At 43.0% G+C, this 127727-nt stretch overlaps 1 protein-coding gene across 2 annotated transcripts; it reads left to right on the plus strand.

Annotated features, from left to right (window-relative positions):
* Positions 1–16099: 16099 nt before the first annotated feature.
* Positions 16100–73090, plus strand: hsd11b2 (hydroxysteroid (11-beta) dehydrogenase 2). Of its 2 annotated transcripts, XM_073069886.1 has the most exons (5): positions 16100–16814; positions 55722–55934; positions 59280–59465; positions 61103–61240; positions 70430–73090. In XM_073069886.1, exons 1-5 carry the CDS (start codon positions 16544–16546, stop codon positions 70765–70767), a joined length of 1146 nt encoding a protein of 381 aa, XP_072925987.1. In that variant the 5' UTR covers positions 16100–16543; the 3' UTR covers positions 70768–73090. The 2 variants fall into 2 exon arrangements, with proteins under 2 accessions (XP_072925987.1, XP_072925988.1); XM_073069887.1 differs by lacking the exon at positions 55722–55934.
* Positions 73091–127727: the final 54637 nt, after the last annotated feature.

The raw sequence follows: 127727 nt of genomic DNA on the forward strand, positions 1-127727 counted from the left end.
AGAATCTGCAGGGGCCCTAGCAGAGATACCTTAATAATCCTTAGCCATGGGTGAAGTTCTGGAAGATTGTATGATAGCTAATGTTGTTCCATTGTTTAAGGAAGACTCTAAGAATAAGCCAGGAAATTATAGGCCAGTGACCCTGACATCAGTAGTGGGTAAGTTATTGGAAATTATTCTAAGGGACTGGATATACAGTCGGCCCTCCTTATCCGCAGGGGACTGGTTCCGGGACCCCCCGCGGATACCAAAAAACGCGGATGCTTAAGTCCCTTATTTAACTTGTCTCAGTGCGGTGATCTTTTGAACCCAGAGGAACCCCGGACCTTATTTAAACTGGATCAGTGTGGAGGACTTTAGGACCCAGAGGAACCCCGGACCTTATTTAAACTGGATCAGTGCAGAGGACTTTAGGACCCAGAGGAACCCCGGACCTTATTTAAACTGGATCAGTGCGGAGGACTTTAGGACCCGGCAACCTCTGAATCCGCAGTGCTTCTGTTCACGAAGATAATCACGATTACGATTGAAAATAAAATGGAAGTAATAAAGTGATCGGAAAGAGGTGAAACACCATCGGTCATTGGAAAAGCGTTAGACTAAAGTTGGTCAACAATCGGCACAATTTTAATTAAGCATTTGAAAGGCCCTACCCCAATGAAAGCTACAATTATTACTAAGCAACACAGTGGTTTAATTATTGGAGTACATATGTTTCTTAAATGTTTTATATGCATAGAAAGGTAAAATATGTACTATATACTAAGCAAACATTTTACTAACTGAGGCTGCATAATACCAGATGTACCTGTTCCAACTTCAAATCCAACTTAAAGACGGACTCAGGAACGGAACTCATTCATAACCCGGGGACTGCCTGTACTTTTAAATCATCTCTAGATTACTTATAATACCTAATACAATGTGAATGCTATGTAAATAGTTGTTATACAGTATTGTTTAGGGAATAATGACAAGAAAAAACAGTCTGTACAAACAATGAGTGCTGAAGAGAGAACTTCCGGGTTTTCCCGATCCACGGTTGATTGAATCTGCGCATGCGGAACCCGCGGATAAGGAGGGCCGACTGTACAGTTATTTGGATAGGCAGGGACTTATTAAGGATAGTCAACATGGCTTCATGGGTGTACATCATCACGTCTAAGCAATCTGAAAGAGTTTTGCGAGGAAGTTACCAGGAAAATTGATGAAGGCAAAACAGTGAATGTTGTCTACTTGAACTTTAGCAAGGCCTTTGACAAGGTCCCGCATGGGAGCTTGGTCAAGAAGGTCCAGTTGCTCAGCATTCAAGATGAGGTAGTAAATTGAATGAGACATTGGCTTCATGGGAGAAGCCAGAGAGTGGTAGTAGATGGTTGCCTCTCTGACTGGAGGCCTGTGACGAGTGGAGTGCCAAAGGAATCAGTGCTGTGCTCACTGTTGTTCATCATCTATATCAACAATCTCGATAGTAATGTGATACACCGGATCAGCAAATGTGTGGATGACCCCAAGATTGGGTGTAGTGGACAGTGAGGAAGATTATCAAAGCTTGCAGCAGGATTGGGTCCAGATGGAAAAATAGCCTGAAAAATGGCAGATGGAATTTAATGCAGGCAAGTGTGAGGTGTTCCACTTTGGGAGGACCAACCAGGATAGGTCTTACATAGTGAGCGATAGGGCACCAAAGAGTGTGGTAGAACAAAGGGATCTGGGAATACAGATCCATAATTCCTAGGAAGTGGCGTCACAGGTGGGTAGGGCGGGAAAAAAGGCTTTTGGCACATTGGCCTTCATAAGTTAATGTACCAAGCGAAGGAGCTGGGATGTGGAAGACTGCAGAGAAATTTTACAAGTATGTTGTTAGCACGGGAGGACAGAGTTATAGGGAAAGGTTGAGTAGGTTAAGACTTTAATCTCTAGAATGTAGAAGACTGAGGGGAGGTTGGATAAAGATATTCAAAATTATGAGGGGTATAGATAAGGTAAGTGCAAGCAGGCGTTTTCCATTGAGGTTGGGTGAGACTAGAACTATAGTTTATAGGTTAAGGGTGAAAGGTGAAATATTTAAGGGGAACATGAGGGGGAACTTCTTCACTCAGAGGGTGGTGAGAGTGTAGAACGAGCTGCCAGCGGAAGTGATGGATATGGGGTCGACTTCAACATTTGAGAGAAATTTGGATAGGTAAATGGATGGGAAGGATATGGAGGGCTAGGGTCTGGGTGTAGTTCAATGGGGCTAGGCAGATCAATAGTTCAGTACAGACTGGATAGACTAAAGGGCCTGTTTCTGTGTGTAGTGTTCTATGACTCTATGACCAAATCCGCTTTGGTATGTCAGCAAGTTGGCTCTGCATTTTACTGTGATGTCAGTTCAAAGAACTTAAATATCCAAAGAATGACCCACCTACCATCTCTGTATGGTATCAATTTTCTCACACAGAATGCCGATGTGAAAAATGCAGCTTAATTCCCATTTTTTAAAATCTCTTTATGACTGAGGACATAGATGAATTAGGTGCTTGCCATATGCCAACATTCACAATTAATATTGTTGCCAGAATCTGCCAAAATAGTTACTGACAAGAGACAGCAGTATAAAGCTTTGTCCATTGTGTGGTTCCATGTGGAACTAATTGTATTTTGTGCTTTACACATTTTTATTATTAATGTAATGAGACTGAGTAGTTGGTTTTTGAATCAAAATCCAATTCTCCTTTCACTGCTTTGCAAACGGCCATCCTCAACATTGTTCAGTTTATATTTGACACTGTGATGTGGTGGAGTTTGTATCATTTACACAATACCATTTAATTGCAGTCATACGAACTGTTCCCAGATCAACGATCATGTAATTCACATAGCTCATCAAAAAATGCTGTTTCACAACCTAGATATATATAAGTTTATCAAGTAACTCGACCAGAGTAAAAAAAAATGACTTAATTTCAGAGTAGGAAAAGTAGACATGGCCTAGATTTATGAGAGTATTTGATGGTCAAGCATTGGAAAATATTCAGACATTGTTCAGGTTAAAGATGTCACATTGATTACACAGGAAACACCAAACTGAATAGCTGGGACATAACCAACAGACTTCTAAAAAAACATTGTATATTGCCACTATATGGGGAAAAAGTAGAATAATTGCAAATTTATATCTTAGAAACAAAAATAAAGTAAATGAAAGAGTAAGAAGTCTGGTCAATTTGTTGTGCATGTGGTCCGTTACACAATAACATCATTAATAAAAATGCAAGAGACTGGAGCTCAGTTAACAAGGCTTTTCACTTACGGAACCCGAACTGAACACAGATATACAGATCAATACGCACCCAATAGCACATGCTCAATAACGTGTTACTACAACATAAAATAGTCCCATATTATAGAGTAGGTTGTCTGGTGAACTCCTCCCCTTTTATTTAAAAAGTGTATCATCTGTTTTTTTTACGCTAAACAAATATTGTATGTGTACCCTTAATATACAAATGCCCACCCACAGTTAATAACTTAATATGAAACTATAACAAAGTAATGCAATAATAATAATAATAATAACTCGAGTCTTTGGGGGGGGTCTTCTCGGCCTGTCTGGGTAACGTCTGCCCTGTAACGTTTGCTTTGGGGAAAAGTCTCCACAGGTGGGTCCTCTGCACTGATGACAGGCTCATCTGTGCGCGAAGCTGACATGGTCACATCAGAAGTGTTATGTCCGGGGAGTCCGGGCAAGGTATTGAGTTTTTCGCCTGAGCATCCAGGAGTTGATAAACACGACGTCTCCATCCATTCTCTCCCACCTGTACTCTATACATCAGTGGCCCGTCAATGGCGGAAATTATACCGGCTGCCAATTTTCAGTACAGTAATCCCGTGCAAGAACTGGCTGTCCCACATTGAAGCTCTGTGTGGACTTGGCATTCAAGTGTTTGAAATGTCTGTTCTCTACATCACGACATACATTTGGTTCGGGACCTCAGGTTCTTGTTCAGAAACATCATCGCCGGAGTCTGGTTAGTGGTTGCATGTACTGCATTACGATAGGCAAGGAGGGAGTTGTCCATCTTGTGTTGCAGTGGTCAATCACACAGATCTTAAACTGGTCATGCCCAAATTTTACAAAAATGTGAATTTCCCAACACAAAAAAATAACGTACTAGACCAAGTCTACACACATATTCCAGGAGCATTAAAAGCAACCCCATCTGTACACCTAGGACAATCAGACTATATCTCCCTCACACTGAGCCCAGCTTACAGACCACAGATCTGCACAGTAAAGCTAACCATCAAGACAGTACATGTGTGGTCTGAAGAAACCACCTCAATGCTACAGGACAGTTTTGACAACACAGATTGGGGCTTGTTCGCAAAGGGAGCAAACCTGGAGGAATATGCTGGTTCAGTCCTAGGATATATTAAGTTTTACACAGAAAATGTAATAACACAAAAGACAATTAAAGGTGTTTCCCAATCAAAAGCCACGGATCAACAGCAACGTGAGGGCACTACTCAGAGAGTGCAATGCAGCCTTCAGGTCAGGAGACAAACAAGCCTACAGCGAAGCACGGGGGTATCTCCGCAGGGGCATCAGGGATGCAAAGCGCAAATACAAATTGCACATTGAAAATCAGTTTGACAACAACAACCCCCACAGTATGTGGAAAAGCATCAAGGCGCTGACAGACTACAAAACCAATCATCTGCTGCCAGATGATGGCGCCACACTGCCTGATGTCCTAAACTGGTTCTCTGCCCGCTTTGATACTCAGAGGGAGGAGGCTGCTCCACTCATCAGCCCACCTGACGATGAGTCCACACTGACGATGAGTCCACACTGCTCCTTAAGCAACATCCGGTGAGATCCACCCTGAGGAAGGTGAATGCGAGGAAGGCAGCTGGCCCGGCCGGGTACTGAAATCATGTGCCGACCAGCTTGCTGAGGTGTTTACAAGTATATTTAACCTCTCTCTGCAACAAGCTGCTGTTTCAACATGCCTTAAAACCTCCACCATCATCCCAGTGCCCAAAGAATCAGCTGTGAAGTGCCTGAATGACTATCACCCTGTAGCGCTGACAGCCATAGCCATGAAGTGCTTTGAGAGACTTGTGCTCTCACACATTAAGGCTACAATCCCACCTGATCTGGACAAACACCAGTTTGCCTACTGGGCAAACCGCCCCACAGAGGATGCAATCACAACAGCCCTGCATATTGCTCTGACTCACTTAGAGGAACCGAACACTTTTGTGAGGATGTTATTTGTGGACTTTAGTTCTGCATTTAACACAGTCATCCCCCATAAACTGGTCAGCAAACTGAACACTCTTGGCCTTGGTTCCTCCCTGTGCTCATGAGTCATGGACTTTCTCACAGACCGACCACAGCAAGTCAGAGTTGGTAAGCACACCTCTACCATCCTCATCTTAAAAACAGGCACCCCGCAGGGCTGTGTGCTGAGACCTATGCTCTACACACTCTTCACACATAACTGCACCCTCATCTACACCTTCAACTCCATAATTAAATTTTCGGATGATACCACAGTGGTTGGCCTGATCTCGGACGAGGATGAAACAGCCTACAGGCTCGAGATGGATCATCTGACTGAGTGGTGTAAGGACAATGACCTGGTCCTTAACACTTCTAAAACAAAAGAGATGATTATTGACTTCAGGAGATCAAAGGACAGAGTACACACCCTCTCCATATACATGGAGAGGTAGTGGAAAGTGTGGAAACCCTAAAGTTCCTTAGAGTTATGTCATCAAAACAGCTGACATGGACCACCAGCACCTCGCTGATTGTAAAAAAGGCACAACAAAGACTCTTCTTCCTCAGAAAGCTGAAATAGGCCAAACTCCCACAAAAGCTGTTGCTTAATTTATACAGACGCACAACTGAAACCAACCTGACCAACAGAACCACAGTGTGGTGTGCTAGCTGCACAGCCACTGAGCGACAGGACCTGCATCGCGTGGTGAAGGCGGCCCAGCAAATTGTCAGGATGGAGCTCCCAGGACTGGACACCATCTATTCCAGCAGACTCGGGATGAAAGCAATCAGCTTAACCAGAGACACCACACACCCCAGCCACTCCCTGTTTGACCTGCTGTCGTCCAGCGAAAGGTTCAGGACACTAAAAGCCAGAACAAATAGACTGAGGAACAGCTTCTACCCCAGAGCTGTGGCTTCCATCACACCACTCCCACAGAACAATGACTGAAACTGTGAGCACACACAAGGACTCAAATACTTGCACTAACGGCACTTTGTGCATTACTGTGACATTCTGGTGCTGCTGCGACTTATTTTCTGCCACTTATCTATTTAATCCTGTTTTTCTATTACTGTCTGGTTTTTATCTACCACTTTGATTGATTGCCTGAGAGGAAGCTAAACAGAGTTTCATTGTACCTATGTATAATGATTATAAAGATCATTCAATTCAATTTTCACTGTCCATTGCCTTGAGAACTTTCTTGAATGTCTGTACAAATTTTTCTGACAAGCCATTTGTGGATGGATGGTAAGGAGCCGATGTAAAATGTGTGATTCCATTGCTCTTCACAAAACTTTGGAATTCTTCAGAGACAAATTATCATCCATTGTCTGTGCAGATTTGCTGTGGTATGCCATTTCTGGCGATCATGGCCCTCAGCACTGTAATGGCCTTTTCCGATGTGATTGTCTTCATATTGATGACCTCTGGCCATTTGGAATGTGCATCAACAGCGATTAAAAAGATAGAGTCCATGAATTGTCCAGCAAAGTCGATGTGCACTCGTTGCCATGGTGATGAGGGCCACTCCCATGGATGGAGAGGGGCTTGCGGTGGTGTGTTCTGGATTTTTGCCATCCAGCGCAGTTCTTGGTCACGTCCTCAATTTTTTTTAATCAATTCCTGGCCACCACACATAGACACAGGCAAGACCTTTCATCTTCACAGTACCCAGGTGCCCCTCGGACAGTTCTTCCAGCATCTGGTGCGTAGCTTGGGAAGAATCACAACTTGTGAGCCACACATTTGTGTTCCTTCCTCACTGAGAAGGCTAGAAACAGTGTGTTACCAGGGCTAGCCATCCCTTTACCGTGATGCCATACACTTTTGACAATGTAGGGTCTTTGTATGTTTCTGTTTCAATGTGGCTGTTTGTTACTGGTAATTGTTCAACTATTGTCGTGTGAAAGATCTCTGCTGAGTAAATTTGCATAGTTACCTTGGAAGTGGGCAGTGGTAAATGTGACAAACCATCTGCGTTGCTGTGTTGCTTGGTCCCCTTGTGTTCAATGTCATACCTGTGACCTCCTAAGAAAAGGGACCATCGCTGCAGCCTTTGTGCTGTCATCATTGGAATGCCTTTTCTTGGGTTGAAGATTGACATGAGAGGCTGATGAAACTTTTGACCATACAGGTAGTGACTGAATTTCTTGACTCCCCACACAAGGCTCTGTCAATCTGTGCATAGTTGCGTTCAGCTGAAGTTAGCGTTCTTGAGGCAAAGGCTATTGGTCTTTCTGAGCCAACTGGAAACTTGTGTGATAACACAGCTCCTATCCCATGGGGCAAGGTATCACAAGCCAGTCGAATTGGTAAGGAGGGGTCAAAGTGCGCGAGCACCCTGTCTGAAGTTATGAGTCTTTTAGTTTCCCGAAATGCTTTCTCACAGCTCTCAGTCCACTTCCATTATGTCCCTATCTGTAATAGTGCATCTAGTGGGTGTAGGACTGTGGATAGGTTAGGCAAGAACTTGTGGTAATAGTTCTCTAATTCAAGATATGCTCTCAGCTGAGACACATTTTCAGGTGGTGGTGCCTTAAGCACCGCTTCTATCTTGTCTTGAGACATGTGTAAGCCACCCTTGTTGATCACATGCCCACAGTATGAGATTTCCCTTTTGAAAAACTCACATTTCTGTCGACTAGCTCTGAGTCTATATTCTCATAACCCGGTGAGCACTTGTTCAGGGTTAGAAAGATGTTCATCGTCATCTTTGCCGGTGACAGTGATGTCATCCAGGTAACACTGAGTCCCTGGAGTCCCCTGCAGGCCCTGGCCCCTTGCCCTTTGCCAGATTGCAGGCGCTGATGCTATCCCAAACACCAACCTGTTGTACTGGTAAAGTCCTTTGCGTGTATTTATTGTCAGGTATTTCTTAGATACTTTCTCGATTTCCATTTGGAGGTTAGCCTAGGTCAAATCAATTTTTGTGAAATGTTCCCCGACTGACAGGGAAGCAAAAATGTCCTCAATCTCAATCTCAATCTTTTCTTTCATGCCCTGAAGTGTTCCTATTCCTTTCATGAACACTTTCTCAGAGTCAGTAACTTGTGACAGTCTCTCAGATGTAGCCTCGCTGCCTTCCTTTGCTGACACAACTAGTGTCTTGATGGTGTGCCAATCCAACTGGATTTTCCTGAGCCATTCACGTCCCAGAAACGGTGGTCCTCCATTTTTCAGTACATGGAGGATCAGCTGCTGTGTTTTACCTCTTGTGGGTCACTGTCTCTTTAATTTTGCCTTTGGGATGCACTTTCTGTCCGGTGTAAGTCTTTAGCAGTAGTTTAGTTTGTTTCAGAGGTACGTGCAAAAACAGTCGTTTGTAGTCGCGTACACAGATCACTGTTAAGGCTGAACCTGTATCCAACTCCATTTTCAGTCTCACGCCTGCCATTTGTGGAGTGATCCATATTACTCTTTGATCATCTGTCTCTTTCACGCTGTGAAGTGGCAGACAAGACAATTCACTTTTGTCTGAGTCATTTTCATCAGAACTGCTTTCTTTCATTTTGTATTCTCATTGTTGTATTTTCCTTTCTGGAGTTTCTTGTTTCTCTGTATTTTTTTCTTTTCCTGCTGTTTACTAGCTTTGCATACTGTGTTAGTGTGGCCCTGTCTGCGAGTTACAGCATTCTTTATCTGTAAACCAACAACCATCAGGGTCATGTGACCTGTTCCCACAATGGTAACATTTCTTTCCTTCATTTCTGCTCAGTGACATTTTATTCGTAGCATATTCCAGAGATTTTTGTTGTATCTCTGAAGCACCTCATGTGGCTGTTTCTAATGATATTCAGATGTTTAGCACTTTCTTGAATGTAAGGTCTTTTTCACACAGGAGCTTCTTCTGTGTGGTTTCACAGTGTATGCCACACACTAACCTATCCCTCAATGCATCTGATAAACCAGCTCCAAATTGACAATGTTCTGATTATTTGCATAATTTGGCACAATATTTGGAAATGCTTTAATCTTTGCTCTGATTCCGTATATGGAATTTAAATCTTTTAGCAATGACCAATGGTTTGGGGTTTAAATGCTGTTGGAAAGTGTCTACTATATGCTTGAATGATTTTTCAGCTGGCTTTTCAGGGGTTAACAAACTCCGTAGCAGCCCATATGTTTTCGCGCCCATTACACTGCCTTTCTTGCCTTCATTCACATCATTAGCATCACAATATAACTCTATTCTTTCAGTCTTCAATGCCTCTATTAAATGCTGTAATGGTTCCAATTAACACCATTCTTGTGTTAATTTATCCTTGTTATGTTGATTTGGCCTTGGTCCCTTGTTTTCTTTTTGACTCACGTGACCTTTTTCCCCCGCTAGCGTCGTGAGCGTACTCTGGTAGAGGTGTGTGTCGCTCCTTTTATTTCTCTCCCTTCAGAGGCAGGCCGACCCTCAGCCTTGGGCCTCAGCGCCGGCTGTGGTCTTGCCTGGACGCGCCATGGCTCTGACTGTGTCTTTCGGTCTCCCGACGTTCCCAACTCCGGCTGAACTCCCGCTTCCTTTCAGACTCGTGGCCTCACTCTGCCTCTTCCGAGTGCCCTTATCAATTAAAGCACAGCGTTCCGATACAACGCAGGTTCATTAACCCTGTCGCCAATTTGTTGTGTATGTGGCCCTTTACACAACAATATCATTAATAAAAACGCTAGACACTGAAGCTACGTTAGCGGGATTATTTACTAACTAAAACCGAACTGAACACACCAATACGTGCCCAATAGCGCATGTTCAATAACGTGTTACTACGACATAAAATAGTCCCACATTATACCATAGGTTATATGGTACATCAATAAAAAACAGATATGGCAATACACTCAGTGGCCATTTACTAGGTACACCCGCTTGTTAATCCAAATATATACTCAGCCTAGCATGTGGAAGCAACTCAATGCATTAAGGTTCAGCTGTTGTTCAGAACAATCAATAGAATGGGGAAGAAATGTGACCTAAATAACTTCGACCGTGGAATGATTGTTGGAACCAGATAGGGTGGTTTGAGTATCTCAGAAACTGTTGATCTCCTGGGATTTTCACATAGAATTCACAAAGTATGGTACAAAAAAAATACCCAGTAAGTGGCAGTTCTATGGGTGAAAATGCCTTGTTAATGAGAGAGGTCAGAGGAGAACGGCCAGACAGGTTCAAGCCGATAGGAAGGTGACTGTAGCTCAAATAACTAAGTGGTGTGCAGAAGAGCATCTCTGAACACATATTGAACCTTGGAGTGGATGGCCTACAGCAGCAGAAGACCATGAATGTACAATAGATAATAGACAGTAGGTGCAGGAGTAGGCCATTCGACCCTTCTAGCCAGCACCGCCATTCACTGTGATCATGGCTGATCATACACAATCAGTACCCTGTTCCTGCCCTCTCCCCATATCCCTTGACCCCGCTATCTATTAGAGCTCTATCTAACTCTCTCTTGAATGCATCCAGAGACTTGGCCTCCACTACCTTCTGGGGCAGAGCATTCCACATATCCACCACTCTCTGGGTGAAAAAGTTTTTCCGCATCTCTGTTCTAAATGGCCTACCCCTTATTCTTAAACTATGGCCTCTAGTTCTGGACTCACCCATCAGCGGGAACATGCTTCCTGCCTCCAGTGTGTCCAATCCCTTAATAATCTTATATGTTTCAATCAGATCCCCTCTCATCCTTCTAAATTCCATGCATATAGCAATTCCATATGCATAATAAATTCCATATGCACAATAAATTCCAGCATAAATTGCATTCATGCTGCTACTTTTAATGGAACACACTTCTATGAATTGAAAATGGACACTAGTGGCTAATGATCAGTAGCAAGGGTAAACTCTCTCTTATGCAAGTACTGGTTGAAATGTTTTACACCCTAAACCAGACTCAAATCTTCTCTGTCAAACTGTGCGTGATTTTTCTCTGCAGTGGTAAGGAAATTTGATGCAAAGGCTACGGGGAGTTAATTTCCATCACTCATAACATGTGACATGACAGCACTCGTATATGTATGTGGATCGTACAATGTGAGTACAGTGTCTAACGTTACCATTACCTTTGCCTTTTGGAATGCCACCTCACACTGCTTTATCCATTGCTATTTCTTAATCTGTAGTAATATATTCAAGGGGTAGAGCACTGTAGCCAGGTTTGGCAGAAACCTGCTATAGTAATTGGCAATCCTAAAAATGACTACAACTGTGACACATCCTTTGGCCTTGGGGCATCCACCACGGCTTGAATTTTCTCAGCACTCTTGTGTAATCCTTGTGTGCCAATGATGCTTTATTTAAGGAAGTCACACTTGTCTTATCCTAACCTTCTAATCTTTTTAACACTGTCTTAAGGTTTTGGAGATGTTCCTTGTCATTCTCATTGATAACAATGATGTCATCTGGCCAACACTATGTGCCTGGGCGGCATTGTAACACTTGGTCAATAGCTTTCTGCCAGAGTGCAGATACTGATGTTACTACAAAAATAAGCCTATTATAGTGATTAAGGCCTTTGTGAGTGTTTATGGTGAGAAACACTTTGGATTCTTCTTCCATCTCCATCTACAGGTAGGCCTTAACTAAGTCCACAGAAAGGTTTGCAAAGATGGCCTCTATCCTGGGCAGAAGGTATCGACCTACTTTTAGAACTTGGTTGATGGTGATCACTAACATCACCACAAATCCTGACAGACCCACCCTTTTTGGTTACTGGGACCATGGGCTTCACTCAAACTTTGAAAGATTCCTCTCAGCCTCCATGCGATAAAGTAGCATCACTGATACTACTTTATCAAAGATGATATAAAGAGCCAGACAGGCTTGGTAAAACTCAGGTGTGGCATTTTCATTTAGCACCTTTTTCCCTTTGATATGTCTGAGTTTTCCAGTGCCATCCTTGAATACTTCTGTGGCACGCAAATAGTGGATGGATCTCCAATCAAGTTGTAGTTGTCTCAGCCAATCACAGCCCCACAATGCTGGCCCTCCTGTTTTTGCATCAATGTGGCCTGTCGGTTATCGTATTTCACTGTTATGAATGTCACAGGAGTTATCTTTTCTCCTGTGTAAGTTCTTAGTTGGATAGCTGCAGGCTTCAGTGTCAGTATCTTTGAAATGCCATTTAAACTCATTTTGTGATATGACTGAAACAGCTGAGCTAGTGTCTAATTCCATTTTAATTAATTTGCCATTCACTTCTCGTGTATGCCATTTTGCTTCTCTTGTTACTTTTCACTTTGTAAATCTCAGGATTACCCAGTCCTGAGTCACCCTCGTCATTATCGTAATTTTCATCAACAGCATGCAGAGTAGTGCTCTCTTTGAAGCTGCAACTTGACTTTTTATCTTTTTCTCTTCCCTGTGCAGTCCATTTATTTTTGTCTGCCTGACATGCACTTTGTATGTGCCCTACTTTGTTGAATTTTCTAAAAGTTTTACCTTTAAACTGGCATTGGTTTGGTGTATGTGAGCCCCTGCCAACGCAGTAACATAATTAGATTGGCCAGGCTGGTTTCTGTTTGGATGTTGCAATTTTGTTCATGCTCATTTTAATTTCTGACTGCTACTCAGTTGCATCTCTATCTGCTGTTTCCATTGATAAAGTGATTTCAATTGCTTTTTTAAATGTGAGTTGTGCTTCAGTTAGGAGCCATTTTTTGAATGCTTTCTTGTAAGATTGCACAAGCTAAGCAATCTCTCAGTGCATCAAAAATCCCATCACTGAACTGACAATGCTCAGACAATTTCTTCATTTCAGCCATGTAAGTTTTGATTCTAAATCTTGCTGCATTTTGTTCGTGATATCAGTTAGGCTTACTTTGCCTGTTTTGGTTGGAGCTGTTAAAGCTCTGAGCAAACTGTATGCTTTGCCTCCAATTGCACTCAGCAAAACTGGGATGCAATTTTCATCAGCTATTCCTTTTGCTTCAAAATACTCCTTAATTTGTTCAGTATACGTACATCATCCAGTTATCTGTTGTGCAACAGAATGCATCAGTCCTTCCGATGTAACCAATCATTTCTGCTTCACTTATTTATTATTATCGCCTAGTACTCACTGTTTATGAACCCGTGTTAACTAACATTATTTGTTAATTTCATCCATTTTCTGCCTTTTTTTAAAACTCAAATGGCTCTCTCTCCCCTTCAAAGAAAAATGTGCTGGCTTCAACTGGTAGGTAGTCATCTCAGGTTCATTTTAAACTTTGTTGCCACTGTTAAAGTTTTGTAGCTCCAGAAACTAATTGAAAGAAAAACACAGGAGCCAGAATATGTTCTGTCTACTTAACATATGACTATCGTGTCCAAACTGACCCATAAGCCTGTCGTGCCTGTACTGATGCTTCACCCGATTGTGTCCGTCCACTCCCTTCAGCCGATCGTACAAAACTATGGGTAACCCAAGGTAATTTCTAAAGTAAGTACATGTTCGGCACAGCATTGTGGGCTGAAGGGCCTGTATTGTGCTGTAGGATTTCTATGTTTCTTACACGGTAGGGATTTCGGACACTGGTCTCTGCCGATATTGTCTCGTTAAAGCTGTTGCGTGTTATAGCCATAGCTTCAATAAATCTTTTATCACTATTGTCTCTCCTCCAAGGGTTTCACTCTGAGATTTTCAAGTTAGTAGGGTAAAGATACTCACTACTAATTCCACTCTTAACAGTTCATGTCTTCAGCTTCTAATCATTGTTACGTTTCTCTCCTTGTCTGTCCCATGTCAGCTACGCCCTGCCCTCGTATTGTGCTTTTTCCAAATTCTCCTTTTTCTTTAAAATCAGTAAACTTCATTTTCATCCCTCCTTCATACAACTTTGGGTTTATTTAACTTGGGTTACATTTTCTTTTCTCTTCTTTTAGCGAGGCACTCATATATGATGTGGCGGCGTACTATCGTATATCATTCACATACTTCTACATATAACCCATAATGAGTTATGCAACCAAACAATGCTTCATCAAACAGCATATTTACAATATTATTCAAACATTACTGAAATGGTAAATACAGTCCGCAGCTCATCACTAACAACAAGGTGAACGAGCGTGAGGCCTGGTGCCTTCAATTTTAACACGACAAAGGAGATGGCTATTGACTTCAGGAGAACTCACATAAATCTCATCTCTCTTTACATCGGTGGCACAGCAGTGGAAATTGTAAATAGTTTCCAACTCCTGGGAGCAAACACCTCACACTACCTCTCACGATCCCAGAGCACATCCTACGCAGTCAGGAAAGCTCACCTACACCTCTGCTTTCTGAGGAGGCTGAAGAGAGCTGGACTATATACATCTATACTCACATCCTTCTGCAGATGCACAGTAGAGAGCATCCTAACAGGCTGCATCACTGCCTGGGACAGAAACTGCACTGTGGCGGACAGGAAGGCTCTACAACGGGGAGTCAAAACTGCCCAACACATCACCGGCATACATACCAAAAGGTGCCAAAAATGGGACAGTAACTTCACGAAAGATCCCACCTGCCGTGCTCGTAGACAGTTTGTCCCACTCCAGTCAGAGAAGCATCCACACGAGGACCGCCAGACTTGATCACAACTACCTTCCCCAAGCAGTAAGCCTGATCAACACTTCCAACCACTAACACATCCCCACTATTTTATCATATCCTGTCAGTCACCTTTTGTGGACACACCTGTGCCTAAAATCATTTTATGGCTATACAGTACAATTGATCTATGTATATAAGCTATCTTATGTATTTATATTTATTGTGTTTTTAATTATTCTGTTCTTTATCCTATTATGTTTTTCTGTGCTGTATCAGATCCAGAGTAACAATAATGTTGTTCTCCTTCACACTTATGCATTGGAAATGACATTAAACAATCTCGCTAAGTTTCACTTGACTCAGGAGCAATATCTTTCAGGAACAGACAGCATTCCCAAGAAAAACAGAAATTAAGCATATTTAATCAACTTGTCAGAATATTTAATAAATCTGTGAATGCACAAGTTTTACAAGATGAGGGCCAAAGTATTCATAGTGTGGCTTCACTGTAGCGATGAGGTTTTGCTCGCTGGTTCCAAAACCGAATGATTGAAGGGAAGGAGCTGATCTTGAATGTCTGTGCCCACGTTTCTATACATCCTGCCCTGTGGTAGCAGCCAAAAAATGGCACGGCCTGAGTGGTGGGGCTCTTTGAAGGGGTGCTTCCTGTAGATACTACCGGTGGTGGTGGGGGGGATTGGGGGATGACTAAATTCAGCCTCGGTTGTAGTAGAATGACCAACCCTCCGGCTGATGGATTCCAATAAGAATGGAAACTGGGCTGGAGTTTTAGCTGTTGCTATAATGGGCCCGCCGAAAGTTAACTGCACCAGATCTGAACTTGGCAGTAGTACGAGAGAAAGCGGGAGAGAGCTGGGAGGAAGGTGGTAGGAGGCGGCAGCAGATGGTCTCAATCAGTTTGATTAAAGTGCTGGCGACTTCTCTGATCTTGAGCTCCGTGATGTTTTAAACATGCAGGGTCGCACGGAGAAAAGCAGTCAAACGTGAAAGCAATGGGATCCGGGATGTGGGTTTTCATTGTAAAAGGACTTCTTGCTAATCGGTATTTGTATCGTCAGTCTGAGGTAGTTTATATTTTAATCCATAAACGATGCACAAAGGGCTCAGTTTAAACATTGAAGCAGCGGGACTTCAGGACTTGAAGTACTGCGGCTGATTATGGTACAAAAAGTCGAATTAACCACCTTTTTTGCCATTTTCCTCAAACGCGGGCTTGCTCATTAGTAGTGACCCGGTTTACAACCGCTCCTCGACCGAGTAGAAACTGAAGCACCTTCTATGGTTTGCGGCGAAATGCCACGGTGCGTGTCCCGAGTGCACACACTCAAAATGTAAGAAGTCCTGGCTTTCCCGGGCTGCGAGGGCTCGGTGTACCCCTCCAGATCAAAGTGCAAGTTCTTACTGTCGGTCCAACGTGAAAAAGCAGCCTAATCTTCCTTTAAATTGTCTTTCACAGAAACTCGAAATCAGTGTCCCAAACGTACTGGTGACTTGCCGGCTCGCAGCGCTTAACAAGGGCTCCCAGCTGAACAGTCAAACTCAGGTTCCTTTTTTTTATATAGTGAACTTGATTACCAAACTGGCGAATTAAAAGAAACTGCAACTATTTAATCTCGTGCAAATTTTCATAATCCCTCCTCCCTTTGTGACTACTCGCGCTTTTCGAATCGTATATAAATACCGTGTCTGACTCAGCCGGCTCTTGGACCAGCTGTAAGTGTTCCTCTACCAGAGCCAATGGAGGGTTATCCCGCATCCTCCTTAGCTTATGCGTGTGTCATCAGCGTAGTAGGCACTATTGCTTTTCTGAGACTGGTCATGGCTGAAATACAACTGACTCATCGCCTGGTCATTTACGCGATACTCCTCGTCGTCCTGGAAAGGATCTGTTGCATTTTTCTGGCGGGCTTTTCAGGAATTCTGATCTTCACTGCTGCATGTTTCCTTGTCATTCAAGCACTGTCCTCGCCTAAATTACCTGTGCAAGGGAAAGCTGTATTCATTACAGGTAAGCCCCAGAATCAGGTTATCACTGGCATGTTGTGAAACTTGTTTTGTGGTAGTGCAAGAGATTAAATCTATACATTATAATAAGAGATGTGTATATTAGAAACAAGTAGTATATAAACAAAAATAGGGAGGAGGTGTTCTTGGGTTGGTTCATTGAACTTCAGAAATCTGGTGGCCTAAAACTAGAATGTGTGTCTTCAGGCTCTGACCTGCTACTACAAACTGAACAAATGTAGTGATTTCAGATTTTCTTTGTCCTTGATGGATTTTTTTATATATATAAATGCAGTCTGAAATAGGGTTTCTAAAACAATTATTTAAAACAGTGAAAGTAATGGGCTGTGAGCAACGGAATGTGAATTCAAGCTGAGAATGGATGGTTTTACCACTTTGAGTTTGTGTCAGACACCTGGGGCTCTGGAATAATAAAATGTCTTGCGTGTAAAATAGTTCTGTGCCTTTGCCCCATAGTGACAACAAATGAACTATGTTTGGAACAGCTCTCAGAATGCTATATGCTAAGTTGTAGAAAGCAAGAATATCTTGCAAACACAGTGTGTTGGAACTCTCACAGTAATCTCACCCAGACACTGCTTCATACTATGTTTAAAACAATTTCAGATTTTCTTTGTGAAACAAAAACAGCTCGAGTGTTTATTTGCTGCTTTTAAAACATAACTCACTTTGCAGATTTGATCTCAACTGCATTAAAGTAAATCTTGGTCTCTGTTCTGGTAAGCAGTGGGAGAGATTGTGATTTGCTGCTTCAACAGAAACTGTAATGAAATAGTGAATGCAGTTTAGTTTGTGCTGAGTGCCTTTGCAATTTGAATATTTTGCAAAGAATTGAGTGAAATGGATGATGAGTTTGCCCTAATCAGTGGGAAAGCAGATCCTAACACCCACTCATCTTTTCAGCACTAGACTGGACTAGACATCACTGTCCACTTTCACAGCCTCCTGATCCATTCATTCCCATCAATACCAGCAGGAGGAATTGGCAATGATCTACCAGGTCCATAAGGGCCACCCGCACGGAACCATGTTCTTCATTGGAATCTGTATGTTTATATTCCTTTTAATATTCCAGCTTTAGTTTATTGGATATTCCATGGATGAAGACCAAGCACTGTGTAAAAGCTGAACTTGAAAGGCATTTCTGTAGAGTAAAAGGTTATTTTTACTTTTTTTCATCCTTCAACCATGTATTTGCCATGTTTTGTTTCAATGAACAAATATTACTGAAAGTTGAGCAAAATTTCTGCAGTCAGAATCAGTGAGAAGCCTATTCAGGTCCTTGAACCCGATCCAATTAAGAGCTCATTCCCAAAGTTCTATCATTTTGTTGTGATAAGTTCATAGAACTTGATCTTTATTGTTGACTGCCTAGTGTTCCAGATATCTATGTTTATTGCATGGTTTGAGAAATGCTTCCTGATATCATTTCCAATTGGCTTGCCATTAATTTCCCTTATAATCACAATTTAATCATCATAAACACCTCAATTGGATCACTCTAGCTGTTCAATGTAGAGAGTCTGGAATGCTCCTAGATGTCCAACCAAGCATTAATCCAACACTGAATAAAATGTGTTGACATTTGGAATGTTTGGAACTGTGTATGAAGGAATAATCTATTTGTACGTGGCACCTGTTAATAAAATGAGATATTCCAAGTTTCCTCGCAAGGGATGAATTAAGTACAAGTTAACACCAAGTTGAAAGAAGAATGATCAAGCTGGCATTTAGAATGCTTTGGCTCAGATTCTGATTTAATTAGCACAGGTTAACGCACAATGAAATGTGTCATTTGCACTAGCAACCAACGCCTAAGGATGAGCTGGGGCCGCAAGTGTCTCCACACATTCCAGCACCAATGTAGCATGCCCACAGTGCTAATGCTATGCTGCTGATTAAAGAATGTGCGGATTTCTGTAACAGAGATTAATTAGACTGTGTAGGGAGAACGTGTGGAAGCCTAGTGCTTGCTTATGCAGCTGAAGGTAAACCTTCTGGTGGAGGGTGATGGTACTGCAAATTTATAGAAATTTACTTTGCAGACTAACCAGAACTGCACCAAATAAAATCAGTCTGTTTCTAGTCTGCAGTGGAGACATTGTGGTTACCATTTCAAAGAAACTTTAAAACTTGTCAAGTTGAGTTGTGTAGCTTTGAAATTTGAATATTTCATATTGAAATGAATGAAATTGTTGTTGTTTCCCTGAACAGAGGGAGATAAATATTGGCTCCCACCCATCTTTCAGTATAAGATATGACTGTTTTCACTGACCCCTCTTCCATTAATGCCACCAGGGGAAATTGGCATTTATCTGCCAGCTCACTGGGGGCCAACAATACTGAATTGTCCACTTTCCTATTGCAACTTTGTGTTGGTGTTTCCTAATATTCCAGCTCCAATTTATTGTTTCACAGATCAACACTATTCACTCAGTGAGGGCTGAGCTTAAGTGGTAGTTTCTGGATGGAAAAGGGATTTTTCATCCATTCTTTCCCACTAGTATTTAAACAAAATATTAGACTTTGGCAAAATTTCTGTACTTGGAACCAGCACTAGTTATAAGCTCCGCCACAAAATGGAGTCTCATGTGAGGTGTGAGAAGGCTCTTCTGGCCCTTTGAGTTAGTTCCAAATCAACACAAATCTGTACCTCCACAATGTTCTGTTGTTTGGCAGTAAAGCATTCATTTAGTCATAGCTAGATAGCAGGGAAACAGGCCGTCAGGCCAACTTGTCTGTGCCAACCAAGATGCCAAACTGAGCTGCCCCTCCTCTTGCCTCTGTTTGGCCCATATCCCTCTAAACCAGGTGTTCCCAATCTCTTTCATGCCACGGACCAATACCATTAAGCAAGGGACCTGTGGACCACAGGCTGGGAACCCCTGCAAAATCTTTCTTATCCATGTAACTATTCCTCTATTTTTCTGGCACCTTTCTATGTACTTGCCACCCTCAATTGGAGGAGGAAAAGGGGCTGCAAGAGTGATTGCCTCTTGGATTCCTTTGAAAAAAATTCCCCTCTTTCAATCTATGCTCTCTAGTTTTGGATGCCCCCCCCACCCTGGTAAGAAAAACTCTTCGCCTATTCGCCCTATCAATGTCCCACATGATTTTACAAATCTGTAAGGATTCTTCTCAGCCTCCACACTCCAGCAGGGTGAATACCAGCTCCTACCCTATCCAGCCTCACTTCATAACCAAGTCCGTCAGTCCTAGTAACATCCTCAAATCTTTTTAGCACCCTCTGCTGTTTAATGACATTCTTTAACCTATCTTTCATTGTTAGGTATCTCGAATGGCACGTTCTGGATTTCTAATCCCCATTGTATGGGGGTGGGAAATGCTTCCTGATATAACTTCTGATTGGCCTGCATCAAATTTCATTCTGGATTTCACCACCCAGGAAATGCAGCAAAATCTTAATTGTCAGTTGGCTCACTTTAATTTTCTTTTATTCAATGAAATCCAACCTTTGTCCATGAAGGCCATCCTTGTAATGAAACCTTTTTGTCCTTTACCTATTTCAGCTGGTGTCCTTATTGCATTGAAAGTAAATGCACCCAGTTTGGGGTGTCCAGGAACAGTACTCCACATCTCTAACCAGAGCTTTAGCCTAATACACCCGTGACCTTGCTGCAGTCACAATGGGGGCCATTCATAGAAGATGTTGGAAATACTCAGTAGGCGCAATTTAATGACCTCTCATTGATCTCAGTATGTCCAGCCTCGTTGTCCAAATCATTAATACAGATCATAAGTAAATGAACCCTCACCACTGATCACTGCCTTGCATCTATTTGCACTTTGTCAGCCTCTTGGTATTCTGCCAGTTAATGAGTCCTTTACCCATGCTGGCATGTTGCTCTCAGTAACTGTACACAGGACACACAAGGTTGGGCAGCAGTTAGTGCTGCTGGCTCGGTTTCAACCACCCAGGCTGATTCTGGCTCTGACTCTGTCTTTGTGGATTTGCACACTTTCCTGTGGGGTTCCTCTTGTGCTTCACTTTCCTCCTGTCTCCCAAAGTCATGCCGGTTGGTCGGTTTAAAATGCTGCTAAGTGTTCCTGGGTGTAATTGGATAGTATTAGAATCAGACTGGAGAGTTGAAGGATGTGGGAGAGAGCAGATTACTAGAAATATAAGAATGGGACATGCCTAGAGTCAGCAGAACTTAATGGGCCAAATGGCCTCTGTTGACAGAACTGCAAATAAGCCCGAGTATTGCATGCAGCATTGTACTGAATGTCACCTCCACTTGCTCACCATCATCCAGTCTGCTAATTACTGCATCAAAACCTTTCAAATCTTGCCAGACTTTTTAGTTTGCACTGTGATCAGCCAAAGAGCCGGTATCTGTACTGTTCTATGACACTGACATTTTCTTTCTTGGAATCGGAGGTCAAAGGTTGAGAACTATCTGATTCTGCTTGAAACTATGATGTGGGAAGAGTTGACATGATCTATTTTCAACTGGCATTTTAAAGGTCCGTTCTGATTTGGTTCAACATGTTAGCAACTGGATTTATGGAATGCCTACTGTCCATTGGCATGAGAATGGATATTTGATGGAGCTATTCAGTACAACATTAGAAGGATAGAAATACCTTTGGCATAAAGATTTATTCTATATGTATATATAAAAAATAATATAACATGAAGAATTAAATAACCATGACGTTATTGAAGCCCACCTTCTCTACATCAGCTCTATGATGTCGAGTTCCAGTTACAATGAAAAGTGGTGTGTGTGTGTGTGGTCATGGGCTGTTAATGTGATTTGATTAATGTTAGTAGTCTAATGTTAGATCAAAATACAAGCAAAGGACATTTAACCTATTAGAACACTCAATATCACAATACTGCTTTCAATAGCAATGATTCTCAAAGTTCAAAATAAGTTTATTAAAGTACATACAGGTCATCGTATACTACCCTGAGATTCAGTTTTGGCAGACATTCACAGTAGGTACAAGGAAATAAATGGAATTGATAGGGGGAAAAAGTATTCTACAAAAAGCAACATCGAAAATTTAACCCTATTCATAAATATTAACTGATGAAGGAAGGTGATTGCTGGGAAGATTTGTCACCTCTGGTGTAAAGCTTTGTGTAAAGCTCCCAGAGGGCACCCATTTCAATTCTACTTCCATTCCCATGTCAGTCCATGGCTGTCTCTGCTGTTACCATGGGGCCACACTCGGGTTGGAGGAGCCACACCTTGTATTCTATCTGGGTAGCCTCCAACCTGATGACATGAACATTGATTTCTTGAACTTTCAGTAATTCTCTCCTCCCCGCCCCCCCCCCCCCACGTAGCCCCATTCCTGTTTTTCACCCCCCCTCCACCTCATCTCCTTACCTCATCACCACCCTCTGGTACACCTCCTTCACTTTCTTCCATGGTCTTCTGCCCTCTCCTATCAGATTCCCCCCTTCTCCAGCCCTTTATCTTTTCCACCTATCAGCTTCCCAGCTCTTTACTCCACCCCTCCCCAGTTTCATCTGTCACCTTGTTCCTCCCCCTCACCCACCTACTTGCTCTAACTTCTGATCTTTTTCTCCAGCCCTGATGGGGGGTCTCTGCTCAAAACGTTGACTGTTTACTCTTCCCCATAGATGCTACCTGATAGATGCCTGCTGAGTTCCTCCAGCATTTTGTGTGTGGTGTTCCCAGTATTGATTGAGCTGGCAGATTCCTGCACTAGAACCTAGCACGCCAATGGTAGGGGGAGAGACTATTTCTGCAAGTGCATTTGTCAATAGCTGGACAAAAATGCAGCTGGTAATTCCAACAAGAGTGATATCTGAAATTTTCTCTTGACCAAATCCATTTAAAAATTGTGTCTGTGTGTGTGGCCAGCCACCCCCACTCCTTGTGTTCATTTTAAACAATTACATTTCTAAATTAGTAGTTCATGCCATTATGAAAGGAAATGCCGTTGTCTGTGTTTGTGAATTAATGCAGTTTTTGTACAACTGTGGAATGAGTAAAGTAAATGCAAATATTTAAGTATTTCCGTGCTTCCCACCTTTATAAACTTCTGACTTCTCTACATTTATCATTAGAGATACGGTGCAGTAACAGGCCCTTTTGGCCCAATGAGAGCGTGCAGTCCAATTACACCTAATTACCCTACTAGCCTGCACCCCTTTGGGATCTGGGAGGAAACCAGAGCACCCAGAGGAAACCCACGTGCTCATGAGAGAACATACAACCTCCTTACAGGCAGCAGCGGGAATTGAAACCGGGTCACTGGCACACACTTCATAGTGAGAGTGTGTTCCTAGTGGTGTGGAAAGCTTTCCAGGTTTTCTCAGAATAAGAAAAAGAATCTGAAGACACTTCAGGTCAGCAAGCATCAGTACAAAAGAAACATTTAGCACTTCAAGTCCTAGACGTCACACCAAAGTCAGTGGAACTTTTATTTCAATGTTACTAAAATTCTGATTTATGAAAGATGTTGATTTGGAAACCTTGCAACATTTCAATTTTTCATGTATATATATATATATATATATATAAAAAATTAAAACTACATTTTGTGGAGATGAATTTCATATAGAAATAACATTTTTTTCCTTTTAATATAATGTATTAATGTAACACGAGCTTAATTTCAGGCTGAGAATTTTGGCAAACTACAATGCAATTGATATTTCTTTATTCTAATAAATTAAGTACTTTAAAGTGTTTTTAAAAGGTTTTTTTTTAAAGTGCTTTGGAGGGTTGAACCGCTGAGCTTAATTGAGGCAAATAAAATATAGACTCGACTGTCTTTGAAGCTGAGCAGATCCATTTCTATATAATGTAACAAGCATTTGGAAATGTAATTTACACTACAAAAAACAAGTTGGCAGAATTTCTACACAACCGCAATGTGTGCGACTGGTTGGGAGAATCTTCTTTCATTCCTGAAATATTTAAAGTGCAGTCCTATGTAGTGTCGCTGGTCCTTCTCAACAGCTGTCTGGGCCGTTTACTGAAACAAAGTTGTGTAATCTCAGTCGAGCTCCAAATGGGCAGGAATACGTAGTACAAAGCTGCCCCATAATTTTGCACTAATGGACAGAAAATTGGCAGTTTCTCAAGGAGGCCACAATGAGCAAGAAATTTAAAAAAAAAATATTCGCATGTAGGAGTACTGTTGTTCCAGCTTTCTTTGGATGCTGGAAGTGGAGATTACCAGTAGTCACATTGTGTGTACAACATCAAAAGAGAAAATGCTGTAGTCCCCAACCTACAGGCCCACTGCTCATGGGAACTAAATTCTATAGACCACTTTCATGAGAAGACTTAATTTAAATTTAATCCAGTAAGGAAAAAGCAACTGCTCCTGTCTCCTTGGCCATCACTGCCCTACACAGCCAATAATGCTTCCGGCACGATATTTCTTCCATGGTCGATGATGGCTGTGAAGCTGGCTTGAGGTGTAGTGGCGAAAGTGCCTGTCTTTGAGGCGAATGGGGTTGAGTTCGAATCTGGTCGGCTCATTGCACGCTTTCCATCTGTCATGAACATGAGAAAGTCTGCAGATGCCGGAAATCCACGCAACGCACACAAAATGCTGGAGGAACTCAGCAGGCTGAAGTGTCGACTGTACTCTTTTCCATAGGTGCTGCCTGGCCTGCTGAGTTCCTCTAGCATTTTGTGTGAGCTGCATGCTTTCCATCTGTGCTGGCTTGAGGTTTGAGCTAGCAACTCAGCCTAGTTTTATTTTTTAAAAAGGGAATAAACAGTCAATGTTTTGGGCTGAGATGCTTCGTCAGGACTGGATAGATGTTCCCTGATTTGAGCTCCTCCAGCATTGTGCGTGCTCTGGATTACCAGCGCCTACAGAATCTCTTGTGCTTTGCATCTCCTAAAAAGTTTCGCTTCTCCCACATCTATTGTCAGCTGCTTGACTTTTGGCCACCACTGTCACTTTTTTCCAGCTTACTTTCTCCGGATGGAATCAGAATTCTTGGATTTTCGTTTTCCTTTTGTCCTTCACCTTCACCATTTTGTTCCATCTCTCAAGTATTTAGATAAGCTGCTTTTGATGGGGGAAGGTGAAAATGGAACGAAAACAAAGAATGCAGTTAGTGGCAGGCAATATTTGTGGAGAGGGTTACCTGATGACATCTCATCAGAGTTGGTAATGTGTTTGGTGTCTGCCTTGTTCTGCTGGAAGGGAGAGCAATGTGAATATAATGGCTGCAAGTTTTGATGCCTTTTTTTCTAATCTGCTGATTCAGAATGTTTCCTTGCAAAACTTGATGAAATTTAAACAGCTGTTGTACATTTGAGTTTACAATCATGACACTTTGCTGAATTTATCTTTGGGTGACTTCATTCTTTTCAAAAGAAGCAGAAATTGAATTCAGCCATTTCCAACTCTAGGAGTGAGCCAAAAACAACACCAAAACAATATATCAGTATGTATTTATGATCCAGCATTCCATAAAATGAGTTCCTGGTAGCCATCATGACTTGGAATACCATTCCATAGCTGTCCGGTGAGTAGAACTGAAAACCCATCAGCCTCCTTGCAGAAGTAACGTGCCAACCTAACCTCTAATGCAACCAAAAATATTGCAACTGTGACGTTTTGGTAGCTATCAACAATGTTGGTCAAGAGCGGCTGATTTCCATACACTGCCCCAAATTTATGAATCCATTTAAACAATCTTGCTCCGATGCAGAAGGGAACTTGTTGCTGGGCTTGTCCTGTGAGTATTTAATATTTGAGTGTTTTTAAGCTTTCTGTTTAAATTCATGATGGTTTATATGCATAAATGTGTGAATTGCATGATCATCACCCTATCACATGACTAGTGCACACCTCGCTTAAAGTAAACACAAACTAAGGTGCTCATCTCCTTACTTTCTCTTAATACTTTGACATTGCAAGACATAACAGTAGGGATGAGGATGGCGTTGGAAAACTCAGACATATGAAGGGTAAAATAATGTTAAATGAAAATGCTGTGCTCAAATTTTACAGGGCCCATCCGGTTCCTTATGCAAACTGTGATTAAAGTATCCAGTGAGCTGGATCACATGGAGGCTGATGCAATTGTTTCAAAGGTTGAGTGGAGCATTCGGGCAATACCTGTGGTGTCAGTAGCCAGGAAGAATGGGGCTGCCAGGATCAGTGATTTTAAGATCACCAGCGCTGAAACTATATCAATACCCTCTGCCCAGGATAGAGGATATCTTTGCAAACATTTCTGGAGGAAAACTCCAGCAATGTGTACTTGGATGAGGCCTACCTACAGCTGGAGATGGAAGAAGAGACCAAAGTGTTTCTCCCATGAACACACACGAAGGGCTTTATCGCTATAATAGGCTTTTTAGGTGTGGCATCTGCACCTGCACTTTGGCAGAAAGCTATGGCTCAGGTGTTGCATGCCCGTCCAGGCATTCAGTGTTGTCATCATTTGTTACTGGTATGGATGACAAGGAACGTCTCCAAAATATCAAGACAGTGTTAAAAAGATCAGAAGATTATGGGCTCAGAACACAATGTGAGAAGTGTAATTTTTTTTATAAACCAAACATCCCTTGCTATGGTTACACTATTGAAACAAGGATTACACAAGTGTGCTGAAAAAATTTGAGCAGTAGTGGATACCCCAAGGCCAAAGGATGTGTCACAGTTGTGGTCTTTTTAAGATTTGTCAATTACTGTAACAGGTTCCTGCCAAACCTATTCCTGCCCCCTTGAACTTGTTACTGCAGAGCAGGAAGAAATTGTGATGGGCAAAAGAGTGTGAGGTGGCTTTCCCAAAGGTAAAGGAAATGGATACATCAGACACCGTACTCGTACATTATGTGATCCCTCACCTTGTGGTATTGGTGTGGTCACGTCACATGTTATGAGTGACGGGAGTGAATTCCGCATAGCCTTTGGGAAGGGTTTCACTGCTAAGGTAATGGTCTTTCTATAGCAGCAGTGCTTGGGTTATGTTGAGAGGTAACGGGTGCTTTAGAACGTGAGCTGTCCAATGACGGGAGGGTGTTTCTGACACCAGGGTGATCTGGGTCTTTTGTTCGGTGGAAGATGGAGAGAGAAGATACCGGAGTGGAGCCATGATTTGACGAAGGCCGGGGAGATCGAAGGAGGATCGGTGAAGGGGGAACCGTGAGCGCCAACTTGTGCACGTTAGACTGTTTCATTAAAATGGGCCTTTTTGCTTTTTCTTCACTAACCCTGTAGTCAAAATAAGAATTATAAAGCTAAATTTAATTGTATGCAGTGTACTGGCTGTTATTTCATGGTACTGATTTGTAACGGGGAACAAACCACGCAGCATCCACACGAACGGGGGTTTCGGGGTGGACTCGCATCTCAATCTCATCCATTTGGCAGGGTCGGAGATCGTCTTCCCTGGACTTACATAGCCGACAGAACCTGAGCTGCACTGACTCCCTTACTGCTGCAGAGAAAACTCATGCACAGTTTGACAGAGAAGCCTTGAGTCTGGTTTGGGGTGTAAAGCATTTTAACCGGTACTTATGAAAGAGTTTACCCCTGTTACTGACCATAAGACCATAAGATAAAGGAGCAGAATTGAGCCATTTGACCCATCGAGACTGCTCAACATTTTGTCATGGCTGATCCAATTTTCCTCTTGACCTCAATCTCCTGCCTTCTTCCCATATCCTTTTATGCTCTGACTAATCAACCTCTGCCTTAAATATACATAGAGCCTTGGCCTCCACAGCTGCCTGTGGCAAAGAATTCCCCAGATTCACCACCCTCTGGCTGAAGAAATTCCTCCTTGTCTCCATTCTAAAAGGACACCTGTCTATTCTGAGGCTGTTCTCTGGTCTCAGGCTTTCCCACAATATGAACCATCCTCTCCACACCCACTCTATCAAGGTCTTTCACCATTCGATAAGTTTCAACTGGGTCACCTGTCATTCTTAATTCTAGTGAATCCAGGCCCAGAGCCATCAAACACGCTTAGTATGACATTCCATCCAATCCTGAATCATTCTTGTGAGCCTCCTTTGAACCCTCTCCAGTTTCAGCACATCCTTTCTAAGATGAGCTAAGGTCATCAACTGCTAGTGTCCATTTTCAATCCATAGAAGGAGTTCCATTAACAGCAACAGCACAAATGCAGAGATGGGCTGTTTCTTGGAGGACACAATCACAAGATTGAATTCGAGGATGACCGGTTATGGAAATGCTGACGGATTATCCCATTTACCTTTGCTAAAGGAAATCTAGAAAAATTGACAAAAAAATACACTCCTCTTGATTAATTCTCCCTTTCACAAATGAAAGTCCCTATTGCAGCAGGGATGATCCAAAGACAAGCCTGAAAAGACCCCATTTTGCCTCAGATCTACATGGCTACCCAAAATGCGGACATGTGTAGCAGAAACTCCAGTTCTACCATTTTTACCAGCACACACCACAACCAACAGCTCACCAGCTGTACTGTTCCTGGGTCGTCCCTTGTGCCAGGACTTGGATCTCCTCAAACGCAATCTCAGTAGCCGACACAAAGTGAAGGTTTCTCAACCGGAGGTTCGATGTTTTACTTGTGGACAAGAATTCTTAGCAAGGGATTGCAGATGTGATCAGAAGTGGGTACTCAAAGATAAAGGACAGAATTGGACTCTCCTGCAGTGGAAATGATGTCTGATATCATTTGGCAACACATCGTTCAGTTGAGGAGAGCGGAGTGAATTTTTTAAAGAAAGGTGGCCAGAGCTGCCATAACCACATCCAGCAGTCTCCGTCAACTCCTGCAACCTCCACAGAGGAAACCCCAGAACTTGAGATTGTTTCTCAGCCACAAGTCTCACCTGCCAAGCAGAGTGATCCCCCTGTCAGGAAAGTTGTTATCCCACCAGAGTAAGAAAGCCTCCTCAGTGATTAAATCCCTAGGCCTGAATGGGGCAGTTTAAAATTTAGTCTGTAGATAGCAGTTGTATTATATAGTGTATTGTGTATATAGTTGAGATGCATTCTCTATTGAGTTGGGGCTTGGAGCTAAGTGGAGCGGAGTGTTGTGTATTTATTTCAAAAGTATTTGAGTAATTGTGTGCGTGTATGGGGAGATGAGGCATTCTTGGTCATTTGAATAATTCATTATGGGTTGTATGTATAAATGTATTAATTACATGTGTCCTTACACTACCACATGATTAACACATGGCTCACTTAATGTAAACATAAACTAAACCTTGCATCTCAGCTCTTTTCCTTTGAATTAATTTAATGTTCTTAAGTTACAAAACATAACATTATGTTCATAAGTTAGCATCTGCTTGGCAAACAAGTTCATCTTTTATAATGTATTCCTCCACTTCTGCTCTCTCGAGTACCCTGGCATTTTTCTATTTAATGGGAAGTGATTGTCAGTCAACAAAACCCTGCACTCGAGTTCGTTCTTCTAAGGTCTGCCACTCCTCCTCTCCCTTCTTATTTAAGACCCTCTCTTTGACCAACCTGATCTCTTCAAAATTCTCTATAATTTGATATAAAACATCACACCATGTACTGAAGAAAAATGTTAACAAAGAAAATTGACTTTTAAAGAGATTGTATAATGTTCATGTTATCTTAACTGGCCTTTCTGTGCACGTAGTGAATGTGGTGACAAGCCATCAAAGTTCTAGGATGGTAATTAGTAAAGACCTATCTCACGGGCACAACCTACAAATAGAAGGGCATCCCTTTAACAGGGGTAAGGAGGAAGCGGAGGTTGAAGCTGCTGTTTAGTAACTCCGAAACATTAAATTAGTTCAAAAGAAAATATGCGAGTCTGGGAATACTGGTCTAGTTCGAGCTTACTTTAAGTGAGGTGCCTATATAATGCTTGCAATTAACATTTTTACATTTAAACCTTTATTTAAACTAAAAGGATATTTAATCAACCAGTTATGTGCATGTATATGTAAATATATACAAGACTACCCAAATAACAAATATTAAATACACATAGGTTCTTGATAAGAACGTAAAAAGGTTATGGAGAGAAGACGGGAAAATGGGGTTGAGAGGAGAATCAGCCATTATCAAATGGCAGAGAGGACTCAGATGAATGGCTTTATTTGGCTGTTATTTCTCATGGTTTTGCCTACCAGCTTGTATTCTTTCTTCCGCTTCTCACTCCCCCACCACACTTTATTCTAACTTCTTCCCCTTCCTTCCAGTCCCGATGAAGGATCTCGGCCCAATTTTTGGTTTATCTCCTTCTACCGATGTTGCTTGACCTTCTGAGTTCCTGCAGCATTTTGTGTGGTGCAATAGATTCCTGACCCTTGCTACTTGAGCTGTCCTCAGCGATGATAACTGATCAAGGCTGTTATTCACTCCTACAACTGGCAGAGGAACGTGGTGCAGAATTCCTGTCTTGTGGTTTTGCGTACATTCTGAGCCAAGATTAGATTTTGCTGCGACCCTACCTAGAGCCTGTGTGATTGCTTGCGTTCACTTTGCATGCCTGTCCATGAAGAACAGATGCTTTAACAAGGTCAGCTGACGACATGTACTAACAATTAATCCCATCACCTTGTGGGCTGTGTGGCGTAGATGATTGATGTGCGGTCCCATTGGTCAATCAGTGGAGTTTACAACTCAGCTGTTACCACTCATTACTCCAGCCTTGGGCTCCGAAATTGAGTCATGACCATCTTGCTTAGCCATTTAGTTCAACACCACTGAAAAATACTTGGCTCTCATTCTCCCCTACGTTGACGTCAGCTGTGAAACTCAGCTGGAGCTTCTGAACAAGGGAGGACAGAAGATGATGTAGAAAAACATACAATTCAAAACTTTTTGGGTTTTGCCCACTCTGAGCTTTTGTGCCAAGCGTACATCTCTACACTTCGGGTAGTGAGGGGATCTGGGATTAAATAAGTTGTCGACAAATATCTATCCTTAACCTGGCCCCTAAAAGCAGGCAATCTGAAATCCTGTGCATGTCCGTTAGGCATAATGAATGTGTGGCAAAGTTATTTCTGTGGCAGGCAGCAAGGTAGAGTGCACTGTGACAACAAGTTGCTCCTTCTGGAGAAGCTGTTTAAAGGGGGACCAACAGCTAGATAACAAGAGAACTTTTCAACATGCCCTTGGGGTTGGGGACAGACATTTGAGGATAGAAGGCCTGAATTTAGAATTTGCCTCGATGTAAATTCAGCGCACTTGCTACCAAGGAGCCATGTGAAAGCTTGCCCAGAAATGTCATGACTTGTACTTTAACATGACATGAAAAGCATTTACCCTTGAATATTCTTAGTCAGTTGCTTGTTGCTTCCTGAAACGCTGAGCAGAGGGAGTGAGTGCCTCTTGCCTAGTACAATGCAGGAGACTATCCATCTCCACGGGTCCATGAGCTTCCAGTCGAATCAGTCCCATGGGTCCTGTTCTCTGTTCCCTCTCCTCCTGTCTCCCCTGTAGCCCCACAGTTTACCCTTGCTTGCATTTCCACCCTTTGCTTCTTTTGCCACTTGCTGAGGTAATTTACACTAGACAATTACCGGTAACCTACCAGCTCATCTTGTAACTGGGAGGAAAAGTCCTACAGATGAGGAGAATCCAGACTCCATGCAGACAGGCCAATGTCGGGATCAGTTCTAGGAGTTTGGAGCCATCAGTTAGCCAGCAGTGTTAGCTGCTACACCACCAGGCTGCTTCCTGTAGCTGTCTGAGAGACAGCCAACACCCACAGGCCTTGCCCTGAGTGGAAAAGCAAAGAAGCACTGAAAATCTGTTAAAGGTTTTTCCTATGACTGACTGACAGAATTCATTGAGGACTTTGCCTCTACCAATTTAATCATGCAATTGGCTTATTACTGCCACATGTACTGAAATGGTGAAAAGCTCATCTTGTATATTGTTCATTCTGATCATATCATTACTGTGTATTGAAGTAGAAAAATGTAAAATAATATCAATGAAAAGTAGTGTTGGAGGTACGGAGATGGTGCTGTGCAGGTAAACAATGAGGTGCGAGGTAGATTGAGTAGAGTCCAAGTTGGTCTACTGGGGAGTTATTTAATAGTTTTTTAACAAGGAGGTTCTCAAATGTTTGAGTAGTGTTTGTAACCTTGTGTCTGTTGTAGTAAAGTTCACGCAGCAACTTTTCAATGGCGAAAATGTCCTCCTAGCTTGTTCTTGTTTCATTTCACCTGAGCATGGACCTGCAGCAGTTAAACCATTGCAGGGCAGGCTTCATGTTCAGAGGTTCAAAAGGAATGGGGGTGGGTGGGGAAGCTCATAGCTAATCAGTAATAGTATCACAGCTGCAAAAGGAGGGTGTTGTGGTGGGATGAGCTGTGGAAGTCAGAAACAGGAAGGGACTAGAATAATCCTCTATATTGGAGTATTCTGTGGACCCCACCCCCCAATCCACACCTCATTTGCAACAGGCAGAGAATGTGATCAAGAGGCAGATTTTGGGAAGGTGCAAAGATAACAGGCTGGTGTTGTAGGGAATTTCAATTTCCTTAATATTGGTTGGCGCCTCCTTAATGCAAAAGGTTTGAATAGGCTGGAATTTGTTGGGTGTCCAGGAAGGATTTCTAACTCCATACAGAGGGAGACTGACTACAAGAGGCCATATTGGATTTGGTGAACCAGGTCCGTTGTCAGATCTCCCAGTTGGCGAGCATTTTGAACAGTGACCCCCCCCCCCCCAACTCCCTGACCTTTGCCCTTGGAGAGGACTGGGAACAGATGAAATGGGAAAGTATTTAATTGGGGGAGGAGGCACTGTGATGTGGCTTGGCAGGACCTGAGGAGCATAAAGTAGGAGCAGATGCACTTGGAGAAAATGCACAACAGAAATGTGAAGGTTTAGGGAGCACTTACTGGGAGTTCTGCCTAGGTTTGTCCCATTGAGGCAGGAACCAGGTTGACAAGAGATGTGGGACATCTAGTCAAGAGGAAGAAAGAAGCCTGATTGAAGTTTAAGAAGCAAGGATCAGACAGGGGTTTAGAGATTTACCAGGTAGCCAGGAAGGAGCTTATGGATTTGGGAGTGCTAGAAAGGAGTACGAGAAGGGCTTGGTGAGTAGGATTAAGAAAAACCCCAAAGTGTTCTCAATATGTGAAGAACAGAAGAATAACCAGAGTGAGGGTAGGACTGATCAGAGATGGTACAGGAAACAATGTGTCTGGAATTAGAGGAGGTAGGGGAGGTTCTTAAAGAATACTTTGTTTCAATATTCACCAGCAAGTGGGACCTTGGTGATTGAAGACAGCATAAAACAGGCTTGGCCATCTTGATGTTAAAGAGCATGTACTAAAGTTCTGCACAACTTTGGGATAGATAAGTCCATGAAGCCAGAGAGGATTTTCCCCAGGCTATTATGGGAAGCAAAGGAAGAGATTGCAACACCCTGGTGATGTTTGCATCCTCACTGGCCACAGGATTAGTACCAGATGGTTGGAAGATTGCAAATGTTATACTTTTGTCCAAGAAAGGGAGTAGGGATAACTCTGGGGAATGTAGACCAGTGAGTCTTTCTTCAGTGGTTGTCAAATTCTTGGAGAAGATTCTTAGATGGGATTTAAGTATTTGGAGGAACATTAACCAGCATGGCTTTGTGAGGGGTAGATCAAGCCTCTCAAGCCTGATTGACGAGGATGTGATAAAGCACTGATGAAGGTAGGGCAGTGGATGTGGTGTATAGGGATTTTAGTAAGGCATTTGATAAAGTTCCCCATGATGGGATTCTTAAAATCAGGAGGAATGGGATTGAGGGAAACATGACTTGGTGGATACAGAACTGGCTTCTGCATGAAAGGCAATAGATGGAGGGTATTCTGCCTGTAGGCTGGTCAGCGGTACTCTGCAGAGATGTGTCCTAGAACTCCTGTTTGTGTTTTTTGTTTTAAATAAATGACTTGGATGGGGAAGTGGAAAGGCGAGTTGGTAATTTTGCAGATGGCACAGAAGTTGGTGGTGTTGTGGACAATGCAAAGCTTGCCATGGGTTACAACAGGACATTGACCTGATAGAGCTGGGTTGACAAGTGACAGATAGCATTTAGCCCAGGAAAGTATAACATGATTCCTGTTTGGAAGGTCAAATTTGAAGGCAGAATATGGGGTTAATGGCAGGATCCTTGGCAGTGTGGAGGAACAGAGGGATGTTGGGGTTCACATCCAGATCCCTCAAAGTTGTCACGCAAGCTGATGGGGTTGTTAAGGAGAATGGCGTTGGGCTGCATTAATTAGGGGATTCCGTTCAAGAGCTGTGAGGTAATGTATTCACCAGATAGAAGGACCTGGCAATTGTGGGGATGACTTAAACACTTGAGCATACAGACATTAAGAAAAAGGATATGCTGGAGCTTTCACTGGGTCCTGACTAGATATACCCCAAGCTTCTTTAGGTATCGGGAGTGGGTGAAGATTGCTGAGCCTCTTGCGATGAGCTTTGCATCATCAATAGGGACGGGAGAATACCATATTTTTGGAGGGTTACAGATTTGTTCCTTTGTTCAAGAAAGGGAATGGAGATAACCCAGGAAATTATGGACCAGTGACTCTTATTTCAGTGGTGGGCAAGTTGTTGGAGAAGATCATGAGAGGCAAGATTTATGAGCATTTGGAGAGACTTAATCTGATGAGGGATAGATAGCATGGCTTTGTCGAGGGAAGGTCGTGCCTTGCAAGTCTGATTGAATTCTTTGAGGATGTAACAAAACACATTGATGAAGATAGAACAGTGGATGTAGTGTATATGGATTTCAGTAAGGCATTTGATAAGGTTCCCCATGAAAGGCTCATTCAGAAAGTAAGGAGGCATGGAATCCAAAGCAACCTTGCTTTGGGGATCCAGAATTTGCTTTCCCACAGAAGGCAAAAGGAGATGGTAGATGGTTCATATTCTGCATAAAGGTCGATGACAAGTAATGTTCTACTGTCTGGGACCCCTCCTCTTTGTGATTTTTATAAATGACATGGATGAAGAAGTAGAAGGGTAGCATAAAAGTTGGGAGTGTTGTGGATAGTCTGGAGGGTTGTCAGAGATTACAGCAGGGCATCGATAGGATGTAGACTGGGCTGAGAAGTCGCAGATGGAGTTCAACCCAACCCAGATAAGTGACAAATGGTTCATTTTGGTAGGTCAAATTTGAAGACGTAATATTAGTGCTAAGACTCTTAGCAGTGTGAAGGATCAGAGAAATCTTGGGGTCTGTGTCCATAGGACATTCAAAGCTGCTGCACGGGTTGACTGTGTTAAGAAGGCGTACAGTATATTTACTTTCATCAACCATGAGATTGAGTTCAAGAACCGTGAGGTAATGTTACAGCTATATAGGACCCTGGTCAGACCCCACTTGGAGTACTGTGTTCAGTTCTGGTCACCTCACTACAAGGTAAGGCATGTTCAGCACAGCTTTGTGGGCTGAAGGGCCTGTATTGTGCTGTAGGTTTTCTATGTTTCTATAAAACTCTGGTCAGATCACACCTTGTGTTCAGTTCTGGCTGCCTCCTAAGAAGGATGTAGAAGCTTCAGACATGGCATAGGAGGAGATTTACAAGGATGCTGCCTGGTATAGAGGGCACGTCTTGTGGAGATAGGCTGAGTGAACTAAGGCTTTTCTCTTTGGAGAGTAGGAAGATGAGAGGTAATTTGATATAGGTGTACAACAGAACTGGTGTAGATAATGGATAGTTAGAAACTTTTTCCCGAGATGGAAATGGATAATACAGTTTTAAGGTGATTGGGGGAAGTGTAGGGGATGTCAGAGGCAAGTTCTTTACACAGCACTGCATGGAACACCTTCCAGGGATGGTGATGGAGACAGACGCTGTACATTAATAAACTTGGACAGGTGCATGGATAACAGAAAATTGAGGGTTGTGTAGGAGGTAAGGGTGAGATTGATCTTGGAGCAGGTTATTGTGGGCCGGGGGACCTGTCCTGTACTGCAATCTTCTGTTCTTCCTACTCATTTCTTTCCAAACTGGAACTGGTAGCTTCCACGTGTAGAGTAACCTGAGTTGGGAGCAATGTAAGTTCGACCATCAGACATCTCAACAGGCTGTCAGTTTCATTTTGGGTTCTTGTATCAATTTTAAGATTATTCTTCAATGTGGAGAGAACATGGTTATTTGGAGGATATGCTGTTATTTGTGTTTACATGATTATGTGCAATTTTTCTTTGAATCAGTGCCATGCTATCACTTTTTCCAAGCCTGGGTTGTTTTATGTCCCCCGCAGAACTTCTGAAGTGTAGTAACTGTCAAAATTTAGGAATGAAGGCCATTTTAATGGGGCTTATCAAAAAATGGAGTCATCAGAGGATCTAAACAAATACACCATGGCTGTTAACATAAGAACATAAGAGATAGGAGCAGGAGTAGGCCAATCGGCCCCTCAAGCCTGCTCCGCCATTCAACAAGATCATGGCTGATCCAATCTTAACTCTAGTTTTCACCGAATCCCACAAGGCAACAGTGCCAACCAACAGGGCACCATGCTGCCCATTTTATTTTATTATTCATCCCGCCCAAACCCATGTGATCACCCGGAAAAAAAAACTGAGTTGCCAATTGAGGAGAAAAAAATCTGGAAAATTCCTCTCCGACCCATCCAGGCTATCGAAAACTGGTCCAGGAGATCACATGGCTGATCTAAACCTAGCCTCATGTCCACTTACCTGCTCACTCACCGTATCCCCTAATGCCATTTTTATCCAGGAAAATGTCTATCTCCGTTTTGAATTTATTGAGTGTAGTAGCTTCCACAGCTCTCTGGGGCAGTAAATTCCACAGCCCCACTATCCTCTGAGTGAAGAAATTTCTCCGCATCTCAGTCCTGGAACAGCATCCCCTTATTTTAAGATTATGCCCCCTAGTCCTAGTTTCACCCATCATTGGGAACATTCTCCCCGCATCCACCCGATCAAACCCCTGCACAATCTTATATGTTTCAATAAGACGCCTCTCATTCTTCAGAACTCCAATGAGTAGAGTCCCAATCTACTCAACCTCTCATCATACGTCAACCCACCCATCCCTGGAATTAACCTAGTGAACCTTCTCTGCACTGCCTTGAGAGCCAGTATGTCCTTTCTTAAATATGGACACCAGAACTGCACGCAGTACTCCAGGTGTGGTCTCACCAATACCCGGTACAACTGCAGTAAGACCTCCCTGTTCTTATACTCCATCCCCCTAGCAATAAAAGCCTGCATTCCATTGGCCTTCTTGACCACCTGCTGCACTTGCATACTAACTTTTTGTGTTTCCTGCACCAGGACCCCCAGATCCCTTTGCACAGAAGCACTTTCCAGTTTCTCTCCATTTAGATAATAACTTGCTCTATTATTTTTCCTGCCAAAGTGCAAGACCTCACACTTGTCAGTATTATATTTCATCTGCCAAATGTCTGCCCAATCACTCAGCCTATCTATGTCCCCCTGCAGGGTTTCAATGTCCTCCGCATTCATTACGCTCCCTCCCATCTTTGTGTCATCAGCAAACTTCGATACGTTGCACTTAGTCCCTTTCTCCAAATCGTTAATATAGATTGTAAAGAGTTGGGGTCCCAACACCGACCCCTGCGGAACACCACTAGTCACCAACTGCCAGTCTGAGAATAAACCATTTATCCCAACTCTCTGTTTTCTGTTAGAAAGCCAATCCTCCACCCATGCCAGAATATTATCCCCAATCCCATGATTTTTTACTTTAAGTAATAATCTTTGGTGTGGCACCTTGTCAAATGCCTTTTGGAAGTCCAAATACACCACATCCACTGGTTCCCCTTTATCTACCCTATATGTTATGTCCTCAAAGAACTCCAACAAATTTGTCAAACATGACTTCCCTTTTGTAAAGCCATGCTGACTTTGTCCTATTAAACTATGTTTATCCAAATGCCCTGTTACTGTTTCCTTAATTATTGATTCCAACATTTTGCCAACCACAGATGTTAGGCTAACTGGCCTATAATTCCCAGCCTTCTGTCTATTGCCCTTTTTAAATAAAGGAGTTGCATTAGCATTTTTCCAATCTGCCGGAAAAATGTTAAGGACTTTATAAAGACAGTGTCACCACAAAATCCCAACTAGAAACCTTGGATGAACAAGAGATCCATAATCTGCTGAGGCCTGGATCAGTGGCATTCTTCACACCCGACGACCAAGTAAAGTACAAGAGGTTTAGGAGTGACATCTGGCAAACCGTGTGCGCTAAGTGACAATTCTGGACCAAACTTGAGTCTCAGAAGGATGCTCAGCAGCTGTGGAAGGTCTTGAATACTACAGCTCCCACAAACTAAAATAGTTTCACGTGTCACAATAAGCTTTTGCTTTCAGGTGAGCTCAATTCATTCTATGCTCAGTTTGACTGACAAAACGTGGCACCTTCAGTCCCTGTGATTTTGGTTTCTCAAGCGGATGCAAGAACATCCTTCAGAAAGGTGAACCTACAGAAAGGATCTGGCCCAGGTGGGGTACCCGGGCAAGTACTGAAGACCTGTGCTACTCAACTGGCTGGAGTGTTCACCGATATCTTTAACCTCTCGCCTCAGCAGACTGAGGTACCCACCCACATTCTCCAGAACTACTGCTCTGCATTCAACACTATCATCCCCCTCAAAATGAATCAATAAACTCCAAGGCTTGTGGTAAACATCATACTTTGTACAACTGAATTCTCGATTTCCTTGCTGATCCCAGTTAGTTCGGATTGGCAACATCTCCTCCACAATCACCATCAGCGCTGGTGCTTCAGGCCGTGTGCTTAGCCCCCTGCTCTATTTACTTTATACTGGTGACTGTGAGGCTAAGCACAGCTCCAGTGCTACATTTAAGTTTGCTGATGACAGCCCTGTTGAAGGCAGAATCGAGAATGGTGACAAATCAGCATATAGGAAGGAAATTGTAAATCTGGCTGAGTGGTGCTACAACAGCCACCCCTCGCTCAATCTCAGCAAGAGTAGAGAGCTGATTGTTGACTGCAAGAGGAGCAAGCCAGAGGTCCATGAGCCAGTCCACGGGATCAGAGGTGGAGAGAGTCAGCAACTTTAAATTCCTTCACCTTATCATTTCTGAGGTTCTGTCCTGGGTCCAGTATGCAATGCTATTACAAAGAAGACACTACTTAGAAGTTTGTGCAGATTCAGCAGACTATTAAAGTTTTGATAAACTTCTATAGATGCGCAGTGAAGAATATTCTGGCTGGTTACAGCAAGGCCTACTATGGGAACACAATGCTCTTGAATGGAAAAACCTACAAAAAGTAATGGATACAGCCCAGTCTATCATAAGTAAAGCCCTCCCCACCAGTGAGAACATTTACAAGGAGCACTGTCGCAAGAAAGCAGTCTCCATCATTAGGACCCCCACCATACCGACCACGTCCTCTTGCTGCTGCCATTAGAAAGAAGGTATGGGAGCCTCAAGACCCACACCACCAGGTCCAGGGAAATTGTTGCCCCAGAACCATCAAGCTCTTGAACCAGAGGGGATAACATCACTCATTCCAACAATGAACTGGTTCCATAATCTTTGGAAATGTGAGGAAATCTGCAGATGCTGGAAATTCAAGCAACACACAAAATGCTAGTGGAATGCAGCAGGCCAGGCAGCATCTATAGGGAGAAGTACAGTCAACATTTTGGGCCAAGACCCTTCGTCCTGACATCTACTGTACTTCTCCCTATAGATGCTGCCTGGCCTGCTGCGTTCCACCAGCATTTTGTGTGTTCCACAATCTTTCTACAACTTATCAGTATTTATCAATTAATTATATTTTCTTATTTGCACAATTTGACTTTTGCACATTGGTTGTTTGTTCAGCTTTTCACTGATTCTATTCTTTGTATCTACTGTGGATGCCTGCAAGAAAATAGATTTCAGGATAGTGTATATTTACATTATGTACTTTGATTTTTTTTCTTTTTAAAGAATTATTTGAACATTGATTAGGATCTTATAGATACAATCTGCCACAGCTGCTTTTCAGCTTTAATCTTGCAGTCTTTGGGCTCATTTTCAAGTCCCACAGAAACCAAAATATCAACTAAAGATGGTTGAGTCACAACTAGCAGAAAGCTTTATTCATTTATCTTTAATTTTATAGACAAGCACTAAGTGCTGTTTGGCCTAGTTTTTTTCAAAAAGATTTGATCGATAGGTCCCGGGGATATTGCAGCTTTGAGAATGCACACAAAATGCTGGAGGAACTCAACTGGTCAGGCAGCATCTATCAGGAAAATCGAAATTTCAGACTGAGACCCTTCATCAGGACTGGAAAGAAAGGGAACAGAACCCAGAATAAGATGATGGGTGGCTCCAGGGGGATGTGATGGGTGGAAGAGGTGAAAGCTGAAGAGGAATTTGACAGGATGGTTTCTCTAATTTCCATCCCAGCCATTCTCCCCCCCGCCTCCTGTTTTCCTTCACTTTGCCTACTCTTACTCCTCCCTTTTCCCCCTACCTGACCTCCATGACCCACCCCTCACCTGGACTCCCAAATCACCTGCCAGTTTGTACTCCTCCTTCCCTCACCTTATTCTGACTTCTGCCACATCCTTTCCAGAACTAATGAATGAGTTTGGCCTAATGTCAACTGTTCCCTTTGTGGGTGCTATCTGATGTACTGGGGGCCTCCAGTGTTCAAGCAAGTTTACATTTAAGTGTTCTGTTTCTGTCGTTACTGTATCATCACAACAAGCATAAGGTTGTACTACTAGTGAGTCATTTTCCCCTAGGCCTCGCTCCACCAGCCTGTGCTGAAAGGAACCAGATTTGGCCTCCATCTGAACATGAATCATTTGGAAAAGTCCGTTCAATTTCCCCATTCCCACCCACTGTCGGGCAAGACGTTTAAACTTTGAATTCTAGCATGAAGAGTCTGTATGAATATTAAGATTAAACACCTCCTTAAATTCTTTGCAAGTAGGAACTCCCAGAAACTGACTGTTTGTCCTCCTCCCCACCCAGGCTGAATTTAAAATAGTGACTGTGGAGGCATTAGTAATGATATCTCAGGAATCAGCAAGGTCTGGAGAACTGGAAAATTGCAAATGCCACCCTTCCCATAAGAGGGGAAAAAGGAAATATAGGCCAGTTAGCCTGACTTCGGTGGTTGGAAAGATGTTGGCATCAATGGATGAGGTTTCAGGGTCCTTGAAGCCACGTGGTAAAATAGGCCAATGTCAGCATGGTTTTCCAAAGGGGGAATCTTGCCTAACAAATCTGTTGGAATTCACTGAGGAAATAACAGCAAGATAGACAAAGGAGAGTCAGTGGATCTTTGAATTTTTAGAAGGCCTTGGACGAGGTGTGCCACATGAGGTTGCTTAACAACATGAGGGCCCATAGTATTACAGGAAAGGTAGGAGCATGGATAGAGGATTGGCTGACTGGCAGGAGGTAGAGCAGAAATAAAGGGGGCCTTTAGTGGTTGTCTGATGGTAAGTAGTGGTATACTGCAGAGGCTGATGTTAGAACTGCTTCTTTTTGCAGTATACGTCAATGGTTTGGATGATGAAATTGATGTCTTGATGGCCAAGTCTGCAGACGATATGAAGATGGATGGAGAGGCAGAGAGTGTTGAAGGAGCAGCGTGTTTGCAGAAGGACCTGGACAGATTGGCAGAGTGGCAGATGGACTATAGTGTCTATGGTCAGCATTTTGATGGAAGGAATAAAGGTGTAGACTATTTTCTAAATTGGCAGGAAAATTAAATGGGTACAAAGGGACTTGGGAGTCTTCAGGCAGGATTCCCTATAAGTTGCATGCTGAATTGGTGGTAAGGAAGGCAAATACTAAGTTGGTATTCATTTTGAAAGGACTAGAGTATAAAACCGAGGATGTAAGACTGAGGCTTTAAGACATTGATCAGACTGCACTTGAAGTATTGTGAGCAGTATTGGGCCTCTTGTCCAAGAAAAGATGTGCTAGCATTGGAGGAGTCCAGAGGAGGCTTACGAGAATTATCCCAGGAATGAAAGGGTTAACATGAGGCATGTTTGGCTCTGGGCCTGTACTCGCTGGAGTTTAGAAGAATAAGATGGGTGGGGGGGGGGGAGGAAGAGATTTTATTGAAACCTATCAAATATTGAAGGGCCTAGGTAGAGTAGATAGTAAGTTTCCTATAGTGGTGGAGTCTAGGACCAGAAATGAGGGATGTCCATTTAGAACAGAGATGAGGAAAATTTTTAGCTACTGGGTGGTGAACCTTGGGGATTTATTGCTGCAGATGGCTGTGCAGGCCAAGTCATTGGGTATATTTAAGGTGAAGTTTGTAGTCCTTGATTAATCAGGGTGTCAAAGGTTACATGAAGGCCAGAGAATGGGGTTGAGACATGATATAATGGTGGAGTAGACTCAATGGGCTGAATGGCCTAATCTTGCTCCTATGTCTTGTGGTCTTGCAGTTCCTGCTGGTGAAAAGTTGTGACCAGCTGATTATTACAAAAATAACTCTCCAAGCACCTTATTCTGGCGTGTACAAGATGAATGTTACAACCAGTTTCAGTCAACTCACTTTTTAGGATATGAGTTGTAGAACGGGAACTGCAGGAAGATACTGGAAAGGTTGCAGAGAGGAGTTTCAGCTGCAAGGTTAGAATGGAAAAGATGGCCCTGTTCTGCCGGGATCAAAGGAAGTTGAGAAGTGATTTGACCATTGTGGGAGATGATAGTGGTTCAGTTGAGGCAAATAGAAATTATTATGGTTGGCAGATCTGGTTTGTGGATTCTGAGCAGTGGATTTAAAGTTTTGGGTGAAAAGGTTCCAGTGAGTTGTGTGGAGGTCACTTGGTGGTCTGGAATTCAAAGCCTGATGGCTGAATATTGGACGCCTGTTGTGGAGTTGGAGAGAGGGAGGAAGGAAAAGGTCTTGATTTGCTATTGATGCTGTGTTCTGGAAAATTATGGGCATGCTATGTGTGGTGACATCAGCACATCCCTAAATTGTTTTGGTTGTTATTGCAAGTGATGCATTTTACTGGTTCAATGTGTGTGATAAGTAAATCTGATTTAGAACTTGCTTCTAAGGATGGAGGGAATTGTCAGTTGGAACTGGAAGGAACTGCACAGCACAAGTTGGGGTGACTCAGCTGCAAACCTGACTGCACTCCTCAGCTGAGTACGATTCTGAGCGTGGAATGAGTGTTGCTGACTGTTAGATATTGGGATGGGGTTGGGGGCAGGGCCCATGGATAAATTTAAAAACTTGGAAAGTTGACTCTGCCCATGTTCCAAATGCTGAAATCTAAACGTGCTGGAAATGCACTGCACGCTGCTGGAAATGTAGTGCCTGTAGCTGAAAGGATATCGGTCCCCTTGTGCCTATGAAAGTGTTAATCCCAGTTTTGGGTTGTGAATCCTCACTTCATCCAAAAAAAGCCATGTCTAGGATATAGTTAAATGTTATGGTTTGCTACTCTGAGATCACTAATTCAATTTAAATTGCAAATAAGATATGGCTTTTGTCACGGAACAAAGAGGTGGACTTGGAGTATGGAATAGATAACTGGATATTTAGAGATAAAACAGGCCCTTCAGCCCCCACGAGCCGGCACTGCTCATTACACCCACGTGATCAATTAACCTGCTAACCCGTATGCCTTGAGAATGTACGAGAAAAAAACAAGCACAGGAAACCCACATAGTCAAGGGGAGAGCATACAAGCTCCTTGTGGTGAACTATGTATACCTGTCTGGACACGCCCCTCTGCTGACTGCGCCTGTGGCTCCTCCCACAGACCCCTGTATAAAGGCGGTTGGAGGCACTGCTCCCCCCTCAGTCTCCAGGATGTTGTGTGGTGGGCTCTTGCTGCTAATCGTGGTCTCTTGCAACTAATAAAAGCCTATCGTTCGCCTCCCGTCTCCGAGAGTTATTGATGGTGCATCACTCCTTACAGACAGTGTTGGGAATTGAACCTGTACTGTAATAGCATTAAGCCAACCATGCTGCCTCCCCACCCCAAGATATAAAATTAAAGTAGTGAACATTGAAAGTGTAGTCGGACTGCTGAAATTTAATAAATAAAGTGATCCTGGCTCATTCCAAAGTTTAAATAATTGTGGGCTGTTTAATAGATGGATGATAGGAGGTTACCTCGGGACATTGGGAATGCACTGCAGCTGAAGAGGAACATACTTGTAAACGAAACAGACCATATCCGACATTTTTAATCTATAAACTTGAACTCCTAAGAGCAATGAAGAGTGTAATTGCCATTGTTTGCCACGCAGTGAATCCTTGTTCTGTTTAATGTCATACTGAATATGTGTTGTGTGATTATTTTTCTCTCTCACCTGATTTATAGGAATAGTACTTCTTGTCATGAGAACATGCCAGTGTTTCAGTGTGATAATTATACCATTTGCACGATACATTCTCTCCTGTTAATTTGTGGACGTTGGTATTAATAGATCGCATAAGCAAAGAGCATTTATATTGTAGTCTGGCATTGTGCCTGTGTATGAATTTTCATCTGGTTCCAAACATTGTGATGTAATTATCTTTTAAATTTCTACTTGTTCAAGTACCTTCCCCTTGTACTTCACACTTGGCTTTGGTGAGTTGCCACTCAGAGCGCGTGAGCTGAAGTGACACGACTTTGCATTGTGGAAGTTGCAGAAAGTGACGGTTAAAGGCAAGTGTAGTCAAACCCAGACAAGGGAGACTGCCCGAGCCAACCTTACTGCTGAGAATGGCTTATGGTAGTGTGTAATCAACCTAGAAACACACGGATTCCCTTTGCTCAGCAGTGGGTGCCGGAGACAGACAAGATGGGAATGATAAAGGGTGTGAAATACACTCGCCACCTATGTCAGCTTGGTTGACTTTTAACATCTCTCGTGAGAGGTGAGTGATCTTGCAAGTGAGGAAATCAAATATGAACGATCTGTAACTGTTAAGCCATTTCTGTATTTAAAAAATAGCAGCTTTCTGTTCAGACTTGTGTACAGTGTGGGTGACAGGTGCCATGCTGTTCTCCTGCACAGGTCAAAAAGTGTGTGTGCCCTCTGTACCCCTCCCATCCACATACCTATCCAAACTTCTCTGATTCTCTAACCCTGCATCCACCGCTTCCACTCGTTCAACACTCCTCCCTCTGAGTGAAGACGATTCTCTCTGTTTCACTTAAACATTTCACCTTTCAACCTTGACCCATAACCTCTAGTTGAATTCTCACCCAACCTCAGTGGTAGAAGCCTGCTTGCATTTACCCTAGCTATACAAATAATGAAGGCTGTAACCTGGTGTAAATTTTAAGTGTAACAAGCCTTCATTCTGCTTTATTAGGACACTTAATTGTTTTTTTTCATCCTTTTCTTAAGATGGCATATGGTTTCTGTTCAGAATAATGATCCAATCAGCACACACTTGTATCTGGCTCGAGTTCAGATCTTTCACAAGTGTAGTTTGTAGCTACATACAATGTATCTTTCAATTTGAGTGCTGCTTGAGAGAGAAGTACTGTATCAAATTGACAACACCTCCAGTAACTACACATAGAACTATTGTACCTGTAGCTCTGATTCTGGTAAAGTTGCATGTCAGGGTGGTGCTGAATATCTGACATGACTAACTAGGATTGATTGTTTATACACTCACTTCATTTTGCATTAAGTGCCCATCAATTGCATTTGATAAGGTTCCACACAGAAGGCTTATTCAGAAAGTCAGAAGGCATGGAATACAGGGGCTTTCGGCCAGGTGGATTCAGAATTGGCTTGCCTGCAGAAAGCAGAGGGTCGTGGTGGAGGGAGTACATTCGGATGGGAGGGTTGTGACTAGTGGTGTCCCACAAAGACCGTTTCTGGGACCTCTACTTTTAGTGATTTTTTTTAAATTAATGACCTCGATGTGGGGGTAGAAGGGTGGGTTGGCAAGTTTGCAGACAACGCAAAGGTTGGTGGTGTTGTGGATAGTGTAGAGGATTGTCGAAGATTGCAGAGAGACATTGGTAGGATGCAGAAGTGGGCTGAGATGTGGCAGATGGAGTTCAACCCGGAAAAGTGTGAGGTGGTACACTTTGGAAGGACAATCTCCAAGGCAGAGTACAAAGTAAATGGCAGGATACTTGGGAGTGTGGAGGAGCAGAGGGAGCTGGGGGTACATGTCCACAGATCCCTGAAAGTTGCCTCACAGGTAGATAGGGTAGTTAAGAAAGCTTATGGGATGTTAGCTTTCATAAGTCAAGGGACAGAGTTTAAGAGTCGTGATGGAATGATGCAGCTCTATAAAACTCTGGTTAGGCCACACTTGGAGTATTGTGTCCAGTTCTGGTTGCCTCACTAGGAAGGATGTGAAAGCATTGGAAAGGGTACAGAGGAGATTTACCAGGATGCCGCCTGGCTTAGAGAGTATGGATTGTGATCAGAGATTAAGGGAGCTAGGGCTTTACTCTTTGGAGAGGAGGAGGATGAGAGGAGACATGATAGAGGTGTACAAGATATTAAGAGGAATAGATAGTGGACAGCCAGTGCCTCTTCCCCAGGGCACCACTGCTCAGTACAAGAGGACATGGCTTTAAGGTAAGGGGAGGGAAGTTCAAGGGGGATATTAGAGGAAGGTTTTTCACTCGGAGTGTGGTTGGTGCGTGGAATGCACTGCCTGAGTCAGTGGTGGAGGCAGATACACTAGTGAAGTTTAAGAGACTACTAGACAGGTATATGGAGGAATTTAAAGTGGGGGATTATATGGGAGGCTGGGTTTAAGTGTCGGCACAACATTTTGGGCCGAAGGGCCTGTTCTATGTTCAATTGGGGATTTGAGGAAAATGCCTGGGGAAAAACTTGTATAGCTTGTAAAAGATCCACAAGGTGAGGAATTTTTTACCCCATTAAGTCAGCAGCAGTGCAGGAGCCTTCAGTTGGCTGAGGCCCCATGCGATAGTGCACTGTGCACACAGGCAATATCCCTGAGTAAGAAACTGCACATCATGATCATGTACGTTTGGCATCCCTGGGACTTGTCCATAAGTCGTTTAGCAGACCAAGACTCTTGTGCACAATGTGACTTCTCTGATCTCCTGTCATGGTGGAAGCTTTTGGAAAAACTTGCTTGTCAGAAGTCATTAATCCAGGGAGGATCTCTAGTCCTGGATTTTTCTAGTTCAGCTCTGGAGATTGGGCAAACTTGGATTTTGTCTGCATGACCTGACAAAAGTGTATACAACTGAAGTATAGATAAGGTAGACTTTTTTTCCCCTGGTGGGGAGGGGGGTGAACTATCAAATAAAACAGGCATAAGTTTAAACTGAGAGGGAGAAGAGATTTGAGGCAACTTTTAACGAGTACCTGAATGCACTGCCAGAGAAGTGGTGAAAGCAGATAGCAACATTTAGGACACGAAGCATTTAGCAAAGTGCACAAAAGGGTTAGGATGGACGATGGGATGTGCAGGAGATGGGATTAGTTCTGACTGGCACTGGCACTATAGGCTGAAGGGTTAGTGTCTGTGCTGTGTTGTTTATATAGGTTCAAGTTCTCTGACAAGCGGAGACCCTGCACGCTCCAGGAAAGGCCAGCTTCTAGTGCAACTGTAATTCCATTAGAAAGCACGCTTGCACTCAATGCAGTGGCCTTTATGTGGAGGCAAGCCACGTGCAGGAAGGCCCAGAACTGAACTCAGAGAAGCATATTGTACGCAGACCAAATCAAACTCAAATCTGGGGCTCAACACCATTTGTGCTGTGCAATTGAATTCTGGGATATGTGTGTAAAGTTGGTTGATGAATCATAGACCATTAGACATGGGAGCAGAATTAGGCCATTTGATCCATTGTCTGCTCCGCCATTCAATCATGGCTGATCTTTTTTTTTCCTCTCCTTCCCAGCCTTCTTGTAATCTTTGATGCAGTCCAATCATAAGCCTATCAATCTCTGCCTTAGTTACACTCAATGAATGGCCTAGTTTCCACAGCTGCCTGTGGTAACAAATTCACAAATTTCTGACAAGAAATTTCTCCACATCTCTGCTTTTAATGAATGCCCCTGTATCCTGAGGCCGTGACCTCATGTTCTGGACTCCCCCACCATGGGAAACGTCCTTTCCACATCTACTGTCAAGGCCTTTCAACATTTGAAAGGTTTCAATGGGATTCCCCCCCGCCCCCCCCCCCCCCATCCCATCCTTCTAAGTTCCAGTGAGTACGGACCCAGAGCCATCAAATGGTTTTTCTGATGATAACCCTTTCATTCCTGGAATCTCCTTCTGAACCATCTCCAATGCCAGCACATCTTTTCAAAGATGAGAAGCCCAAAACTGTTGACAATACTCAAGGTAAGGCCTCACCAGTGCCTTATAAAGCCTCAGTGTCATTTCCCTGCTCTTGTAGTCTAGACCTCTTGAAATGAATGCTAACATTGCATTTGCCTTCCTCACCACCAACTCAACCTGCAAGTTAACCTTTAGGGTGTTCTGTACAAGGACTCCCAAGTTCCTTTGCACTCACATATTTTTGGATTTTCTCCCCGTTTAGAAGAGAGTCTGCACATTTATTTCTACTACTGAAGTGGATGACCATGCATTTTCCAACATAGTATTTCATTTGCCACTTTCTTGCCCATTCTCCTAATCTAAGTCCTTCTGCAGCCAACTGTTTCATCAACTACCTGCCCCTTCACCAATCTTCATAATATCTTCAAACGGTAACAAAGCCGTCTACTTCATCTAAATCATTTATATACAGCATAAAAAGAAGTCCCAACATCGACCCCTGCAGAACACCATTAGTCGCTGGCAGCCAACCAGAAAAGGATCCTTTTATTTCCACTTGCTACCTCCTACCAATCAGCCAATGCTCTCAGCATGCCTAGAGTTGCACCTTGTCAAAGGCCTTCTGTGTCGTCGTACTCTTGAAATAGGAGTTTGCCTCTGAGGATCATTCCGTGTTGGTGGCTTGTATCCCATACCTTGATGTGCATTCTTGACTTTTCAAACTTTTGCAGATTGTAGCATAACAGAATCACTTGAGGGATTTTTTTGTTCATTATATGCTGGTTATATGTGGCTGCTTTTAAGGCTAGTGGTGTAATCCATTCTACTGTGAATGTCTGCATCAGTTAACCACACAACTTTTGGCTGAAGCCTGCATGGCTTGCTTGTTACTTCTATGGTTCTGATGTGTGCAAGAAACACGTCATTTTGTGGGACACCACTTACTCTCTGCAGCTTGTGTCATCTGCTTGTAGCCGTCTCGCTGTCATGCTGCATGTGAGCTGTACAGAAGCAGGTTTGTACTCTTCATAGCTCCTCTGCATGCAACTCCTTCATCAATCTTTCTATGGCTGCAAATCCAACCATTTCCTGTATCTACCCTTTATTCCTGCATTTATTTTAGATTCCCCTCTCCCCCCGCTCCTCCTTTTCTCTGGATCTTTTCCCCGACAATCTGTGTGCAGGTCATTCCCCTACTGTTGGTGCCTTGCTGCCATGCCTCAACATTTGATAGTTCCCAGTCCTTGCGCACAGTTCCGGCTGCTTCCCGGTCCGTCTGCCACCCAGGTTTACACAATACAAATAAAAAATACAAGTGGGTACCCCAACTCTGGCAATCCATGGACTTTGGGTTCTGCGATGTTTACACTCTCCCGGTTACCACCTTAATTCCTTCTGGTGTACCAGGGTCCTCCTGCATCAGACGTACAGTGGCTAATGGGCCGCTGTAAATTGACCCAAGTTGCATAGGTGAGGGTAGAGTATGGGGAGAGTTGATGGGAATTGGGCAAAGCCAAATGACATTAAATACCATTCTAAATGTGTGCTCGAGGGTCAGCATGGTCGCGTTAGACTGAAGGGCCCGATTCTGTCAGTCATACGAGCCTAAAGAATTCATAACCAACTTCAGCCAGAAATGCTGAACCCACGATAAACCTTGACTTGTTTATGATTCTCCAAGGCAAACCAATCTTTAACCAATTCCATTTGGTCCACAGCATAATCAGAAACAGCTGTGAGCACTAGATACAGTAGAGCACACTGTACACTTGAGACCGAACAAATGCAGCTCCGGGTACTGGAAACCTGTGCCGGATCTAGTCTGTCCTCCGAGTCCTGCTGGTCCAGTACTGCAACAGTGCTGACCTCTGCCTGAGCAGAAGATTGCCTGATTTCCTGTCTGGAATGAAAAACAGGATCAGTTAAACAATCTGCTCTCAATCACCAGTGGAGAGATGAAATGTATTTAAGATCAAGTTGTCTTGGCAAAGCCAAATTATGCATTGGCAAGTTGGTTAGAATTATTCATAGCCAACTTGCCAATGCCCAACTTGGCTCCAGAAATCATAATGAGTTTGGCCCAAGCAGGGACCAACCAACAAGCTAAATGCCAGAGGTGATGTGAGTGACTGGTCTTGCATCAAGACAGCATTTGATGGAATGTGGCATCAAGGAACCACAATTCTGCTGAAGAGCCTCAAGGGGAAAAGGCTTCAATGACTGGAGTTGCACCTTGCTCAAACGTTTGGTGGTCAATAATCCCAGTGCTGGGCATCAGAGCAGGAATACCTCCGCTGTTTTATCAATGACCTTGTGCCATTGGCTCAGAATTCGGGGGGGGGGGGGGGTGCGGTATGCAGGGTGGATAATGATCACACAATGTCTTATTCTGTTTGTGAAAGCAAATGAGGCAGGTGCACGGCTATCTGCAATCAGCCTTGGACAATGTTGATGCACGGGCTGGTAAGAGCAAGTAACATTCATAGACAAACACAGCACATTTCAGGCCTTTGGCCAGCACGTTATGCCAACTCTTCAACTTACTGCAAGATCAATTTAACCCTTCCCTCCCTCTTGGCCCTGAATCTAAGAGACTCTTAAATGTTATTAATGTATCTGGCTCTATTGCCACCCGTTGCAGCCTGTTGCATATACCTACCACTCCCTGTATACTTAATAAAAACTATACTTTCCTCACACCTTAAAATGCCCCTCATATTAGCCATTTCCATCTGGGGCAGGGGGAAAGACTCTGGCTGTCAACTATGCCTCTTGTGTGCCTCTATTCAAACTCAAATGCCAAGTAAATGTCATTTATGAAAGAGCATTAAACCATCGATCCTGACATTGAAGAGCATTGCCATCATTGAGTCACCCATTATCAATCTACTGGGATTCACAATCGACTATTGATTAGTAAGGGTGCTGAAGGCTATGGGGATGGATGGAAAGTAAATAAGCCATGATCAAATGGTGGAGGCTGAATGGCCTAAAGATGCTCCTGGTCTTGTCTATATTTATGTTTTTAATTTTCATTGATTGCAAAGATGTCAGTTGCTCCAGTCTTTCCATAAGGATCAACTTTGCTAGCCATTTACAGTGCCTATTTACAGAGCCAGACAGGAAACCAGCAAAGATGGATGTGGGTGAATTTATGAGAAATCCGACTGGAGAGGCGCTAGGGACGGCTACCAAATCAGACTTGGTAAATCTGGCAAAGGGGTTAGGCCTCGCAGAGGTGAGGTCATCAATGAAAAAGCAGGAAGTGCGAGGGGTCATAAATCAGTATTACATTGAAAAGGAGGTGTTTGCAGCGGAGGATTTGGAAAATATCCCCGAAAAGAGATTAGCGAGTGGGACAGATCAGGTAGAGTTGGAGAAAGTAAGGTTGGACCATGATCTTAAAGTAAAGCAGCTAGAAGCAGCTGCAAAGGAAAAGGAACGGGCTGAGGAACGAGCTGCAAAGGAAAAGGCTGAGGAACGAGCTGAAAAGGAAAGGGAGCAGGTGTTCAAACTAAAGGAATTTGAGATGAAACGGGGTCATGAGCTTCAGCTAAAGCAGTTAGAAGCAGAAGCAGAAGAGAAAGAGAAACAAAGGAGCCATGAATTGGAGCTGGACGAGACGGTCATCCTTTTGGAGCAGATAGACTTGGTTCGGGAAAGAAAGGGTTAACCTTGGGGAGTGCGAGTTCCCAGAGGGTTGTGCTGAGGGGAGTGATCAGAGTTAATGTGGAGTTTACGAATGGGGAGATAACTGTTGTTGTGGGGGAGAACGGTAAATCTGTAGTTCCCAACTCGAATGAAAAAAGGTTAAGATGCATATCATATTATTACTGAGTTAAGTATTGTATGTAATGAGTTTTTGCTACAACAAGTGTATGGGACATTGGAAAAAATGTTGAATTTCCCCATGGGGATGAATAAAGTATCTATCTATCTATCTATCTATCTAAATCTAGATTGATGCCTGCGCATCGATTACAGGCTGATTTGGAATGTAAAGGTGCCCCACACGCTATTGTTATTCAAGAAAGCGCTGCGAGGAAACCAAGATTTAAATGCGGCCGGAGAAAAAGGTTCGAACTGAAACACATCAACCTGTATGGTCTTGGAAAAAGGGTTAACTACCTGGGTGGCCTTAAAGACGTGGGTGGAAATTCCCCTGATAGACTAGGTTGGGGACGGGGAGTTAAGAGAATAACCCTTGTGGGAAGGAAAGGTGGGAGAGTACCTCGCCAAATTACTCACGTTCCCCACGGGGGGACTCACTGAGAAAAGGCGATGGGTAATAGAAAATGCCATTTTTAAACAGCAACGCCGGTTGTACGGATTCGCGCCAAAGCCTGTGAAAAATAAAGACAACCCCTTTGGAGACCTGCCGGTGAAATAACACGACCGAAACGATTAGTATTTGTATAAACTTTTGTAGATGCACCTAAGCTAAGATCACACCTCCTTAGTTTTGTTGCTGAAGAAAATAAATAAATAAGGTGGTTATTGAACTGAAGTTTGATGCTACCAGACTTTAGTATGGCACGTGAGGTTAAGATATTAAAGAAAGGGGCACTGTACTTGTTACCTGTTTAGATACTGACTTGAATGTATCACGGTAGTACTCTGTGAAGAGAAAAGCTTGTGTAGTATGTAGATTAAAAAAAAGTCCTATACAACTCTGTACCAACCTGTTTTTAACCGCTGGTAAAAAACCTGCTATGGGGGGAGGTGTTACGGCCTCAGCCCCCTCCTTTGGGAGAATCGCAAGAGAGAGAGAGCCTTACGGTCTGGAATGTGGATTGGCCGCTCAGCAAGACAAAGCCTTGGACACAGCCATTGTCTTGGGAGGCACCTTTTGTGGAATAAGGACGTGGGCTACCTGCAGACCTTCAGGACCATGTGAGATAGGTAAAGGGGGAAAGATCGCCTCACCCCCCCCACCCTGATTGACATCTACAACCCTGCCAGTCCAGATAAAAAGGTGGGCTGCCGAGGCGGGGCCTCAGACGCACCAAGGAGACACACGAAGAAGACACGATAGCGCTTCCCGTCGGAGCGGGACGCCATTCTGAAGGAAGCCACGTGCATTAGATTCCGGATCGGGAGTCTGTGGCTGGAATCACGGACAATCGCATTGAACTAACAACCGGGAAGCCTGCTCTTCTGATTCTACGGCGGCGCTCCGTAGGGACCTGGGCAGGTGAAGCTGTTTAATGACATCTCTCTCTCTCTCTTTCTAACAAAAGTGCACCAACGTGACACCACAACCGACGGCAGCTGGTGGAACTGCAGCGATCTAAAAGACTTTTAGATATCCAGCAAACGATATATATCTACATTACCCCTAGACAACGATAGAGCTTATTTCTGATTGATTATTACTATACCTGTGCTTTAGATTGAGTTGTGACGACGTATATGATCTGAATGTTTTGTATTAACCATACGTTTGTGCCCCTTTTTAAATAAAAACGTTTGAAAATAGTAGCATCAGGCTTCGGTGGATCCATCTATCTTTGCTGGAAAATTACCCGGTTACTGGGGAACATAACAAAGAGCATTAAACCATCGATCCTGACATTGAAGAGCATTGCCATCATTGAGTCACCCATTATCAATCTACTGGGGTTCACAATCGACTATTGATTAGTAAGGGTGCTGAAGGCTATGGGGATGGATGGAAAGTAAATAAGCCATGATCAAATGGTGGAGGCTGAATGGCCTAAAGATGCTCCTGGTCTTGTCTATATTTATGTTTTTAATTTTCATTGATTGCAAAGATGTCAGTTGCTCCAGTCTTTCCATAAGGATCAACTTTGCTAGCCATTTACAGTGCCTATAAAAAGTATTCACCCCTTGGAAGTTTTCAAGTTTTCATGTTTTATAATATTGAATCATTGTGGATTTAATTTGGCTTTTTTGACACTGATCAACAGAAAGACTCTTTTGTGTCAAAGTGAAAATAGATCTCTGCAAGTGATCTAAATTAATTGCAAATATAAAATGTCCGGGGGGGGGGGGGGGGTGAATACATTTTAAAGGCACAGTACATTTACAAATGTACATTTACAGAGGAGTGTTGGGGCAACATGCAACAAAATCAACAACATTCAACAATTATAACTATAAAAGTTTCAGGTTTAAAGTACAAATATAAAATAAAATGTGCTTGAACACACAAGTACCAACATGTATCAGAGCAAAAGAAAACATCAATGAATATGTATTCATCCGATGTGGTATTAACTATTTTTAAAAGCCATGGATTGAGGTTGTCCACCTAAGTGTAACACTTAGTTTCCTATCCATTATACATGGATACCTCAGCAGCCTTTCACTGGCAATTTTGCTGTCTGGCCAGGATGTTTGCTGGCTCAGAGTGAGTGAGATCTGTTCCTGTGAGTGAGGAACAGAAGGATGTGGTGGGGAGAGGGGGTACATGGCGCCTGGATCCGTTGGCTTGTAGCTTCAGTAGAAGTCCAGAGGTAACCTCTGCCATCTTCCATTGAGAGAAGTCAATGTGGAAGGTCTGGGTGAAAGAGAAATTGGGTCATTCGGGTATTTTTGGGCAGGTGGGAATTTAAAGGGACAAAGGCCAGACAGTAAAAGCCTATTGGTTGTACATGTGATTCCACCAAGTACAGTAACTTGTTCCCTAATCTCCTTGAGCAGGGAGATGGAAGGCATCCAGTTTAATTACGTTAAGAATTGTGTGAGAAGTAAAAATCATTTAATGTACTTGTGTTAAAATATCTCTAGCTTGGGCTAAAGGTCCCAGTGCTAAGTAGTTGAAAGCAATTTTACTCTGAATAAATTGTATGTGCAAACTTTGCTCATTGTCTCTCACCTTCAGGAAATGTGATTGGACACAGCTGGCTGAGTTGTCCTCATGAGCACAGAGCCAGTTCCACATCCCGGATCATACAAGATATTATTCCTTCCTTGGTCCACATGTCCAGGAGGCACTCAGGAGCACAATTAATCTTCGGGCATTAATATGGGAAGACCAGCAAAAAAAAATCTCTTGCTAAGTAATTGCTGTCCCTCATCCTCGCCCCTATCAGTGGCCTCCACCTCTTGACACTTTCTCATTCCAGTCACTTTTGCCTGTTTTTTTTTTGTTTCCTTTTCTTGGTCAATCAACTTTCACTTTGTCCATCCACATGCTGTGATCCAAAGCTACTTGCCACTCGTTTCCACTCAGGCCATCCCTTCCAACAATAAGCAAACGGACAGTAAAACTTGTCACAAAGTTTGCTGCCTACTGACAATGACCATGTCATTCCAGTTTGCCCTTCGGGAGGCACTGATTTCTAGTCACTCTAAAAATGCTTTCAGCATCTTGATTGGCAGTGTTTAACTGTTTGGGCAGTTACAACTCACTGTAACAGTGAATGTCTAATCAGGTTAAATAGACTGCCTCTCTCTGGTAGAACGATAGCTATGACAGCTGCTACAAATTCTGCTGGGATCCCGCACTGTCTTCTGTCAGCAAAATATTTTCTCTCTACAATGTGTCCCATCACTATTCTTGGATGTAGCAAATATACAAAATAGAAGAGTCCTAAATATTTTTTATAAAACAGCATAGAAATATGACCCCCAAACTAAAACTCTTGACATAATCTGGCAAAAATTGCCAAACAAACCGGAAGACAAATGCTAGAAGACATGGATAGCTGCTTATTGTTACAATGCAAGCAGCTTGCTGATTGCTCTTAATGTGACTCTTCAGGATGTGACTCAGGTTTTGGAAAGTCCATTGCTCAACATCTTGACTCGCTGGGCCTTCAGGTTTTTGCTACAGTACTGAACAAGGATGGGCAAGGAGCAAGAGAACTGCTTCAGTGCTGCTCGGAGCGACTTACCTTAATCCAGATGGATCTCACTAAACCTGAAGACATTGACAAAGCCTTGCAGATCACAAAGGACAAGCTTGGTGAGAAAGGTGAGTTCATTAATTAGTCCAAATGTTCTGCCACTTGCCCTGATTTGACCAATTATGTTCAATCAAAGTTTGATTTGAGAGAATAAAGCAGGCCAAATTTTTCCATTGGAAAAGAAGTGTATATCAGAAGGCTTCAGCAATCAGATCTGGAATAAAATTCATAAATCATGAATTTGGTGTCCAAGGTGCGTCGAGTGCAATACTGATATCTTGCTGTGAGAAGTATCTTTCAAGAATCACACTTGGAATGCTGTGAGCAGTTCTGGGCCCCTTGCCTAACAAAGGGTGTGCTCCTTGGTGTTTTGGGTGTTGCAAAGGATGTGTTGGCGTTTGAGGAGGTTCATGAAAATAATCCCAGGAATGAAAGGGTGAATGCATGAGGAGCATTTGGTGGCTCTGGGCCTGTACTCACCAGAGTTTAGAAGAATAATGAGATTGCCCCATAAAATATTGAAAATCCTGGTGTGAATATGGAGAGGATGTTTCTTATAATGGGTGAGTCTAGGACCAGAGGGCACATTCTCAGAATAAAGGATATTCCTTTGGAACAGAGATGAAGTATTTCTTGAGCCAGAGCTTAATGAATTTGTGAAATTCATTGCCCCTTACAACTATGGAGGCCAAGTCATTGCATATATTTAAAACGGAGGTTGATAGGTTGCCAAAGGTTTATGGGGAGAAGGCAGGATAATGGGGTAGAAAGGGATAATGAATTGGCTACAATGGAATTGGATATTTGATGGGCCAAATGGCCTAATCTGGTTCCTATGTCTTGTGGTCTTACTGTGTTTGCTGCTTGTCAGAGAAATTGAAACTTGTATGCTCCAATGCAGCTACATTTTTTTTAAACTGTGTGCTAAGTCTTCATACAAACAACCCCTGGCATTGAAAGCTAACAGCTAAATTTGTAGAATCTCCAACATTCAGGTTTGCATCCCTACAATACCCAAAACAGCCTGTGTAGAAACTCCACTTTGTCCAGGATCTGGAGAGGACATCAGAGATGACCGTGATATACTATTACTCAATGATTCATGCCTACCCTTTACATTATTGGGGTGCACTTTAACGACTGGAAACTTGCTGAGTTTATCACGGGAGACTAATATCTTTTTGTCCACTTTACAAGATAAATATTTTATTGGTCCCAAAGGAAATTAGTATCATAGTAGCATTACAAGTACACAGATGTACAAACATTAGAAGAGAAGCGAGAATAAAAAGTTAGCTCAACGGTCTAATAGGAGGGGTAATCACTTCCCCGGCTACAGGTTGACTCATTGGAGCCTCTTACCCAAGGCTAAGAATGACCTCAAATAGTGCTCCTTGGAGAGCACGGTTATCTTACTCTATTACTAAGTGCTCCTCTGTTCAGCCAAGGTGGCATGCAGAGGGTGAGAAACATTGTCCAGAATTGCCAGGATTTTCTGTAGGGTCTTTGTTCTACCACAGTCTCCAGTGTGTCCAATTTGACTCCCATAACAGAGCCAGTCTTTTTGATCAGTTTATTGAGCCTGGTGGCATCACCCATGTTGATGCCATTGGCCCAGCACCACCACACAGAAGATTGTACTGGTGACAACACACTAGTAGAACATGAGGGAGAGGCCTGCATACTTTGAAGGGCCTCAGTCTTGTCAGGAAGTAGAGGCGAATCCGGCCCTCCTTGTACACAGCCTCTGTGTTGGTGCTCCACCCAGGTTTGTCATTCTGGTGCACCCCCAGGTACTTGTAGGTCCTCAATACATTCATGTCCTCAGTATCCATAGTAACGGAGTAGAGCAGGCTTAGTCTTCCTAAAGTCCATCACCATCTCCTTTGTCTTACTGATGTTGAGCTGCAGATGATTCATCTTTGCACCATTTGACAGTCCTCCACCATCCTCTTGTATTCATTTTCCTGTCCTCCGTTTATACACCCAGGTGCTGTTTATAGCCATCTCTGACACAGCTCTGAAGTCACACATACCGTGGCCTGCCAGTCAGGTAGTTCATTATCCAGGATGCAGTGGAAATGCCAACCCACACTGAATGGAGCTTTTCCTCCAGCAATGAAGACTGTGAGGTATTGAAGACACTGAGAGATCAAAAACATGATCCTCACAGTGTTGCCCTGCTTAGATATAGGAGCAGAATTAGGCCATTTGGCCCATCAAGTGTGCTCTGCTATTTTATCATGGCTGATCAATTTTCCTCTCAGCCCCAATCCCTGTATCCCATCATGCCCTGACCAATCAAGAATCTATCAACCTCTGCTTTAAATATATATTAAGGCTTGGCCGCCACAACTGCCTGTGGCAAAGAATTTCACAGATTCAGTACTCTGGCTAAAGAAACTCCTCATTGCCGTTCCAAAAGGATGCTCTCTTCTGAGACCGTGTCCCCTGACTCTTAGACTCTCCCACCATAGGGAACATCTTCTCCACATCCACTCTATCTAGGCCCTTTCACCATTTGATCGGTTTCAATTAGGTCTCTTCTCATTCTTTATTTTAGTGAATGCAGGCCCAGAACCATCAAATGTTCTTCCTTTGACAAGCCATTCAATCTTGGAATCATTTTTGTGAATCTCCTTTGAACCCTCTCCAGTTTCAGCACATCCTTTCTAAAATAAGTGGCCCAAAACTGCTCGGTACTCCAAGTGAGGCCTCACCAGTGCTTTATAAAGTTTCAACATTGCATTCTTGCTTTTATATTCTAATCCTCTTGAAATGGATGCTAACAGCACATTTGTCTTCCTCACCACACTCAACCTGCAAACTAGCTTCTAGGGAAACCTGCACAAGGACTCCCAAATCCCTTTGCACCTCTTTTTTAAAAAAAAATATTTTCTAACCATTTAGAAAACAGTCAGCCTTTCATTTCTTCTACCAAGCTGCCTGACCACACACTTCCCAAGACTATATTCCATCTGCCACTTTGCCCATTCTCCTAATCTGTCCAAGTCCTTCTGTAGCCTCTCTACTTCCCAAAACTACCTGCCTCTCCCCCTATCCTTGTAACATCTGCAAACTTTGCAACAGAGCCATCAATTGCATCATCCAAATCATTGGCATGTAACATAAAAAGAATCAGTCCCAACACAGACCTCTATGGAACATTAGTCACTAGCTGTCAACCGGAAAGAGCTTCCTCGTTCCCATACTTCACCTCCTGCCAATCAGTAACTGCTTTATCCATGCTAGAATCTTTCCTCTAATAAAACTTGTTGCAAAAATAATGACATTCTTGGGGAAATGCTTTGCCTGAGATTATTGATGTTATCTCCAAACAAGTTTCAGAGGACGTTCAAGTGGTTATTCTAGATTCTGACCAAAGAGACATCTAATTTTCTTTCTTCCCTCAGGTTTATGGGGTTTGGTCAACAATGCTGGAAAGTGCTTCAATGTTAGTGATGCTGAACTCTCGGCTATGTCCAATTACAGAGACTGTATGCAAATCAACTTCTTTGGTGCCGTAGCCATCACTCAGGGCTTCCTTCCATTGATACGCAAAACAAAGGGAAGAATTGTGAATGTTTCCAGTCCAGTGGGTAAGTTGGAACGAGAATAAAATTTGCATGTAATCAATTCCTGCAACTGTCTGTGAGGAGTTTGTACTCCAGAAACCATGTGGGTTTCCTCCCGGTGCTCTGGTTTCCTCCCACATTCCAAGGATGTATGGGTGACTGGTTTAATTGGTAACATGGGTGTAATTGCACAGCATTGCCTCACCGGTTGGAAGGGGCCCATTACGGTGTTGTATCTCTAAATAAAAATGAGGAAAATAAATTTTAAAATAATTAATTTGGGGAGATGGTCAACATGGCATGTACAGTGGATTCCAGTTAATTGGGATACATGGGACAGTACATGTTGGCCCAGTTAAGTGGCTGCCCCAATAGGCCAAAGTTTCATGGAATTGATTAAATGGATATAAAAAGACAAACTACTGTTTAACTGTGACCAATTTTGCATTTAAATTAAATACAAACTAATTATTATCACTGCCAATACTACTACAGTACTATAAAACTGTATTAGTTCCTCATGGTTATTGATAGAATAATTTCTCTAATGTATACTGCTGTGTTTTGACTGTATACGAACAAAATCAGTGCAAACACCCAGTACAGATGAAGGACTGCCTACGTAAATACTTTTGAAGATTGCATCTGCCAAGTCGTCTTTGTAATGTTCGACATGATAAACAATACTTTCAGATTCTTTGTGGGTCCTAACTTGGTAGTAAAATCGCTTCATTTTCATGTTGGCAAGATGTTCCCATGATGACCTGGGGCAACCACGTCTGTCGCCACACATTCTGATGCTCGCAATGCCCGATTGAATAACTCAGAACACAACAAGCAACAAAACAGTGAAACAAGCTCGGATCCTTTCTCCCTCCCACCCACATCTCCCTTCAATCCCAGCACTGGTGCCAGCCTCCAGCAGAATTCGGGTTTCAAACACCCCAGCGGACTCAGAGGTTTGCAGACCCTGCTCTGGCCAACGGGCCTCAATTTCCATACTTCCATTTTGACCCTTGGGTCTTGATCCTTGGCGTCAGTTCCAGGACAAGCTCATCATAGAACACTAGGCCGTGAGCTCTGACCTCACTGACAGGACCCTGAAACAAGCTTTGAACTCCAGTACTCCAGTCCCTCCAATTTGCAAACAGGCGTGGAGGTGTTATCAAACTGTTCCTCCTACCCAACTCAAGAACCCATTGACAACTCACTTGGTGGGGAGGGGGGGAGTGGAGAGAGAGAGGGGAAGGGGGCCTTGTCCATCCTCAGGTGCTGGCTTGCCATTTGACCACAGATGTCCCAGGCCTGCATCTCTCACCTTCAGGCATGGAGCGAAGACACTCCAGCCTGACATCTAATTTCCCCCCATCCCTGTCCCTAATCTCTAACCTGTTCCCTAGCTCCCCTCTGTCTCCCAAATAATCCTTATTGACCTAAAAAAGCAATTAAAGTCAAACAACTGAAATCTCATCATTAACCCAAAGGTGGTCAGCACCACATTATCTAAAAAATACTTGACTAATAGATATGAAAATTGTCCTAATTTTCTGATAGCACCATCTAGTAATAAGGTTTCAACAAAAGAACCCAAATGCAGTGTTGCATTCCATCCTTTCCAATTATGAATAAAGATTTTAATCTTGTTCTGCTTGTACCTACAGGGGATTTTCCTTTACCATATTTATCAGCTTATGCTGCTTCAAAAGCTGCACTCTCCGTGTTCTCAAGTATCTTGCGCCTGGAGTTGAGTAATTGGGGAGTGAAAGTCTGCACCATACTTCCTGGATTCTATAAAACGGGTATGTATTATTTGGTAGAAGTGTTGTAAGATGGTACAGACCATACTTCAGTTCTTCGCATTCTTCAGCTGTGCATCTCTCAAACGCTGGTCCAGGACCATGAACGCTCTAAAATACCACATTAGTTTTTTTTAAATAAAAGCAACATGTCAAAGTGATATTGAGAGAATTGTTAAACAAGAGAAATTGCCTGAAGTGTTGCCCACTTTACGATTTCTTTAGCAAAGAAACAGCACACTGGGAGACCGTTTCGCTGAACACCTACGCTCTGTCTGCCAGAGAAAGCAGGATCTCCCAGTGGCCACACATTTTAATTCCACGTCCCATTCCTGTTCTGATATGTCTATCCATGGCCTCCTCTACTGTCAAGATGAAGCCACACTCGGGTTGGAGGAACAACACCTTATATACCGGCTGAGTAGCCTCCAACCTGATGGCATGAACATTGACTTCTCTAACTTCTGTTAATGCCCCTCCTCCCCTTCTTGCCCCCATCCCTGATATATTTAGTTCTTCTCCCCCCTCCTATTTTTATCCCTCTTTCTGCCCATCACTCTGCTTATTCTCCATCTCCCTCTGGTGCTCGCCTCCCCCTTTTTCTCCCTAGGCCTCCCGTCCCATGATCCTTTCCCTTCTCCAGCTCTGTATCCCTTTTGCCAATCACCTTTCCAGCTCTCAGCTTCATCCCACCCCCTCCGGTCTTCTCCTATCATTTCACCTTTTCCCTTCCCCCTCCTACTTTCAAATCTCTTACTATCTTTCCTTTCAGTTAGTCCTGACGGAGGGTCTCGGCCCGAAACGTCGACAGTGCTTCTCCCTATAGATGCTGCCTGGCCTGCTGCATTCCACCGGCATTTTGTGTGTCACTAGGGCCTTTAATAGGTTGAAGTTTGATATGAGATTGAGGAAGTATTGGAGGAACACTTGCCAGCCCTCAATCATAGAACTGATATCATTGGCACCAGGACCCCTGGCAGCTGCTGCCCAGTCCTTGCATTAATTGGCAGGAGGATCAGTGACCAGAAGCAGAAAGGTGAGCATCGGAATCCAGGGGGAGGATTAGGAGACACATCTTTTAAATCGGCAAGTTGTGGTTTGGAATTTACTGCTATAACTACTAAATGTGATTTGGCTAAATTCTCAAAGGACAATTTGCGGGAGAGGTTGCGGAGGCAAAGCTCGTTCAGAAGGTGAATGAACTCATTTGTGTTCTTAGTGAATGATCCTGCCAGCTACCTTTATGTGAGAAAGTTTAAAAATAAAACAATACTCGGTAGTTAGTTTTAATGCAAATTAATTGGATTCTGAGGCCACGTGGACCCAAACACCATTGATTGAGCAGGTAGAACATTCCTGTTGTCCTCTCAAACTTGATGAATTGATTGGACAATTTCAGGTTCAGATTTATCCTATGCATATCAAAACGTGAAATGCGTCATTCGCTTCAACAACCCAGTGATGTGCTGGGGGCAGCCTGCAAGTGTCGCCACATGTTTTGGTGCCCTCCCTGGCCAATCAACACAGCAAGTGGCAAAACAAGCCCCATTCCTCACTTCCCCACTCCCCCTTTCCCCCTCTTCGTCCCTGTACAGTCTCTCGTGCCCATTGGGAGAAAGCTGTTCCTGCTTCCCTGCTGGTACTTCAGACTGAAATCATAGGCGGACAATGCTGCCAACCCCTGATGGCCTATGGCATCTGGTTTTGCTGAGGTCAGGATATAAGTTAGGGGGTTGTTGTCCATCAAACTTGGCCCTGTAGAGGTAGTCACTCAGTATATCCACCACCACCCATTTCAACACCAGAAATTCCAACTTGTGCGTGGGATAGTTTCTTTGGAGGGCGACACTCCGGCTGACAAACACAATGGGTCTCAACCAGGTGTCCTGATCCTGATACAGGATGCCCCCAAGCCCGCTCGGCTGGCATCCATGTGCGGTACATATGGCAATCGAGGGTCCGCAAAAGCCAGCACCGGCTCCTGGGTCAGCAGCTCCTTCAGCGACTGAAAGGCCTCCTCACATTTTGCATCCCACCTCAGTCCAAAGGGCTCCAACAGGCTAAGATACTCTCCACCCTCCTGTCCTCTTATTTTATTTTCCCCCTCCCTTCCTTCCCCGAGGGAGGGTAACAGCATAGAAGCTGGAAACTCAGTTTCGCGTAGCCTTTCACAACCTCCGATAGTAACCACAGAACCCGAGGAACGAGTGTAGAGCGCTCACGGTCTGGGGTCTTGGCCAAGTGGTCACTGCCTCTGTCTTGGCTGGATCGGTAGCGGCTCCATCCCATGAGACTGTGCCGAACATAGCTAACAGACATTTGGCAGAACTGGCACTTGTCCAGGGAAAGTTTTAACCCTTCAGCTTTCAGGCAGCCCAGCACCTTCAGCAGCCTCACTTCATGTTCTTCCGAGGTGGATCCAAACACTGAGGCCATCCCAATACACCAACACCTCGAGCAGGTTCATATCCTCCACCGTCTTCTCCATGACCCGCTGGAAGGCTGCAGGGGCTCTTGAGATGCCCTGGGGCATCCTGTCAAACAGGAAGAATCCCAGGGGACATATAGATGCCATCTTCTCTTTGTCAGCCTCACTCATGGCGATCTGATAATATCTACTCCTCAAATCCAGCACATTGAATCACTTCGCACCACTCGGGCAGGCCAGCGCATCTTCAATCCTTGGGACCGTATGCTATTCAGAAACGGCGCACATCCGTACCTTCCCATTCCTCTTTTGGGCCACTGCTATTGTGTTCACATAGGGGCTTCGGGACTCTGTAATGATCCCAGCTTCCTTCAACTTGCACAAATGCCGTCGAACATCCTCCACCTCTGCAGGGGCCAGTTTCCACAACCTCTCTAAACGGGGTGTCCTCGGTCACCCGGATAGTGTGACAAGTGCTCTTGGAACAACCCACGTCAAACTCATCAGTGGAAAAGACACCTTCAACATCTCTACCAACCTGCAGGAACCAGGGAGTCCCCGAAGTTGAATGACTCGGCAGTCAAATTTCCCCCTTTTCCCAGTAGTTTCTCCCCGGCTTGTCTCGGGGACACTAGATATTACTGTCACCGGGAACAAATACATCAGAGGCATCCCCTGCTTTAAGGTGACCTCCCTCTTTGTGGTGTTCCTGCAAATCGCAGCCATCCTGCTCGCCTGTACAACCGAGGACTTCTGCAATTCAGGCCTTGCCAGTACCCCAGCAGGAAATCCCGATTTCCCCCTCGGGGTCTTCCGGAGTGTCTACTAAGAGGGATTCACCCTCGGGCACTCTGGGGAAATTCGGGGGTCCCCATCATTCTCACTACTCCCCTGGGCCATACCACCATTGGCTTCGACTGGGTGAACCACACAATCCCTCGACTAAATTCGGTATCCGGCCCAATGCAGCCACGCACTTCCTCAAAAGCAGCCTGAAACACTGGGTGCATGGGCAATGTTCCCAGAAAGCTCTCACCAGCCTTTTCCTTGCAGGCCCCCATGAGCCTCCTCACCAGAGGAGTGTTGGTCCGCACCAGGATTGAAATGCTGCCCTTCTCAATGGGGTCCAGACAAACCAGCACTAGTGTATCAAGGACCTCAGACACTCCCACATCGGCCTTCGAAAACTCCAGCTTCACTGACAAATAACCATTGTATGGATAATCATCAACGCTGACACCCCAGATCTCCAGTGCCCTTAATGGTGTCAATGGTAAATGCTTCAGATACTGGTTGTAAAACAGAACATCACAACGTGACCTGCGACCCAGTGTCAAGTATGGCTTCAGTGTAAATACTCTCTATCTGTAGCAACACACTGGAGCGTGGTTCCACTAAGCCTTCAGGAATAGGGTCTTTTGTTTTCAGGGGTTCCTTGGTACATTGCTGGGAACTTCTTCCCCCAGAGACACCAGGCCGTTCCCTCGCTGTCTCTCTAAGTTTTCCCAACGACTCTCTCTGTTTAGGTACCCGAGGTCTCGCTCTCCTCCTCGCATGACACCCGCTGCCAGCAGCTGTCGGCGATGTCCGTCCCCTTAGGGGATCATGTGGGGGAGTCGCACCTGCTGATAACAGCCGACATATCTCTGTTTTCAACTCTGCCACTATCTCCTCTACTGCTCCCCAGGGCAGGCTATCCATGGTCACTTCGCCACAGGGGACCACTGCCGAGGACTGTACTCTGCTGACGGAGGCCTCCTGTGCCTCCGAGGCATTCTCTTCTTCCCGTACCTCTCTGATCAAATCAACAAAAGATGAAGTGAGGGTCAACTTATGGGACTGTCGGAGACCCCAAGCAATCAGGTCATGGGACCAGGCGCCCCTAGTTATCTGGTCCAATCTTAACTGTTCCACCTCAGCTGCCTGAATGACCCCTCTGCGCCACAAGCAATTTAGCTGCCTCTCTAGCCGAAAAATAAAAGGAGAAAGCTTCTCCCCTTGTCCTGATGCATGTTCTGAAACCCCACAAGGAGCTCCATTGGGCTTCCTGTTGAGCCAAAACCGTTGTCCCGTGCTTGCATGTAATTGACAGCTGTCGCTACGGGATACCACAACCTGGCAGCTCTCACAATGTCAGTGGCCCACCCACTCATACTCTCAGCCAATCTCTGTTGCTTTATGTCATCAGAGCACTGCTACTCATCTGACCTCTGAAGTCTGCTCCGCCCAAGCCTCATTCTCCTGGGTGGGTGTTATTCCAGAGAACAGGTGGAGCCTACCATAGATGGAACTTTGAACCTGGGCATTTTACCATTTATTTTCGAGAGAGGTGAGGGCAGATGCTACCTCAGAATTCTCACTCTCCCCTGGGGGACGGAGACTAATTAGATATTCCAAATCCGACCACTCCTCCCCCTCACTCCTCAGAAATGATGGAACCCAGTCTTTGAAATCTCCACCCCCAGCTACCATTATGTCAGCGCTGGTCTGCATTAAAACGAGAGCCCCGTCCACCATTTTATTAAACCTCCACCCCACAATCACAACTTTAACAGAATTTAACAGGCGAATTAACAATTCATCCGGAGTACGAATATCTACCCCACTGGTTTAATGCTCAGGGTAATCACACAGCATCCAATTAAATTAATCCCAGACGAGCCTCCACAATTGTAGCTCCCAGTTTGGCTAGCAGCTTAATCTAGGGGAAGACAGCCCTCAGCCCAGCAGAACTTGAGAAATCTTGTTTGGGTGGATGCTGCGCAATGTGTTCCCTGTTACAAATCAGTACTGCGAAATAACAGACAGTATACAATATGCGATTAAATGATTGAGCTTTATAATTCTTAATTTGACTACATGGTTAGTAAAGACACAAAACAAAGAAAAGGGCCCATTCTCACAAAACAGTCTAATGCGCAACGTTGGAGCTCACGGTTCAATCCACTGGTTCCCCATCGAGTGACCTCTGGACCATCCCTCCAAGTCCACTCTGTCCAGCGGTCTACCAACTCTCTCCATTTGTGCCTTCCCTCCTCATCTCTCCCTGGCAAAAGTCCGTGAAATCCCTGCTCCCTGACCCACAAGAAAGAACAACATCCCTCTCATCGGTTAGCCCCACATTCCAAAGCCCCGTTATCTCTGGTCATAACCCAAACATTGCTGCTACAGAGAAACCTTTACGTCAGCAGTGAAACCTTGCAGCACGTTACATTAATGCAGCATAATTTACAGCATGTGATATTATGCAACACGCCAATTTGTTGTGTGAAGCCAAGGTGTTCAGGCCTCAAAGAATTTGCTTTAAACCTGGCAGGAGAACCAACCACTATAAACCCAGCACAGGCCCTTAGTCAATCGATACAGCAGCAGACTGTCTCGGGAGTGAGTTAAGCTGAGACCGCTCTATCATAAAAATCTACCATACTGCTCTGAGATCCTGGTGTCTCTGACTTCTCTGCCACGTCAAGGAATTTGGCTTTGGGGTGTTAAACAGAATGAGCCTATCTGTTTATGGACTGATAGATGTTGTGAAGACAAGATACCGCTTTGCCTCACTTCTGTTGCAGGAACATTGACGTTTCTCAACAGCTGTATAATGAATCTGTTGAGCTGAAAGGATACCCAGTGTAAACACACCTATTGAACCTGTCTAGACAGTGCTGATGGGCAAGTTCTACTTCTATGCTGTATTTGGATATTATTTCAGTGTCTGATTCCTTAATATTTGCATACTGAGGCATATTGTGCATAATCCATTTACTACAATATGCAATAAACCTGTATATAAAATAACTAAGTATGTTCAGCTATTCTTGGGCCATTTTTCAGGCCTGCTGATGAGTATAAATGGTTGCAAAACTAGGAAATTGCCATTCTAGCGAGTTCCTGTCAGCCTATCATCAATATCAAAGGCTAATCACAAAATCATTGTGTATAAATTGATCTTTCTTGCTGCATGGAATTTGCTATTTTATCACTGCTTTGCTTGGCATCTGACCACTTATTTTCACGTGGCTGTTTTCATAACGTGGCCGTGCTTACAGCAGGAGATGCTGATTGAAAGCTCCCTTCAGAGTAATTCGGATGAGAAGGAGCTGTTGAGCAGCACAGGCCATTCTACATTGAGATTCAATTAATAAAAGCACGGAGTTATTTAATATTCTGTAGCATGTGAAAACCACGAGAGAGAGAGAGAGAGTGTTTACTATCTGCAGATTATCAGCAGACTTGTCGATTGAGAATGCATTAGACATCAGGATGCACCAGCAGAACGTCTGACCTGTCAGAAAGTTTCATTATTTGATTATCAGTAAATAGAACATCTCAAAGGGCTACTTGGACCTGTGAGCAAAGATGCAATGGTCCAGTGTGATGTCAGTGAGGGCTTCTGAACTCCATGCTCTCCAAACAGCATGATTTCCAGTAACCAATAGACAGCCTCCTGCACTGGTCAAAGACCAAGTGGAACTTGCTCAAACAGAAATGTTCTGGTCTTGCCATCACTTTTGGAACTCTTTGTAAATTATTGTTGGCAACTATTTCTTGCCCATCAGTTCACCATGTGATCTACAGTAATTCTGTTTTCTATGAACAAAATGCCAAGTTGTATGTATTTTTAGCTCTTCTATTTATGGAATAGAAAGTGTGTAATATACCCGTTTGCTTTTATAGTCAGTGTTATATAGCCCTTCACCCCAACTCATCCAAGCTGACAAAATTGCCTTCTTCAATGAGTCTTGTATTGTTCTGCCTAGAGAGGTCCATTATATCCCAGTGGTGTTTTATCTGAAAGCTCAGTTAGCTTATTCAAACCAGAACCTTTAGTTGTGTGTAGATCTGGTCACTGCATTACAGGAAGGATGTGGACATTTTGGACCCTGACGGGTCTGTGCTCAGCGCCATTCCACAAGTACCTCCACACTTGAAATGCCTATGTAAATGATTTGATTGAAAATGTAGGTGGGGTGACTAGGAAGTTTGGGGACGACACAAAAATGTGCAAGGAAGGCTGTCCAAGGATTCACCAGGATATTGGCCAGTTGGAAATGTAGGCAGAGGACTGGCAACCAGAAGTTGAGCAGACCAGTAAGGAGCATTGCAGTTTGAAAGGTCTAATGTAAGAGGTAAGTGGACAATGGGAGGGTCCTTCAGAACACTGATAAACGGGGATTTATGGGAGAAATCCATAGCTCTCAAAGTGGCAACGTAGTTGGATAGGATGGTAAAGAGGGCGTATTAACGTGCTTACCTACATCAGGGTGTTGAGTATTAAAGTTGAAAAGTCCTTCTGCAGCTGTGTAAAACTTTGGTCAAGTCCCAATAGTGTGCATTCCGGGAGTCACTGCATTGCAGGATGGATGTGGGCAATTTGGAGAGGCTGCAGAAGAGTTTTACCGGGTATTGTCTGGTTTAGGGAGTATTGGCTTTATGGAGAGGTTAGACAAACTTGAGATATTTTCTCTGGACTAGCAGAGTCTGAGGGGCAACCAAATAAAGTTGTAGTATCATGAGAGGTATAGATGGGGTAGATATTAAGGTTGTTTTCCCAGGTGGAAATGTCAAATGCAAGTGGGCATAACTTTATGATGGAGGGGATGAGGTTAAAGTGTGTGTGTGTGCACGTGCGTGCGCTGCCTGGGGATATAAAAGCAAAATGCAAGAGGTATTTGGACTGGCACATGTGTAGGCAGGGAATGCTGGGATATGGACCATGTGTGGGCAGACTGGCATCTTGCTTGGCATAGCCACCATGTCTGTTCAGTGCTCCACTGTTGTATATTTTAAAGACCTTTTTAAATGAGTTTGTTTCCACGTCCTAAATTTTATTTGGGTCCCATTTATCAACCATTGGAATTTTCCATTATAATGTCCCTATAATACTTGTACTTGGCTTGGTATTCAATGTTTAGGGGAGGTAAATGATCTCAGTGAAGAGTTGAGGTGATGCAGTATCTTGAAACATGATGTACTGGAAATAAAATGTATTAGCAGCAGTAAAGATGGATATTGAGAGCTGTGATAATGGTGACAGTCAAACAGGTGAAGTTTGTTGGCAGTACCAGGACATGTCCATGTCCATATTGCTGAGGTTGCCACCTTTGTACTTCAGTGTTTATTGAAAGTTTTATTAAACAATGCATTAGCCGAAGTTTCTACTGTACTTCCAATCAAGTCAAAAGAATGCAGCAGCTGAGAATCTGAAAGAGTTCTGGATTAAAGCTAGATCATTCTGTCAGTGTCGTCACTGTATGAGAAGCAGAGCTGCTGCCCCAGTTTGCACCTTCACCTTCTTCCCTGCCAGCATGGGGGTTTTCTCCAGATGCTCGAGTTTCCCTCTTGTGCCCCAAAGATGTGCGGGCTGGCAGGTTAACTGGTTGCTGGAAACCTTCCCTCGTGAATAAGTAAGAGGTGTAATTGGGAGAATTGATAGGAAATTATGAATATGAATTATGAATTAGTTGCATGGTGTAATTAGAAGGCCCAGGCTCTTTGGGCCAGAATGACCTGTTACTGTGCTGTATCACTCAATAAACTTTTAAAATAAAATTGGATTAGGGCAAGTGGATGTTTAGTTATTGGTATGGTCAAATGGCTTGTTTCTGTAATGTATGATAATGGCATTTGTTAATTTATTAATGTTAATGCCTAGGATCCATCTCATTTTGGTGCTGGCAAAAGGTAGTATCTATTTTGTGGGGGGAAAGTATACTTTTCTGTTCTATTGGTTATACGGTTCAGTTTTTGTCATGTCGATCTTTCAGCTCCATCATATAATCCTGAATACTGGGAAAACCAAGTGCAGCACCTCATAAAAGACATTTCTACAGAGCTGCTGCAGGACTACGGAGAAGACTATATGCTAGAAACAACGGACCTGTTCCTGAAGTACATCACCACCGCCAAAGAGGACTTGAGCCCAGTGGTTGAAAGCATCACAGATGCCATCCTATCTTCAAATCCAAAGCCAAGATATTATGCCGGAAAGGAGATGATCATTATGTACATTCTGCTTTGTGTTTTACCAACATCATTAAGCGATTTAATTTTCAGCAGGTTTTTCCTACTTAAGAAAGTCTTACCAAAAGCTTTACAAAAATAGGCTGATATGGGGAATGTCCAGAAATGGACATTTTCTTAAATAGTCGGTTTTAATCATTCTCAATGTATTAGTTGCTCATTTGATTAGGGAGTCATGAACATGTGTGACTGGAATTAATGAAGGTGGATGTGGACAAATGGGATAAATTTTCACCTTCATTTCAGGGTAATAGTCTGATGGGTCAGATTGTCAAACTGTGGTAGAATCTCATCCTGCCCAGTGGAGTTCAGAATTCATTCCAATAGAAGGTACTGATGAAAATTACCAAACATATGATGCTTGGGCGTTTTACATTTAAAATGCCGGGTGTAGAAATGTAGCTGGTTTCACATAACTCCATCCCCAGTCAATGATTACACAATGTTCTGTGTTTACAGTACTGTATGTGTTGTTTAAATTGTACAGCATCCACTGACTTGCTTCATTGATATGAAAGGTCAAACTCCAATGCAGTTTTAGCTACAAGCAATTGTAAAATAGCATCTGCAATTGAAGTTCAACGTAAATTCTAGAACTATTTTTGTACAACATTCTCTTGCTGCAGACTAAATTATTAGGAAAATTCGTAATGTTTCCGCAACTTGTTTAAATAATGAACCAATTGTTTGGCCAAAGGCTCCTGGAACTCATTGCCTACAAACAGCTTTCTAAGAATTTTGTATAATGGCTAATAATTTTCTCTTCTAAGAAAGACAGAGTTGTGGGTTGTGTCTGGAAGTCTCTCTAGTTAAAAATAATCAGTAATGTTATAGGAAATGCTGATCAATACGAGCCCAATGAGGGAATATTCTTTTTATCATCCCTAACCAATGCTTAAATTTGCATTTGCAAAGAAAATTTACACCTGGGATTGGACGTAAATTACACCAAACAAGTTTAAATTTGTTGTACCATTGCTGCTTGTTACTTATTGCCAAATGTCTTTTGAGGTTGATGAACTATCTGCTATGAATCTTAAAAGTATCAGATAAATCTGGATGTGGGATGTATAGTATAACAAAAAGCTATGGTACAAAAAATTGCATTGGTTGATACTGCGGTCTTTTGTTATGTATACTGGAGATACATTTATTTGTTTGTATACTGAATGGATACATATTGTCATCTTTGCCAAAGTTGTGTATTTATCATGAATTGTAATTTTGGCTCCTGGTTCAGTCGTTAACATTTGCAAACAATATTGACATCCTTGGAGGTGGTTTAGTGTTTCTTAATGGGTGCAACGGCTTGCATGAAAAGTTAAACTTTGATATTTGACTTCTTTAAGACTGATTTATGAATGTTCTGAAATAAATTCAGCAAATGGAGAATGACCTTCTCTGTTTCACTAACGTCCCTTTCATAACTGCAGGTTACTTCAGCAATGCATATAAATCTTCCAGGCTTGAATGTAACACTATCTTCTTTTTTAAAACAATATTTTTATTGAATTTTACATATTTCACATATACAAATAAACAATAATAATTAAACTAAAATAGTGAAACATGTCCTCATGTTTTTCACAATCATCAAAGGAAAAGAGATATAACATTTCACATACTTCACATATTTAATAAAGAAATAAAATAAAAACATCAGAAAAAAACCCTAGTAGCATTCAACAACAATACAGCTATTTCAAAATGACTGTGTACCTTATCGTCCAAGAAACTCCAGTAAAGGTTTCCACACATTTTCAAATTCTCCTGCCCTACCCCTGGTTATTTGAGTCGGTCTCTCCAATACAAGACAAGATGCCATCTTCACCCATACATGTATCAAAGAGGTATCCTTTTTTCTCCAAGATAAAGCTATCATCTTCCTGGCCTGTAGGAGTCCAAAGTCAATTAAAGTTGACTGTTTCGGACTAACAGTAGAGTTCTTTGGATATATACCTAGTACACACATTTTTGCTTGGTGAGGCACCTTTACTCCAACAATCTCAGATATAGTCTGAACGACTGTTTTCCAGTATGTTTTAAATTTAGGCCAGTCCCATACACAGTGAAACAGAGCACCCTTTTCTTCTAAACATTTAACACAAGTTAAATGACATCTGGGATGTCAGGGGTCCAGTAGTTCAGTTTGACCGAGGTACTGTAAGTTCTCATTAACCATTTATATTGTAATAGCTTCATTCTCGTATTAATTCATTGTTTTTGGGCTTTTAAGCATGCCATTTGCCACTCAGTTTCTTGTATGTCCTCTTGAATATCCAGTCTCCATGCCTCCAGCCTGTCAGTGGTGGACTCCTTATCATATGACATCAAGGCTGTATAGAATAAAGAAATCTGACTCCTCCCCTTTAGGTTTAGAAGTGTAAGATTTTCAAGATGTGATCGTGGTGGTTCAGAAATTAAATGCTTATATTTTGATAATATGAAATGTCTCAGTTGTAAATATTTTAAAAAGTGTTTTTTAGGAATAAGGTATGTCTGACACAATTGATCAAATGTAATAAGATTACCATTCATATAAAGGTCCTCTATTTTCTGCTCACCTTTGTCTGCCCAGATTTGGAAACCACCATCCACTTTTCCTACCCTGAAGTATGTATTGCCCCATACTGGGGCAAAGCAAGAGATGGGAGGAGTATTTTATTATGCTGATGTGCTTTATACCAGATGTCAATAGTATTTTTGAGGAAAGGGTTCTCAGTTGTTCTGTTCAGAATTCCTGGGTCTGCAGAGTATAGATAGAGCTTTAATGAGAGGTTTGGTAGTGATGCCTGTTCAATACTCACTGATGCACCATCAATAACTCTCGGAGACGTGAGGCGAGATGTAAGCTTTTATTGGCTGGAAGAAAGAACAAGCAGCAATTGACCACCACACTGCATCCTGGAGACTGAGGCCGGGGCTGTGTCTCCAATTGCCTTTATACCGGGGTCTGTGGGAGGAGCCACAGGAGCAGTCAGCGGGGGGGGGGGGGGGGGGGGGGGGGGCGTGTCCAGACAGGAATATGTAGTTCACCACACTCACCCAGGCTGGAAGGGCCTCCATTGAGAAATAAAACATTGCAGAATGTAACTGAGCAGACCAATAACACCATTTCAGGTTCAGGAGCCATAGCCCTCCCCTTTCATAAGGCAGGTATGGCAATAATACCATTTCAGGTTGGGGAGCTGTAGCCCTCCCCTTTCATAAGGCAGGTACAGCAACCTAGGTCTCAGTCTAGATTTTTTATTATTCCTCATGAATTTACTAAAAATACTATTAAGCTGATCAAAAAATGATTTTGGTAGTGGGGAAGGAAGTGATTGAAAAAAGGTATAGAAATTTTGGTAATATATCCATTTTGATCATGTTTATTACGGCCAGTCATTGATATGGGCATTGTTATCCATCGATCCAACGTCCCTTTCACTTCGTCCACTAGTTTGTTGGGACGATCGTTTTAATTTCAGGGGTAATTTTGACACCAAGGTGGGTAAATACTTCCTTTGCATTTATAAAAGGGGTTTTTATGACTGGTTTCAGTCTTTCTTCTTTGTTCAAAAATAGTATTGTTGATTTGGAGTTGTTAATGTTATAACCAGAGAACTGCCCAAACAATTCAATCTGTTGCATTAAGTTTGGAATACTGATGGATAAATTTGTTTTAAAAAAATCACGTTGTCAGCATATAAGGATATTCTATGTTCCTGTTCTCCTAGCTGGATGCCCTATAGGCCTGTTTGTGTTCTTGACATCCAAAAAAGCTGGATGAACTCAGCAGGTCGGGCAGCATCCGTTGAAAGAAGCAGTCAACGTTTCGGGTCGAGACCCTTCGTCAGGACTAAAGAAGGAGGGGGCAGGGGCCCTATAAAGAAGGTGGGGAGAGGGTGGAAAAGTGCTTTTCTTCCCCTCCCCCACCCCTTGATCTTTCCTCTGATTGGTTTTCCACCCTCTCCCCACCTTCTTTATAGGGCCCCGGCCCCTTCCTTCTTTAGTCCTGACAAAGGGTCTCGACCCGAAACGTTGACTGCTCCTTTCAACGGATGCTGCCCGACCTGCTGAGTTCATCCAGCTTTTTTGTACGTCTTGACTTGACCACAGCATCTGCAGTGCACTTTGTGTTTACTGTCTGCATTCTTATTGCCATAGCCAGGGGTTCTATGGCCAGTATAAACAACATCGGTGACAAAGGGCATCTCTGGTGAGTAGATCACTCCAGATGAGTGGTTTAGAAACTATACTATTTGTTAAGACACTGGCTATTGGGTTTGTATATAAAATCTGAATCCATTTAAGGAAGTCCTTTCCAAATTCAAATCTAGGCAATACATTAAATAAATATGGCCATTCTATTCTATCGAAGGCCTGCCGAGCATCTAGAGATTATACTGCTGTATCTTCAGCATCAAATTTTTCATGAATTATGTTAAGAACTCTTCTAATATTATGGAATCTTTGGTGTTTTTGCACATAACCATTCTGATCATTATGAACTAGATGTGGGATATAAGGATCCAATCTTCTTGCTAAGGCTTTACAAAGTATTTTTGTGTCCGATCCAATTAGATTTATCGGTCTAAATGAGGAACATTCTGTAGGAGGTTTGCCTGGTTTCAAGATCAGCGTTATCATTGCCAGCCTTGACGTGGGTGGGAGAGTTCCATTCCGATAACATTCATCATACGTATTTAAGAGTGGGACTAGTAATTTTTCTTGAAATGTTTTGTAGAATTCAGTTGGTAGGCTGTCAGGCCCTGGCGCTTTACCACTGTTAAGATTCTGGATAGCCTGTGATAACTCTTCAGTTGCTAAACCTCTATCTGACTCCTTTTTTGCATCGTCTGTCAGTGTCTGGAATTGAAACTGAGTGATCAATAAATATGTCCCGTTCTTCTGAGGCTTGGGGGCATTCTGATCTTTATAAATGTTCAAAAAATTCTCTAAAACTGTTATGAATTTCCAATGAATCTACTGTTAGGCTTCCTGAAGAGGTTATTATACTGTTAATTGCTCTATCTGACTGTATTTTTGTAATTCTCCATGCCAAGAGTATCCCAGCTTTTTCTCCTTGATCGTAATAAAATTGCTTCAGCCACATTAAACTTTTTGCAGCTTTATCAGCAGATAATTTATTATATTTGGCTCTCAAAAGTAACAGATCTCTTTGTTGTTGGATCATCCCTTTCATTTAGTTCTATCTCTAAAGATTTAATTTGTTTTCCAAAGTTTGCATCTCTATATTTTTTTTGTTGTATGGACTTGGAGATTGTATAACTGATGATTTCTCCTCTAACATACGCCTCCCATCTCATGCTGGCACTAGTTTGATCTGTATTTAACTCAAAATAACTATCTATCTTAGATCCCACAAATTTAACAAAGTCTGGGTTTTGTAGCCATCTCACCTGAAATCGCCGGTTAGGAGGACTATGAATAAATTTCTCTATATGAATATTTAATGAAATAGCCGCATGATCGCTTATTACTATGCTATCATACCAGCAACTTTTAACCTTTGATAAGAGCTCTCTTGAGACAAGAAAATAATCAATATGAGAACGAGATTTACATATACTTGAATGGCAAGAGTATTCTATTTTGCCAGGATTTTGTTCTCTCCATACTTCAACCCAATTTATATCCACAAAGTATTGTTTTAGTAATTTTCTAGTTTGTGCCTTATAGGTATCACAGACTGCAGAGCGATCTATTACTGGGTTTAGAGTGCAATTAAAGTCTCCTCCAATGATATAAAAGCCTTGTAAAGTGAGCTAAGTAAGGAAGAAATCTTCAAAAAATTTAGGATTGTCCTCATTTGGGCCATATATACTGACTAGGTTTAATGTGAAAGAGAGGATATTACCTTGCACAATAACATACCTTCCAGCTGAGTCTTGGATTGTTCTCATAATTTGAAATGGTATCATTCTATGAATAAGTGCACCTCTAGCAAAGTTGTTGTATGTTGCATATATTACTTAATCCGGCCATCTATTCCATACCAGTTTAATATCTGAAACTGTCAGATGGATTTCTTAAAGAAAAATTATTTTGGACTTAAGCTGTTTGATCCTATTCATAACCTGTTTCAGTTTGGTTAACTTCTTTAGTCCCCGAACATTCCAGCTTGTGACTTTTGTATTAAAGATATTCTGAGTGCTCGTCTGTTCCGTATATAGTACGTGTCAATTAAACCAGGAAAAGGAGTAAGAAATATTACTGCTGTGTTGGGTGCACGACATACATATAGAAAAACAAAAAAACACATTTACATTTACACATACAGACATTTAAACTCTTGAATTCCCCCTCCCTTACTCAAAACAAAGAACTGTAGAGCTTGTGCTGATCCACTCTGTGGAGGAGCAGCTAAACTCTGTAACTCCATAGGCAACTAGTGGTGTCCATCAACCACGCACCTCATTATATCTTAGAACATTATACACGCAACCCATTTAGCATAGAAATAAAGTCGAAGTAGCCACTGAACTGTATGTCAGTATTGCCTATTTTAAATGTTCATTCAGGTCCATGGAGTCCCATCTCAATAGAATTAAGGTTTCAACAAAGAAAAGTGTTGTACACAATAAAAATAGGCAAAATAATAAAGCTATTCTGGCGGTATAAACAACCTCTGAAATACACTATCTTTTCAAGAATAGAATAAAAGAGGCTAAAGTGGCAGTTCCAGTAAAAGAAACATAAAGGAAGAGAGAAAAAAGATGTCTTCTGGGACTCAGTGTGGGCTTATCCCTGTTACGCAGTCAGTATCAGCTGATTCTCATGGGTATGGAAGTAAACAAATCTCATGGCTGCCTTAATCAGACCCCTCAGGCGTGTCCTCGATGGAAATCTTCTGCCTCTTTTGGTGATGAAAACAGGCGTATTTTCCCATTGTGGAGGACCCTCGTCTTGCATGGATTATGTTGAAATCTGCAGTTAGTTCCTTTTTTGACGAACACTCTTCTACCGTGTTAAACTCGTTTCGCTGTCGTATGGTCTCAGCGGAGAGGTCTTGAGCAAAGAAAAGCTTGTTTCCCTCATACATAATATTACGCTGTTTAATGGAGCGGAAAACAAACTCCCAATCTTGAAATTTCAGAAACCGAATGAGAACCGCTCTGTTCTGGTTTGGTTTCGACGTTGCTAGAGTTTGGTGAACTCTTTCTCGGATGAAGGATCTGTTGGTGTCCAGTTCCAGCCAGCGCGGTAGCATGTTTTAAATGAATTCCAGCAGTGGTTGGTTTCCTTCAGCGCCCTCCCGGAGGCCGAATAACCACAAGTCTTTTCTTCGACTCCGATCCTCCAGGTCTTCAGTCTTGGATTCCAGGCAGAGGATTCATTTCATGGTGTTGGTTAGTTCAGCCTTCTTCTTTTCCACGTGCTCCTCTGCCGCCATTATTCGGTTTTCAGCCTCTAACATCCGCGTGGTATTAGAAGCAACATTTCACTTCACCTCCAACATACTGTTCTCCAAAGTGTAAATCTATCTTGGTTAACAATAGATTTAGGGTGGAGTCAAAAATGCCAATGACTTGAAAACATGAAATTACAGAAAATGGGAGTGCATAACACGGCTTCAGTTTTGTTTAGGAATATTTCAACTTAAAAATGTGTCAAGTTGCTTTATATTTGTTTTTGCTTCCCAGGATGAGAAAAGTATTATTTCTGAAATAAAACAGCATGTACCATCATGAGGGTTTATAATTCATAATTTATTTTGGAATTGAATCCTATATTACTCATATGCCACCATAGATCTTGTAACAACATGAATAATGCTCTTTAGATCATAAATCTTGTGAATATTCTTGGCATGATGCTGTATTTTGTGTAATGAATGAACTATATGGTCAATGGGTAGAGGGTAAGTATTCCATTCCATATTTTATGATCCTGAAAACTCCTTCAGAAAGAGGACACAAATTGACTATTTGGCTCTGTTAGATCAATGAATTTGAAAGCTTTGATAACTTTATTATCAAACTACATATTTCTCTTCTGAGATTCATTTCCTTGTGGTCATACACGTAAATCCAAGAAATGTAATTGGATCAACGAAAGATTGCACCCAACCAGGTGGGCAAACAGCCAAGGTGCAAAAGACAAAACTCTGTGCAAATACAAAGTAATGATAAATATTGAACATGAAGAGTCCTTGAAAGTGAGTCCATAGGTTGTGGAAACATTTCAATGATGGGGTGAGTGAAATTATCCCCTTTGGTTCAAAAGCCAGATGGTTGAGGGGTAATAACTGTTCCTGAACCTGGTGCTGTGGGTTTTGAGGCTCCTCTGCCATCTTCCTGCAGGCAGCAGCGAAGAGAGCGAGGTCTTGGGTGGTGGGAGTTCTAGATGGATGCTGCTTTTCGCAACAGTACCTCATGGAGGTGTGCTCAATGGTGGGGAGAGCCTTGCCCATGATGCATTGCTGTATCCACTATTTTTTTGTAGGATATTCCATTAAAGGGCATTGGTGTTTTCGTACTAGGCAACCAGTCGATATACTCTCCACCACACATCTATAAAAGTTTGTCAAAGTTTTAGATAACATGCCAAATCTTCACAAACTTCTAAGGAAGTAAAAATGTTGTTGTGCTTTCTTCATAATTGCACTTGCTTGCTGGGCCCAGGACAGATCCCCTGAAATGATAACACTGACATTTAAAGTGACTGACCCTCTCCACCTCACGCCCTGATGAGGACCTCCGGTTTTCTTCTGAAGTCATTTATCAGCTCCTTGGTCTTACTGACATTTGTGTCAGATGTTGCTGATGTAACACCACTCAGCCAGATTTCCAGTCTCCCTCCTCTATGCTCATTTGATTTGGCCAATGGCAGTGGTGTCACTGGCAAACCAGTAGGTCATTGGAGCTGTGCTTGGCCTCAGTCACAAGTAGAAAGCAAGTAGAGTAGGAGGCTGAGCACACAGCCTTGTAGTGCACCTACAATGGAGACATGGTTGCCAATCCAAAATGACTGGAGTCTGCAGGTGAGGAAATCGAGGATCCAATTCCACAAGGAGGTATAGAGGCCAAGGTATTGAAGCTTTAGTTTTGAGGGGATGATGGTATTAAATGCCAAGCTGTAGTTGATGGTATTAAATGCCAAGAGCAATCTGATACGTGCATCTTTGCTGTCCAGATGTTCCAATGATGTTGGATACAATTTAGTTTTAGAATGTACTGTATAAATGTCCTTTTATTCTATATATAGACTACCAGAGCTGATAGAGTGAAACTACATCTACAGAATCATTTGGGTTTAAGATTCTGTTGAAAGATTTTAAACTTGTGTCCATGACATGGCCTCCATCAGTAACGTGTGAGACCAGGACAATAGGTTGTACAGTTTCCATAAGTAAGCACCTCAGACAATTTGGCTTGCAACCTGGTCCTAGCATGGGACCAGTGTTGTGTCCTTTTGCACGTCAGTACTGTCTGCCTCTCTTTTTTTTTGGTTGCCTTGCATCCTTGGCCTCACTTGGAGACTAGGCAACTGTTGATTAAGTTTCCAAGCACAAACCATGAATGTGACAATGTGCCACAAGAAAAGCTGTGTTGTTTGATTTGTGAAGCAGTACCCAGGACATGGCAACAGAAGATGACCACTTTCATTCTGCAGCCTCCAATTAGTGATGCTTCAATTCATTGTCCTCATCAAATTGCCCTTTCATTTGGAGTTCATTGCTGTAGTTTATAAAGGTTTCAGCTATAGTATTAAAGCATGCAACAGAGAATTGGAGCTGTTCCCTTTGTTCCACCCTTTCCTCTCCAACCTTTTTTAAACTAACTTGTTTTTCCCTTTCCCAGTTCTGATGAAGTGCCAAGACACAGACTTGACTTTTTTCCACAGCAGCAGCCTGAGCTGCAGCATGTTTCTAGTATCTGTTGTTTATTTTGGATTTCCAGTACCGCACAGGACCAAACTCTTCATCCCATACCTCAATCAACCCCTCGGGCAGAGCATTCCAGCCTCCAACCACCCAACCTTTTCTTTCTCTAAGGAGATTTGTAAGCTTAGTCTTTTCAAAACCACCTTGAAATTAAGCCATTTAAAACTTCGTCAATCCCGTCTTGACATTTGAGATAATCTCAGGGAATTGGACTTAATCTGTCTTTTGGATCCAGCTTTCTTAAAAACTTGGCAAGTCATTGATTACTTCACTGATTTCAATCTAACTTGTTGAAATTGATTTGATTGGATAATGTGAGTGTGTGTAGTTGTTACAGATTTCTTTTAACCAATAGTAGCTATTATCATACAGGGGTTGAATATAATTCTTTCACATTGATCTTCCTTGTTCTATGGTCACTCCAGCAGATGAGTGTTGTATCTGTCTGCATTTACTTCTATTCTTATTACAAGCACACTGACCTTTGTTTACATGGGAGCATGATTTGCTGGAGCTATCAAAACATTCACATCTTTCCAACTACAGCTACCAGTCATAATTCAGGAAAGCAAACATGTGACACTCCAGATCATTGACATGCATCATAGAATTCGTTGTTTTGCAGAAGCAGTGCAGGTCATATTTTAAAAAAAAATTACTATTTACAAAGAAGTGCAGAGGAGGAGGAATAGTGAGGTGGTGTTCATGGACCATTTGGAAATCCAATAGCAGAGAAGATGTTTTTCCTGTAACGGTGAGTACTGATACCAGTAATGGAAAAAGACATGTCCCAGACGGTGAAGCTCTTTAATGATGATTGCTGCTCCTTTTGAGCCCCCTCTTTTTGAAGATGTTCTCGATGTTCAGTTCGTGATGGATTCCTAAGATTCTGGCCACGAAAGAAAAGATTTAGAACAAAACATAGAAATCTACAGCACATCACGAGGTTAATTCCTGGGATGTCTGGACTGTCTTACACAGAGAGGTTAGAGAGACTGGGCTTGTACACGCTGGAATTAAGGAGATTGAGAGGGGATCTGATTGAAACATATAAGATTATTAAGGGATTGGACAAGATAGAGGCAGGAAATATGTTCCAGATGCTGGGAGAGCCCAGTACCAGAGGGCATGGTTTGAGAATAAGGGGTAGGTCATTTAGGACAAAGTTAAGGAAAAACTTCTTCTCCCAGAGAGTTGTGGGGGTCTGGAATGCACTGCCTCGGAAGGTAGTGGAGGCCAATTCTCTGGATGCTTTCAAGAAGGAGCTAGATAGGTATCTTATGGATAGGGGAATCATGGGATATGGGGACAAGGCAGGAACCGGGTATTGATAGGAATTGATCAGCCATGATCTCAAAATGGCGGTGCAGGCTCTAAGGGCCGAATGGTCTACTTCTGCACCTATTGTCTATTGTCTATTGTCTATTACAGGCCCTTCGGCCCATAATGTTGTGCCGACTCTAGAAACTGCCTAGAATTTCACTAGCACGTAGACCTCTAGTTTTCTAATCTCCACGTACCTATCTAAGAGGCTCTTAAAAGACCCTATTGCATCTGCCTCAACCACCTTCATTGGCAGTGTATTCCACGCATCCGCCATGCTGTGTGTGAAATACATACTTCTGACATCCCCCTTGTACCTACTTCCATGCACCTTAAAACTATGGCCCCTTATGTGGCCATTACAGCCCGGGGAAAAAGCCTTTGGCTATCCGCATGTAATGCCTCTCATCATGTACATCTATATCAGGTCACCTCTCAAACTCCATCACTCCAAGGAGAAAAGGCCGAGTTCACTCAACCTATTCTCATAAGGCATGCTCTCCAATCCAGGAAACATCCTTGTAAATCTCCTCTGCACTCTCTCTATAGCATCCACATCCTCCCTGTAGTGAGGTGACCAGAAATGAACGCAGTATTCCAAGTGAGGTCTGACCAAGGTCTTGTGTAGCTGTAACATTACCTCATGGCTCTTGAACTCAATCCCCGGTTGATGAATGCCAACGCACCATACGCCTTCTTAACAACGCTGTCAACCTGTGCAGCAGCTTTGAGTGCAAGATCTCGCTGCCCATCCACACTGCCAAGAATCTTACCATTAATATTCTGTCTTCAAATTTGACCTGCTGAAATTTACTTGTATTAAATATCACTTAAACCCAGTTTTAAAATCAAAACAATTGTGTGGAATCCTAATGGGTAGTTGGTAAGAGTATGAACTGCTTTAGTCAAATATCTTAAGAGTATGACCCTGTACTCATTCTGAAGTCTATGTTTGTGTTAGGTGGGATTGAGAATGTGATGTCTGTTGTACAATTTGAGGCCTATAGCAGTATAAGTGCCATTCACTGCATTTAAGAGTGATGATTCAGTAAAATAAGTTCAGAATGGTGAAACTTATTTATCCATTAAATATATTGTAACTATTTAGTGACTAAGTCATTGAAGGCACTGTGATCAAACACCTGATCTGTTTATGATTCTCAATAATTAGGCTGGGTCTCTCTACAAACTTGGCCTCCAGCTGCAAATTCTCATTCATTTATGCCTCAGATTTAATCACTCTAAATACTTCATTAAGTATTCCTTTTATATGCACATGGCCATTGTACCCATTGTGGGCCACCTGCCAAGATCAATGTTTTTCCCAGTTCTCCCAGATATTTCTTTCTTTTATGGTTTTGCTTCAAAGCGACCCATAACAAGAGGGATGTATGCTTCCAGCTGCAGAACTCCAACCCTTCACAGTAAGTAAGTTCTTGTTTAAAGAATGGGTGGTAGAGCACAGCAGGGGTGCAACAAAAAGAGGAAGGAAAAGTGACCTGAGTTTCATATTGACATACTGCTTCTGGCCGCCTTAAAGCACCATATTAACCTTCAGTTAATCATTTTATTTCCATGATGTTAACTCTACTTCTCAGAGTAGGTTAACATCTTACTCCAGGTGTGATAAAGGAACCATATAACTCACATTGTCTACTCTTTGTGCTGTTTTTGTATCTGCAATCATTTCATTCATTCTATGTACTAAGTTTCATTCTCTAAGGAGAAGAAACTGTGGGAGTGTGCTTTGTATTGGGCCGGGCTAAATAAGCGACTCCTGGCCAATGTTTTACCAGTCTTGATTTTGAGCAGTGATCCTACTGCAATGAAGTTGCTGATGCACTGTAATTCCCATCCCTCAGTGTTTTGACGAAGTGTCAATCAGCAGCACGTGTTGGACGTTTAAGGGGATGTTTTGCATCACTAAGGATTATTAAGGGGTGCGTAGTGACTGGAGAGAGAAGAGTTTCTCAAGCAGTGATTCTCAAGGGAGAATGCGACCTGTACTACTAAGGAAGCATGTGAGGATCTCAGTGCCATGTCAGAGAAGACAGTTACTTCTGGCTTTGCTAGACTTGGTGTAATGTTCAGTCAGGTTCATGGGTCTGACAAGTGAGATGGGAAATGCACCAACTTTGAACAGGTATATTAATAATTTATTTACAGACAGTAAAAATTCGACCAAACATTCATGCTCCCCAGGTTACAGACACTACTAAGATGAATATTCAATAAACATACTTGGTTAAAAGTGTGTCCAGAGCATACCTTCCCGATGGTCATGTGCACTATTGCCTTAAACAAAGGAAGGAGAGCAAGCCCCTTCCACGTGCTATTGTGTATACCCAGGATATTTGGATAACTGCCTGGTGTCCAGTTTCAATGAGACAAGCAGCTGCAGTTTCTAAATTAACCGATCAGAACAGAAGCGACTTTAAAGTCTGAATAAGACGCACACCACCCCCCCCCCCCCCACCACCACTGGACACTTTACCCCATTTCTTGAAAGTTGCGAATATGGTGATTAGACCCTCAGACTAATATGACTCACGAACTCCCAGCTGAGTTATACATAAAGCATAAATACAATACCAAGCACTGTAAACGCAATAGCCACCTCCCAGTACGCTACGGTAGTCCACCAGCCCCATCCTGCAGTGTAATAGCCAATGAGCTGGTCCCCCACTTGACCTTGTGCACTGACTCTGAGATATGATCAACCAGGTGAGTGATGTTCACCAACTCATCAGGAACATAGGTGCAGCATTCCTAACTGGTAACAGTACAAGTGCCACCTTCCTTTGTGAGCAGGTAACCCAAGGCATCAGTTCCTGGGACAGTCTGCCCATACCATGCTGAGAAAGACAATCATTCAAAACACCCTTCCTTTGTAATAGCCCTCTTCCTGACCAGCATGGTCAGGGTGCTCATCCAGGGCACTGGGGTGGCATATGTACGGCACCACATACCAACCGCACCACCCTGTGGGAACCACGGGTAGGCCTAGGAACTGCATATCCAGTAACTGCCTTTCCGTGTCCAACAAGGGCCCAGCTTCACAACACCAATTGACGTAGACACAACTGTCCAAGGATACTGTTCCTTCTCACACCTTGCACCACTCAACGTACCACCTACACCAACATGCTGTCAGGTAGGGAAATCATTTTAAGAGTCAGTATTTTCCAATTAAATGAAAGGTATGTAGGGAAATACTAGTTCTTAAAGCCCTCACTCCAACAAGTCTGTTAAGGCCCAAGTCCCTAAGGCTGTTAGCACACTGTGGCTCGAGATTGGCTGGAATAGACTCCCTCCTCCTAGCTACCCCAAAACAGAATGCCAAAACCGTAGGGGCAGATAATTGCCTCCAACTGGCTTTTCTTTGTTGCCAAAGGGATCAATATCAGTGCATCCCTTCTGTGATGTAGCAGGTAGTCTTCATACAAATTCAGCAACCTAACCCGTTGGTCCAGTGTGCAAATTCAAACAACATCCACAGGATCTCCCACCACAAATTAGCATTCTCCACTTTGTTATTCTATAATGCAGGAAGATACAAATACACCCACTCCTGATTAGTCACTGGATATTTAGAAAACACAGAAACAATATAACTACAATAATTGCTCCCCAAATGCTCACTCCCCTCTGTGATCGATGGCCCCCATGGCGGGTGTGTGAACGCGTGATCACTGGCCTGGCCCGTAGTGTTTCGAACACACAGGGAGAGGACAATCATCTCAAGGATTAAACCAAGGGGTCTACACCTCTGCACCCTGCCCTCAGATTCATCATCCAGCCAGATATCCCCATCTCCCAATCCCACAATAGGATGGTCGCCTCCTCTCAACATGGCTCAAACCTTAATGGGATCAGGTTCCCAATTGGACTTCAAACCGCCTCTGAATTCTGTTCTTCTATTTGCCAACAGGCTCTCTGTATATTTGTATCTTCTAACGTCCTAGCTCTACTCTGAGTCGTCAATAGTGATTCACTCAGAATAATACAGCGCTAACTGTCTTCTTCCAATTCATTCTTGAGACTTACTATCGTTTTACACTGATGTCTTCCAATTACTGCAAAAAGCCAGAAAGCATCCCGCTGGCTATCTTTCCTTCTGGGAAGACCCAACATTTGTGTGTAGAAACAATGTGATGTGCCATTTCAACACCAGGGAAATCTAGCTGGTCTGACCAATCTACCGGGATTGTATAACCCATCAGTAAGTTACCGAGACTTCCAAAGCCCGCACTATTATCTGTCCACCCTGGGACTCTGCATCTCTCAAATGGAGGGTGCCCTCTTTTAAATAACCTCTTAAAGAAATGTATTTCTGCTCGGACAGCTAAGCCCTGCTCGCTGTCAGGTTCGTGGGTCTGACAAGTAAGACAGAAAGCACTCTCTGTGAATAAGCATTTCATCATTTATTTACCAACAGTAAAAATTTGACCAAATATTCATGTTCCCCAAGTTACAGACACTACTAAGATGAATATTCAATAAACATACTTGGTTAAAAGTGTGTCCAGAGCATACCTTCCCGATGGTCATGAGCACTATTGTCTTAAACAAAGGAAGGAGAGCAAGCCCCTTCCACGTGCTATTGTGTATACCCAGGATATTTGAAACTGGACACCTGGCGGTTATCCAATTGGAAAAGCAGCTGCAGTTTCTAAATTAACCAATTACAACAGAAGCAACTTTCGACTGTCAGAATAAGGCACGCCTCCACAAGACACTTGGTGAGTAATCAGTCAATCCTCAGTGAAGATTTGACTGATCCAATTGCCAGCATTTTGGTAGCATCGAATATATCAGTGTTAAGTTTGGGTCAAATCTCAATTCGGATGTCTTAGCTGACATACAAACAAGTAATGGTATCTCTCATACAGCAGCATGTGTTCCCTCAACAACGGGCTCGTTGCCTACTTAGTAGCATCAGAGTAACTTGGCTCCAAGATGCTTGAGGTAATGTTATGGATGATCATTGGCTAAGTGACATCTGCTCTGCAACTCTCTGTAACAATTCTTCTGAAGATGAGAGACTGCGGATACTGCAATCTAAAACAAAAACCAGACTGTTGGGAGAATTCAGTGACTCAAATGCATCTGTGGAGACCAGAGTACCAGATGACACAGACTTGCAGCTTTTGCCTCCACAGATGCTGCATGACATCTTCGGTTCTTCCAGTGTTCTGTTTTTATAACTTTTTTTATAGTGGGCTTTGAATTTTGAAGTCATAATGTCAAATTCAAACAAGGTTAACCTCAATTGACATTTTGTGGAAAAAAATACAAGTTTGTGTTGTAAATAAATACTGGAAAAGTTTCCCATCTTAGTTGGGATGCCAAGACCAAGATCCATATGTCAGTCACTACTACCGAACTTCCTTTGTTTTCAGTCACAAGCAGTTACATTACTTGTGGATAACTGTGTGTGAACTTTTGCCATATTTCAAACAAATCCATCACTGGATATTTTCCATTTGGCAGTTAAGTAAATTTAAAATGTTATGGACTCCAATCAGTAGATTTTAATTATTTCCAGGCTTGATTTTGAAATACTATTTCCACAGAAAAATGTCAGCTCTGATAGTGGCACTGGGATAACTGTACACCACCTACAGCATGGAACAAGATCCTGTCAAATGTTATGTAAAACAGGGTGATTTTTGAAGCTGTGCAGCACCACGGAACTTTCAAGAATTATGGCTTTTGCAAGAGATTAGTTAATCATTTCTTTGGATATCATTAATCATGCCTTAATCTTGTCAATACCCTGGTACTGATTCCCAGAGCCCGTTGTTCCTGAAATGAACCTATCCCTTGTTTTTCTATGTGGAAGATGGATATCTCAAGCAAACATTCTCTCTAGGCTATGTCTGAAGGCTATAAATGAAAACATCACAATATGGAGAAGTAACCTGTTTTAATCTTCCACATATGCCCTATATGAGGAAGTTAGAAAATATCCAAACCCTTTTCAACAGAATAGGTATAATCTTCATTTGCTTCTTTACAGTCCACTAACTTGTGGTAGCGTTGTGGTTAGCTGAAAATTGCCAAGGAGTCTATTTTTCATTGGTCTAACTAATAGAGTCTGGAAACCAGAATCATCTAGCCTGCACCACCAAAACACCTCAAGTTTGTTAGCATGCAGAAAGAATTCTATTTTCCATCAGAATATTGAAAATACCAATTCATATCCTGCAACATGAACAATCTCACTCTCACCAACCATCTCCTCTCTGCTGAACAACACTCAGAAGTATAAAAGCTCTCCAGAGCCTGAAACATCAGTGGCTTAATACCTTCTCTCTCCGAAGCAGGTTAGGTCCTGAAGGACACAACTACTGGAGCAGGTTAACGTGAGTGATTACCTACTTGACCTTATCCTTACCAGCCATTCTATGGCAGATGTTTTTGGCTCTCAGATGTGATCACCACACAACCTTTGACGTAAAGCTGGGACTTTGACTCCACAAGGGACTTTCCATCACCTTGCTATGTGCAGAACAGGACAGATGCTAAACTGGACATCCATGAGACTGCTGTGGACCAGCAGTAGTGGGGAGGTACATCACTGAAAGCTGTGACATCATGACCAGCACTTCATCGTTAAGGGGTTAACTCTGCTTTAGTGAGTGGTGTAGGTGCGCTTGAGATCAGAATCGGACATCCAGTAATGATCTGGCAAATTTGTGACAGTACAGCTCAGCACTATAGGTGCTAAACAGTGGACAGAGCTAAAAAATCTCACAGCCAATGGACCCGGTAAAAGTCCTGCTGCACCACAATATCTACGAGCGAATGGTGGCAGACAATTTGATAGGTAACGTGTGGCAGAATCTCTGGGAGCAGTACCAACCTGAAGCATTTGCAACCTGGTTCAGCCAGATGAATGAAGTGGATGATCCACCTTGGATGTTTCCTGAGATCCCCATCATAGAAACAGCCCTCAGAACCTGAGAAAATTTAATCAGCTACACTTGGCATTCAATGCCATTGGAAACACAGCTGCCACCATTGGTACTGATCAGAAACTCAACTGAACTAGACAAACAAACCCTGTGTCTTCAAGAGAAGGTCCAAGGCTGAACAAGCTGCGGGGAGTGACTTACCTACTGACACCACGTGACCCTTCCAACATCTACAATGGACAACTCCGGAGTGTCAGTGGAATACCCATCACTGTCTGGTTGAACGCCGTTCTCTCTGAGAGGATACGATATAATCTAGTGAATAAAACAGCACACCTGATTGCCTTTCTACGTCACGTAACACAGACTGGCTGCAGAATGTACCATTTATAAAGTTTGTAGCAGTTACTCATCTAAACTAGTCCAACAGCACCTCTCAAACCTGTGACCTCCACAAGAACAAGGGCTTCAGACACGTGGGATCAGACTTGCCCACGATCCTGACATGAAAATTCCATCACTACTCCTTCACGCCTATTAATTCCAAACCCCAGAATGCCCCATCCAACAGCAGTTTGCAACTACAGTACCTTCACCTAATGGACCATTGAGAATCAGAATTGAAATCCCTCCCATCAACTTGTCAGGATCAATGAGGGATGTGCATTCCATCGCAACTCCCCGATCCCAAGCAAACAACAATTTAAAGAAAAACTGCTGTAGAAATGTGTGTGGTATGTTGAGTTGCATCGACATGAAGTTTTATTGAATTTTGACTTCAGCTTGGATGTGTTATGATCTGCATTTAAATGATGAATGGATTTTATGAGCCTTTGGTTATTGTGAAAGCTTTCATTCTGATTCCTTCTGTTCTTACAGTTAAGCCCTAAATGAAGGATTAGACTATGTCCATTAGGAGACATGGTTATTGCGGGAGAAAAAAGTTGATTTTGTATTTTATTTTCAGTAACCACAGACAGGAATTTATGCTGGAGACATGGCAGAAAACAGACTACTTGTGAAGCTATTTGAGACTAGGCTTAGCTTAGAGCAAAGTACAACCAGTAGAGCCGAGTTACGACACCAGCATTGCAACAATTTTTTTTAAAACACATCAAATTACTTAAGTGAAGCTTTGATTTTTGTTACAATTTAACTATTTCTCCACATCCCATACAAGCAAAGAGCTGGCCTTTGTTTCTCGCTTTTAGTAGAGAGCTAAGGGAATCAATTCTGCTTCCATAGAGTCATAGAGAACTACAGCACAGAAATGAGCCCTTCAGCCCCTCTAATCCCTGCTGAATCATTTAAGATACCCAGTCCCATTGATCTGCACCTGGACCAGAGCCCTCCATAACCCTCCCATCCAGGTACCTTTCCAAACTTCTCTTAAAAGCTGAAGTCAAAATCACATCCACCACTTGTGCTGGCAGCTTGTTCCACGCTCTCACCACCCCCTGAAGTTTCCCCTGATGTTTCCTTAAACATTTCACCTTTCACCTTTAACCCATGACCTCTGGTTTCAGTCTTACACAACCTCAGTGGAAAAAGCCTGCTTGCATTTACCCTATCTATAACCCTCATAATTTTGAATCCCACTATCAAATCTCCTCTCTATCTTCTATGGTAGAGAATAAAGTTCTAACTGATTCAGTCTTTCTTTATAGCTCAGGTCCACCAGTCCTGGCAACATCCTTGTAAATTTTCTCTGTACTCCTTCAATCATGTTTACATCTTTCTTGTAGACTGGTGACTAAAACTACACAAAATATTCCAAATTAGGCCTCACCAGCATCCTATACAACTTCAACATAATATCCCAAGTCCTGTACTCAATACTTTGATCTATGAAGGACAATGTGCCGGAAGCTTTCTTTAACTTCCAGTGACACCAATTTCAATGAATTATTCCCAGATCCCTTTGATCTACCACATTCCTCAGTGTCCTGCCATTCACTATAAGACAGGGATGGCCAACCTATGGCGCATTGGATGATTAGTGGCGCATTGCACCCCAGTGATAATAATAAAAAAGTAAGCCTACTCATGCAAGAAGTATTAACCAAAAACGGATTTGTAGAAAAAAAAATCTATAACAGGAATTCAAGTAGCTTAGAGCTAGAAATGGGTTTTACTGAGAATAAATCTAAAACTTAGCAATTAATTTTTAGCGATTTTATTATTTCATGCACATCTTTTGGCGAATGTTACCTTCTTTCACGTTAATCTGTTTTCAATTTTAAAAAATGTTCAATGAGTCAAACTAGGAAAGAAGGACTTTTTTTCTGCAGTTGTCCCATAACTGTTCAATACACGTTTGATACGTGTTTGATACTGAGGCGCCGGGCGTCTGCACCAGCGTTGCGTCACAGGTTTTTGCCAGTCAGTTTACAATTGACTCTTTGTTTTGTTAGTTCTTTGTGAACATTTGCAGTTTTATACTTTTTTGAAAATTAAGCCTTGTTTTTACATTCAGTTACCCATCACAGTGCAAAAGAAAATGAGCAAAAGAAAAGCAGAAAGTGATAGTAAGCGTGAATTCAATGAACAGTGGCAAAATAAGTTCTTATTTATCACAGGTCCATCAGGAAAACTGTTTGCATTGTTTGTGAAAACACTTTCTCACATAATAGAAGACATGATATTAACAGACACTATAAAACACAACATCAGACTGAAATAGAAAGAAAACTGAAGCTAGTACTTGGGTCTGAGTTACGGAAAGAATATGTGATTAAGAAAAAGGAAGAAATCAAAAGAAGACAAAATGTATTTGTTAAATTAAGGTAAATAATGTTTATCTTGTTTTTATATTAAATCAATATATCATGTAAAAATGCTAAATATGTCTATACTAACATATTTTTATAAGAATTGAATGGGGGTACAAGAGTTGTATGGTACATCTGAACTGATGCGTGAAAAAATTGACACATGGAATGTAAAAAGTTGGCCACCCCGCTGTAAGCCCTACCCTGGTTGGCCCAACTGAAGAGCAACATCTCATGCTTGACTGCATTACTATCCATCTGCCATTTTCAGCCCATTTTGCCACCTGGTCCAGATCTCACTTCAAGCTTTGATAGTCTTCCTCGCTGTCCACTACATCCCCAATCTTGGTATCATCTGCAAAATTTGCTGATCCAGTTAACCATATTATCATCCAAACCACTGATATAGATAGCAATCAACAATGGACCCAGCACTGATCCCTGTGGCATTCCACTAGTACACGCCTCCAGTCAAAGATACAACCATCTACTACAACTCTCTGGCTTCTCATGCAAAACCAATTTTTAATCCAATTTACTACCTCATCTTAAATGCCAAGCGACTGAACCTTCTTGACCAACCTCCCTTGTTGTCTAAAGCCTTGCTGGAGTCCATGTAGACAACATCCACTGCCTTGCCTTTATCAACTTTCAGAATCAGGTTTATTATCACCAGCATATGTTGTGAAATTTGTTAACTTAGCAGTTCAATGCAATACATGATCATAAATAACAGTAAGTGTATATATGCATATTAAATAGATTAAAATAGTGTGGAAACAGAAGTAATACAGATTTTTTAAAAGTGAGAAAGTGTTCATGGGTTCAATGTCCATTTTGGAATATTATGGCAGAGGTGAAGAAGCTGTTCCTGAATCACTGAGTGTGTGCCTTCAGGCTTCTGTACCTCCTTCCTGATGGTGACAATTAGAAGAGGGCATGTCCTGGGTGCTTGGGTCCTTAATAATGGATGCTGCTTTTCTGAGGCACAGCTCCTTGAAGATGACTTAGAGGCTAGTCCCCATAATGGAGCTGACTAATTTTACAACTTTCTGTGGCTTCTTTCAGTCCCATGCAATAGCTAACCACCATACAGACAGAGATGCAGCCTGTCAGAATACTCTCCATGGTACATCTACAGAAGTTTTTGAGTGTCTTTGGCGACAAACTATATCTTTTCAAACTCCTAATGAAATACGGTCGCTGTCTTGCCTTCTTTATAGCTGCATTAATATGTTGGGACCAGGTTTGATTCTCTGAGATCTTGATACCCAGGAACTTGAAATTGCTCACTCTGTCCACTTCTGATCCCTCTGTGAGGATTAGTTTGTGTTCCCTCATCTTACTCTTCCTAAAGTCTACAATCCTGGTAACTTTGTCAAAAAACAAAGGTTTGTTAGGCATGACCTATCATGCAGACTATCTTTAATCAGTCCCTATCTAATGAAATACTCGTATATCCAATCCCTTAGAAAACCTTCCAATAACTTTCCCGTTACGGATGTCAGGCTCATTGGCCTATTTATTGAGCCTTTATAAAACAGCGGAACAACATCAGCTATCCTCCAATTCTCTGGTACCTCACCTGTTGCTAAGGACGATTTAAGCATCTCTGCTAGAGCCCCTGCGAGTTTTGAGTTGCCTCCCGTGGGATCCGAGGGAACACCTTGTCAGGCCCTGGGGATCTGTCCACCCTAATTTGCTTCAAGACAGAAAACCCCTCCTTCTCTGTGATCTGCTGCTGTTCTGCCTCACTTCTGTGTCTGTCTCCTGAGTAAATAGAGATGCAAAAAATCTATTTAAGTTCTCCCCTGTCTTTTTTGGCTTCATGCATGGATTACCATTCTGATCTACGAGAAGACCAATTTTGTCCCTTGCAATCCTTTTGCTCCTAACATATCTGAAGAAGCTTTTAGGATTCTCCCTCACCTTGATTGCTATAGCAACCTGCTGACTTCTTTTAGCCCTCCTGATTTCTTTAAGTGTTCTTTTGCATTTCTTACACTCCTCAAGTACCTCATTTGTTCCTACCTGCCTATACCTGCTATGCACCTCCTTTTTCCTTTTTAATCAGGGCCTCAATATCTCTCAAAAACTAAGGTTCCCGTTATCCTTGCCTTTTATTCTGACAGGCACATACAAGCTTTGTAATCTCAACATTACACTCTTGAAGGCCATTGCCACCACCCTCCACCTGGCCCTAACCCACCTGGACAAAAAAGACACATACGTTCGAATGCTGTTCATAAACTTCAGTTCAGCATTCAACACAATCATCCCTCAGAAACTGATTGGAAAGCTGAGCCTACTGAACCTGAACAACTCCCTCTGCAACTGGATCCTAGACTTCCTGACTGGGAGACCTCAGTCAGTCCGGATCGGGAGCCGCCTCTCCAACACCATCACACTGAGCACGGGGGCTCCCCAGGGTTGTATGCTCAATCCACTGCTGTTCACTCTGCTGACCCACGACTGTGCTGCAACACACAGCTTGAACCACATCATCAAGTTTGCTGATGACACGAACGTGGTGAGTCTCATCAGCAAGAACAACGAGTCAGCTTACAGAGAGGAGGTGCAGCGGCTAACGGACTGGTGCAGAGCCAACAACCTGTCTCTTAATGTGAACAAAACAAAAGAGATGGTTGTTGACTTCAGGAGGGCACGGAGCGACCACTCCCCGCTGAACATTGACGGCTTCTCGGTAGAGATCGTAAAGAGCACCAAATTTCTTGGTGTTCACCTGATGGAGAATCTCACCTGGTCCCTCAACATCAGCTCCATAGCAAAGAAAGCCCAGCAGCGTCTCTACTTTCTGCAAAGGCCAAGGAAAGTCCATCTCCCACCCCCACATCCTCATCACATTCTACAGAGGTTGTATCGAGAGCATCTTAAGCAGCTGCATCACTGCCTGGTTTGGAAATTGCACCATCTCGGATCGCAAGACCCTGCAGCGGATAGTGAGGTCAAGCTTTGTAATCTCACTAATCTTCGGGGTTTCTCTTCCTGCCATCACGGACATTTACACTACACAGTGCATCCGCAAAGGAAACAGCATTATGAAGGACCCCATGCACCCCTCATACAATCTCTTCTCCCTCCTGCTGTCTGGGAAAAGGCTCCAAAGCATTCGGGCTCTCACGACCAGAATATGTAACAGTTTCTTCCCCCAAGCTATCAGACTCCTCAATACCCAGAGCCTGGACTGACACCTTGCCCTATTGTCCTGTTTATTATTTATTGTAATGCCTGCACTGTTTTTGTGCACTTTATGCAGTCCTGTGTAGGTCTGTAGTCTAGTGTAGCTTTCTCTGTGTTGTTTTTATTATGTAGTTCAGTCTAGTTTTTGTACTGTGTCATGTAACACCATGGTCCTGAAAAACATTGTCTCATTTTTACTAAGCACTGTACCAGCAGTTATGGTCGAAATGACAATAAAAGTGACTTCACTTGACTACAAGTACCACCTTTACCAAAAAATAGTCTGACCCAAATGAAAAAACATAGATCCCTTCTATAACCATCAAAATTGGCCTTTCTCCAATTTAGAGTCTCAACCCAAGGATCAGACTATCCTCTTCCATAATTATCTTGAAACTACTGGCATTGTGATCACTGAATGTAAAGTGTTCCCCTACACAAACTTCTGTCACCTGCCCTGTCTCGCTCCCTAATAGCAGGTCAAGTATTGCATGCTCTCTCTTTGGGATTTCTACGTACTGATTAAGGAAACACTTTAAACACATTTGACAAACTGTCCTATTTAGTCCTTTTACAGTAAGGGGTCTCAGTCAATATGTGGAAAGTAAAATCCCTACTATCATAACCTATTGCAACAGTCTGCAATCTCCCAACAAATTTGATCTTCTAAATCCTGCAGTTTGATCTTCTTCCTCAGTTCCACTCCTAAAGGCTCACTATATGAGTTCTCCAGTCTGAGCACTGCCGTGATATTTTACCTGACTTGTAACGCCACCCTTCCCCCCTTTAATCCCTCCTGCTCTGTCATGTCTACAACACAGATGCCTTGTGCAGGAAGGCACAGAGTCGACTATACGTCCTTAGAAGGTTGGCGTCATTCAATGTCTGTAGTGAGATGCTGAAGATGTTCTATAGGTCAGTTGTGGAGAGCGCCCTCTTCTTTGTGGGAGGAAGCATTAAGAAGAGGGACGCCTCACGTCTTAATAAGCTGGTAAGGAAGGCGGGCTCTGTCGTGGGCAAAGTACTGGAGAGTTTAACATTGGTAGCTGAGCGAAGGGCGCTGAGTAGGCTACGGTCAATTATGGAAAACTCTGAACATCCTCTACATAGCACCATCCAGAGACAGAGAAGCAGTTTCAGCGACAGGTTACTATCGATGCAATGCTCCTCAGACAGGATGAAGAGGTCAATACTCCCCAATGCCATTAGGCTTTACAATTCAACCGCCAGGACTTAAGAACTTTTTAAAAGCTATTATTAATGCTTTTTGAGATAGTGATTTAGATGCATATCATATTTTTACTGAGTTAAGTATTGTATGTAATTAGTTTTGCTACAACAAGTGTATGGGACATTGGAAAAAAAGTTGAATTTCCCCATGGGGATGAATAAAGTATCTATCTATCTATCTATCTATCTATCAATGGAACCCTGGAATATTGAGCTGCCAGTCCTGACCTTCCTGAGGTAGTCTCACTAATGACCACAATATCATAATCCCATGTGTTGATCCATACCCTCTCAGCTGTTTTTACTACAATCCTTCTTGCGTTGAATATCTGTAATCAGATTATTAGTCCCACTGCACAGCAGTGGATACTGCCTACATAGATGTTAGTAAAGCAAGTGCCTCACAGGAGGCTAATCCAGAAGGTTAAGAGGCATGGGGTTCATGACAAATTGACTGTTTGGATTCACAGCTGCCTTGCACATAGAAGACAGAGGATAGTGGACTTACTTGAGCTGGGGGGCTTTAATTAGTGGTGTTCCACAGGGACCTGCGCTGGGACCTCTGCTGTTTGTGATGCATATAAATGAACAGGATGAAATTGTAGATGGGTGGGTTAGTAATGTTGTGGATGATACCAAGAATGATGGAGTTGTGGATAGTGTAGAAAACTGGTAAAGAATACAGTGCGATATAGATCAGTTGCAGATATGGGCTGAGAAATGACAGATGGAGTTTAACCCAGATAAATGTGAGGTGTTGCACCTCAGTAGGGCAAACAGAAGGAGACAGTGCACTGTCAAGGGCAAGATCCTCAACAGTGTTGCTGAGCAGAAAGATCCAGGTTCAGGTCCAGGTTCATAGCTCCTTGAAAGTGGCTACACATGTCGATAAGGTGAAGGAGGCTTATGGAATGCGTTTGTTAGTTGAGTTCAAAAGTCAAAAGGTTATACTGCAACTTTATAAAACTCTGGTTAGGCCACACCTGGAGCATTGCACCACTATATCTGGTTGCCCCACTATAGGAAGGATTTTGAGGCTTTGGAAAGGGTACGCAAGAGGTTGATCAGGACGATTACTGGTTTAGAGGGCATGTGCTATCACGAGAGGATGGATAAACTTGGGTTGTTTTCTGTGGAACGCCGGAGGCTGATGGAGGGGATCTGATAGAGATTTACAAGATTATGAGGTACAGATAGAGTGGACATCTGAGATGTCTAATAGCAGAGGGCATGTACTAAAGGTGAGAGGGGGTAGGTTCAAATGGGATGTGAGGGGTAAGTTTTTTACTCTGAGAGTTGTGGGTGCCTGGAATGGACTGCCTAGTATGGTGGTAGAGGCAAATACATTGGAAGCTTTTAAGAGATGTTTGGATAGGCACATGGATATAAGGAAGATGGAGGGATATGGACATTGTGTAAGTAGGAGGGATTAGTGCTTGGGTGTTTTTTCATTTGATCTTTATCTGGTTCGGCACAACACGGAGAGCTGAAGGGCCTTTTCCTGTGCTGTACTCTACTGTTTATGTTCAACCCTTTGATCCCTGACTTTCTATACAAAGGAAAGGAAGAGGAAGGCAGTAGTGATAGGGGACTCTATAGTCAGGGGGTCAGACAGGCGATTCTGTGGACGCAGGAAAGAAGCACAGATGGTAGTTTGCCTCCCAGGATGCTCCTGATCACGTCCAAGATATCCTGAAGCCAGAGGACATGGTACATATTGGTACCAATGACAGAGGCAGGAAAAGGAAGGAGGTCCTGAAAGCAAATACAGGGAGTAAGGAAAGAAGTTGAGAAGCAGGACCTCAAAGGTAGTAATCTCAGGATTACACAACAGTGAGAATAGGATTAGAATGAGGTGGAGGATAAATGTGTGGCTGAGGGATTGCAGCAGGGGGCAGGGATTCAGATTTCTGGATCATTGGGATGTCTTTTGGTGCAGGAGTGACCTGTATAAAAAGGACGGGTTGCACTTGAATCCCAGGAGGACCAATATCCTGGCGGGGAGGTTTACTAAGGCTACTGGGGAGAGTTTAAACTAGGATCACTGAGGGTTGGGAACTGAACTGAAGAGACTGGGGAAGAGGCAGTTGGCTCACAAGTAGAGAAAGCTTGTAGACAGTGTGAGAGGGAGGATAGGCAGATGGTAGAGAAGGAGCACACTCAGACCGAAGGCTTGAGATGTGTCTATTTTAACGCAAGGAGTGTTGTGAACAAAGCAGATGAGCTTAGAGTGTGGATCAGTACTTGGAGATATGATGTTGTGTCCATTACAGAGACTTGGATGGTGCTGGGGCAGGAATGGTTACTTCAAGTGCCAGGCTTTAGATGTTTCAGAAAGGACAGGCATGGAGGCAAAAGAGGTGGGGGCGTGGCACTGTTGATAGTGTTACGGCTGCAGAAAAGGAGGAATACATGGATGGAAGGATTGTCTACGGAGTCTCTGTGGGTGGAAGTTAAGAACAGGAAGGGGTCAATAACTCTACTGGGTGTTTTTTTTTTATTGGCCGCCCAATAGTAACAGGGATATCGAGGAGCAGATAGAGAGACAGATTCTACAAAGGTGTAATAATAACAGGGTTGTCGTGGTGGGAGATTTTAATTTCCCAAATATTGATTGGCATATCCCGAGAGCGAGGGGTTTCGATGGGATGGAGTTTGTTAGGTGTGTTCAAGAAGGTTTCTTGACCCAATATGTAGATAAGCCTACAAGAGGAGAGGCTGTACTTGATCTGGTATTGGGAAATGAACCTGGTCAGGTGTCAGATCTCTCAGTGGGAGAGCATTTTGGAGATAGTGATCACAATTCTATCTCCTTTACCATAGCATTGGAGAGGGATAGGAACAGACAAGTTAGGGAAACATTTAATTGGAGTAAGGGGAAATATGAGGCTATCAGGCAGGAACTTGGAATAATAAATTGGAAACAGATGTTCTCAGGGAACGTACATAAGAAATGTGGCATATGTTCAGGGGTTATTTGCATGGAGTTCTGCATAGGGGTGTTCCAATGAGACAAGGAAAGGATGGTAGGGTACAGGACCCATGGTGTACAAAGACTGTTGTAAATCTAGTCAAGAAGAAAAGAGGAGCCTACGAAAGGTTCAAAAAGTTAGATAATGATGGAGAGCTAGAAGATTAAAAGGCTAACAGCAAGGAGATCATCAACGAAATTAGGGAAGCCAGAAAGAGCCATTAAAAAGCCTTGCCAGGCAGGATTAGGGAAAACCCCAAGGCATTCTACAAGTGCATTAAGAGCAAGAGGATAAGACGTGAGAGAATAGGATCAATCAAGTATGACAGTGGACAAGTGTGTATAGAACCAGAGGAGATAGCAGAGGTACTTAATGAGTACTTTGCTTCAGTATTCACTACGGAAAAGGATCTTGGTGATTGTCTGGATGGCTTACAGTGGACTAAAAAGCTTGAGCATGTAGATATTAAGAAAGAGGATGTGCTGGAGCTTTTGGAAAGCACCAAGATGGATAAGTCACTGGGACCGGATGAGATGTACCCCAGGCTACTGTGGGAAGCGAGGGAGGAGATTGCTGAGCCTCTGGCGATGATCTTTGCATCATCAATGGGGACGGGAGAGGTTCCGGAGGATTGGAGGGTTGTGGATGTTGTTGCCTTATTCAAGAAAGGGAGTAGAGATAGCCCAGGAAATTATAGACCAGTGAGTCTTACTTCAGTGGTTGGTAAGTTGATGGAGAAGATCCTGAGAGGCAGGATTTATGAACATTTGGAAAGGTATAATATGATAAGGAATAGTCAGCATAGCTTTGTCAAGGGCAGATCATGCCTTATGAGCCTGATTGAATTTTTTGTGGATGTGACTAAACGTATTGATGAAGGTAGAGCAGTGGATGTAGTGTATATGGATTTCAGCAAGGCATTTGACAAGGTACCCCATGCAAAACTTGTTGAGAAAGAAATGAGACAATGGATCCAAGGGGACATTGCTTTATGGATCCAGAACTGGCTTGCCCACAGAATGCAAAGAGTGGTTGTAGACGGGTCATATTCTGCATGGAGGTCGGTCACCAGTAGAGTGCCTCAGGGATCTGATCTGCGACCCCTACTCTTTATGATTTTTATAAATGACCTGGATGAGGAAGTGGAGGGATGGGTGAGTAAATTTGATGATGACACAATGGTTGGAGGTGTTGTGGATAGTGTGGAGGGCTGTCAGAGGTTACAGCAGGACATTGATAGGATGCAAAACTGGGCTGAGAAGTGGCAGATGGAGTTCAACCCAAATAAGTTTGAGGTGGTTCATTTTGATAGGTCAAATGTGATGACAGAATATAGTATTAATGGTAAGACTCTTGGCAGTGTGGAGAATCAGAGGGATCTTGGGTTCCGAGTCCATAGGACACTCAAAGCTGCTGCGCCGGTTGACTCTGTGGTTAAGAAAGCAGATGGTGCATTGACCTTCATCAATCGTGGAATTGAATTTAGGAGCCGAGAGGTAATGTTGCAGCTATATAGGACCCTGGACAGACCCCACTTGGAGTACTGTGCGTTCTGGTCACCTCACCACAGGAAGGATGTGGAAGCCATAGAAAGGGTGCAGAGGAGACTTACAAGGATGTTGCCTGGATTGGGGAGCATGCCGTATGAGAATAGGTTGAGTGAACTTGGCCTTTTCTCCTTGGAGCGACGGAGGATGAGAGGTGACCTGATAGAGGTGTATAAAATGATCAGAGGCATTGATTGTGTGGATAGTCAGAGTCTTTTTCCCAGGGCTGAAATGACTAGCTTGAGAGGGCACAGTTTTAAGGTGCTTGGAAGTAGGTACAGAGCAGATGTCGGGGTAAGTTTTTTATTACACAAAGAGTGGTGAGTGCGTGGAATGGGCTGCTGGCGACGGTGGTGCAGGCAGATATGATAGGCTCTTTTAAGAGACTTCTGGATAGGTACTTTGAGCTCAGAAAAATAGAGGGCTATGGGTAACCTAGGTAATTTCTAAAATAAGTACTTGTTTGGCACAGCATCATGGGCCAAAGGGCCTGTATTGTGTTGTAGGTTTTCTATGTTTCTAAAATGGGCACATTTAAACTTGCAGAAAAGGGAAAAGGATGGATAGAGCAAAGAAAGTGTGTGGTGTGAAGATGAAGGGAAGTTGGATGATATGGATTGGTATTGATGAGGAAAGGGCGCTGAAGACTATTTAGCTGTAGTTCATCTGCCTAGAAGAGGAGAGAAATATTGATGGTGTAACTAGTGGTACTGAACTAAAGGAGAATACTGAGAAAGTCCCAACAGGTCAGGCAGCATCTGTGTAGTCAGGAATAACTGAAGCACTAAGCAGGGCTTGAAGTCTGGAACAAAAGCTGAAAATCCTGGAAACAGTCAGGAGACCAAGCAGCATCCACAGAGAAGGAAGAATATCTAATGACCCAAGCTGCCAATCTGCTGTCTGACCTCTGAGCAATCCCAATTATGCCTGAACTGTTCACTAAATCTATTCGCTCCAAGAAAAAAAGGCCGAGTTCACACAACCTATTCTCATAAGGCACGCACCCCAATCCAGGTAACATCCTTGTAAATCTCCTCTGCACCCTTTCTAAGGTTTTCTACATTTGTATGTTTCTCTGAGACCTTAACAACATCTATTTCCACAACCCCTCACTAGCTGTTCTGGTACCCTAGTTCCCATTACCTTGCAGCTCGAGCTTAAACCCACCCCAGCCGTGTGCAGCACTATCAAACCTTCCCACTAGGATATTAGCCCCCCCCCCCCCCCCAGTCTAGGTGCAAACCATCTCTTCTGTGCATGTTCCACCTTCTCTGGAAGAAAGTCTGAAGCCCACCCTCCTCCTCCTCCAGCTTCTTATCCATGTGTTAACCTGGTCACATCTACAAGGATGAACAGTAGCCACAAAAACCTTAAGTTAAACGACTCAAGGCATAAATTGTGGGGACAAAGTAACATTAGTATCAGTAAGAACATTCAGATATTGCACAATTATTCAACCCACACTATTTTTTGAAACACAAGCTTGCATTCAATGTGTGTACACATACATCTGACTATATAATTAATTTGTGAATGTGCAGGAAATTACTGAACTCTCTTGCTGCAAACTGTCATTCCTTGTGTAAAAACACAGACAATACTTATAAATTTATCTTTCAATTATTTCAATAAAATGTGTCAGCAGTTTAATTGTAATGCATTTTGGAATAGTTGATCTTTTAAGAATCTTCCAGTCTGTACTGATGTAGATTTTTTGTTGTTGCAAAGAAATCCTCAACAAAGTAAGAGCACAAACCTATAACAACTCCTAAACTGGCCCATCTATTTTCTGCAATTCGATGGCTCCGTCCCTCAAATGTACTCAAGACTGAGGGCTCCACATTCACCATCGGCACAGGAGCACCGCGGGACTGCTCTCTTCACTTTATACTGACTGTGTGGCTAAGCACAGCTCCAACGGTTACTGTTGACACCTCTGGCCAAATCAAAGGTAACAATGAATAGGTTATAACAACAACCTCTCACTCAAAATCAGCAAAACCAAAGAGCGGATTATCGACTACAGAAGGAAGAAGATGGAGGTCCACCAGCCAGTCCTCATTGGAGGTGGAGAGAGTCAGTCGCTGTAAGTTCCTTGGCGTCAACGTCTCAGTGGATCTATCCTGGGACCACACGTAAACGCCATCACAAAGAAGGTGCAATAGAGCTTCTACTTTCTTAGAAGTTTGCCTAGTTTTGTCATGTCCTCAAAAACTTTGTCAAACTTCTACAGGTGCACAGTGGACAGTATCCTAGCTGGTTGTATCATTGTCTGGTATGAAAACACTAAGACCCAGATATGGAAAAGGCTACAGAAGTGCTGGAGGCAGCCCAGTGCATCAGAAGTGAAGCCCTCCCCACCACTGAGAACACTTACATGTAGTGCTGCCGCAAGAAAGCAGCACCCGTCCGTCGAAGGACCACCACACGGGCGACATTCTCCTCTCACTACTGTCATTGGTAGGAGGTACAGAAACCGTAGCTCTCACACTACGAGGTTCAGGAACAGTTAACACCCTACAAGCATCAGGCTCCTGGGCCAGTGTGGATAACTTCATTCACCGCTACTCTGAACTGAGTCTGCAAAATACAGGACTTTACAACTCATTTCCTCAGTGTTATTTTTTTTATTTGCACAGTTTGTCAGTCTTTGTATTGTTTTTCATAAAATTCTATTGCATTTCTTTTCCTGTAACTGTCTGCAAGAAAATGAATCTTATGGTAACAAATGCATACTTTCATAATTTACTTTGAAATTGGAAGATGAAAAACTGTGTTGAAGGTCAAACAGTCCCATCTCTGTTGGACCCATGCCCATGCTGTAGTTCCCAGACACATGAAGGTCAGGCACTTCCTTGACATGTTGTTTTTGTGAACTCCATTAAGAGGCTTGGATTGTTCAGCTTGATATGCTGCGATTAGCAAAACTGCTCTGTTCTTTCAAGTTTGATATCATGAAATTTCTAAAACTAGCAATCAGCCTATGAACTTTGAAAAGGGTAAACCACAAACTAGCTTTTACCTTCCATCAAATTAGCCAGGATTGGCAAGAACATAAAGTACAACTTCTCAAGCAAGTTAGGAATTAAAACTGGCTCAACTGTAATGGAGATTGATTTCAAATAGACACTTGGGCCGAAAACTGGTGTCAGAGAAATATGTGCAGTTTTCAGAACATTAATACCAATTAACTTAAAAATAGCCTAATTTCACTGCCAGTTTTCCGGCTGACAACAAATTAAATATCCACAATGTTCTTGCTCGGCCAATTCAGCTGATGGACCTTTCCGTCCTCTTACACAGAGAGGTTTGCCAAGTGCCTCTAACCATTTCCACGATTCGACACCTTTGCTGGGTCAGTGAAAACATACTGGATACAAGAGACTGCAGATATTGAAATGTGGAACAATGAAACATCTGCAAGAGGAACAGGTCGAGCGGTAGCTGTGGGAGGATTGGAAATGTCGACAACTGGAGTGAGGTAACGTCTCAACCAGAAACATTAACGATTTTTTTGCCTCCTCCAGATGTAGGAAGTGGTGAATGTGGATACAGAGAAGTTTGGATAAGTATATGGATGGGAATGGTGTGGAGGGCTAGGGTCCAGGTGCTGGCCGATGGGACAAGGTATAGACCAAATGGCTTATTTTTGTGCTGTAGTTCTCTCTATGACTCTAAAATGCCTTCCTCTCTGATCATCTGGCTCTTTCAATGTTGCAAGCCCTTCACGCCTTACAAACACTCAGATTATGTGGAGCTCGTACATGTGACCAGCAGCTTGAGAGACATGCAGGATGGAGACAACCAGCATGCTTAGAATCTGCAATGCACAGATCTGCACTAATTAGCCACGATCTATAATTATTTAAGATATATACTAATCTACGGCTAATAATCTACCACTGTGACTTCTGTGATCTCAGCAGATCGCACTTCCTACAGTTGCTTGATCTGGTGGTGTTTATAAGACTGTAAGCGATAGGAACAGAATTAGGCCATTCAGCTCTTTGAGTTTGCTCCATCATCTCATCATGGCTGATCCATTTTCCCTTTCAATCCCATTCTCCTGCCTTCTTCCTGTAACCTCACATGCCCTGACTAATCAAGAACCTAACAACTTCTGTCTTAAGTCACCAAATGACCTGGCCTCCACAGCCACCTGTGTCAGGAACGCGGCCGGATGGACCCAAACGCAGGACGCAGACACTGAAGTACTAGGGGGAGGACAGGATGGGGATGCCATGGCACTTAAGGGTAGAGCTGGGGTTCAGGTAGATAGAGTTCAGGCAGGCAGAGCGGAGCGGGCTCCCGAAGTTCGAGTTTAGGTAGACAGGCTCCCGGGGTTCAGGCAGGCAGGCAGGCAGGTCTAGGTGGCTAGATAGGCTGGCGGAGAGCCCTCCCTGGGTGGGCTGCATATGTCCCAGGTAGGGTCGCCTCCCAGGCAGGAACACCGGAGGCCTGGGCACGACGCGGACCCCTAGGCGGGTGCGGGGCACGATCCCAGGGTTCGGGCGGAAGAGGACGGGGCAGAACCCCTGCCGGGCAGCAGCAGACCGGCTAGGCCTGCCCGACGGAGGCAAGGGGTAGGAACGGGCATAGGTCCAGGGTGACCAACACAACAGTCATGATAACGGGAAAATTGGGAACGGCGACCGCGCGAAGAAAACAAACGAGCGGAGAAGCGGGACCAGTACATGGGAAGAAAGGTGGGGGAGCGGACCAACCTGGCAGTACTGGTACGGGGCAGAGAAGCATGATGAGGAGTAGATCTGAGCCCAGGCAGGATAACAGAATACAGAGAAGAGTTCGGAGCCAACGGAGAAACAGAACAAAACGATCACCCACCTGGTCCCAGTCCCAAGGCCCCTTATAAACACCTGCAGCTCAATGAGTCACAGGTGTGCCTCCTCGAGCCATGAGGGTCCTAACTAGATAACGGGTGACAAGAGGGGCAACTGCAGGACCCGGAGTCCGGAGCCCTCGGACCGGATCAAAACCTGGAACGCGGATTCCGGACCGGACCCTGACAACCTGTGACAATGAATTCCACAGATTCCCCACCCTCTGGCTAAACAGATTGACCTTCATCTCCATTCTAAATGAACATCCCTCTATTCTGAGGCTGTACCATCTGGTCCTAGATTCCCCCACTATAGGAAACATCCACATCCATTCTGTCTTGGCCTTTGAACATTCTACAAAATCACCACTCATTATTCTGAATTCCAGTGAGTACAGGCCCAGAGCTATCAAATGCTCCTCGTACAATAGCCCTTTCATTCCTGGAATCATTCTTGAGAACTTCCTCTGAATCTTCTCCAATGTCAACTCATCATTTCTTAGATAAGGGAGCTAAAACTGCTCACAGTACTCCAAGTGAAGCCTCATCTGTGTGTTATAAAGCCTCAGTACCACCTTCTTACTTCTATATTCTAAAAGGAATGCTAACATTGCGTTTGACTTCCTCGTCACTGACACAAGCTGCAAGTTAACTTTCAGGGAATTCTACATGTGGACTCCCAAGACTCTTTGCACCTCAGATCTTTGAATTTTCTGCTCATTTAGAAAAGAGCTGATGCTTTTGTTCCTTCTACCAAAGTGCATGACCATAAACTTCCTTACATTGTATCCATCTGACACTTCTTTGCCTATTTTTGTAATCTGTCTGTCCATCTGCAGCCTCCCCGCTTCCTCAGCACTATCTGCCCCTCCACCTATTGTCGTATCATCTGCAAACTTGGTCACAAAGTCATCAATTGCATCATCCAAATCACTGACATATAATGTGAAAACAAGAGGTCCCAACACGACCCCCGCAGAACACCACCAGTCACCAGGAGCCAGGCAGGAAAGGCTCCTTTTATTCCCACTCTTTGCCTCCTTCCAAAAAGCCAATCCTCTATCCATGCTAGTATATTTCCTGTTATACCATGGGCTCTCATTTTGTTAAGCAGTCTCATGAGTGGCACCTTGTCAAAGGCTTCTAAAAAATCCAATTCACAACATCCACCGATTCACATTTGCCTATCTCCTTCAGAACCCTGGGGTGTAGTTCATCTGGTCCAGGTGACTCACCCACATTCAGACCTTTCAGCTTCCCAAGTACTTTCTCCCTAGTAATAACAATTCCACTCACTTCTGCCCCGACACTCAAACCTCTGGCATACTGTTACAGTCTTCCACAGTGAAGACTGATGCAAAATTCTTATTTAGTTCACCCGCCATTTCCTTGTCCCCCATCACTACCTCCTCAACATCGTTTTCCAGCAGTCCAAAATCTAATCTCGCCTCTCTTTTACTCTTTATACTGTATATCTGTTAAAAAAATCTTTTGGTATGCTCTTTGATATTTTTGGTAGCATATCTTCATATTTCATCTTTTCCCACCTTATGGCTTTTTTGGTTGCTTTCTGTTGTTTTTTAAAGGCTTCTCATTCCTCTAGCTTTCCCATTAATTTTTTCTCTCTTTTGCTTGTATATTGTTTTTGACTTCTCTTGTCAGCCATGATTGCATCATTCTGTGTTTAGAATACTTCTTCTTTGCAATGTATCTATCTTGCACCTTCCGAATTTCTCCCAGAAACTCCAGCCATCACTGTTTTGCCATCATCACTGCTAGTGTCCCCTTCCAATCAACTTAGGCCAACTCCCGCAAAATTCTCAATATTTTGTATGCTGATTATGGGAAAGATGATAGAGCTACTATACTGTCTCTAGATGCCTACAAGGCATTAGATATGATAGAGTGGCCCTTTCTAATTGCAACACACAAGAAGTTTGGATTCGGCGACACTTTTATAGAATGGGATAAAATATTATATACTAATCCAAAATCCTTAATTTTCACAAATGGGGATAAATCCAATCCGTTCTCTCTGCAATGTTCGCCAAGGGGACCCATTGTTCCCCCCCCCCCTGCTGTTTAACATAGTCCTGGAGCCCCTGGCAATTGGCATTAGGGGCCACCCACACATTAAAGGTATTAAATTGGGCAATATTGAGACCCGCTTGACCCTGTACGCGGACGACCTCTTTGTTTGTCTAGCCGACCCAGCGGTCTCTATTCCTGTTCTACTAGAATATATAAATTCCTTCGGGAGTATTTCTGGCTATACTGTAAATTAGGGAAAGAGCGAATTCATGCCCTTAGTGGATCAATTTCCTAAAAACTTCCTGAAAAAGTTGCCTTTTAGAGTAGAGAAGGACTGTTTCACCTATTTGGAGATTAAACTGACTAAGAACCCAAAGCATCTTTTCAAATTTAACTTTATAGAATCCTTAGAAAAACTCAGAACAAACATCGAGTCCTGGAGGATACTGCCCTTATCCATGATTGGACGGGTAAATGCGATCAAAATGGTGAGCCTACCCAGGTTTCTATATCTTTTTCAAAACCTGCCTATATACTTAAATGCATCCTTTTTTTAAGAAACTTGACTCTATCATATTGCCCTTTGTGTGGGGCTATAAATCACACAGGATATCTAAGGGTCACCTACACAAACCCCTTAAGAAGGGCGGTCTTGGTCTGGCAATTTTCAAACATTACTATTGGGCAGCTAACTCCAGGGCTCTTACACACTGGAAATGTGGAGGTGCTGAGACCGAAGAGAAACCTTCATGGCTACAGCTGGAAGCCTCTGTTGTTAAATATTCTTCACTTCCTGCTCTTCTGCTTTCCACTTATGCCTCAACAGACAAGCTAATCCAACAAAACTTTACCTTAAAGAATTCTTTACAAATATTAAATCAGATAAAAGTGGCTCACCAAATTCCCAGAGTTTCCATACACGCTCCCATTTGTCAAAATCACTCATTTAAGCCTGGACAGTTAGATTGGTGTTTGCAGTCTGGAGAGAGAGGGATATCAAAATTTTCTTAGATCTGTACATTGATGACCAATTTGCATCATTCACACAATTAAGCACTTAGTTCAACCTTCCAAATTCACTTTTTCTTCACTATCTCCAAGTTAGACACTATGTCAAGGAAAAGTACCCACACTTCCAGCCTATTTCCACCACCTATCCCTTTCTTGAAAACCTCTTGCTCCCTCCAGACTCCAAACAGTTAATAACAGAATTTGTGAATTGCTTTACTCCTTTGGTTTCTACAGATTTTACTAGGGAAGCCTGGACTGGGGACTTGAACTCAGAGATATCATCGGAACTTTGGGAGGAGACAATGTCCCAGGTTCACTGTTGTTCTATTCATTCACGCTACAGGTTAATCCAGTACAAGGTGATGCATCGATTGCATTATTCAAAAACAAAACTGAATCACAGCTTCCCATCTGTGTCTCCTGATCGCGACAGGTGCCGCTCTGCTGAGGGCTCACTAGCACATCTTTTCTGGCTTTGCCCTACATTATACAACTTTTGGACTGCAATTGTTGAGTGGCTCTCAAAAGCCTATTCTAGAGACATTCAGCCCAATCACCACCTCGCCATCTTTGGATGTTCTGCAGTGACTCTTGATTTGCCGCACGACATGCAGATTGCTCTGCATCTAGGAATGGCGGTGGCTAAGAAACTTATTCTTCTGACCTGGAAGTCAACTAGTCCACCTACCTTAGCACACTGGCTCAAGGAGATGTTGTCTATTACACAAGTGGAAAGACTGCGTCTGCACAAACCCAATACACAGAATATATTTGAGAGAATATGGCGACCTTTCTAGGCTCAGTGTCATAATACCTCACATGCATTACATAGTGATCTTGACTTGTCTAATCTCATGAGTGGGTGTGGTGCCTAACCAGATTCCTTTCTTCATTTTATTTTACATTGCTTCAGTGATACCACTATTGTGTCAACTTTTTTTTGAAAGTCTATTTATGTAATCTTGTAAATTGTCTGGCAGCCTTTTTGTTTCTGTTTCTGATTTGTTTTGTCTGTGCTCCACTGGAGCTGCATTTCCTTTGCATTGTTTTGTACGTCAACAATATGTTTTCTCTTTGTAAAACTGAAAATTGTAAATAAAGTATTACACAGCTTAGGCCAACTTCCCTCTCATGTCCCTACAATTCTATTTACTCCGCTGTAGTGCTGATACATCTGACTTTAGCTTCTCCCTCTCAAACTCCAGGGTGAATTCTATCATTTCATGGTTACTGTCTCTTAAGGGTTCCTTTACCTTAAGCTCACTAATCAAATATGATTCATTTCACATCATCCAATCCAGAAAAGCTTTTCCCCTTGTGGGCTTAACCACAAGCTGCTCTAAAAAGTCATCATAAAGGCATTCCACAAATTCTCTCTTTTTGGATCCAGTGCTGACTTTCCCAGTCTACCAGCATAGTGAAATCCCCCATGACTATTGTAACATTGCCCTTTTAATGACATGCATTTCTATCTCCCATTGTAATTTGTTCCTCACATCCTGGCCACTGTTTGGAGGCCTGTATGCAATTCCCATCAGGGTGTTTTTGCCCTTGCAGTTTCCTAATTCTACCAACAAGGATTCTACATCTTCCGATCCCATGTCAACTCTTTCTAAAGGTTTGATTTCAGTTTTTACCAACAGGGCCACCCCACCCTCACCACCCCTGCCTGCCTGCCTGTCCTTTTGATACAATATGTATTCTTGGACTTTAAGCCCACAACTATAATCTTCTTTCAGCCACGATTCAGTGAAATCCACAACGTCATACTGTGCCTATCAATGTCCAAATGTGCAACAAGATCATCTCCCTTATTCATACACTGTGTGCATTCAAATATAACCCCTTCAGTCCTGTATTCACCTTTTTTGTTTTTGACCCACGTTACATGACAGCTCATCCTACTGACGGCCTGTCCTTCCTGACAGTCTCACTATACACTGTGCCTGGTTGTATACCAAATGCCCCATCTTCCTTTTACTCTGGTTCCCAACTCTTTGCCAGTTTATTGTGTACCTCCCTAACAAGCCTAGCAAACCTATCCACAAGTATATTGGTCCCCCTTGAGTTTAGGTGTAACCCTTCCCTTAAACATTCATCAGTTGTGATGAAGGGTCTGGCCCCAAAATGTCAATTGTTTATTCCTCTCTGTAGGTGTTGCCTGACCTGTTGAGTTCCTCCAGCATTTTGTGTGTCTTACTGAAGATACATGTAGTTAGAGAGCCTATAGACTTCCACAAGAACCATCGATGGCCTAGAGTTCGGGGATGAGAGACTCAAAAAGTTTCCTTGTAGGCTATCCATAAACAAACATGTTAGTCCACTGAAGTTCTAGAGCATGAATTTATTTTCCCACCAGGAGAAACAAGACCAAGCAAAGTTGAACCTGATTTGATAGCAGTTTTATTTAACAGACAAGCCAATATGCAAAGTTTATCAGTCATATCTGACCAAGTGTTTTTCTCATTAAGAAAAAACTGGGATAGTGTTCAAGGGTTCCACTAAGTACAATCAGAACATGTTTGTTATTAGGCAGCTTTGTCATGTTTAGCATGGAAGCATGTGAAGATTAGTTATGTTGTTGGGGAGAGAGAGCACGATTATATCTGACTATTTCTCAGAATAATTAGCCCACAGTTCACGAGGCAGTCCTGAAACATAGAGAACTCATAAGACATGAATGGATCTTGTAGAAAGGCTGACTTACATCAGCGTTTGTGTCAGCCACAGGACTGCTGGGAACCATTCCGTTATTAATGAATGTCGGCAACTGGATATCAGTTTCACATGCCTTGTGTCTGAAATTTTAAAAACCAGGTGATTAACTACAAAACCCATTTCCAGAAAAGTTGGGATATTTCCAAAATGCAATAAAAACAAAAATCTGTGATATGTTAATTCACGTGAACCTTTATTTAACTGACAAAAGTACAAAGAAAAGATTTTCAATAGTTTTACTGACCAACTTAATTGTATTTTGTAAATATACACAAATTTAGAATTTGATGGCTGCAACACACTCAACAAAAGTTGGGACAGAGGCATGTTTACCATTGTGTTACATCACCTTTCCTTTTAATAACACTTTTTAATCGTTTTGGAACTGAGGATACTAATTGTAGTAGATTTGCAATTGGAAATTTTGTCCATTCTTGCTTGACATAAGACTTCAGCTGCTCAACAGTCCGTGGTCTCCGTTGTCTGATTCTCCTCTTCATGATGCGCCATACATTTTCAATAGGAGATAGATCTGGACTGGCAGCAGGCCAGTCAAGCACACGCACTCTGTGTCTACAAAGCCACACTGTTGTAGCCCGTGCAGAATGTGGTCTGGCATTGTCCAGCTGAAATAAGCATGGACATCCCAGGAAGAGACGTCGCCTTGATGGCAACATATGTCTCTCTGAAATCCTAATATACGCCTCAGAGTCAATGGTACCTTCACATACATGCAACTCGCCCATGCCGTGGGCACTGATGCACCCCCATACCATCACAGATGCTGGCTTTTGCACCTTTCGCTGATAACAATCAGGATGGTCGTTTTTATCTTTGGCACGGAGAACTCGACGCCCGTTTTTTCCGAAAACTAGCCGAAATGTGGACTCATCTGACCACAGCACATGGTTCCACAGTCTTTCTGTCCATCTGAGATGAGCTCGGGCCCAGAGAACTCGCCGGCGTTTCTGCATAGAATTGATGTATGGCTTCCTCCTTGCGTAATACAGTTTCAAGTTGCATTTCTGGATGCAGCGATGGACTGTGTTAAGTGACAATGGTTTTCCGAAGTACTCTCAAGCCCAGGTAGCTATAATTGTCACAGTAGCATGACGGTTTCTTAGGCAATGCCGCCTGAGGGCTCGAAGATCACGCGCATTCAGCAGTGGTTTCCGACCTTGTCCTTTACGCACTGAGATGTCTCTGAATTCTCTGAATCTTTTCACAATATTATGTACTGTAGATGTTGAAAGACCTAAATTCTCTGCAATCTTGCATTGGGAAATGTTCCTTTTGAACTGACTAACAATTCTCTCACGAATTTTGGCACAAAAGGGTGAGCCACGGCCCATCCTTGCTTGCAAAGACTGAGCCTTTGATGGACACTACTTTTATACCCAGTCATGATACCTCACCTGCTACCAATTAACCTGCTTAATGTGGAGTCTTCCAAACCGGTGTTACTTGAATATTCTGTGCGCTTTTCAATCTTATTTTAACTCTGTCCCAACTTTTGTTGAGTGTGTTGCAGCCATCAAATTCTAAATTTGTGTATATTTACAAAACACAATTAAGTTGGTCAGTAAAACTATTGAAAATCTTTTCTTTGTACTTTTGTCAGTTAAATAAGGGTTCACATGAATTAACATATCACAGATTTTTGTTTTTATTGCATTTTGGAAAATATCCCAACTTTTCTGGAAATTGGGTTTGTAAATTAGACCGTGTACAGGTCTAATGCAAGTTCAGGGTAAACTTATTGTCAAAGAATGTATGTGTTACTATATACAACCTTGAGATTCATTTTCTTGTTGCCATTTATAGGGAAGAGAAGAAATAAAATAGAATTTTACAAGACACTACTGATTATGAAATATTTTTTACTGGGCCCCTCGCTAACAGCCTCTGGACACCTTTTCCAGGTGGTGTACATCTCGGGTGTATACGACCTTGCCGTGAGGCTGGGCTCTCGCCCACCCAAACCCTGGTTTGTGTGAATGCTGTGTGATTGATTGCCCCTGGCGATCGCCCTTCAGCAAGAAATAACAGATCTTACACTGCATACAATTATAAAGAAAGTGTATTTATGAATGTTAACCAAAAAGTTATTAAAGGAAAGAAAGAAAAAAAAAACAAAAAGGGCCCACTGTAATGTGTACGTAAGCTGGAGCTCACCTTGAACTTGTCTGTAATCCACACACCGGACCCTCGGTCTGCATGAAAGCACACACCACCTTCCGAACGGCACTCAAAATCCTTGCATGGTGGCATCTTTGGAGGGTGCTGTTTCCTTGTGCTGAACAGTGGCTCTGTCAAAATTTTAATTCTGAAGCTGGACTGCTGTGCAGTTTAAAATATTCACTTATTTCAAAAGAGATTGTCACTCGGCATCCTGTCTTCATACCTTTGTCGGTACTTAATTCCTCCAACTTCAATTAAAAGTCAGCTTACATACACTCAGAAGCTACGTGCAGAAGTTGTCAACCTGGAAGAGATATTTGAAACATCCTTAGCTAGATATGAGTTGCCAGAGTATCGGAGGATAGCTAATTGTCTAAGAATAAGTGGGAACTTATTAGCTGGTGAGCCTGACATCAGTAGTGGGTAAGTTTTTGGAAGGTATTCTAAGGGTCTGGATATACAAGTCTTTGGATAGTCATTAAGGATAGTCAACATGGCTTTGTGCATGGTAGGTCATGTCTAACCATTCTCTCTCTGGTGTAATACCCTAACTGTCCCTGCACATCACCCATTAAATGGCTTTTCCTGCTCTCCTTGTTCTGCTGACAATTACCTGATCTGTTCAGATATTCACACTCGTTTAATTATTGGCGTCTGTGCATGTGACCGTTCTGCTAATTGCTGATTGTCCATGGCTGTCTGCAGAATTGTGTTGTAAATTGTTGGATGCTATTGCGTAGTCTCTTAATGATATTGTCCTGTGTTTTATCCCTGGCACTAAACCACAATCAATTCTCACACAAAATGCTGGACGAAGGGTCTCGGCCCGAAACGTCGACAGTGCTTCTCCTTATAGATGCTACCTGGCCTGCTGCGTTCCACCAGCATTTTGTGTGTGTTGCTTGAATTTCCAGCATCTGCAGACTTCCTCGTGTTCACAATCAATTCTGGTATGTTTCACATACTGGCAATAAAATGCTTCTGACTCTGATTATAAAAGATTTTTGAGGAAGTTACCAGGAAAGTTGATGAAGGCGATTCAGTGGATGTTGTCTACAACATCTTTAGCAAGGCATTTGACAAGGTCCCCCATGGGAGGTTGTTCAAAAAGGTTCAGTTGCTTGGCATTCAAGACGAGGCAGTAAATTGGATTAGGCATTGGCTTTGTGCAGTTAGCCAACAAGAGAGCGGTAGTAGATGGTTGCTGCTTTGACTGGCTGACTGTGACTAGTGGAGTGCCGCAGGGATCAGTGCTGGGTTCATTGCTGTTTGTGATCAATATCAATTATCTGGATGATAATGTGGTAAAGTGGATCAGCACATTTGCAGATGACCCTAAGATTGGGGCACACTGGGCAGTAAGAAAGGCTATGAAAACTTGCAGTGGGATCTAGACCAGCTGGAAAAATGGGCTGAAAACTGGCAAATGGAACTTAATGCAGACAACTGAGGTGCTGCACTTCGGGAGGACCAACTATGGTGAGAGAGTGAGTCTTATATGGTGAGTGGCAGGGCATTGAGCAGTGTGGTAGAACAGAGGGATCTGGGTATACCGATCCATAATTCCTTGGTGTCACAGGTAGATAGGGTCATAAAGAAAACTTTTGGCAGCTTGGCCATCATAAATCAGAGTACAGAGTACAGTTGGGATGTTATGTTGAAGTTGTATAAGATGTTGGTGAGGCCTAATTTGGAGTATTGCAAGCAGTTCTGGCCACCTACCTACAGAAAAACTATCAATAAGATTGAAAAGAGTACAAAGAAGATTTGCAAGGATGTTGCCAGGACTTGAGGATCTGAGTCATAGGGAAAGGTTGAATAGGTCAGGACTTTATTCCCTACAGCAAAGGAGAATGAGGGGAGATTTGATAGCGGTATAGAAAATGAGGGGTATAGATAGGATAGGATATCTATACCCAAAATCGATAGGATAGGATAAATGCAAGCTGGCTTTTTCCACTGAGATTGTGCGAGACTAGAGACTAAGGCAGGGAGCTCTGAATTTTTTATACCATGTACCCTTACCATTAACTGAGGTGTCTGTGGACCCCAGATAGGGAACAGCTGGTTTAGGGGGAACATGAAGGAGAACTTCTTCACTCAGAAATGGTGAGAATGTGGAATGAGCTGCCAGCAAAAGTGGTACTTGCAGATTCCATTACAACATTTAGGAGAAATTTGGATAGGTGCATGGATGGGAAGTGTACGGAAAGCTATAGTCCAGATGCAAGTCAATGGGACTAGGCAGATTAATATCTTAGTATGGACTAGATGGGCTGAAGGGCCTATTTCAGTGTTGTAATGTTCTATGATTCTACGTTCAAAACACACTTAGCGCAGATTGGGCGATGACCTTAGATTGTCCAAAAAGTAGGTACAACGATAATGCCAACACCAAGGTTGTTCAGGAAAGAAACATAATACCTTTGAAACGTATGATGCTCAAGGTAAAGGTGTCTGCCACATATCACTTAGCAAGCCTGCCTCCCTACGCAAGCGAATTTGCCAACCAAATTCCTGAGATATGGTTATACAGTATACAATACCACAGCCAAAAATGCCAGGCATAGAATGGCAGATATTTTGGCAGACCTCCATGCGACGTAGAGGGTAATGATCAGAGAGACCTTTTTTTCTCTGTGCTGGGTGCAGCAGTGATTTGTCCAACTAGGATATCAGGCTAGTGCTTAAAGGATCAACTGTTTGGGGGGTGGAGGCATGAGATACAAAAGCTGAATATTCTTTTAAGTGACATTTTTTGGCTTAAATCCAAATTCAATTACTAATTCAACTGGTTTAACACAACACTCAGAAAGCAAACGTCATGTACCTGATAGGGAAATATTAATGATGCAGTGTTTGCAATTACCAGTGAATGAATAGCTTCATTCCTCGTACTCATCCGAAGCCAAAGACCTGTTATGGGAGTTAGCACTGAAATGCAATTAGAAACTTGCTTTAGTGGTGCAGCTTCTACAAGGGAACTGAGAAATGTAAACTAGACAAACAATAGTCCTGATGAAAAGTCTCAGCCCAAAATGTTGGATGTTTATTCCTCTCTACAGATACTGCCTGACCTGTTGAAACCCTCGGCATTACGTATGTTGATCTGGGTTTCCAGCATCTGCAAAATGTCTTGTGTTGGTGTGGAAGCAATAATAGATGTCCTTAACCATACAAACTGAAGAAAACAGGAAACATAGATAATTTCACCATTTTATTTGTAACAATATCATAACTGGCTCAAATAGACCAATGTGGGATGTTATGGTGGTCATTCAATATACAGGTAGATTGGGAAAATCAGTTTGATGTTGGATCCCAAGAGAAGGAATTTGTAGAATGCATATCAGATGGCTTTTTAGAGCACCTTGTGGCCGAGCCCATTAGGGAAAAGGGAACTCTAGATTAGGTGTTGTCTGATGAACCAGGTTTGATTAGGGAGCTTAAGGTAAAGGAACCATTAGGAGACAATGACCCTGCAGTTTGGGAAGAAGAAGCTCTAATTGGATGTTACTAGTATTACAGTTCATTAAAAGTAACTACAGAGAGGAATTGGCCAAATTTGACTAGAAGGGGATGACAGTACAGCAGCAATGACTGGGGTTTCTAGGGCTAATTCAGAAGGTACAGGATCAGTTCATCCCAAAGAAATAGTAGTGATCTTCTAAGAATCTCTAGATTCAGGAACAGTTCTGGAGGACTCACAAATCATAAATGTCACTCTACGCTTTACGAAGGGAGGGAGGCTAAAGGCAGGAAATTATACACCAGTTAGCCTGTCTTCAGTGGTTGGCAAGATGTTAGCGTCCATTAAGAATGAGGTTTCAGTGCACTTGGAGGCACATGATAAAATAGGCCAAAATCAGCATGGTTTCCTTGAGGGGAAATCTTGCTGACAAATCTGTTGAAATTCTCTAAGGAAGCAGCAGGCAGGATAGACAAAGGAGAATCAGCAAACGTTGGTTACTTGGATTTTCAGAAGATTTTTGACAAGGAACCACACGTGAGGCTGCTAAACAAGATGAGAGCCCATGATAGGACAGAACAGATAATAGCATTGATAGAAGATTGGCTGACTGGCAGGAGACAATAAGTGAGAATATAAAAGAGGTATTTTCTGGTTGGCTGCCAGTAGCTAGTAGTGTTCTGCAGGTATCATGTTGGGCCTAATACTTTTCACATTGTATATCAATGATCTGGACGATGGAATTGATGGCTTTGTGGCTAGGTTTATAAATGATATAAAGATAGGTGGAGAGGCAGGTAATGTTGACAAAACTTATTCAACAGAATGACTTGAACAGACTTAGAAATAGGAGGTACGAAGCAACTTGGGGTTCCTGTGCAAGATTCCCTGAAGGTTAACTTGCAGGTTGAGTTGGTGGTAAGGAAGCCAAATGCAATGTTAGCGTTCATTTCCAGAGGACTAAAATACAAAAGTAAGGAAGTATTGATGACATTTTACAAAGCATTAGTCAGAGCAAATTTGGAGTATTGTGAGCAGTTTTGGGCCCCAGATCTAGGAATAGATGTGCTGGCATTGGAGAGGAAGAGGAAGATTGCGAGAATGATGCCATGAATGGAAGTGTTAATGTATGAGGGGCTTTGATACCTCAAGGACTGTACTTGCTGGGCTTTAGAAGAATGGACGGGGATCATTCAGAATAGGAAGACATCCCATAAGACGTGGGAACATAATTAGGCCATTCGACCCATTGAATCCTCTCTGCCATTTCATCATTGAGTTGAGAGTTAGGGGGCAGAAGTTTAGGGGTAACACGAGGGGGAATTTCTTTACTCAGAGAGTGGTAGTTGTGTGGAACGAGCTTCCAGTAGAAGTGGTAGAGGCAGGTTCAATATTGTCATTTAAAGTAAAATTGGATAGGTATATGGACAGGAAAGGAATGGAGGGTTATGGGCTGAGTGCAGGTCGGTGGGACTAGGTGAGAGTAAGCATTCGGCACGGAGTAGAAGGGCCGAGATGGTCTGTTTCCGTGCTGTCATTGTTATATGGTTATTGTATGGTTATCATGGTTGATCCATTTTCCTCTCAACTCCATTCTCCTGCCTTCTCCCCGTAACCTTTCATGCCTTCACTAATCAAGAACCTATCAGCTGCCACCTCAAATGCATCCAATGACCTGCCCTCCAGAGCCACCTGTAGCAATGAATTCCACAGATTCCCCACCTTCTGGCTAAAGAAATTCCTCCTCATCTCTGTTCTAAATTGATGTCCCTCTATTCTGAGGTTGTGCCCTCTGGTCCAATACTCTCCCAACTATAGGAAACATCCTGTCTACATCCATTCTATTGAGGCCTTTCAATGGGTTTCAATGAGATCGTCCCTCATTCTTCTAAATCCAGTCAGTACAGGCCCAGAGCCATCAATTCTCCTCATACAATAACCCTTTCATTCATGCAATTATTCTTGTGGACCTTCTCAGAACACTGTCCAATGTCAGCACATCCTTTCTTAGATAAGGGGTCCAAAACTGCTCACAATACTCTGTGAGGCCTCACCAGTGCCTTATAAAGCCTCAGCATCACATCCCTCCTCTTACATTCTAGTCCTCTCAAAATGAATGCCAACATTGCATTTGCTTTCCTCACCACCAATTCAATCTGCAAAGTAACTTTTAGGGAATCCTGCATGAGGAGTCCCAAGTCCCTTTGCACCTCAGATTTTTTAAAAAATTTCTCCCCGTTTAGAAAAAAGTCTATGCTTTAATTCCTTCTACCAAGGTGCATGACCATACACTTCCTGACAGTGCATTCCTTCTGCCACCTCTTTGCCCATTTTCCTAATGTGCCCAATTCCTTCTGCTTCCTCAACACCACCTGCCTCTCCACATATCTCCATATCGTCTACAAACTTGGCCACAGAGCCATCAATTCCATCAGGCGACCCATTCACATACAACATAAAAAGAAGTGGTCCCAACACCGACCCCTGCAGAACAACATTCGTCATCAGCAACCAATCAAGTTGCCCCTTTGACATCTCTTGTATCTCCATTTAGAAGAGAGATGAGGAGGAATTTCTTTAGCCAGAGGGTGGTGAATCTGAGGAACTCATAGCCACAGTCAGCTGCGGAGGTGAAATCATTCGCTATATTTAAAGCAGAGGTGGTTAAGTTCTTGGCTAGTAAGGTTGTCAAAGCTTACGGAGAAAAGGCAGAGAATAGGGTCGAGAGGGATAAATCAGCCATGGTCAAATGGCAAAGTGGAATCAATGGGCTGAATGGCCTAATTCTGCTCGTATGGCTTTTGGTCGTATATAATTCAATGCCACATGGCAAGAGACAATTTAAAAGCTGAATGGAATTAAGAAGGCAAGAAGTTGAAATCTGAAGGAATGAAAGCATGTTAAGGTGAAAATAGTTATTACTTTTTCCATATCAGTCATTTTACAAGCCCAACATCAATGAATTGGAAGATTAGACTTGTGCTTTACAGAAGTACTATTTTTACAGAAACCCTATAAGCAGCAGGTGATCAAGGGTTTAATAGCAGAGATGCTGAGAAACTTGCCTAACTGGAGAATTTTATCCAGAATTGCAAAACTCTACTGCGATACACTGTGGACATCAGACACCAATAGAACGGAATATCTTGGTATGTTCTGAAATGCATATATTGGAGGGGTTGCTGAGACACAATCACTATTAGTATTGCGATTACTATTACTAATATCTTCTGGAAGTTAGAAACATAGAAAATAGGTGCAGGAGTAGGCCATTCGGCCCTTCGAGCCTGCACCGCCATTCGGTATGATCATGGCTGATCATCCAACTCAGAACCCTGTACCTGCTTTCTCTCTATACCCCCGATCCCTTTAGCCACAAGGGCCATATCTAACTTCCTCTTAAATATAGGCAATGAACCAGCCTCAGCTGTTTCCTGTGGCAGAGAATTCCACAGATTCACCACTCTCTGTTAGGGCAGCAATGAAGATCTTCCATCTCTGGCGGCGTTCGGGGCTTCCTTCATCATGTCAGTAGCTTCCTCTCAGGTTTCACCGCTGTCAGTCGTGCGAGTCCCGGGTGAAGCCTCAGGAACACCGTCACACTCAGGTGTAGCAGGATTCTTCATTGCTGTTTCTATAACAATTTTGTTTTACCAGTCAAGGTTGTTTGCCCTGAGCTGAACCTCCGAACCTGGAGGACTGGTGGACCACTTTTAGTCTGGCCTTTATCCTTTGACCTGTTTGGTATGGGTGGCTCTACCAAGAGCCAAAGCATAAAGCCCTGACTCCAGCCAATGTAGCTCTGAGTCATTGAGGCACGCAAGCCTCCAAACCCTACAGCGAGGCTGTGGTCCTCCTGGAGGAATGTGGATGTGTGGTTGGCTACAATTAGTTCTGATATAAGATGATCAAAACAAAAATCATATTTCAAAAATCTGAAATTAATACAAAATGCTAGAATTAATCAGCAGCTAATTGTGGAGAAAGAAACAAAGGTTCTGCAGGTAGATGTTTGGATTCCAAGTACACACTTTGCACACCGCGGTTCCCAAGCGGACATCGGACAGCGTAGAAGAACAGTGAGTGGGAGCAGTCACCACAGTTCCCAAGAAGACTTTGGATTGCCCAGAGGAAGAGTGATGGACTCGGCCTCACGCAGGCCGGGGAGAGAAAGATTGAGCATCCATGGGATTTTGGCTTTCTTCAGCAGTGCTGTTGCAATTCATTAGCCAGGGCAAATAACAATAAGGCAGGGCCAAGCAGAGCAGCCGTTTCTGGAGTGGCCATTGTGGGAGTGGATCGGGATTAGAGTACGGAGGCGTCGCTCATCAGGGTTCACTGAGAACAGGCTTGGGTGAGTTAAGTGTCTGGTGACCTTTATCTTCTTCATTCTTCTTTTTTTTAGTGCATAGTGCCGTAAGGATGGCTCCAGGGGCTGTGCAGTGTTCTTTGTGTGAGATGTGGGAATTCTGAGAGACCTCCGGCCTCCCGGATAACCACATCTGCACCAGCTGCAGCTCCTCAGAGAGCACGTGAAGGAACTGGAGCAGCAACTCTGTCCTTCAGCTCATGCAGGAAACTGATAGGAGCTACAGGGAGATAGTCAGCCCCAAGTTGCAGGAGGCAGGTAAATGGGCGGCTGACAGGACAGGGAAAGGAAATGGGTAGTCAGTAGTTACCTCTGTGGCCGTTCCCCACAATAATAAGTGTACGTTTTGGACACTGTTGAGGGGGAGTGACCTATTGGGAGGAGCTGGGTCACTGGCACTGAGTCTGCTGCTGTGGCTCAGATGGGAAAAGGGGAGAAGAGGACTGCAGTAGAGGAGAAGATTCTGTGGACGTGATAAAGACACCCAGATGGTATATGCCAGGGTAAGGGATATCTTGGATGGTGTCTACAATATTCTAAGGGGGATGATGAGAGCCAGAAGTCTTTGGTACATATTGGAACCAATGACATAAGTTGGAAAAGCAAAGAGTTCCAATATAACTCGGAGTCCTGCCATGTGCAGAAGTTTGCTGATGACACGGCCATAGTGGGGTGTGTCAGGAATGGACAGGAGGAGGAGTATAGGAAACTGATACAGGACTTTGTGATATGGTGCAACTCAAACTACCTGCGTCTCAATATCACCAAGACCAAGGAGATGGTGGTGGACTTTAGGAGATCTAGGCCTCATATGGAGCCAGTGATCATTAATGGAGAATGTGTGGAGCAGGTTAAGACCTACAAGTATCTGGGAGTACAGTTAGACGAGAAGCTAGACTGGACTGCCAACACAGATGCCTTGTGCAGGAAGGCACAGAGTCGACTGTACTTCCTAAGAAGGTTGGCGTCATTCAATGTCTGTAGTGAGATGCTGAAGATGTTCTATAGGTTAGTTGTGGAGAGCGCCCTCTTCTTTGTGGTGGCGTGTTGGGGAGGAAGCATTAAGAAGAGGGACGCCTCACGTCTTAATAAGCTGGTAAGGAAGGCGGGCTCTGTCGTGGGCAAAGTACTGGAGAGTTTAACATCGGTAGCTGAGCGAAGGGCGCTGAGTAGGCTACGGTCAATTATGGATAACTCTGAACATCCTCTACATAGCACCATCCAGAGACAGAGAAGCAGTTTCAGCGACAGGTTACTATCGATGCAATGCTCCTCAGACAGGATGAAGAGGTCAATACTCCCCAATGCCATTAGGCTTTACAATTCTACCGCCAGGACTTAAGAACTTTTTAAAAGCTATTATTAATGCTTTTTAGATTTAGATTTAGATGCATATCATATTTTTTTTACTGAGTTAAGTATTGTATGTAAGTAGTTTTGCTACAACAAGTGTATGGGACATTGGAAAAAAAGTTGAATTTCCCCATGGGGATGAATAAAGTATCTATCTATCTATCTGAAGAGAGAATTTAGGGAGCGAGGTAGAAAGCTGAAAAGCAGGACCTCCAGGGTAGTAATCTCTGGATTGCTGCCTGTGCCACACACCAGTGAGGGTAAGAATGGGATTATCTGGCAGAGTAACTGATATAGGGAGCAGGGTTTCATGTTTCTGTATCGAGATCTCTTTTGTGGAAGGTATAATCTGTACAAGGGATGGATTACGTCTAACCCTAAGGGGGTCTTTGGAAGGACAAACTCCAAGGCAGAGTACAAAGTAAATGGCAGGATACTAGGGAGTGTGGAGAAGCAGAGGGATCTGGGGGTACATGTCCACAGATCCCTGAAAGTTGCCTCACAGGTAAATAGGGTAGTTAAGAAAGCTTATGGGGTGTTAGCTTTCTTAAGTCGAGGAATAGAGTTTAAGAGTCATGAGGTAATGATGCAGGTCTATAAAACTCTAGTTAGGCCACACTTGGAGTACTGTGTCCAGTTCTGGTCGCCTCACTATAGGAAGGATGTGGAAGCATTGGAAAGGGTACAGAGGAGATTTACCAGGATGCTGCCTGGTTTAGAGAGTATGGATTATGATCAGAGATTAAGGGAGCTAGGGCTTTACTCTTTGGAGAGAAGGAGGATGAGAGGAGACATGATAGAGGTATACAAGATATTAAGAGGAATAGATAGAGTGGACAGCCAGTGCCTCTTCCCCAGGGCACCACTGCTCAATACAAGAGGACGTGGCTTTAAGGTAAGTTCAAGGGGGATATTAGAGGAAGGTTTTTCACTCAGAGAGTGGTTGGTGCGTGGAATGCACTGCCTGAGTCAGTGGTGGAGGCAGATACACTAGTGAAATTTAAGAGACCACTGGGCAGGTATATGGAGGAATTTAAAGTGGGGGGATATATGGGAGGCAGGGATAAAGGGTCAGCATAACATTGTGGGCCAAAGGGCCTGTACTGTGCTGTACTATTCTATGTTCTATGTTCAGTTTCAATGGGCTGTTTGGCCTAATTCTGCTCCTATGTCTTATGGTCTAAAAGAATTAAAGTGGGGGGGAGGGAATTGGCACAGTTTGTGTGTTATAGTTCCCAAGGGGACATTGAATTGTGCATAATTAGACATTTGGCAAGACCCAATAAGAGGTTAGGTTTTAAGATTAAACTGAGAAGGCCATTGTGGGAGTGGGCCTGTGTTAGACTGGAGTTGAGGCTTCGACTCAACAAGGCTTCAGTGAAAAGAGTAGGCCATGGGTTTTTTTTTTGTTATTTAATTATTTATTACACATTTAGAGTAGGTGGGGGAGGGGGGGAATACCAGGCAGGAGAGTGGAATTCTCCTCAAGAGATGTGGGAAGGCAGAGAGACCTCCAGTGTCCCTGATGACTGCACCTGCAAGAACATCCAGCTGCAGCTTCTACAAACCCTGTTGGAGCCAAACTGGATGAACTCTGGATCATTTGGAGGCTGGGGTGGGGGGTTGATAGAAAGACATACAGGGTAGTTACACCCAAGGTGCAGGACACGGGTAGCTAGGTGACTGTCAGGAGGAAGAAAGGAGACAGGCAACCAGTGCAGAATACCCTCAACAATAAGTATACCACTTTGGATATTGTTAGGTGGGAATGACATAGCGAAGAAAGCCACAGCAGTGGGGTCTCTGGCAACTAGCATGTCCCTGCAGCTCACAAGGGGGAGAAAAATTAAGCTGAAGTGATAGGGAATTTGTTGGTTGGGGAATAGAAAGGAGGCTCTACGGTCGAGAACGAGATTCCCAGATGCCAGGGTCAGGGACATCTCAGATCTAGTCCACAGCGTTCTTAAATAGGAGGATGAGGAGCCAGAGGTTGTGGTCCACGTCAGTACCAGTGACATAGGTAGGAGGGGTGACAAGATCCTGCAAAATCAGTTCAGGGAGTTAGGTGCTAAGTTAAAGGACAGGACCTCCAGGGTCGTGATCTCAGGATTGCTAACCGTACAAGGCCAGAAAGAGGAAGATCGTACAGTTTAACATCTGGCTACGGAGATGGTGCAGGAAGAAGGGCTTCAAATTTTTGGATTATTGGGCTCTCTTCCAGGGAAAGTAAGACCTGTACAGAAGGGACCACTTGCACCTGAACTGGAGGGGGAATAATACCCTAGCACGAAGATTTGCTATTCCTGGACAGGGGTGGTGGGGGGGGATTCTTGGTTTAAACTAGAGTTGCAGGGGGATGGAAGCAAGAATGCCAGAACAGATAGTGGAACAGTTGTGGAGAAAGAAAGCCTACAGACAAAACCAGCAAAAGGGTGAGCACATTTGGACTTGTGTTCTGAGCTGCGTATATCGAGTAATGTAGGAAAGGTGGATGTGCTTAGTGAGAATTGGTTACAGGAGGGGCAGGACTGGTAGCTCAATTTGCTGGGGTTCCATCATCTTAGATGTGATAGAGTGGGATGGGTGACATTACTAGTCAGGTAAAATGTCACAGCAGTGTTCAGGCAAGACAGACTGGAGAGCACAAATAGTGAGGCTTTATGGGTAACACTGAGGAATAAACAAATGTACGACTACACTAATGAGACTGTATTACAGTTCACCCAACTGCCAGCAGGATTTAGAGGAGCAAATTTGTAAAGAAATAACATACTCTTGCAAAAAACATAACGTTGTGATAGTAGATGATTTTTAACTTTCCACATATTGACTGTTAAACAGCTGGATGGGAAAGAATTTGTCAAATGTGTTCAGGAAAGTTTCCTTAATCAGTATATAGAAGTCCCAGCCAGAGAGAGTGCAATACTAGATTAGTCTCATAGGGAAAGAAACAGAGCAGATGACGGAAGTTTGTGCAGGGGAACACTTCGCATCCAGTGATCTTAATGCTATCAGTTTCAAAGTAATTATGGAAAAGGATAGGTTTGGTACTTGAGTTGAGATTCTAAGTTGAGAAAGGCCAATTATGATGGTATCAGAAAGAATCTGGCAAATATGGAATTGAGACAGTTTGTTTTCTGGCAAAGACGTATTTAGTAAGTGGGAGGCCTTCAAAAGTGAAAATTTGAGAGCAGAGCTTGTATGTTCCTATCAGAATAAAAGGCAAGGACAGCAAGTTTAGAGAACCTTAATTTTCAAGAGATATTGAGGCTCTGGTTAAGAAAAAGGAGGCGCACAGCAGGTACAGGCAGGCAGGAGCAAATGAGGTACTTGAGGAATAAACAACATGCAAGAGAACACCTAACGAGGAAATCAGGAGGGCTGAAGGAAGTCATGAGGTTGCTGCTCTAGCAGACAAGGTGAAGAAGGATCCCAAGGGCTTCGACAGATATATTAAAAGCAAAAGGATGGCATAGGACAAAATCAATCCTTTGGAAAATCAGAGTGGAAATCTGTGTGGAGCCAAAAGAGATAGGGAGAGATCTTAAATGGACCTTTTTGCATCTGTATTTACTTGGGAGATGGACACAAAGTCTTATAGAAGTGAGGCAATGCAGCAGAGGTCATGGACCCTATACAGATTACAGAGGTGGTGGTGTTTACTGTCTTGAGGCAAATTAGGGTGGATAAATCCCCATACCTAACAAGGTGTTTCCTCAAACCCTGTGAGAGCCTGGTGCAGAATTTGCAGGAGCCGTAGCACAGATATTTAAAACATTCTTAGCCACAAGTGATATGCCAGAGGATTGCAGGATAGATGATGTTGTTCCGTTGCTTAAGAAAGGCTAAGAATAAGTCAGGAAATTACAGGCTGGTGAGCCTGTCATCAGAAGTGGAAAAGTTTTGGAAGGTATTCTAAGGGACCAGATGTACAAATATTTAGATAGTCACTGGAGATAATTAACATGGCTTTGTGTGGTAGCTCATGTTTAACCAATCTTTAAGAGTTTTTTGATGTTACCAGAAGAGTCGATTAAGGCAAGGCAGTGGATGTTCTCTACATGAAAAGAATTTGAAAAGATCCCACATGAGATTTTGGTCAAGAAGGTTCAGTCACTTGGTATTCAAGATAAGGCAGTTCAGTGGATTAGACATTGGATCGTTGTAGCCAGAGAGTGGTAGTAGATGGTTGCCTCACTGACTGGAGGCCTGTGACTGGTGGTGCACCACAGGGATCGGTGCTGAGTCCACTACTGTTTGTCATCTAGATCAATTATCTGGATGTGGTAAACTGGATAAGCAAATTTGCAGATGTCTCCAAGATTGGGGATGTAGTGGACAGTGAGGAAGATTATCAAAGTTTGCAGCAGGATCTGGACGAGCTGGAAAAATGGGCTGAAAACTGTCAAATGGAATTTAATGCAGACAAGTATGAGGTGTTGCACTCTGGGAGGACCAACCAGGGTAGGTCTTATATGTTGAGTGGCAGGGCACTGAGCAGTGTGGTAGAACAGAGGCTTCAGGGTATACCGATTCATAATTCCTTAGTGTCACAGGTAGATAGGGTCATACAGAAAACTTCTGGCACATTGGCCTTCATAAATCAATGTACTGAATACAGGAGTTGGGATGTTATGTTGAAATTGTACAAGATGATGGTGATAACTAATTTGGAAAATTGTGTGCAGTTTGGGTCACCTACCTACAGGAAACATGTAAATAAGATTGAAAGATAGAGAAAAATTACAAAGATGTTGCCAGAACTTGAGGATCTGAGTTATAGGGAAAGGTTGAGTAGGTTAGTACTTTATTTTCTAGGAAACTGAGAGAAGATTTGATAGGGGTATACAAAATTGAGTGGTATAGATGGGAGAAATGCAGGCTTTTTCCTTTGAAATTGTGTAAGACTGCAACTAGAGGTCATGGGTTAAGGGTGAAAGAAGAAATGTTGAAGGTGAATATGAGGGGGAGTTTTTTCAGAGAGTGATGATAGTGTGGAGTAAGCTGCCAGCACTAGCATTGAATGAAGGTTTGATTAACATTTAAAAGAAATGTGGGTAAGTACATGGTAGGGTGAGGTATGCAAGCCTATGGGCTGGCCGTAGGCCAATGGAGGCAAGGTTTGGCATGAACTAGATGGGCTGAAGGGCCTGTTTCTGTGCTGCAGTTTTCTATGACTCTGTGAATAAAGGTATAAGCCAACTGGCAGGAAAA

Source organism: Hemitrygon akajei, chromosome 17, assembly GCF_048418815.1.
Source record: "Hemitrygon akajei chromosome 17, sHemAka1.3, whole genome shotgun sequence".
NCBI classification, from domain to species: Eukaryota; Metazoa; Chordata; class Chondrichthyes; order Myliobatiformes; family Dasyatidae; genus Hemitrygon; species Hemitrygon akajei.

Bases quoted from the DNA above. Each gene is read 5' to 3' on its own strand.
- hsd11b2 (XM_073069886.1), top strand. From the start codon at position 16,544: ATGGAGGGTTATCCCGCATCCTCCTTAGCTTATGCGTGTGTCATCAGC. The intron at 59,466-61,102 runs GTAAGTTGGAAC...TTGTACCTACAG, and splicing joins GAATGTTTCCAGTCCAGTGG to GGGATTTTCCTTTACCATAT. The intron at 61,241-70,429 runs GTATGTATTATT...TCGATCTTTCAG, and splicing joins TCCTGGATTCTATAAAACGG to CTCCATCATATAATCCTGAA.